Source organism: Phodopus roborovskii, unplaced genomic scaffold (assembly GCF_943737965.1).
Source record: "Phodopus roborovskii unplaced genomic scaffold, PHOROB, whole genome shotgun sequence".
NCBI lineage: Eukaryota > Metazoa > Chordata > Mammalia > Rodentia > Cricetidae > Phodopus > Phodopus roborovskii.
In genome coordinates, this window is record NW_026126460.1 from 20,510,887 (window position 1) to 20,635,755 (window position 124,869).

Sequence of the window (124,869 nt, forward strand, 5' to 3'; positions counted from 1 at the left end):
TACCATTACCCACCCTAGTGAAGAGAAGGGATCTGGAAAGCTCCCTGAGTTAGGACATGCCTGAGATCCCAAGATCTCAGCTTATTTCTTCCAGATACAAAACAGGAGGGAGATGGGGAAAACCAGAAGATACTGAGGCCACAAAGACGCCAACTGTTGTTGCTTTTAGTACCGTTCTGAGCATTTTACCTTTACTATCTGGTTTAAGCTATTATTATCCCCATTTTGTAGGTGAGCAAACTGAAGCATAAGTAATTTAATGATTTGTCAAAGTCCCAATGCCACTAGGTGAGACTGGGTATACAGCCTATACTCATCAAATACCATCTTATTTTGCTTCTTTGGCTTAATGTTGAATCTCTGAAGAACCCAGAGGGAATCACACATCTGAGAGACCACAGTAGAGTAGGTCAGTGTGATAGCATTAGAACCACAGGTATTTGACAGGATGGTGCTGGCACTAAAAGAATTTTCTGTAATCCATATGGGCAAACAATGAAAGAGATGAGGTCAGAAATGAGGGACCCACTGGGAAGCAAGTGCCCAGGCTTTCTGCCAGCTTTTGCTGCTTTCCTTAACCTCTTACTGGGAACAAGGGACCGGGTCACCTGGTGCATTGGTTTTTATGGGCAGTACCAAAGAGAGTGTAAATAAACACCGGGATAGTATTGATTTATAGCTGTTTGAGATTCCTTGTCTTGATCAGTCTACCCTGAATTCCCCAAAGGCCCCTTTCCCTTTCCTTGGTTAAAGGGGGATCCCTTGCATGTGCCGACACCAGTTTCTCACCCTTACATCATATTCTGCCATTTGCTTCCTATCCCACAGGTGCTGGTGTCCCTGGGTGCCAGTGAGAAATTAGCCTTGTTGTCTTTGGGGAATCAGTTACTGCCGAATAGCAGCACCAGGCCTGCTTCTTCCAGACATTGCAGGAAACTCATCCACCTCCTGAGGCCAACCCACAGCCCATGACCCCCAGGCTCCTGGGGTTCTTCTTCCAGCCTGCACTATCCCTCTGTTGCCAAGTCTTCCTTATTCTCCTACCCAAGCTACTAACTCAGCAGAGAGCTGAAGAGACTGAAAAAAGAGTGATAAGCTGCCAACTCCCTATGAGCAAGAAACAAGAAGAGATTTTCATATTAAAGCTCCTTCATTTCCCTAGATTCATGATGTTTTGAATCAGTAAGCTTCATCACTGTTGGTGCCAGAGAAAATCCTTTCCTTTGTGCATACTCTAATGTGCCTTTAACTCCAGGACCATGCCACCCACCCAGGCCTTAGGAAAACATGTCTGCCTTGCTGGATCTCTTCCTTTCCAAATCTCCTGTGATGTGCCCAGCTATTTTTGCCTTCTGTACACTGTTCTCCAACTCAGTTCTAGCCTGTGGGGATAAATGTCTTCACCCCTATTGTTGAGGGTTCCTCAGCCCTTAGCCAGTACTCCTTACTCCTTCCATGGGTATGGTGTTTCTCTCTCTCTCTCTCTCTCTCTCTCTCTCTCTCTCTCTCTCTCTCTCTCTCTCTCTCTCTCTCTCTCATGTGTGTTCTATTTGTAAACACCTACTGGAAAACATGCCTTATCCTACTTGAAGCTTTCAGGGTAAGCCTGTGACCCTGTTCATACAAGGTCCTGGTTTGGAGAATTGTTTATACCTTTCAAGGCAAGGCCAGTGGGGCTGATACAGAGAAGAGTGGGACTAAAGAGGCAAGTCAGGGTGCTTTGAGATGATGATAATACAGTCATTTTCATATTAAGTGCAGAGTCAATGTATATGGAATCCTAGCTGCTTTGGGAGAGCAGCTATTTGTGGAGACTGGGATTTGCCAGGAAAGAGTGTTTGACAGTCATCAGTTAAAATTGAATGTAACTAGACATTCCAATTTACCAGAAAGGGTATTTGGCAGACACATTAGTTAGAATCTAACGATATGTGTATTAGAAAGCTTAACTGAGACAAACTTCCAGGGCCTTTGGATTTCTCCATCCAGTAAATGGGGAGACCTCTCTTGATGTGGGTTAGTGGTGAGCGCTTGCTGCCTGTGTATGAGGGTCTGGGTTCAGTCCCCTTGATTAAAGTTTGTAAGAAATGAAAGATGAGTGTGATTATCTGTATTTTCTAAGGTGTTTTCCCATTACCCATTGTATTTAGTTACACCTGAGCAAAAGTCAGATTTCTCTGAGACCCTCCTTAATTGCCTGCTCTCCGTATCATTTTAATTCAACACACACACACACACACACACACACACACGTGTGCATACACACCCCTTCCTGTGTACCAAATACTGTTTGAGCACTAGAGAGAGAACTGAGCCTGTCAGAGTTTCCCTTCTGTTCAGAAAAACTAAGTAAGTGAACTGAAGCTGTGTGGGACAGAAACTTCTAAGGAGGCTGAAGCAGGACGGTCACATTCTCAGGACCAGCCTGAGCAACATAACAAGCCAATCCCACAAAATGAGTTTTTTAGATAAACCATGTAGAACAGTGATTTTAAAAATTACCTGGGGTGGGGGCAGGAAAAGGGCTTAAGAAGCATAAGCTGATCGTTCATGTCCCCATCTCCACCTGCACTCACTCCACTCACAAAGTGTTTCCCCTTCCCACAAAGGTCTGGTGCTCACCCATGAACCTCCTTGTTACCTAGCCTCTCTGGGCCTGTGGATTGTTGCATGGTTAACCTTATTTTACAGCTAATGTCCCCTTATAAGTGAGTACATACCATGCTTGTCTTTCTTGGTCTGGGTTTGCCCACCCAGGATGATCCTTTCTAGTCCCACCCACTTGCCTTTAAATTTCCTGGTGTCCTTGTTTTTTAACAGCTGAGTAATACTCCATTGTGTAAATGTACCGCATTTTCTATATCCATTCCTCAGTTGAAGAATGTCTAGGTTGTTTCCAGGTTCTGGCTATTACAGATAAAACTGCTATGAACATAGTTGAGCAAGTGTCCTTGTGATATGATGGAATATACTATGGGTATATGCCCAAGAGTGGTATCACTGGGCCTTGTGGTAGGTGGATTTCCAGTATTCTGAGAAACTGCAACACTGACTTCCAAAGTGGCTGTAAAAAATCGAACACGAGCAATCAGGTTGGGGGGGGGGGCGGTGGAATACTGAAAGAGACAACTGGAAATGGGGTGTGGAGGCATTTCGGGATCAGGTTAAAAAACCTGGTACAAGGGACTCTCCCAAGAATACCCCAGCTTAGACTCCGAGAAATAGCAGACATGTAGCCTGAATTGGCTATCTCCTGTGACCAGATTGGTGCCTAGCCCAATTGTTATCAGAGAGGCATCATTAGCAACCAATGGAAAACAGATGCAGACCCGCAGCCAAACATTTTAGGTGGATTTGAGAAATCCTGCAGAAGAAGGGGAGAAAGGATTATAGGAGCCAAGGGTCAAGGACACATCAAGAAAACTCACAGAATCAACTAACCTGGGCTCATAGAGGCTCACAGAGCCTGAACCAACAACCATGGCGTGTAGTGAGATATTCACTTTGTCTGCCATCTGTGGCACTGACCACACCCATCGGGTGTGGAGACGGGCAGAAGTTACCTGGGGGAACTAGGTCTGAGGAGGAGCCTGGGAGAGCTTCTCTTGCTTCCAGCACCCGGACAGGAGAACATCTGGAGGCATCTTTGGAACCAGGAACCTGCTGGTGTTCATCCATCTATGTGTAAGTTATTTCTCCCCGAATAAACATCTATTTGGCCTATTTGTTTCTCCTGATCTTTATTAAACCATGATAATGGAGCCTGCATGGGACTGACCAAGGCCTTATGCATATATGTGACAGCTGTGTAGCTTGGTCCTCTTGTGTCACACCTAACAGTGGCAACAGGGGCTTATCCAACTCTTTTACAGGCTTTTGGGACCTTATTCCTCACACTGGGCTACCTTGCCCAGCCTTAATACACGGGGAGGCGCCTAGTCTTACTGCAGTTTGATATGCCATGTTTTGTTGATATTCATAGACATGCCCTTTCCTAAACAGAAATGGAGGAGTGGATGGGGGGTGGTAGAAATGGAGTGGGGATGAGGGGAGGGACAAGGAAAAGAGGTGGGAGGGGACACAGCGGCTGGGATGTAAAATTTATTAAAAAAAAAAAAAAAAAAAAAAAAAAAAAAGCACTAAGCTGAATGGTCAGGTGGGCCCTTGCCTGGAAGGTGCATCTGAGCTCACACTTGCAGGAAGTGGAATGCAGAATGCAGTTATTGGAGGGAATGACCTAGGCAGCGAGGATGGTCATTTCATAGGTCCTGGTAGTATCCCTGCCATGCCTGTGGAGTTGTTAGGAAGCCAGTTTACAAAAAAAGCACAGATGGGAGAGGTAGGCTGGGCTGTGGTGGTGCAGGCCTTTAATCCGGGCACTTGGGGAGCAGAGGCAGGCAGAGTTCAAAAGCTAATCCCAGGACAGCCAGGACTGTTTAAACAGAGAAACTGTCTTGAAAAACCAAACCAAACCAAACTAAATGAGAGAGGAGGGGGGAGAGAGAGAGGGTTGAGGCAGCCAGGCATGGTGACTTTGACTTATGCCTATAATTCCATTACTAGGTAGGCAGGAGCAGGATTGTGAATTTGAAGCCAATTTAGACTATATAGTGAGGCCCTGTCTCAGAAAGAAAGAAAAGAGAGTAGGAAAAGTATCGGGGCAGGAAGGTAGTGATGGCGTCAGGTGCAGGCTTTGTTTGACCTGGGGTTCAGAGTTTCTATAATTGCTGTCTGGACCAATGGCAGGGTTTAGCACAGAGGAGCAGTGTGCTTTACCTTATGCTCTGAAAAGGATTATTCCGAGGGCTGGGGAAATGGTTCATTGTGTAAAGTGCTGGTGTTATAAACAAGACCTGATTCCAGATCATCAGGATCCAAGTAAAAGCTGGTCATAGTGGTGTGTAGCTGTAATCTGAGCACAGTGGGGATAGAGGCAGGAAAATCCTCTGGCTTTGCTGGCCTGCCAATCTAGCTCCAAACAGCTCTAGGTTTAGTAAGACCCTGCCTAAAAAATAAGATGGAGAGCCTCTCCCTCTCTCCATCTCTCCCTCTCTCCCCCCTCTCCCTCTCTCCTCCTCTCTCTCTCTCCCTCTCTGCATCTCCCTTTCTCCCTCCCTCCCTCTCTCTCTCTCTCTCTCTCTCTCTCTCTCTCTCTCTCTCTCTCACACACACACACACACACACACACACATGCTCTCTTTCATGATCACTTTGTTCTGGTATGAATGAAATGTGGAGAGCTAAGGAGGTTGGGAAGCAGGGTGACCAATTAGGAAATAGCCCAGATGATAGACAATGGCATCTTTTTACTTTATTTTATTTTATTTTTTGAGACGAAGTCTTGTTATATAGTTTTGCCTGGCTTGGAACCCACTTGCCTCCCAAGTGCTGGGATTAAATGCACTCATCACCATGCCCAACTAGGAATGGCATCTTGAACAGGGTATAGCAATGGAGTGATAAAGTAGTCCAATTTTTCATAAAGTTTGAACATAAGGTAAACTGAATTTCTTGGCTGATAGGATGTGGGAAGGGGACCAAAGATTAAGCAGAAAGGATATCCTCAAGGTTTTGGCCTGAGTAATTAGAAAGATGAAATTTCTAGTGACTGAAAGGAGGAAGACATCTGTGACGTCTGTGGAAGTCTTTTGATTAGAAAATGTAGAGGTGAGGTGAGAGTGATACATTTCCATAATTCCATCTCAGGAAGAAAAGTCAACTGTAAGGTCAAAGCCAGGCCAATTTTGGAGGGTGGTGCTCATCATGTGGAGGAACGAGGCCATCATTAGGTATCTATCACTTTCCACTTTATTCTTGAGAAAGGGTCTGGTAGTGAGATATTCACTCTGTCTGTACCTATTGCACTGACCGCGTGGTGCGGACAGGTGTGGAGGTGACCTGGGAGAACTAGGTCTTGGGTAGGGGACCCTGGAGCACTCTGGCTTCCTGGATGGAGACAGGGCATCCGGAGGCATCCTTGGGACTGGAACATGCTAGTATTCATCTGTCTCGGTTGTAAGTTATTTCTCCCTGAACAAACATCTATTCAGCCTATCTTTCTTGTTTTCCCTGATCCCACGATAGGGTCTCACTGAACCAAAGCTGTCACACACACACACACACACACTCAGGCACTCATGCACATCATATACACACAATAGTAGGTTAATGAACATCGCCATATGAACAGATACAATGTTCTTTTCTTTAGTCATTTTAAAACAAATCTCAACAATTTACTCCTAAGTACTTGGTCTGTGTATAACATTATGACTGTTGGCTTTTAACAAAATTCCAGTACTGCACCAAATGACAAAATTAATAGTAATAGTTTAATATTAACTACTTCATCTTACATCAGTAGTCTTTACTCACAGTTTATTCAAATGGAGATATAAACAGAACATTGGATGGACTATCTTATGCCCCGACCCGCAGGGTAGTTAACGATGAACCAGGAAACACCTAAGGGGGAATGAAGGACAAGGGAACAGGGATCCTGGTCTCCCTAGATGGTTATGCAGCATATATCCTGAAGCAAGCTAACCCAGCCTTTGCAGGCGAGATTGCTCAGGCCCACCGTGATGCCTTTTTGAGGAGGGAAGGGTTTTTTGATATCAACCTTCATGCAACCAGGAATACACCCATGAAGCCCAGGGTAGCATCTTTGGTGGCCTCTTTATTGCACTCACACAAGGTGCACCTCATTGGGAGATGTTTCCGTTTTGTCAATAGCAGAAGGAGGTTTCCCTGGGAAGTAGCCCCCTTGGTCATGGGATGTCATCTTTCTAAAGGCTCACCATGACCACAATCCTTGAGGTCAAGCCTGTGATAGTGTATTTGGATAGGCTTTGCCATCAGGGAGTCGATCTGTTGGGAGATAAAGCCAGTTAACCTCTTAATGGCCCAAGGGCCAAAGGCAAGCAAAATTAAGAAGCCAGCAAGGGGCCCTAAAATGGAAGGGAGTAGGGTGGTAAGCCATGGTGAGGCTGACAGCCAATTTTGTAACCAGCATGGTTCCTATTTTTTGCTGTTTCCTTCCTTTTTCTAGCCCTTTTTTGACCTTGGCCATACTGTCTCTTGTCACTCCTGTGATCTGTGTAGAAACAACATTCCTCCTGAGTGCTGCACAAATTTCTCCTTGATATAAAAACAATAGGTCTAAGCCTTGCCTGTTTTGGAGAATGACCTCTGTGAGAGACAGAGACACAGAGAGAGAGAGAGAGGGTTGGGGAGAAGAGGTAATTATGTTCCCGTGGTCTCAGATCCGGGTTTCCTCTGTTCCACGCTTCTCACCAAAGGGTCTGGCAGCCACCAGGCTTCATTTTCTTTCTGCAAGAAAACACAAACATGCCCTTGACCCCCCACTGACCTCATATTAGGACAGGGTCAGGCCCTTTCCATAGTCTAGTACATGGATCTTTCCATTTGACTTGAGTAAAAGTCTCTTGAGTTTTATCATGCCAGAATCTGCCTGCCACAGATTGTTCATGGGCATCCACATTCAAAAAATTTAAAATGAAGAGTGCATGACTTAATGCATTATGTAGAGACTGGGTTCATGACTCCCTTCTCCTTATAAGTTGTATTTTTAAGGAGCTATGAGCATGCTCCACAATTTCTTGCCCTTGAAGATTATAAGGAATGCCTGTTATGTGTTTAATTTTTTATTGGGCACAAAATTGCTGAAATGCTTTACTAGTATATGTAGATCCATTGTCTGTTTTTATAATTTTTTGGAACTCCCATGTAAACAAAACATTTTAAACAGTGACTTATCACATGTTTAGTGGCTTCTCCATGGCCCCCAACAGTCTTACAACTCAGTATAGGTTCTGGAGAAACAGTTTGGTGTAAAAAGTACTTTCTGGGCAAATGTAAGATTCTGAGTTTGATTGCCAGAGCCATGTTAACACCAGGCACTGTGATGCATGAACATTGACACACATATGTGTGCACACATGTACTCAGTATAAAATAGTCTCCAATAGATTTTATACATCTTAAAGCATTTACTTGACCATCAGAATTTCTCACAATTAGACTTGTTGATATTTATTAGAATGTCATTTATTCTCTTCCAGTAATATACATATACATATACACATACACATACACATACACATACACATACACATACACATACACATACACATACACATACACATACACATACATATACATATACATATACATATACATGACACACACATTCATGCCCCCCTCTCTTTGGGAGACAGGGTCTCATATTAGCTCAGACTCAATACATAGTCACAGCTAAGCTTGAACTCACATCTTGCTGGTTCTACCTCCCAAAAACTGGGATCGCAGGCGATACCACGCTTGTCCATATTTTCTTATTTGTGTGTGTTGTATGTATGTGTGTGTATGTGTGTTGTTACACTCACCCAGATGAGTCTGTAAAGAGGCTAGATAGAGGTTGACTTTGGGAACTCAATTTCTTCTTTACCTTATTTTCTGAGACAGGGTCTCTCTGACTGAGCCTAGAGCTTTCCATTTCTGTTAGACTGGCTGGCCAGCAAGCTCCTGGATCTGTCTGTCTCCATCTTGAGAGTGCTGGGATTACCAATGTGAACTATCACACCTAGCTTATACATGTGGGGTATGCAGATCCAAACTCAGGTCCTCATGCTTGCACAGCAAGCCCTTGACCTATTGAGCCATCTCCCCAACCCCACATTTTCTTTCTTTTTTTCCATAGAGATGAGTCTCTCTCTAGGACTGGGGCTCACTAACTAGGCTAAGCTTGCTAGCCAGCAAGCCTCAGAGACCTCCCTGTCTCAGCCTCTCTCCAGTGCTGCTATCACAAGCACAGGCACATGCCATTACACACTGGCTTTTATGTAGGTGCTGGAAATTGAACTCAGGTCCTTCTTCATGCTTGTGCAGTAAACACTTTACCAATTGAGCTATCTTTTCAGTCTCTCTTTTTAAAATATGGAAATATTTTAGGTAGATGATGTCTTTAGAAAAACTAATCTTCTGAAAATTTCATTGCTCAGATTGAAGTGCCTATGTCCACATCAGGACCCAGGCTTTGTGTTTCTTTAAAACCTCTCTGAGTAAGCAAATAAATTATTATTATTATTATTATTATTACTTTGCTTGTTTATTTTTCGAGACAGGGTTTCTCTGTGTAGCCTTGGCTGTCTAGGAACTCACTCTGTAGACCAGGCTTGTTTCAAACCTGTAGAGATCCTCCTGCCTCTACTTTCAAAGTACTGGGATTAAAGGTATGTAACACCACCACCCAGCTGTGTAGTATTATTTTTTAAAAGATTTATTTTACTTATTTTATGGTATTTATGTTTTCTTGGAAGAATTATATGAACCTCATGCATGCTGGAATTGGAGTTGCAGGCAGTTGTAAGCCACCATGGGTGGTGTGAAACAAACTCAGGTTCTCTGTAAGCATAGTTAGTGTTAACCTCTGAGCCATCCTTCCAGCCCATATATGTAAGCTGAAGATGACCTTGAACTTCTTGATCTTCCTGTTTCCAAAATATGAATTACCACATAATGTTTGGTACCAGAGGTCCAATCCAGAGCTTCCTACTAGGCAGGCAAGCACTCTACCAAATGAGCCATATAGCCAGCCCATGAATAGTCACCATCATCATTATTTATTTAAAACAGTTTTAAATTTTAAATATATTTTGACCATATTCTTCTTCTCCAAGTTTTTCCAGACCCTCTTCTTCTCCCTGCCCACTGACTTTAAATTCTTTCTCAACAACCCCCCAAAACCCAATACATCAACAAAACACTCAAACCTAGAAAATAAGATACATCATCCAAAAAGAAAAACAAAAAACAAAACAAAACAAACAGCAAACTGTGATATGGGATGTCCTTCTGTATGCTGTGTATATATATTGCTTTTATTGGTTAATGAATAAGCTGCTTTGACCGATGGCCAAACAAAATATAGCTAGGTGGAAAATCCAAACAAAGATGCAGAGAGAAGGAAGGCTAAGTCAGGGCGACATTATGCATCTTCTCAGAGAGTTATTTCATAAGCGGACACAGGGACCTGGTCCAGTGGGACCAGGCGGAGACAGAAACACACAAAACAAAGCACCAGCTACAAAACTGTAAGCAAATAAAAGTGCACACAGCAAAACCTGTGAAGTCAATTTTTTGTTGGTCAATCAACTACTCCTGAACATTAAGCCTTCCCATGAGTGATTGATATACCCAGTGACATTCCATTGGAGAAAACTGATTTTCCTTCTCCCAGCAGGTATAAATGACGGCTCCATTGTTAACCTCTATGCTAGTGGCTAGGTTTACATTCATTCATTAAAAAAATAAAATATAATAAGATAAAATAAAAACTATCACATCAAAGTTAGAAAAGACAAATTAACAGAAGAGAGCCCAAGAGAAGGCACTAGAATGAGAGACCCACTGTTTTGCACACTCTGGAATCCCATGAAAGCACTAAACTGGATGCCATAATAAGTGCAGGGTACTTGGTGCAGACCTGTGCAGGCCCTATGCATGCTGCTTCAGCCTCCGTGAGTTCCTATGAGCTTTGCTCATGCTGACTTACTGGCCTTGCTCTCTTGGTGTCCTCCACCCATCCACTTTGGTTCTTACACTCTTCCTGCCTCCTCTTTTGCAGGGTTCCCTGAGCTCTTAGGACAAGGATTTGACAGTGACATCCTATTTAGGGCTGTGTTCCGAGGTCTTTCACTCGCTGCTCTGGCTGTGGGTCTCTGTATTTGTTCCCATCTGCTACAAGAGGAAGCATCTCTGATTATGATTGAACACGACGCTGATCTATGAATACAGCAGAATGCCATTATGAGTCATAATGTATTTTTCTGGCTTTTTTAAAGATCAATATTGTTATTTTTTTGCCCTAGGTCTCTGGGTTATGTAGTCTCAGGTTATTGGTCTCCGAAGCACTGTTGGGTAAGGGTTCCTTCTCATGGAGTGGGCCTTAAATCAGGTCAATAATTGGTTGGTTATTACCACAAGCTTTTTGCCACCATTGCCCTAGCCTATCTTGCAGGTTGTACATCTTTGTGGATAAAGAGTTTGGGGCTAGCTTGGGATATACACTTCTCTTTTAATAGTGTACTTTCCTGCAACAAAGGTGTTGGAACATAGGGGTGAAGGTTTTATGTAGGCACCAGCTCCATGTCTCCATGTTCAAAGAGCTGTATAAGTGTTGTCTTCAGTCTTGCTTCAGAGCAAGCTATAGTCTTGGCAACAGCCTGGGTTGTTTGGGGGAATCTCATGGGGCCTCTTTGGCCAACAATTCAATTAGGTGACGGATAATGTATTTTGAAGCCTATTTTTCCATAAAAGATAAACAAGAGGAGCTTATGGAACATTCCCATATTCATACAGTTCATTAAATACTAGCTTGATGTATCTTACCGGCTATATAAAGATTTGGTGGAAGCTATCACATAGAACAATAATTGACTATAAGGAAACTGTAAGAAAATGGGCCCCTTGTCTTTGGGAACACTCACTGTAAAAGCTTAGCAATATATCAACAACTTTTTACCCAGCAATTGTTTCATGAAGTGCCGACAAAGTGCTAAGGGTTTAGAGTAAATGGTCTGGGGGTGTGGAATTTGGAGAATGTCTGAAAGGCTGAAGGACCTGGGCCAGTGTTGGTTTTGTGTGTATGAATGTTTTAACTTTGTTTAGGAGTGGAAGGAAGTTTAAAGTTTCCAACCACAAAACTAGAGAGAACAGCGTAGTAAACCCCAAAACCATGAGCCTTCGGAGTGAGCTGTCTTCAGCATTTTCCTGTACTTGGTTGCTCTATGCATTTCTTCTTAAAAAATATCACTATCGTAATTTTTAAAACTATTCAAAATAATCCCAAAGTTAAAGAAAAGTGCAGAGAGCTTCAGCCCCCCCTTGCCCAGATTCATGTTAATATTTTGTCACGGGGGGGGGGGGGGAGGTAACAGGTAGAGAGGTACCTGCACTCAGGTCTGACCATCTGAGTTCCAATTCATGAATCCCACAAGGAGAGAAGAGAGAACTGACCCCTGGGAGTTTTCGTCTTACCTTCTACAGGGGTGCTGTGGTGGGCATGCACTTGTACGCCCCCACACTAACAACAATAATGATAGTAATAATATTTTGTCACATTTGGATTTATAGTTTTCTGAACTATATGGGAGTTGTAAATATCAAGAGCCTTTACTTTTTCGCTAACTGTGCAAGCTCCATGTATTAGTCAGGGTTCTTTAGAGTCACAGAACTTAAAATCTCTCTCTCTCTCTCTCTCTCTCTCTCTCTCTCTCTCTCTCTCTCTCTCCCCTCCCTCTCTCTCTCTCCTCCCCTCCCTCTCTCTCTCTCCTCCCCCTCCCTCCCTCCTTCCTTCCCTCCTTCCCTCCCTGGCTCCAAACTCTACTTACTCACCGACTCTCAAAAAACATAGGGAAGGCACCAAAAAGCCTATTTCCACCTTCTTGACAGCTGTGGCAGCTCTTCCCCTGAAGTTTCCAGCAGCCTGAGCCCCTGCCAAAAGTGACTCAGCTTGTGGTGGACATGTCATCACCTCTCTCCTTCAACCTATATAAGCTCCCTGCTTTAGTTCCAGTGTGTGACTTCTCCAGCTCCAATTTCTGGGACTGGAGAACTCACCTAGCAGTTACTTTGCTCAAATAAGCCTGTTCTTTTACTTTTGTAATTTGTTGTGATCTGGCATTACTGTGTCATTGGAGAAACCTATTATCAGGCTACAGAAGACCTATTAATTTATTCTTTGAAAGTTTCATGCATGTATGCAATGTATTTTGATTATACCCACTCCCTGCCCACTCTTTGTCCCCTCCTACATGTCTCCTTCCCAGCTTCATGTTTTTCTTAATAACCATTTTTCATAACCCACTGAACCCAATTAGTGCTGTTCACATGGACATGGGTGTGGAGCTATCCACTGGAACATGGGCAACGTCAGCGACAACCTCCCCCCTCCCCAACCCAAATTGACTCTCCCTCACTAGCCATCAACTGCCTAGAGCTCCTCATATGGGGGTGGGGCTCAGGAGCCCCTACAGCAATCATGCTGGAATTTTGACTGGCTTGATCATGTATAGGTAACCGCATCTGTTGTGAGTTTACATGCCATGCCCAGCTCTCCTCCCCATCCTCGGAGGCTCTCCTCTTCCTCTTCTCTCTCTTTCCCCTCATCTCCCCACTCCAACTCACTCTGAGACAGAGGCAGGCCTGGAACTCCATATGTAGACCAGGCTGGCTTCATATTGACAGAAATCTATGTTCTCCTGCTTCTGCCTCCTGGGTCCTGGTATTAAAGGCACATGCCACTCAGCACAGCTTGTAAATCTTTCCTACGCTATCTTTTGCAAAGTTCCCTGCACCTTCAGTAGGGATGGAGTTAACACAGATATCCCATCCCATGGCTTTGTACTCAGCAGTCACTTACTCTCAGTATTTTGACAAGTTATGGGTGTTTGCATGAACCAATACCCATTGCAAAAAACAAAACAAAAATCTTTACTAATAGAGACTGAAAGCATGACAGATTGTGGGTCATCTCCAACTGCTTGCTCTTTATCATTATTGATGAAGGTGCCTTTGATCACTGGGATAATACACTCCAGGCAGATTTCAATTGATGTATTTTTAAAAAATGTATACTTTATTTTTAGAATAGATTTCAATGTATAGAAAAATTAGATGGATAGGCCATTTATATCCTGTCCCCATTTCTTCTATTATTTAGGATATTACATGTTAGCTTTTTTTTGCTTTGTTTTTTAGGGACAGGGTTTCTCTGTATAACAGCCCTGGAACTCACTTTGTAGACCAGGCTGACATAAACTCACAGAGATCCACCTGCCTCTGCCTCATGAGCATTATGAGCATTGGGATTAAAGGTGTGAGCCACTACACCTGGCTTTTTTTTTAATAAAGATCCTTTTTAAAGATTTATTTTTAAAAAAATTATTAATTTTTTTCATTTATTTTACATCCCATCCACACTTTCCCCTGCTTCCTTTCCTCCCATTCCCTCCCCCTTATTTTATTTATTTATTTATTTATTTATTTATTTATTTAATGTGAGTGCTCTACCTGCATGTACACCTTTATGCCAGAAGAGGGCATCGGATCCCACTAGAGACATTTGTGAGCCACCATGTAGTTATTGACAATTGAATTCAGGACCTCTGGAAGAGTAGCAGCTGAGCTGTCTCTCCCACCCTTATTAGTTTATTTTGTCTGATGTATGTCTTTTCATTTCCTTTCATTTTTGTTCTAGGATCCAGTGCATGTTACATTTAACTGTCACCTTAGGCTTCTTTTGGATGAAACAGTTTCTCAGATTTTGCTTGTTATTAATGGCTCGGGTACAGTGGTCATGTATTTTCCAGCATACCTCTCTATGTAGTTTATGTCACATCTTTTCAATGGATATATTAGGGTTTTAGAATATGAGGAGAAAGATTACCAGAGTCAAGAAAGGAAAGTATGAACTAGAGAGATGGCTCAGTGGTTAAGAGCACTCAGTGGTTAAGAGGAACCAGGTTCAATTCCAAGCACCCACATGGTAGCCCACAACTGTCTGTAATTTCAGTTCCAGGGGACCCAATACCCTTGGCAAAACACCAATACACATGAAATAAAAAAAAATAAAATAAAAATAGATTAAAAAATTACTTTAAAAAAAAAAGAACTAGCTGCTTATGGTGGTGCACATGCCTTTAGACCAAACACTTGGAGGCAGAAGCAGGTGGATCTCTGAGTTTATAGTAGAGGGAGTTCCAGGACAGCAGGGCCACACAGAGAAACCCTATCTCAAAATAATAACAAAGGAAAAGAAAGTGTTATTTCTTTAAAAAGGAAACAAAGGTGTTCTTTTTAAAAGATTTTACAATTTTTAATTATGCATGTGTCTATGTGTGGGTATGTGCATATATCTCTGTGTGGGTACCTTCATGTAAGTTCCTGAAGAGGCCAGAGGTGGGCATTTGGACTAAGTCTGGGCTGGACTGACAGGCAGTGCGGCGTCTGATGTGAGTCCAATGTAAGAGCAGTTTGTGGCTGATGAGCCTTCTCTGCAGCCTGAGTGCTATTTTTTTTTTTTCTTTTAATATGGGGCTCAAACTCCTGGACTCAAGCATCTTGTGGTCTCAGTCTCCTGAACAGGTGTGTACCTTTTTGCCTGACTTACCTTGTTCTGGTTTCTCTCCTGTCCTCTCTCCCATCCATCTCCAGTAGTCCCCTTTTTAATTTCATGTCTTTTGTGTACTATTACCCGTCTCATCCTCCCCCTTAAGATCTCTTTTTGCTCTTTTGTGGTTCCTGGAGCAGTCAGCATTCTCTAAGGCAGTGGTTTTCAACCCGTGGGTCTTGACCCCTTTGTGGGCGGTTAAATGACTTTTTCACAAGGGTCACATATCAGATACCCTGCTGTCAGATATTTACGTTATGATTCATAACAGTAGCAAAATTACAGCTGTGGAATAGGAACAAAATAATTTTATGGATGGGGTCACCACATCATGAGGAACTGGATTAAGGGTTGAGAACCCATGCTCTCAAGGAACGGAACTGACAGATGAACATAAGGGGACAAATTACATTGGCTTACACAATACAGTCTAGGTAGTTTAACAACTGCTGCCTCACACTAGAGAACCTGAAATCCTGTAGTTGTTCTGTCACGAGGCTGAATGTCTCAGCAGTCCAATCCAGTGTTGAATGTCTAGAATATTCCTGGAGATCTTCTGGCCTTCAGTCTACATTGGAAGCCCAAAGAATCTGGCTTTAATATCAGTTAAAGAGTGCAGTAATGACCGGATGCATGAACTTTCCAGCAAGAGTGAAAACCAGCGGGGGGACAAACATTTCCTTCTTCTGTGGCTTTTTATCTGAGCTGCCCCCACTCAGGAGGGTCTTCATGATTCAAGTAGTTTAGCCAAGAAAGTCCCTCACAGGACTGCACAGGGACTTTAATGGATTTCCGGTTCCAGTTGATTCCAGTCAAGCTGACAACTAAGATCCATCACAACCCCTTTCTAATTTTGTCACCGATGCTTACTTTCATGCCCACATAAATATGCACATATACAAACCAGAAGCCATTGTCCCATATGGCAGTAAACCCACAATGTCCAATTTGCAGTGTAATTTTTATCACACCATATCCAAAGTCCATTTAATGAACATGATTCATGTCTTATACTGACCTTGGTCAACCAGTGAAATGTTAGGTATGATTTTATTTTTAAGACATTGTCTCATATGTGGCTCTGGCCAGCATGGAACTCAGCATGCAGCACAGGCTAGCTAGATCATTCTTCCACCTCAGTCTTCCACATGCTGAGGTTATAGGAATACAGCACCCCATCTTATTCTGTTTGTACGATGTCTCCACTGTAAAATAACTCTTTTTGCCCCATATAGGCATAGCCCAGAATTAAGGAAAGGGAGTACTCCCCTTCCTCCTTCAGAATAGTGTCTACATACTAGATCTCTTCTCTTCAGATTTGTCCTTTCTGTTAAGGTACCAAATGATTCCAAGGACAGACACATGGCTATCTGGGTTAGGAAAAAGTATTTCTTTACTTTGTTCTTAATTTGTTTCAGCCTTGTCTGTTGGGAGATCTTTCAATTAATTCCAGTGACACACTTCTTTCCTACCATTGTGGCTATATGCAGGGTTTCCTTTGCTGATGAAAGGAGACTCCAGGCTCATTTATTTTCTGCTTGAGCCTACAATCAATCTCTTTTCCAAAGATGCTAGGTTCCCTTTCATGGAAAAATGTATTAGAAACTAAGACTTGGCTGGGCTGGGTGGTGGTGGAATGCAGTAGTGGCACCCACCTTTAATCCCAGCACTTGGGAGGCTGAGGCAGGTGGATTTCTGTGAGTTCAAGGCCAGCATGATCTACAAAGTGAGTTCCAGGATAGCCAGGGCTACCCAGAGAAACCCTGCCTCAAGAACCAAATCAAATCAGGAGAGAGAGAGAGAGAGAGAGAGAGAGAGAGAGAGAGAGAGAGAGAGAGAGAGACAGAGACAGAGACAGAGAGAGAGGCCTGGATAGTAATTGTACTCCTTACTACTAAGGTGTGTTTTCTGTAGGTGTTGGGCTTTCTTACTGTTATTATTTTGGTTATTATTTGTATTAACTTACTTATTGAGACAGAGTCTTACTATGTAGTTCTGGCTGGCCTGGAATTTTCTATTTCTACCAGGCTGGCCTTGAACTGGCAGAGACCACCTACCTATGCCTCTAGAGTGCTAGGATTAAAAGTGTATTCTACCATGCTCAACTGTTTGGTTTTGTGATGGGAACTGAATCCATAACCTTGTGCATAGTCTCTAGGCATGCATCTATCACTAAGCTATATCTCTTGACCTCCTATAGCATTTTATTTGGTTATTTACATTCTATGTATGTACATGTTTATGTACAGAGGGAGTTTATGTGGAGTGGCTTCCCAATCACTCTCAATCTTAAAGTTTTTAAGGGGATTTGAGATAGGATTTCTCTGTGTAACAGCCCTGGCTATCTTGGAATTCACTTTGTAGACCAGGCTGTCCTCAAACTCACAGAAATCCACCTGCCTCTGCTTTCTGAGTGCTGGGATTAAAGGTCTGTGTCATCAAGGCCTAGCATAATCATTTTTTTTTTTTTAACTCCAGAAGAGGGCACCAGATCTCAGTATACATAGTTGTGAGCCACCATGTAGTTACTGGGAATTGAACTCAGGACCTCTAGAAGAGCATCCAGTGCTCTTTAAAAAATGGCCCCTGGAAGAGCAGCCAGTGTTTTAACCTCTGAGCCAATTCTCCAGCCCTACAATTTTAATTTTTGAGATGTGACCTGTTACTGAACTTGGAGTCATCAATAAGCTAGATGGACTAGCCAGAAAGTTGAAGGGATCCTCCTGTCTCTATCTTCCAAGCACTGGGATTACAGGCCTGCACAACTGAGCCCAGCTCTTTATGTGGCTGCTGGAATATGAACTTTGTTTTCCTTTTGGAGGGGGGTCAGTGAGACAGGATCTCTCTGTATTGCCTTGACAGTCCTGGAACTCACTCTGTAGACCAAGTTGGCCTAGTACTCATAGAGATCCACCTGCTTCTTCCTCCCGAGTGCTAGGATTAAAGTTGTACACCACACAGCCTGGCCTGAACTTAGTTTTCCATACTTGTTCAACAAACACTTTACTGACTGTGGTACCTTCCCTTCCTTCCTGTGGTAACTTTAAAGCGATAGTAAACCTCTAGCACTATGTCATCTTTAAAGCGATAGTAAACCTCTAGCACTATGTCATCTTTAAAGCGATAGTAAACCTCTAGCACTATGTCATTGGTATCCTCAGAACTTCTATGCTTCCTAGAAAACAAGAATATCTCCTAAATCATCAAAATGTTAAAATACTTGGTTTAGTTTCCTGTGGCTTTCATAAGTTACTACAAACGTGTCGGTTGTGAGGACAACTCTGTGAAGTTTGTTTCCTCTTTTCACCATGTCGGTCTCAAGTCCCGAACTTATATCTTCAGGGTTGGTGGGAAGCACCTTCATCTGCTGAGCCATCTGGCTGACCTGACCTCTTTATACACACACACACACACACACACACACACACACACACACACACACACACACATCCTGGCAGTGGTGACATACACCTTTAATTCCAGGCCTTGGGAGGCAGAGACAGGATAATATCTGTGAGTCCCAGGCCAGCCTGATCTACAAAGTGAGTTCCAGGACAGGCTCCAAAGCCACAGAGAATCATGTCTTGAAAAACCAAAAAAAAAAAAAAAAAAAAATTCTTTTTAAATTTCTCTCTCTCTCTCTCTCTCTCTCTGTGTGTGTGTGTGTGTGTGTGTGTGTGTGTGTGTGTGTGTGTGGCAGGTGGTTATGTTCAAGTGACTTCGTGGAGTCACAGCAGTTGTGCATCATACAACATGGGTCCTGGGAATGGAACTCAGGTACTCTGGAAAAGCAGTGTGCTCTTAACCACAAGGTTTGTTCTCTAGCCTGAGCACTTCTGTTTTGTTGAAGAAAGTTCATTCATACTGCATATTGGCTCAGATTCTATGTTTATCTGACATTATTCAATTGTTTTTCTTAAATCCTATGTACCAGAAGTTAGAGCCAATGCTTGATTAGATTCAGATTAAATTTTCAAAATTCTGTTAAAATTTAACATTTTATGAAATACACTGTACTTCATAAATACTGCTGTGTAATCCAAATCACATCAGGAGACAAAATGGACAACTGCCCTAGCTTTTCTGATCTAAGATTGGTAAGTAATGCTTTAATAGTATAATATCACCAATGACCCTTACCTACATATTTTGTTGGGCATCCTTGCTGTGGTCTGAATTGTTTTCATCGGGTTAGTCTTCTTGTTGATTACTCTCTAAATTTCTGTAGCTTGCTGTCTGAGAAAGAGCCTCTTTCCCTCCAACTGTCTCTGTCGTTCTCAAAATTCAATAGGTCCAGCGACATCTGAAACAGGCGGCAAATCTATTCTGTGTGGGGAGATAATGAAGGGACTCACACATTCTTAAAGTTCTTACTGGAATCCCATAGAACAGGTAGTTGTAGTTGTGTATCGCTTAGTTCTGTCCCGCTACACGCTTGAATTTAGAGAAAGGTGAGTTGGAGAGAGTCGAAGTGGCTTGTCCTATCTCTTCTTATCTGTCTTAAACTCATGAAATTTTAATGGAAATTCTTTAATAGAGTCTGGGCGCGGCATGGTCAAAGAGAGTCCATGTAATAGTTAGGTAGAATGAACGGAGCCTTTAAATGCAGGACTACAGTTCCCAGAATTCCGCTCTCAAAGTTCCAGAGTGCCACAGAGGCTGCGCGTGCGCAAATCCCTTGCACTTCTTTTAAAAAACCTCCCCCACCTACCCCGCCCCGCCCCCCATTCTCTAGGCAGCAAAAGCGCTCGGATTCGGCGCGACTGCCTCGTGCCCGCTCCCGCCCACCCCTTCCTGTCCTTCGGTCCGTCCGCTAGGGGCGCGCGCAGTGCGTGGCAGACGGCCGGCGGCGGCGGAGCGCGGGTCGCGTGGCGGAGCGTGGTTGCTAGGGACACCTGAGGTCGCCCGCTCGCCCAGCAGGCGCAGCGAGGAAGCAGCGCGGAGCCGGTGCCTAGCCGAGGTGAAGCAGGGTACCCTAGGTGAGTGTGGCCGCGGAGCCGGACCCTCACCCACACCGACCGCTCCCGTTTGCCCCGGCCTTTGGCACGGGCCCCTAGCCCCGCTTCCGGTTCGCTACTTCGTCATTCTCCAGTGAGGCCGGGGCCGCGGCCTTCTCCGCGGCCCGCTCCCGAGTCCGCCTCGTCAGCCGCCACGCGGAGAGCACTTAGTTGGCTTCTCAGGCGACCCGAACCCCGCAACCTACTCAGCCCTGGCTCCAGCGTGTCCTCTTTCCCGCCGCCCTGCGGTTTTTATTATGGCTTGGGTTGGAGCCCAGGCTCTTTTCAAGGCCTGCTTTTCCTCGACTCCACGTTGAGAGTTAACTTCTATAAACACATCCCTAGAGTTCAAGCAGGAACTGTGATCCTATGTAATTTACTCATTTATCCAGCCATTTCTTCATTTACTCATTTACAAACAGTTTTTATAAACATCGACAAGTAGGTAACGAGCGAAGCCTCTAGGAAAGGTTCCTAGGGAGGGTACATTGGCGAGTAAGACAAACATGCTTTCAGGAGTGTACGAAACGGGAAATTTTTAATCAGGTAAGTAATTGTTTTACTGTGGTATGTGCTGTGATAGAAAGGGAGCGTTTAACTAAGACTTGTTTGGAAAAGTACGTCACCTCACTTCCAGCCTTTACATACCAGTTCTGAATCTTGACAATGTTTTAATCCTTATTTGAAACCCATCCATTATGGAGTCATGTCGGATTTTTCAAATCTCTTCCTTAATTTCAGGGCCTGTTGATTTGGCCAATCTGCAGTAATTTAGAGTACTTTGAGAGAAGATGCCTTCCGATCCCATGCTTTTCATTTGCTGCAATAAGTACCAGGGTTATTTGCATAAAACTTTCCCCTTTGTTGCTGGCTACTTACTGATTGGGCTCTAAGCCTGGCCTTAGAAGTCTATGGAATGTTCTGTGGCAATGAAAAGGTGGGAAGACATTCAAGTTACAAAGTAGCTTTAGAAAAGATACAGTAAGGCCTGAAAAGAAACAGCCCTGAGTTGTGTTTTGTTGGGGGGCCATTCTGTGACAGATGGCAAGAGGAACGTTAGTAGGGATCATAAACGGTTTGGAGTGTTTTGCTAGATTAGAACTGTGTCCTCCAGAGTGGTGGTTTTTGAGCAGGGGTTTTAGAGCCTAAGACTTTACAGATAAGTTTAAATGAATCCATTTGCTGACTTGCAGTTTCTAGGTAACTTTTCTAAGAGTGTCCTAAAATGAACGGGAGGGATGCATATAAATTGCAAATTTATATGAGAAAGAAAAAAAATTTCTTAAATGCCATATTAGGAATACTTTGGAGATGTTTGTTAAGCTGCCGTCTAAACCACGATAAGATCCTTCCTGTCTTTACCTAATACTCACTGATGGCAGGGCCAATTGTTCCTTTTGTAGGTATTGTGAATTCAGAAGAATACAGCAGTTAAATGTGACTAGACCTTTTTTATTTTACCCATCCATCCATCGTTTTTTTTGAGACAGGGTTTCTCTGTGTGGCCCTGGCTGTCTTGGAATTTGCTCTGTAGACCAGGCTAGCCTTGAACTCAGGAGAGACTTGGCCTCTGTCTCCGAATGCTAGGATTAAAGGCATGTACCACCATCCCCTGGCTGTGATTTCTTTCTTTCTTTCTTTCTTTCTTTCTTTCTTTCTTTCTTTTTTTTTTTTTCTTTCTTTTTCTTTCTAAGTAGCCCAGACTGGCCTTGAACTCACAGTATGTAGTCCAGGATGATCTTGAACTCTAGTGTTGTAATTATGGGTGTGAGTTACTGGGTTGGAATACACAATTTTAAAAATGCTAAGTAAAATCATAAGTATATTCCATGTCAAGATAAAAAAGAAGGAAAATAACATTAGGTTTGTGTCTAAGAGTATAGAAGGGCTGGTGGGTAGGTTGACTAAGGATTTCAGACAAGAGCCAAGTGATAGTCTAGCAATGATACAGTTTAGGGGCCTTGATTGGTTCATTTTCTCTCCCAGTTAAAGAATTAAATGTGGGGAAAAATTTGAAGTGAAACAGGTAGCAGGAGAGGAATGTCACAAAAAGATATCAGTTAAAGGAAGTAATTTGTTAGGGTGAGGAAACATGCATAAGCAGACACAGAGAAAAAACCCTCCGCAAAACAGAGGGAGTACTCTGGAAGCTGAAAATCCTAATCAGGTCATTAACTTGTTGAGCCAGTCCATCAGCAGGGGGCATGGCAGCATTTTTTCCCCCCCTCAAGATTGGAGGTTGAGGAAGAAGCTGGCGGGCTTAGAAATTGGCCATCTTTTTTGCCTAGCAGGGAGTCTATCTAGATCCTGGTCTCTCATAAGGAGCTGGTGAAAAAGTAGCAGTCTAGAGATAGTGAAGATTTTATGGTTGGTACTGTGGGAATGCAGAGTTTAGAAAGATACTAAATCTGGCAGAATGGATAATTTGGTGGCAAAATGATGCAGAAAGTTGGGCAAGGATTAGAGTGGAATGATGTAGGTTTCCTACTTTAGTGACCACATGGGTCAGAAAACTGTTAAGAGCTACTAAGAGCTACAGCAGTGAAGGACAGGATTAGAGTTACACTTGGAGCAGATTCATTCACAACACAACCAAGAATAGGGGCCCAGGAAGCCCTTGTGTAGGTGTGGAGCTCTGCAGGAGTGTAGGAGGTGCCCTGGCTGTAGTGGAGAGAATAAAGAGGTTGCTTGGGAGAGTGGCAGTGAAGACTGCAGTGCCAGGCAAGGTGAGCATGGGAAAGGAGGACAAATGTGCATAACCAAGGAAAGCAACAGGTATGTGGGTGGAAAGGCCTCACTAGTGGGAAAGTGACTCCACTGCAGGATGCGATGCATTCCATACCTTAGATCTGGAGTTGGGTGTAATTTCCCCACCAGACTGTAAGACCTTGAAATAGTCTGATCATAAGCTCCCTGGATTTTGTTTGGAATCAGATGCCCTTGATCTGCCAGTGAAGTACAGAGAAAGATGTTTAGTTTTTATCTCCGACACCCTGAAATTTTTACCTTTTCTTTGAGAGCTGGGAACTGACAATGCTAATGTCTCTTGGGCCCTGAAATACAGGAACCTTGTCCTTTCCTTTAGAGGCCCCCTGGACATCCTGGACAGGCAGTACTGCTCTGCACCAGCTGCTCTCAGACTTTTCCCCCTTTGATTTCTTTATGCATTTCAAAACCTCTTTGAATTTTCTTACCTTCAAGTATTATTGTGTGTGTGTGTGTGTGTGTGTGTGTGTGTGGCGTGTGTGTGCACGCGTGCTTGTGTGCGTTTGTATACTAGAGAGTTACCTAGGGAGTTATGCATGTTAGTCGGACATTTTACCACTAATTTGTATCCCTAGCTGTGGAATTTGATATGTAGACCAGGCTTGCCTTTACTCCACCTGCTCTTGCCTTTCAAGTGGTGGAATTACAAGCTTATTCCACTATACATGGTGTTGATTTTTTGTAATGTAGGAGGTATATCTCAAATTTATCATATTATAGAAACTGGAATTTACTTCATTTGGAAAAATTAAAGGTCCATTATTGACATGTTATGGTTAGTATAAATGAATGTTTTTAAATGAAAATCATTTTTGAGAATTATTTTTTTTAGACTAAGAGGAGATAACTGGATTTTCATACTTACTTCCTCACACTGTTCTATTTTGATATGTTAGTTTTTGAGTTAAGAAAATTTAGGAGAGATGGCTTAGTGGTTAAGAGCACTGGTTGTTCTTCCAGAGAACCAAGTTCACTGCTGATTATGGTTTTTCTGGCTTCTTTGGGCATTGCATCCTTGTATGTAGACATAGATGCAGACAAAATACTTATACATATAAAACAACAACAAAAATATTAAAGAGAATTTGGCCTCAGATGGTTAGAAGAGCCTGAAACACAAGGAGTTTGTGAATATTTTACTTTGGTATTGTATAAAAGAAGGATCAATTTTTGGTTGGTAGGATTTTGTTATTTGGTTATCCAAAGTTGAGGATTTACTGGGTAGCTCAGATTTTTCTAGAACCTTAAGATTTTACTACATCAGTTTCACAAGTGTACTACCACACCAGCTTGTATGTTTTCTTGACTCTATGACATCATGTGGTAGGCACTGATTGAGTTACACAGTTTTTCCAAACGCTGTCATGTTTTCTTATACAGCATTGAAAAAATCATATTTGAAAGCAGGCATGATGGCACCACTAGGCCTATTAATCCCAGAATTTGAGAGGTTGGGGCAAGAGGACTATAAATTTGAGATCAACCTGTACTACATAGCTAAGACCTTGTTGAAGACACCAAAAGTGGGCCATTGAGATGGCTCATCAGCTAAAGGCACTTGCTTCCAAGCCTGATGACCTGGGTTCAATCCTTGGAAGGAGAGAAGAGTCATGAAAGTTGTCCTTTGGCCTCCACGTTATACTGTGACACATGCACACATTCAAATAGATTAAAAAATGTTAAGAGTTTATATAAAGTAAAACAAAAAGTCATTTGTATTAGCATCACAATTTCCAGAAAAGCAGCCATGCTTCAAGTGGCAGATACAGTTTTGCCAAAATTCTGATTTTTCTCTTGGAAGGTCAGATTTTCTCATTGGCAACAAGTACTGTCAGCTGTTTGACTTGAAGTGACAGGATTTACTGTTTCATTTTCCAGAAGTGTCTGCCAGATACCAAAGTCTAAAGGACTTTGTCACTTATGTCATTCTTTCAAGTAAACATGGTGTTCTACAGAAGAATCTGGCAGTTCAGCCACACAATGGTTTTGCTTAGAGAGATGGTCATCTGTATGCAGCTGAAGTGGTGCTGTGTTATGTTTTGGTTTGTTTTGTCTCATGTAGATCAGGCTGGCCTGGAACTCATCATGTGGATGAGAATAGTCTTAAACTCCTGCCTCTGCCTTGGAAATGCTAGGGTTACAGACTTGTCCCACCATGGCCACTAGTGTATCTTAAGTGCTCTTTCACCATCACACCCAGGTGCTGTTCAAGAGCTACACCCTTAGGGTCCTGCCTCTTGTTTTGTCATGTAATTTAAAACTTTTAAAAAATGTTTATCGCTGTACTAGGAGGTAAACTTGGCATTCTTTCCGTGTGTTGCCTGATAATATACATCCTGTGGGACAATCTAAGCAGCCAATGTCTTGAGTTGGACTAGGGTGGCGGTGGCTTTACTCATCATTGCTTTTCTTGCACCATCAGTGGGAAGGTCAGCACAGTGGAGAAGGCAGATGCCCTCTTATTTCTGGTATACAAACTGTTCTGACCTGTAGATTCCTGAAAGAGTCTCGGGGCTCCCTCAGGCTCTGTGTGCCATCATTTGAGGACAGCTGTTGACGTGAGGAAGGAGGTGTTTGTGGAAACTGATAAAAGTCAAAACTTTACCTGGCTATATAAAGCTTCAGCTGGCTTCATTTGTCAGTCAGTAATCTGTAGACCCTCTTGGGTCTAGCTGTTGTGATCTGTATCTTTTTCTTGGTTTACTCTTTCAGTTTGCAATCCTGCATTGTGGTTTGCTAAACTGCCTGAGACTTCACTTATCTTCACTTGTAGTAATATTGACCTTCCCTTTCATAAAAGCTGGAGTTTAACCTTCTTTTATGCGACTTCTAGTGGCTGAGAGCTTATCACTGCAAGTACAGAGGACATGCCTTCAGGTCCCACCATCCATATTGGGTTACTGCCTGTAACTCCAGCTCCAGGGGCCTCTGGAGGTAATCTGCACTGATGTGCCCAAAGACATGGATACCAGCGCACGCGTGCACACACACACACACACACACACACACACACACACACACACACACACCACTGAGAAGTAAACATAAATCTTAAAAAAAATTATTAAATTCATTGCTTCTCCAACTTACTTTAGAGAGCTAGAGCTTGGGATTTATCATATCAGAGGAAGTGAGTTTGACTCCTTCATTTAACCCTGTCTGTCCATTGCCAGGTGAGTTACTTACATCCTATCAAAGGATGACATCAGGAACCTTGTGGATTGTATGTAGATGGTGAACCATTTCCAGTGTCCCAAATTCCCCAGGTGACCTACAAAAACACCTGGATGGAGTAGGTAAAGGAAACTACAGATCTCAGTGCCACATCTAAGATAATGATTTAATAAGTGCATAATGAATAATTGCTTTCTGTAGAAATGGGTGCTGGGTCTGGCCCCTAGAGGCTTGATGATTTTGAGAAAGCATAGGTTCTTTGGCATAGGCTACTAATTGTTCTCACTTAAGGAAGCAAGGCAGAAGTATCCTTGCAGATTGGACAGAACAGAATAGACTCTGATACATGTTTTCTCGTGTGTGTGCGTGCGTGCGTGCGCGTGTGTGTGTGTGTGTGTGTGTGTGTGTGTGTCTGTGTCTGTGTCTGTGTCTGTGTCTGTCTGAGAGTGAAAACATGATTTGGGATTGAGCCTAGGGCCTCAATGCATGCCAGGCAATTAACTGTTCTAGGCTACATCTTACTTTTTTTTTTTTTTTTGGAACAGGTTTTCTCTGTGTAGCCCTGACTGTCCTGGAACTCGCTCCATAGACCAGGTTGACCTGTAACTCACAGAGATCTTCCTGTCCCTGGTGTTAGGATTAAAGGCGTGCACTACCACCAGCTGGCCATTTCTTTTTGAGGCAGTCTTTCACTAAGTTGCTCAAACTGGTCTTGAATTCATTCTGTACCCCTGAAAGCCTTGAACCCATGGTCATCATGACCATCCTCTAGTAATTGAATTACAGATCTGTACTATCAGGCCTGGTAGGCTCAGGAACATTTGATGACTTTAAGCTATATTTTAAAAAGAGCACTGTGAGCCATTTGTGGTGATGCATACAGCACTTAGGATTCTTAGGATGGCTAAAGGATTGCTATAAATTCAAAGTTATCTTGAGCTACAGAATGAAAGGGGCGTGGGGGAGGGATGGCTGAGAAGAAAGCTCAGATGGTAAGTGCATGAAGGAGGACCTGGGTTTGAATCCTCAGAACCCATCTAACAACACAACATCTGTGATCCCAGTTCTCCTGTTCAGAGATGGGAGATACTCAGAAGCTGGCAGAAGCTCATGGGCCAGCTAGCCTGGTATACAGCATGGAAAAATAGAAACACTGCTTTAAACAAGGGAGAAGGTAAGGACCAACACTTAAGGTTGTCCTACCTCCACATACACTAACACCAAAAAGAAAAAGGAGAGCCTAAGGAGGGGTAAGTATAGAAGTAGAGAATTCAGCTGGTGACAGATGATGGTGGCTTTATTAAGGTAGAGACTGGAGATAGGGATTAAAACACGTAATTTGAGCTGTGTGCATGCCTTTAGTTCCAGCACTCAGGAGGCAGAGGTATGCTGATCTCTGAGTTTGAGGCCAGCCAGGACTGTTACACAGAGAAAGACTGTCTTGGGGGAAAAAATAAACAGATTCCAACAAAGAAACCACAAACTTTCTTTGAAGCTGGAAATAGATTTGTTGATAGATTGAGTGGAAGAGAAAGTCAGTATCAGTCAGGATTAAGTCCTCATTACTCATGGCAAGTTGTAAATTTCTGTGTTATACAGATTTCTATTCTGGGGTCACAACCCTCTCTTTTCCCTAGTTTTTTTTTTTTTCTTCTTCTTCTTCTTCTTCTGAGAGTGGTTCATTCACCATGTAACCCAGACCTCAAACTTATGCTCCTACCTCAGCCTCAAGAGTGCTGAAATTGTGTCATTGTCACTGTTGTTCTTTTGATACAACTATTGCCTATGAAACACAAACTGGAGACTCCATGCCCACATGGAGTTTATTGAGGGAAGGGAGAGAAAGGGGGGTAGCTGGTGGCCAACTGAAAGCAGGAGGAAAGAGAGAGAGAGAGAGAAGAAAAGAAAGAAGGTCAGAGAGAAAGCAAGAGAGAGAGGGCAAGAGAGGGGGGTGCGCTTGGCGCACTTGCTTTAAAAGGGGGGCTTGCATAACTGAGTCCTCTGGCAGCCAGGTAAAGCTTGAGCAGCCAGGTAAAGCCTGATGTATCGATGATATGGCCATGAGCAAGCTTCCCTCCCATCGTCGGGGGTGGGGTCAGCAGACTGCTGGTTCCCAACAGTCACCATACCTGGTTTGGAATTTTAGTATATTAAGTCATAGTATATACTATCATAATTTTGGAATATCAACTTCTTTTCTGCCCCTGATACTAATTAAAGTTTCATTGGGCAGGGGAGGAGGATTGATTCATTCTGGTGTTATTGGCACTCCTTACTTGTCCTCTAGTGTGACTTTCCTAAAATTGGACATTCCCATCTACTTTCAAAGAGATTAAAAGATAATTTGTTCTCTCTTGAATGACAGTGGCTATAGAAACCCTTGAATTTCCCACAGTGCCACCTTTTTTTCACTCTTTCTAGAAAGAGAGACCTTATTTCAGCCTCTTAGTTTCCTGCTTCTCAGCTGTGGATGGTACCTGGTATCTCTGCTGAGGACAAGACTTGGGTTTTGTGGGCAGTGAGGTTTGTATGGAGAATCAGGTTTTAATAGCATTCTTCAGGCATGGGAAGCTCCAATCCCATAGAATATTGACTGGTCCCAGAAAGTGCTTTGTTAAGCTTTATCTGCCAGTCTCTGGTGTTTGTCTTCTCCTCTGGTTGCTTTTAACCAGAGTTTTCAAGTTTACTAGCTGGTGGATTTAAAACAGCTCTATTTAAAAGACTTTTCATATGGGCATGTGACCTTGCTCTCTACCTTAGAGCATGACAGGTGGATTCCTGTTTATCTTGTTTAGGTAGTAGACAGTGTGTGGACATCCTGTTGTATCAATATCATTTGTTAAAAAGATTGCAGAGGCAACTTTTAATTGGCCAAAATGTGGGTTTATTTCTGGACTCTGTTGTGTCCTATTGGCCTACATGTCTATTCTTAACACTAGTGTCATAACCTTGTGCTAAATTGTGAAATTAGGCAGAGTAAGTCTCCTAGTTATGTCTCCTGTTCTAAACCTGTTATATTTGTGTTTAGATTTTCATATCCACTTGTAAGTGTCTTCAGAAAAGCCTTCTGGAATTTTGAGAAGAATTACATTTATTCTGTGTATCAGTCAGAAAGAATTGCCAACTTCGTAGTCAGACTTCTGATTGATTGATGAGCATGTTATCTCCTAGTATGTTTACATCTCTAATATCTTTTAGCAGTTTCTGTGTTTTCACTGTGTAAGTCTATAGTTTTTATTGTTAAAGTTATTTCTAAGGTTGGGCACATTGATAGACACCTGTAGTCTTTACTCAGGAGATAGCAGCAGAAGACTAGCTTGAGCCCAGGAGTTTGAACCTAGCTTGAGCAACACAGCAAGACCCTTTGCCAACCTAAAAGTACCCTATCAAACCCAAACAGGAACCTAGGTGTTATAGTTCCTTTTGATGATACTGTAATGGAACTGTTGATTTGCTTGTGTGATGCTAGAGATTACACCCAGGGACTATGCATTACTGACTGCTCTACAGGGGAGCTGTGGTTATCTTGGTTTGGTTTGGTTTCTGCAGACAGGGCCTGGTGTACCCAGATTGGCCTCATACTGAGGCCAATTTAAAATATTTTTTTTTTAGATTTATAAATTTTGTTATTTTATGTGTATGAGTGTATTGCCTGAATGTATGTATGTGTACCATATGCATGCCTGGTACCCACAAAGGTCAGAAGAGGGTGTGAGATATCCTGGGACTGGAGTTAAAGATAATTAAAGATAGTGAGCTGCTCTGTGGGTTCTAGGAATGGAACCTAGGTCCCTCAAGAAGTGCTTTTAACTCTTGAGCTAACTCCTCAGCCCAGAGAATAATCTTGAACTCCAGATCCTCCTACCTCTATCTCTGATTACAGTTCTGGTCTACCCTACATTTTGTGGTACTACAGATTGAATATAGGGCTTCTTTAATGCTAAGCAAGCACTCTACCTGCAGCAGACAATTTTCTTAGAGTTTGAGAGGAAAACAACAGGACAGGCAAGCTATAAATCTCAGCATCTGCTAGGAGGAAGAGTGATAGGCATGCCTTTTCAGTTAAAGTCTAAGAAAGCAGGTAGGTTTAGCAATGGAGGTGGACAAGGAGCTACATGGGATGGGGCTGAGATTTTTGTTTGATTATGTGGGGCTAGGGAGGTGGTTCAGTGGATAAAAGCACTTGCTATGCAAGTGTGAGCCTCTGAGTTTGAATCCTCAGAATCCACACACAAGCCAGGAGCAGTAGCTCAAGTTTCTGTAATCACATATTCCTACGGGGAGATAGAAAGCAAAGACAAGAGACTTTCTGGGAGCTTGCAAGTAGCTATCCTGGCATATGCAGCAAAAAGCCAAGAGCTATTCTTTTAAACAATGTTGAAGCTGACCTACATACACATACTCAAAAAAATAAATTAAAAATTTTTAATTGTTTTTGTGTATCAGTCTTGTACCCTCTAGACTTATTAAACTCGTGTCTTCATTCTAGTAGGTTTTCTTTTGTAGACTTCTTGGAATTTTATAGATTTCTTAGAACTTTGTCCCCCCCCCCCCTTTTTTTCTTTTCTATTTGTTTCTCAAGATAGGGTTTCTCTTTGTAACTTCCTTGGCTGACTTGGAACTCACTTTGTGTTGCATAGTATTTGTTTAACTATGCAAAGATGTGTTGTATTTGTTTAATTATGTAAAGATGTGTTGCTGTTTTTTTACCTTGCCTGCCTAAGGCACCTGATTGGTCTAGTAAAAAGCTGACTGGCCAATAGTGAGGGAAGAAAGAAAAAGAGGTATAGGCTGGATTTCCCTGAAGGGAGAGTAAGTAGGAAGAGGAATTTAGGCTTGGGGAAGAAAGAAAAAAACACCAGGGCCAGGCAGACATGGAGGAAGTAGAAAAGTAGGACATACAGAATGAAAGGTTAAAAACCCCTGAGGCAAAACATAGATGAATAGGAACAGGTTAAATTAAGAGAGCTAGTGGGACAATCCTAAGCTAAAGCTGACATTCATAATTAATAAGTAATAACTCTCTGTGTCTTTATTTGGGAGCTGGTTGATGGCCCAAAGAAAATTGCAACTACAGTTCTGTAGACCAGGCTGACCTTAAACTCAGGGATCTGCCTGCCTCTTCCTCCTGATTGCTGGGGTTAAAGGTGTCACCACTACCTGGTTCCTTTGATTTCTTTTTGCCTCCAAGTACAGAGTTGATTAACACTAATAAATAACCACCCTTGCCTCCTTTCCAGTGCTATTGAGAAGGCACCTATTATCTCACTATTAATTTAATAGGTGTTTTGGGATCTTTTGATGTCCATCTCAGCTATAGAACAGTAACACTTTTTGGGTTGCCTTTTTCTTTCCTTTTGGTCGCACCAAATGTTTTAGGCCTATCTCCTGTTTTTCCTGTCCCAGCCCTGTAATCAGCCACTTTTAGATGGCTCTGGCTCCTTTTATTAAGAGATGGTATTGAGAATCCAGAGTCTAGGAAGTAGTTGAGTAAAAAATTTCTTTTAAACTCTTTTATGCAGTGTTTCAGGAATCCCAAGTATCTAATTATAAAAGCTTGTAAGACCCAGAAGCAAGAGAACAGAAAGGGGTTTAGTTTACCACACACCTCCTGGAATAAATGTTTTTAATTTTAAAATTTACACTTTATTGTGTGTATATGTATATGTGTATACATGTCAAGGTGTATATGAGAAAGTCAGAAGACAACTTGAGGAAATTGTTTCTTCCTTCATGTGGGTACCGGGATTGGAACTCAGATTGTCAGGCTTGGTGGCAAACACCTTTTATTTCCTGAGGTATTTGGCCTGTCTGGTATGTTTTAATGGGAAAACATAATTATAGCTGAAGAATCTAAGTACTAGTAGTATAATTAATCTCACAAAAGTTCCCAAATAGCTATTGTTTCTTTTGTTTTGAGACAGTGTCTCACTTTGTAGTCTAGACTGGCCTAGCACTTGAGACAGTCCTCTTACCTCAGCCTCCCCAGTGCTAGAATTATGGGTCTGAGCTGCTACCCTGCCTAGCTCTATTGATGTCTTTATAAGAGAACATTGCCTTTCTTAGGTGAATTTTTTAAGTTCCTAGTGGGACTATCATTGCCTGTTTTTCTCCTTTCGTAGTAGCTTATAAAAAGCCTAATGGAAAAGACAGGTTCTCTGGGTACTGCCTTAATTGACCTTTGATTGGTGTGATAAAACACCATGATCAAAAGAAACTTAGGGGGGGAAAGGGTTTATTTCATCTTACAGTTATAGTCCATCCTGAAGGGAGTCAGGACAGCTCAAGTCACAAATCTGGAGGCAGGAGCTGAAGCAGAGACCATAGAGGAGTACTGCTTACTTTGCTGGCTTGTGTTCCATAGCTTGCTTAGCTACCTTTCCTATGCAACCCAGGACCACCTGCGTGCCCACAAGGAGCTGGATCCTCTCACATCAATCATTAACCAGGAAAATGCACCATAGACTTACCTATAGGCCATGAGGTATTTTCTCAATTTAGGGTTCCTCTTGACAGATGACTTTAACTTGTGTCAAGCTACAAAAAAACAAACTCAAACAAAACCAAGACAGGTTTCAATAACAAAGAATAGTAACTCCCATACTGCCAGTTTATTTGTGGGTCAGGTACTGTGCTGGTCTAAAACTGACAACCCTCTACCTCTGATCGGGTTATGGGTGTGCCATTATGCCCATTGGTACACTATGCTTCTTGCTTTATGTGAATTTCAAACCCTACTTAGTAGGGTTATGGTTATTTCCTCTCCTGTCTTTCCCAGAATACTGCAGCCATGAGGCCCAGCGTTGAAAGTGACTAATTGTTGAGCACTAAATGTGATGAGCTGCTGACCAGGACTCTGCTTGGCAGGAACTCCTGTGAGGTGGTAGCTGCTAATGCAGTATTGCTGGGAACAGGAAGAGTACCCTGGAGACTCCTGGAAAACTTCGCACAAGTAATGTGTGTTTTTGTTTGAAACGTCAAGAAATGCAGGTGTCTTGAAGTAAATTATTAGATATCCTCCTCACCTTCCCCTGCCCAATCCTTCATCCCATCCCTCTGCCCAAGATGACTCCACTAAAAACAGAGTGTGTGTTCTTCCAGCCCTTTGGTTTTATACACATAGACTCAGATGCTCTGACAGTTTTTCAGGGGGACTTGCCAAGAATTCTCTCCTCAAGTACTACTATGGTCTTAGTTAACTTTTACTTTCCTCTTGGCTGGGCAGTTTCCTGTTTGGGCCTATATGGAGGAACTTAGCCATAGAAACAGACTTGTGTTCTTTTAAACTTGAACTCCACAGGTAGTAACTCAGTTTGTACACCCTTCCTTTTAGATCTCTTTATTTGTTCCTTGGGGATAATATATAGGAACAAGAATCATGTAATTTCATTGACTCCATAAATGTTATATTATTCAAACTGCTCTTTGTCTTTAAGGTGTGTGTGGGGTGTTTAAAAGTATGAAAATAATAGAGTTTATGGAAATTTCTGTTTTTAAAATTTTATTTTATGTGTATGGCTGTTTTGCCTGCATGTATTTCCATATGTGCCTGGTACCTGTGGAGGCCAGAAGAAGGCAACATATTCCCTGGACCCTGGAACTGGAGTCACAGATGGTTGTGAGCTGTCATTTGGGTATTGGGAATTGAACCCAGGTCCTCTGGAAGAGCAACTAGTGCTTTTTAACCACTGAACCATCTCTCCAGCCTTAGGAAATTCTTTTTAATTTGCTTATCAACTGTGTTTATGAAATTGACTTGAGTTGGCTACTTTTAAACATTTTTATTTTATGTGTATCAGTTTGTCTACATGTATGTATGTACACCATGTGCATAAGTTTGTTTCTTTTGGGGGGAGGAAGATTTTTTTTTTTTTTTTTTTTTTTTTTTTTTTTTTTGAGACAGGGTCTCACTATGTAGCCCTAGTCCTAGTTGGCTTGGAACTCACTATGCAAGCTGGCCTGGAATTTACAGAGCTGTACCTGGTTCTGTCTCCCAAGAGCTGGGATTAAAGACATGTGCCACCATGCCTGGCTTAGAACTCACTGTGTAGACCAGTCGATTTTTTTGATCTCAGAGAAAGCCACCTGTTTCCTCAATGCAGGGATTAAAGGTGTGCACTAACACACCCGGCTAAATTGGGTATTTGTGAAGGAGGACTTCTACCAATGGGCTGTGCATGACCCTTCCACATATATATCTTTTCTCCTTGTTCTCTTTCCCCGAGGGGATCATCCTAGCATTTTGCTTAGGAGAAGCACAATCCAAGTCCGTTCTCTGGGCCCTAACAGCATACAGACAGATAAACAGTATGTCATCACAGCACACTTACAAATTTAAGGGGGGGCACCAGGAAAAAACTTGAAATGACATTGTGTGTAAAATCAAGAGAATACTTCAGGAGATAGGCTTGACTCAGCAGAAAGCTGCGTTGTGATTGTATTTGCCTGTGTGGACTTTGACTTGATGGTGGAGCTCGGCACTTTTTGGTTTTGTTTTGTTGGGAGACAAGATTTCTCTGTGTAGTTCTGGCTGTCCTGGAACTCACTGTGTAGTCCAGGCTGGCCTTGAGCTTAGAGATCTGCTGCTTCTACCCCTTCCACCCCCTACCCCCCCATCCCCCCACTGCTGGGATTAAAGGCATGTGCCACTATATCCAGGTATATCTCACCACTCTTAGTGGGTTAACTTCTTGAAACTATTTTCAAACTGATTTGAAATAGTTTTATTTCCTTAAATTATTAGAATTTGAACCCTTTCAAACCTTTTAAAGCTTGACACTCTTATTCCTGTAGGCACTGGGCAGTGGTGGGGGACACAGGTGCTTGAATATTGTCACTAACTCTCTGCTTCCCATGACACTGAGTTTTGATTTCACTAGGAATTTCCACAAAGAAGAAGTTGATTTTAGCAAATATCATTTCCTTGTCTGAGTCTGAACTACTTGTGAATTAAAATCATATTGAGGTACCTCTTGTGATACTGTTGTGGAGTGGCACTGTTTACTTAGTTCTTGGAGCCATTGTCTACAGAGTACATGACAGCAAATTTGTCTTTGCTTGGCACTTTCTGACACTGCTGTGTGAGCCAACCCTAGATGTCTGTTATGAGCTATGAAACTCTGTCATAGTTAAAGAACCTATCTCACCTCCCTGGACTTATGTCCAGACACTTTTCTTAAAGACAAAGGCCGCTTTCTAGGTTGTTACCCTTCACACCATGGAAATAAGAGAACAGAGACTTGAGTATCTCATCAGTGAGAAAAGAATTCACTTACATTGGAGCTAACGCAGCTTGCCTTATGGGAGCAAACTACCCTTAGCCTTTGACTCTTTCTTAGTTGTATTAAAAGGCAAGCCAGGTGTAGTGGCACAAGCCTTTAATCCCAGATCTTGGGAAACAGGCAAGCAACTATCTGTGAGCTGGAGGTTACCCTGGTTTACATATTGAGTTTCAGGCTCACCAAAGCTGTATAGTGAAACCCTGTCAAAAAAACAAAAGAGCAAACTAGTTGGTGTCTGTGTTCAGTGCTCATAACACAGAAGATTACCTGATGAGCTGCAGAGAAGGAAAAGTGAGTAGTATGTTCAGAAGGTAGGTAAAAGTGGGACTGTCTGTGGTATTGGTGAGAAATCTATGGAGTGCTCTTAGACACTTCACCCATGGAGGCTCGGACCAGAGCTTATAAAAGCATGGAGGTGAATGGGGGAGTCATTAGTGGAATTGCTTCTCAGGGAACATCAGCCTTAGGCTTTCTTTCCTTAGCTCTTATGTCTTATTGCTTTGGGTTATCTCTTGGTAGAGCAAGATGTGGAATCCTGAAAGACGTTGAATTGTGAGTCTTTTGAGTGTACACAGTATTCATACATGTACACATGTGCTGTCTTACAAAGTCTTAGGTAGGGCTTGACTCAGTGTTAGCCTTCACTATTGTATGTGTACAGGGTAATTGTCCCCTAAACACTATTCCCATCATTTGAACTTGAGTGGAGTTGCTTTTTCTTTTTTTTTCCCCTGTCTCTTCTTTTTGAGGATACTGACCTCAATACTGATTGTAGCACTTGCACTGTTTTTAGCTCACCACTATTTCGTGATGTTGTATGTCTTTGTATTCTTGAAAAGAACTCCCTATAAGTCAGCATTTGTAAGAAAGGAGGGCAACCTCACATGACTTCTCCAGGCTCTTTGTTGGTATCTTCCCTCTAGTAAATTGTAGACAGGAGTCTTGGAGCTTGGGCAATACTCTGACCAAAATATAAAATCTCTTCCTATTTTTATATTTTTCTCTCATAAGTGCAACTAGAACAAAAATTTCCCTGCTGACTCCCTTTCTCTTGCCCTCTTGATAGGGACCTTAGGATTCCATCATTTGAGGTAAGTATACAGGTGTTATTTCCCTCTGGATGTGGTCATGCAGGCAGATCCACCTTTCCCCACATCTATGAAAACTAGAGAACATTCTGTGGATTCTATCTAGACAGTGACCATGCTGAAGAAATTGTCAGACAAGGCTGGGCACATATTGCTTTAGGGAAGAATTTGAAAGAGAAGACATACAAGGCGAGCATCAAACTACAGTCTGGGTCCTGGAGTGAAAGCGCTGTTCTCTTCTTGCCTCTCTGCTGCTCCCTCAGTTCTCTGTCCCATTATGGATACTGAGGATAAAGTCTCTGTAGTGTTGGTGTTTACTTTAGTCCTTCCTTGTTTTTGATCAGTATGTAGGTTGGAATTTTAGTCTGAATGGTTGACAAGATTCTTGAAGAGATGAAATTGCTGTCTGCTCAAACAAATTTCAGGGTAGCTGGAAATTTTTCCGTTTCTCTCTAAATTTTTTTTTTTTTTTTTTTTTTGTAAAGGACCATGGTAAAGACAGTTGAGCTGGAGTACAAAAGAATAGAGTACATGCTTTCTTGGATACCTTTGAGCTTTCTTTATGAGTTGAGAGGCGAGTACAGGCTGGTCTTTGCCACTTTCGATCTGCCATATTTGGTACAGAAGGTAGCCACTCAGGTGTAGTCTGGGTTGGTGATAGACAGTTGTTATTTAAAAAAAAAAAAAGCTTTAACTTTTATTTTTGACAGGTCCATATTTATATGTTGTGTGTCTTGATCATAACCACCCAACAACTACTTCTCTTTGGAGAGAGGCAAGCTTTCTGAGAGTATGGACATATGAGCAGCCTCATACTAGTGGACCCTTACAGTGTTAGTCCTTGATAAAACAGGATTGGATCCTATGAAGGCCTCGGGAAGGCCACTGCAAGCTGCCTGGAAATGTGTTCTTCTCTCAGGACCCCAAATGATGACCAAGAATGGTCACTGAAGTAGAAGCAAGACCTTACTACTTATGTAGCATAGGACCCATCCTTACAAGCCGGCAGCATTTCCAATCATTTCTTTCCCTGCAGGCTGACGGATTCAATGATGCAGCTGGTGCTAGAGGTGTGTGGCACCTTACCTGAGCCAGGCCATGAGGCCATGTTGCCATGATGTGGGCCCCTCATGGCCTCAGCAGGAACAGAGCACTACAATATTGGCCTGCGCCGAGGAAACAGCTTCAAGCAGAGACGTCCCTCAGGCACAGTGTCTGCTTCACCACCTGAGAAACCCTCTGAAGTCAAAGTCTGGTCTCAGGCCCATCAGCAGGTGAAGCCAATCTGGAAACTGGAAAGGAAGCACGTAGGCACACTGTCAGCTGGGCTGGGCACCAGTCTCTTGGGAGTCCCACACCAACCAGCCTATTTCTTTTGCCCTGGCACTTTATGTAGCTCTGGGACCACAGCTGTCATTGCAGGCCACAGCAATCCCTGTTACCTGCAATCTCTCCCTGACTTGTTCAGCAATACTCTGCTGTACCGCCGCACCAACGTGAGGCAAAAACCATACCAGCAACTGGAATCTTTCTGCTTACGTTCCAGCCCATCAGAGAAAAGATCTTTTTTCTCTCAGAAGGGTCTCCCTGTCAGTGTCACTGCCAATAAAACCACATCTTCTACAGTCTTCCCCATGGCCCAGCCCATGGCATCATCACCCACAGATCCATACCTCTCACTGGCAGCAGCTGGGGAAAATCCTTCAAGGAAGAGCCTGTCCTCTGCCATCTCAGGGAAGATTGCATCTCCACTGTCTTCCTACAAGCCCATGCTGAACAACAACTCCTTCATGAGGCCAAATAGCACTAAAGTGCCCTTATCACAAGCCACAGATGGCCTGAAGCCAGTATCCTCACCCAAGATCCAGCCCGTCTCCTGGCATCATTCAGGGGGTACTGGAGACTGTGTACCCCACTCTGGAGACCATAAGGTCCCCCAAAGCATTGGCGCTGTCTTAGATGATGCCACTGCCCCCGACATCCCATCTACCCCTAGCACCCTCAACATATCCACAGCCAGTGTTACCTCTTCCCAGTGCAGTCAGAGTAACTTTAGGATGGAGGCACATCCCTGTGGCCTGGATGAAAACCTGGATTCCCAGAGTGCTACTAAAGAGGTACACTTCACTGAGGCCGTGAGGAAGTTGACTGCAAAAGGCTTTGAGAAGATGCCACGGCAAGGCTACCAGTTTGAACAGTCTTGTTTTGTGAACCCCAGCTTCCAGTGGGGTCTTCTCAACAGAAGCAGGCGGTGGAAACCTCTGATGGGCCAGCGGTTTCCTCAGGAGGATATTGGCTTAGACAGTGAGACCCTTCCTGGTGCCTCAGACACCTTGGGGTTGGACAGTACAGTCTTTTGTACCAAAAGGATCAGCATTCACCTCCTTGCCTCACATGTCCATGGGCTCAACCCCAGCCCTACTTGTGGTTCTGTAGTTGACACCCAATTACTTGGAGAAGACAGAGCTCCTGTTCCCCCTTCTTCCCTCCAGCCTCTTGGTGTAGCTGAAGTGGCCACTCGCCTTTCTTCTGTCCATCTTGACCAGCCTGGGAAGGAGCCTGAGGAAGCCAAGGAGTTGAGCTCATGTGCTAGGGGTAGTTGGTAAGTTGCACCTTGTCTTTGGTTCATTTAGAACAGTATAGAACAGTACAGTAGTTACAGCATAATCTGGGGGCATTGCCACCCACAATCTCTCTATAGTTGGCTTTTTTTTTTTTTTTTTTTTTTTTTAAAAGCTGTCCTATACGTTATAGTTTTCCCTTTAATGGAGAGATTCATTTCAAGGTGGGGAAGGAAAACTAGCTCACAGACTAAACTGTTGTCTTTGACTGTTTTCTCGCAACAACAGTAGAGTTGGCAACTTGTGACTGAATGACCTACAAAACTGAAGAGATTTACTGATAGTTCCTTTGGAGAGTTTGCCCATCCCTGTTTTTTAGGTTATTATAGGGAAGAAGTAAGAATTTCAGACACCACATCTTAGGGTCTCTGCATTCCTGGTATGACAGCAATTCAGAGTTGAAGATGTAGACATAGTTTGTTCTTTCATTTGTTTCTTGTTACTGTTCCAGAACCATGATTCGCCAAGGCTTTCTGAGTTCCCAGTGAGCATCCCAAGGACATATAAGTTACCAGATACTCATTGATGACTTTTGTATACAGAATTTTAAACTTACATACTATTAAGAGACTTTAAAGAAAATGATATACAGATGAGGGGTGTAAAGCTGAGGAACTATGATTGGACCTAAATTTGAAGGACCTGAGAAATAGTTTATGAGGTCCTGTAGGGAGATAACGGATTAGTGATGAGAAGACAATGAAGGAATGAGACTCCAGTGTGACATTTTTTTATGGAGTTGTCTTTGGTGGAGGCATGATTCTTTTCTTTCAGTTCAGCTACTGAACTCCGGCCAAACCAGGTGGAGCCTGAAGATACAGAAGATGAACTAGGAGATGGTTTGGAAGATAGCTGCAGCCATGATGAAAATGAAGAAGAGGACGGTAAGTAAGGAATCCTTTTGCCTCGATTATGGGGTTTGGTCATCATCCACTAGGAAAGAGGGATGACAGTGTGTGCCAGGCTTGCCTGACATTATCCTGCATCTGTCATTTGCTTTGGGGGCCTAACTTGGGAGTTTATGAGGAACTTTGGTCTCTAGCCTCTGTCTCACTGGTCTTGCCTCCTCTTGTCTGTTAAGTTCAAAGAATACAGTGCAGAGCCGGGGTGGTGCTCATTGCTCCCTCAAGAAGAGCTGACAGAGCCCAGGGTGTTAGAGAAATAGTTGCCTGGGCTTGATGAGATTGCACACATAGCAGTGTCTTCTAGTGAGGATTTCTCTGTTCTTCCTCTACAGGAGACTCAGAGTGCTCTTCCCTAAGTATTGTCTCCCCCAGTGAGTCGGTGGCAATAATATCTCGGTGAGTGCTATGCAGATGCTCATTCCTTGAACTTGAAGTTTGTAATGACCTTACCCTAACTAGCCTCGAGAACCCTAATTGATTCTCATCAAGATTCTGGTTGGTTTGTTTTGTGTACAGCTATAGTTTAAGAAGTGCTTGTTTTGATTTTTTTTTTTTTTTTTTTTTTTTTGAGATGGTCTGGTCTCTACATAGCCCTGGCTACCCTGGAACTTACTATCTAGATCAGGCTGTCCTTGAACTTACAGAGATCGCTCCCTGAGTACTGTGATTAATGGTGTGTACCATTATGTCCTGCCACTTAAGTCCTTTGGTAGAACAAATACTTTGGAATGCTATGTCAAAAGATAGTGAAAGCCTGTTTTCTGTAGAAGGCTTTTAGAACTTATTTAAGGGTCTTATTTTAAGCACATTTGGAAAAAACAGTGGCTCGAAATGTAAAGGTGTTTGCTTCCAAGCCTAACAACTGGAGTTCGATCCCTGGAACCCACATGCTGTGAGAAGAAAACCAATGTCCTCCCCCACAAGTTGTCTTCTTTCATCTACGTGTACACTGTAGCATGTGTGCCCCTCCCAACACATACACACAAATAAAAGTACCAAAAATTAAAAATAAGCAAAAAGACACTTGTGTTAGTTATGGTTTTTATTGCTATGATAAAACACCAAAAGCAACTTGGGGAAGAAAGGGTTTGTGTCATGTCAGCTACAGTTCCACATCATGGTCCAGCGTGAAGGGAAGTCAGAGCAGGAACTGAAACGGAAGCCATGGAGGAGCATCTTCCCTGGCGTGTTCCTCCAGGCTTTCTCAGCCTGCTTTCTTATACACTCCAGGCCTACCTGCCCAGGGACGGCACCACTCATGGTGAGTTAGCTGGATCCTTTCCCATCAATCATTAAACCAGAATCCCACAGACTTGCCTACAGGCCAGTCTTATAGAGGCCTATTCCCAGTTAGGATTCCTTCTTCCCTCATGTGGCTACATTTGTGTCAGTTTGACAGAAATAAACCACAACATTTTAAGAAAGATTTATTTTTAATGGGATATGTGTTAAGTTAGTGCTGATGCCTGTAGAGTCCCAGTGAAGGAGTTGTGTTCACTGGAGCTCTAGTTATAAGCAGTTACAAGTTGTCTGATAAGGATGCTAGGAACTGAAATCAGATCTATTGCAAAGCTGAAACCATTTCTCTAGTCCCAAATAAGACACTTTTGGTGCTAGGTGCTAGGTGCCATGGCATTGATCTCAGTACTCAAGAACCTGATACTGAATATGTACTGTGAATTTGAGGCCAGCTTATACAAGATACTAGCTTAAAAAGGAAAGGAGAAACCACAACCTCCAGCATAATCTTTTTTGTTTCTCTTCCAACTTTGCCTCAGAATTAGGCTGTATTCATTAACTAACTAAACTCTTTTATTATTTTTTAAAATCTCCTAAGTTATTGAATATTGAAGGTTTTCCTGGTCTAAAAATACAAAGGAATATAAAATAAGAGTGGCTCAGCTAGTAAAGGCACTTGCCTGCTGAACCTGATGACCTGAGTTTGAGTCCCAGAATTCACATGGTGGAAAAGAGAAACAGCTCCCTCAAGTGTCCTGATTTGAATGAGACTGGCAGTCATGTACACACACACACATACACACACACACACACACACACACACACACACACACACACACACACATATATAAAACTAGAAAAGTAAAATAAACCTAAAGAATGAAAAATTGGCAATTTGTTTTTAGTGTGAAAATATCTGCTCTCATTTTTTAATTAAAATCTTGCTGTGTTTATCAGGGCTTGCCCAGCATACTGTGATAATGGCTACTTTCTTTGTGTCCAATCTGCTTTACCTATGGCTGAAAAGGCCCTCTGCATCTGGGTTAGCCTGAACAAAGCTACCCATGTCTCTGTAAATGTGATGGTGTAGCAGCAGCTTTATTGACTCTAAGCATTGAACCAGCAAGGTGGAGGCAGAGGTATCTGGAAAATGGAAGACATAAAATCAGGTCTTTCTATGAAGGGAACAGAATATGAGGCATATGTGTCCTCAGTCTGTTGCATAATTTGTCTTTTGTTTGTTTTGTGTTTCAAGGCAGGGTTTCTCTGTATTGTTTTGGAAGCTATCCTGAAACTAGCTCTGTAGACCAGTTAGCCTCAAACTCACAGAGATTCGCCTGCCTCTGCCTCCCTAGTGCTGGGACTAAAAGTGTGTGACACCAACACCCGGCCATAATTTGTCTTTTTGGTTGCAGATACTGGATGTCAGTTAAGTACCTCTGCCATAACAGAATCTCAGCAGTTTGATTTTTTTAAAATTAATTTTTATTTAAATAAAAAAAATCTTATTTTACATACCAATCCCAGTTACCTCTCCCTCCTGGTCTCCCATTTCCCCCCCCCCATCCACTCCTCAGGTAGGGTGAGGCTCCCATGGGGGATTATCAAAGTCTGTCACATCATTTGGGGCAGGACCTAGGCCCTCCCCCATGTATCTAGGCTGAGAGAGTATCTCTCCATAGGGAATGGGCTCCCAAAGCCCATTTGTGCACTAGGGATAAATACTGGTTCCACTGCCAGAGGCCCTGTAGAATACCCAAGACCCCCAAAACTGACACCCATATTGAGGGGACCTGGTTCAGGCCTATGTTGGTTCCCCAGCTGTCAGTCTGGGTCTGTGGGCTCCCACTTGCACAAAATGGCAGCCCACAGAATGGGAAAAGATCTTCACCAATCCCACATCTGACAGAGAGCTGATCTCCAAAATGTACTAAGAACTCAAGAAGCTAGTCACCAAAACACCAATTAATCCAAATAAAAAATGGGGTACAGGTCTAAATAAAGGAATCTCAAATGACATCCTAGAAGCCCATCTCAAACTAAATGTCCCTTCCATTTCCTGTGTGTATCTGTCCTCCTGATCCACACTCTGTGTGTGTGTGTTTGTGTGTGTGTGTGTGTGTGTGTGTGTGTGTGTGTGCGTGCGTTTCCCTTAATAATCCTTTGCTCCACCTCTTGACCTATGGTTGACTTTATTTTAATCCTGTTTACAATATTCAAGCAGAAAGCTCTTGGATTAAAGGTGTGTGCTAGGATTGAACCACACTACAACTGGAAACAGGTTTTTCTGGTAAATAACACAATCTCGGGGTTCACAGTATGATCACATATCTTTATTTCTTGGAGACATGAGCCCAGAAATGCATTTGCTAGTTGTGGGGTAGATGCTTTCTGTGCCACCTTATCTCCTGCCTTGTCTTTGTTGTATATCATTGCTCGTTCTCTTCAGTTTTCCTTGTTTGGCCAGGCATGGTGGTGCATGTTTATTGTCAGCACTTGAAAGGCTGAGGTGGGAAGATTGGGAATTTGAAACCAGCCTTGCCTTTGTGTAGAAACTCCTGTCTTAAAATCAAATTTTTAAAACTTTATGGAACACTGAATTGTTTTACATAAAGAGCCTGTTTCTGTTGTGCTGAAAATAACAAGAGTAACTTTAAAAAGTATTGTCACAGTTCTAGGAATCAGGCTCAGGGCCTTCTGGTAGGCAAGGGCTCTGCCACTAAGATATTTTGTTTTGTTTTTTCTTTTCTTTACAATGTGAAAATTAATCTTACAGTAATATTTGTGGCTCATATCAGCTCAGTCTAAAGAGGAAAGCCTTTCTTCACTTTTCAGTGTTATTTAAAGAAATTGTTTGGGCCAGTGCCTTGTACTTGAGTGATGGCTGATCTGGACCTGCCTTGCCACCAGAGTAGAAAAGGACATGAGCCAGCTATGTTCTCACATGAACCAAAGCATAGAACATTGTAGACATTTCACTGTTGCTTTTCTTTCTTTTCCTCTTTCTTCACCAAACATATTTCTGGGCTGGATAGTGGTGGCACATGCCTTTAATCCCAGCTCTTGGGAAACAGAGGCAGATGGATCTCTGTGAGTTTGAGACCAGCCTGGTCTCTGGAGTGAGTTCCAGGACAGCCAAAGCTACACAGAAACCCTGTCCCAAATAAACCAAAAACACAAAGCAAAAACATTTCTGTGTCTTCCTTTTAGTTATCAGTGTAATCCTTTTCCCCTCCCCAACTTGTTGTAGTGTTGAAGTCTTCTCCTAGTGTCCACTCAGACTCTTGCTTTCAGAACTTTCTGGGTCTTCCCTGACTTGTGGCTTATCATAGGATGTACTAGAGATGTGCTACCAAGAATGTTAGCCTCTTCGACTCGTGGTGGTGGCATTTAGTAGTATATATAACTATATAGGTAGGTTAGTTCTAGTACTGTATGAGTTCATATTTGCAGGATGACTATCAGACACTTGTCTCTTCAGAGTCATATGCAAATCCTGTTATCACCTCAAGGCTGTCACTTTCCCATTCTCTGTTTTTCATCACAGGAACTGTGTGGATTTAATGTCCAAATCCCTTCCCAATCATGAGAAAGTTGTACGACCAGCCCTCATCTACAGTCTTTTCCCCAATGTATCCCCTACCATCTATTTTGGAACTCGGGATGAAAGAGGTAAATGTAACCAAGGGACAAAGTCCAGGAGGCTGCCAGCTAACCTGGGTGGAGGGGACAAGGTGGGAGAGTTCCTCCAGAATTGGCTGTTGAAGTAGTTACTGCACGTGCTCAGTTCCCACCTGCATGTGGTAGGTTCAATAGTAGACTTCTTTCTGTCCTTTGTTGACCTTTTTCAGTCTATATAATCTCTAGCTTAGCACATGGCCTCTAATCGGTTTCTTTCTCCTTCCAGCCTTTCTTTGCTCCTCACTGCACAGCCCCCTCCCTCCATAAAGTGCACTTCTTTAAAACCTGATCTGTCTGCCCAGGAAAGGATGGGCACCACTGCCATCTTTTTATCTCCTCACTGTGGCCCTCTGCCCTTCACTTCCCCCAGTGGAGAAACTTCCATGGGAACAGAGGAAGCTGCTCCGGTGGAAGATGAGCACAGTGACCCCCAACATTGTCAAGCAGACCATTGGACGGTCGCACTTCAAAATCAGCAAGAGTAAGTTACTTTGCCCACTCCCCTCCTTGCCCTGCCTGATAGGTTTTGGACAAGAAGAGAGCCTTAGAGATGCCCTGTTGTATGTGATGATCCCTGTCTTGAAGCTTCCAACCTCATACAAGGATGCAGCTCTGAAATTCCTCTGGGCTGAGCCAGTTGCTCTGAATTGGAGGCAGAAGACCAATGTTTTGGTGCTGGTCCTGAGGCCTCATGTAGGGCAGCTCCATGGTAACTCTTAAATCACCTGAGTCCCGTTGCAAGGCCTTGTTCTGTCCCAGAGTCTGAGCTGAGCTATTAAGTGAGACTGACTTCCTGAATTGCCTTCTGCAGGGAACGATGACTGGCTGGGCTGCTGGGGTCACCACATGAAGTCTCCTGGTTTTCGATCTATTAGAGAGCATCAGAAGGTGAGTCCTTTCCCATGGGCGAGGCCAGTGAGAGGGAGTGGTAGAAAAGCGGTCATGGGAGGACAGTTACAGAGGAGTGTTCTAGAGAAAGCACAGTGGGGGGGTCTCAGCCTAGCGTCTCCCACCCAGTCCTGTTGCCACTCAGGTGCTTTTCATTCCATGTCTTGAGAGGCCTTGTCTGTTTTCAGTTGGGCGAGCTTCCACTCCACAAGCTATGTTTATATAAAGAGGGTTCTGTGGTTCTGTTGGAACACTGTGTCCTCTTGTTCCTAGACTCCCTAATGATCTGGTGCTTTCCTTTCCTTGTCTCATATGCTGTCATAGGAGAATAGTTAATAGCTTTTTCCTTTGTATTCAAAGTGACCATCATGACTGTCCTAGTTTGTTTCTCTGTTGCTGTGGTAAAGCACTGGCCAAAAGCCGTATGGAGAGGAAGTGTTTTACTTTGGCTTACAGCTTACAGTCCATCACTAAGGGAAGCCTTGGTAGGAACAGAGTAGATTGTGGAGAGACACTGCTTACAGGCTCATTCTCCATGGTTTGCTCAGCTTGCTTTCTCATACAACCAAGAATCACCTACCTAGGGGTAGTCCTGCCCAAGGTGGGTCTGGGCCTTCTCACATCGATAGTTAATCAAGAAAATGCCCCCACAGACATACCCACAGGCTAGTCTAGTGGAGGCAGTGCCTCGATTGGTTCACACTTTGCAGGTGACTATAGTTTGTATCTAGATGGTAGCAGAAAGATAGAAAGAAACATGAACATTGCAAGGGATGTTGGAATGATGAGTGGGGCTTACCTTGTTCCTCTTGGCCTCACCTCTGCCCTTTCCCTCTCCTTGCCTCTTGTCCCTTCTATAGCTAAACCACTTTCCAGGCTCCTTCCAGATTGGGAGGAAGGACCGGCTGTGGCGGAACCTGTCTCGAATGCAGAGCCGTTTTGGCAAGAAAGAGTTCAGTTTCTTCCCCCAGTCTTTTATCCTGCCCCAGGATGCCAAGCTCCTACGAAAAGCCTGGGAGAGCAGCAGTCGTCAGAAGTGGATTGTGAAGCCAGTGAGTGGGCCAAGGGAGAAGTAGATGATGGGATGAGAGTGGAAAGACAGTGCAGATCTCATCTCCTTCCCCTTTGACTTCTAGCCAGCATCTGCTCGAGGCATTGGCATTCAGGTCATTCACAAGTGGAGTCAGCTTCCCAAGCGCAGGCCCCTCCTGGTACAGAGGTGAGCCTATCTAGCTCCATTCCTCTCCATCTTCCTGCCTTCCTGGTCTCTGAATTAACCTTCTTATAGTGTTCTACCTTGTGACTTCCCAGCCAAAGAACTTCCTTAGTTTTCACCTAGGGTTTTCACCATAGCTTGTGTACTCATCTGTCTGGCTGGGTATAAAGTTAGCCTTTCCTCTCTGTAGGTATCTACACAAACCCTACCTCATTAGTGGCAGCAAATTTGATCTTCGGATCTACGTTTATGTTACTTCTTATGATCCTCTTCGGATTTACCTCTTTTCGGATGGACTCGTCCGCTTTGCCAGTTGCAAGTATGTTCTGGTGGTGAGGCATCCCCTGACACTGGGAGAATCCCTTTCCTCAGGATGAGGACACTGAGCAGAAAAGGCACAGATATCTTGGTGTTTTCGTCAGAAAGGAAGGTGGGAGGGTGGGAAATGAGGAAAGTTTCTGTGGGACCGAGGTTGCCAAGTAGATTAGCTGTGCTTTTCTAGAACTTGGGCCTTTCAGGAACAGAACAGATCTGTGCCCTTTTCCTTTATCTCCTTCCTGGGGAAATATTTGACCTATTTTCCATCTGCCATTCTTCTCACTTCCAGGTATTCCCCTTCCATGAAGAGTCTTAGCAACAAGTTCATGCACCTAACCAACTATAGTGTCAATAAAAAGAACGCGGAGTACCAGGCCAATGCTGATGAGACAGCCTGCCAGGGCCACAAATGGTACTGAGGGCACTGTGTCCCTATCAAACTCTGTTTTGAACCCAGAAAGGACTTTGTGTTTGGGAGGTTTGGGGCAGTGGTTGAGGAGTATTAGTGTACTTGTCACTTTTAGAATTGGTCTATTTGCATCCAGATGCATCTCTTTCTTATTTCAAAATATCACTGGGGAAATTAAAAGATATCTTTAGTCTCTTACTTTTTATTTTTATTTTTTCCTCTTGTTACTTACTTCTAGGACATTACCTTAAATGCGTCCTTCTCTACCCTCCCCCCCTTTTCAGGGCACTGAAGGCTTTGTGGAATTATCTGAGCCAGAAGGGTATTAATAGTGATGCTATCTGGGAGAAGATAAAGGATGTTGTTGTCAAAACCATCATCTCGTGAGTTTCAGTGCTACTTTGGCTGAACCATCATATTTTCTTCTTGCCTCTCTGCTGTATTCATTTTGTGTTTCAGTTTTGAGGACAGGGGTTAGGAAGTAGAGTTAAATTCTATTTTCTTACTCTTCTGTTGATGTGATAAAACACCATGACCAGGACAACTTATAAAAGAAAGCATTTAATTTGGGGTTTAAGATTCCAGGTAGTTAGCGCAAAGCAGAGAGAGCTAACTGGGAGTGGCTTGAACTTTTGAAACCTCAAAACCCACCACTTAGTGATACACCTTCTCCAACAAGGCCACACCTCTTAATCTTTCCCTAACAATTATACCAACTGGGAACCAACTATTCAAATATATGAGCCTGTGGAAGCTGTTCTTATTTACCAAACTTAGTCAAGGTGATGACCGAGATCAGGCACATCCCTTAAGAGCCATTGTTTTGGGGTGGTGTTCATGGTTGAGATGGAACTCCTAATTTCCCTGCTTTGTACATGGGTATTGCATGTTTGTATCCCTGTGTTGATTCTGAGGAGACAGTGTTGAAGAGAAAGTTGCTTCTGCCCTCCTAATTCAAGATATCCCACTGGCAGGTCAGAGCCTTATGTGACCAACCTACTGAAGTTGTATGTGCGGCGCCCCTACAGCTGTCATGAACTCTTTGGTTTTGACATCATGCTGGATGAGAACCTAAAGCCATGGGTCCTAGAAGTCAACATTTCCCCAAGGTAGGTGGCATTGTTAGTTACTCAAAATAGAATCCATCTTTCATCCTCAGAATCCTTGTCATTATCATCTTGTTGACATGGGAAGCTCTTTGCTTCACTAGGACATGTGTCTTCCTGTCATGGTCTGCATTTACTGACTCACTGATTCTTTGTTGTTATCTTCAGGAATTTTGAGAATAGAGAAGGGTTATCAAATCCTTGTTGATACCTACCATTGTCTAGGAAACCAAGGGCATGGGCAGATTCACCTAGCTTCATGAGGGTATTTGTTTTGATGTGGTTGCTTGGTTGTGACAGAGTTTCCTCTGTTGTTCTGGAACTCACTCTTTAGATCAGGCTGGCCTTGAGCTCCAGAGATTCACTTGGCCTCTGCCTCCTGAGTGCTGGAATTAAAGGCATGTACCACCACACCCAGCTGAGCATATTTGTTGAAGATGTTCACAAATGTGGGTATTGGCGTCTCTCTTTTTTTTTTTTTTTTTTGTAATGAAGCCAAGGAATAAGAAGCTCTGATTTGGATGTAGTACCCAAAATGGTTCTGGAACTCTGCTTTGACCCTGTTTTGCATTCTTCCCCTGCAGCCTCCACTCCAATTCTCCTCTGGACATCAGCATCAAGGGCCAGATGATTCGAGATCTGCTGAACCTGGCAGGCTTTGTTCTGCCCAACATGGAGGATATCCTTTCCAGTTCCAGCAGCCCCAGCAGCACCAGCGGCTCAAGCACCAGGTCTGATTCTCAGCTTCCCTAGGTTGGGATGGCAGCATGAGCAACCCATTGTGATTTGGGGAGGGTATGGCTTCAGGAGTCTCTCTCCTGCTTGGTCTCCTTTATGGCTCAGTCTGCCCCTGCTGTCTATCCATGCACCACTGCCACACCAGTATCCTGAGAGTAAGTCTGATTACTTCTGTTCAGAAGTCTCCGCAGGGCCCAGCGATCAAAGTTAGCCTCCTTACCTGGACATTGGTGGCCCCAGCCACTTTTCCTGGGTGTAAGTTTCTACTCTGCCTGTTTGTGGTACCCTGGCAGATCCGTAAGGACTAGGTAGTGATATTTCCTCTGCTTATGTGGTTTCTACATTCTATAGATGCCACTTGTCTAGTATTCCTATATCTATCCATCAAAGCCTAGTTCTGCACATCTTTATGAAACACCTCAGTGTGAAGGTTTTTTTTCATATCTCCAAAGCTTTTTAACTACTCTTGAGGAGAGGAAACTAATATTCAGTAATTACTAGGATAGTTAAGGAATGACTCAGTATATTCAAATAGCTGAAGCCTAACAAAGTTAGCGAAGACAAAGAGGCTAAACATATATTACTGTAAATCTGAATAGACCTTAAGAATTTATAATTCTTATTTGTCAAACGTAGCGATGCTGTTTAAAATTTCTTCAGAAGCCTGGTGTTGAACAGAATTAGCAACAAACGTGGTGAGACATAGTTTCTAAGTTACGTTTTGTTAACTTGAGTATACCTTTATAACCTTAGAAATTTCTGGGTGTTTTTGGTTTTTTGTTGTTTTGTTTTTGCAGACAGGGTTTCTCTATGTAGCTTTGGAGCCTGTCTTAGAACTAGGTCTTGTAGATCAGACTGGTCTCGAACTCACAAAGATATGCCTATCTCTGCCTCTCAAGTAATGGGACTAAAGGTATGTGCCTCCACCGCCCGGCTTAGAAATTTCTAATCATACAAAAATCCATACTAATCCAAAGTATTTTTGGAGACTTGCTGTTGCCTCCTTAGTCTAAAAGGAGATACAGTGATAAACCAACGGCTCAGTATGACTAAGATTTTATAGGTGTTGTTTATCTTAAGGTGGTGAAGTCATGTGCTTTGTATCTTTTAACCTTAGCAAAGATGGCTGCCAACCATGTGGTAACTATTTAAAATATCTCTTTATTTTTTTTTTTAGTTTATATTTTTAAACAAAAGTTGAATCCAAGTTACATGTGTAGTAAGTTGTAATAAATTAAGATTACACACAAAAGCTATAAGCCTTTTCTTATGTTTTAAGCCAAAATTGGATAAAGACTTTTATAATTTTTTTTTAAATCATATCCAATGAACTTAAAAATCTTGACTTTAGGGCTAGAGAGATGGCTCAGAGGTAAGAGCAATGACTATTCTTCCAGAGGTCCTGAGTTCAGTTCCCAGCAACCACATGGTGGCTCACAGCCATCTGTAATGAGATCTGGTGCCCTCTCCTGTCATGCAGGCATATGTGTGGTCACAACTCTATATACATAGTAAATAAATCTTTAAAAAAAAAATCTTGAGTTTACAGCATAGTCTTAGGGAAATAATAGAAATAAAAGATTTTTAAGTGGGAAGTAGAAAAACCTTAAAGATAAAAGACTTGGAGGTATACAGCAGAGCAAGTTAAGGTGTAAGCAGTTTTGATATTATTTCTTTGTGCAGTGGCAGAAGTTGTTACCATATGAGAGAATTTGAAAATCGAGTGTACAATCTTTGGCTATTGATCTGTATTGAGGCCAGGTTGTTTGTAGTCCAGGAAAGAGAGATGGGAGGTTGTAAAATGAAATTCCACAGGCGGAAAGTGTAGCAAGCTTTCTTTCTTGTCAGACTATCTTTGGACTGCCAGACTGCAAATAATGACCCAGAGACTTACTAGTTATGAAAGCTTAGCCTTTTGCTTAGACTTGTCTCAACTAGCTCTTATAACTTAAGATTAACCCATATTTTTTAACTTATGTTCTGCTGTGTGGCATTATTTCTCTTTCATCTTTCAATTCCTGTCTCATCTCTCTGGCTGGTGATTATGCGTTTCTTCCCAGAATTCTTGCTGCCTTGGAAGTCCTACCTAGCTGTTGGCCATTCAGCTCTTTCTTAAACCAATCAGAAGGCACCTTGGCAAAGACAAATATTCAGTGTAAATAAATATTCCACGACATTTCTCCCTTTTCTTCTAAATAAAAAGCTTCTGTTTTAACTCTAACACAGTAAAACTATGTATAATAAATATATAATAAGAACAATTATCAGGTATTGTCTACATAAAAAGGGAAGGTTTTAACTCTAGCATGGTAAAATTATAAATAAAATAAGGACAATTACCACAATATCTAGTTCATTTGTATTTGGCAAATTTGAGGCAAGCACTATATCATCTATCCTGTCTAAGTGAGTCCAAAGTTTTATACCTAAACCACTTTCTACCATAACTTGTATTACCATCGTAAAAAAATCTTTTTAGACCTTAAAACCTTTTCTTAGATAAACAGGCTTTTATGTTTCTCAACCTTGTGTACTTTATACCTCTTTTGTGAGTTTCTTTTCTGAATTTGGTAACAAGGAAAACTGTAATGATATCTATTTAGTCTTCAACTCCATCAGAGACCCAAGATGGATATACTATTACCTGAGTAAACAGGAAGTGCAGAGCAAGTAACTTCCAAAACTATAGAAATGACAGAAACAACTGGTTGCCTGGACAGTCACCCAAGGTTCCTTTGCAATGTTGGGGCATCCATCTTTGACCTGCAGGCTTAGAATATCTGATAGACTCTTGTGAAACAAGAAATTTTTTAAGGACTGTCCCTCTCATCTTGTCCTGGCAAAGTTCGGCAGTTGCCTTCTTTTGTATCCTGCTTGTCCAACTTGGACAGCATACTGTCAGCAGTTGAGGCAAGGGCAGTTTCTTGCCCGGCAGCCACTTTTGCCACAATAAACTATATATGGAGTTCCTTTGGTGTCCATCATCCTTTTTTGAAGTAAATTGGTACTGCTAGGAGCAGATGTGTCTCACTGTCATGAAAGTCTTAAAAGTCTTATATTGTTAAAACATCTTAAATGCCATATTCTGTAGATCTCTGAAGTGTTCAAAAGACCATCAGTCTATCTAAAATATATCTGTTTGACCTTGAAAATACACTAAACATGGCCACAAATTTGGTTGTTTGATGGCTATAAACCTGTATTTGTTAATTATTCTAAATAGTTTGTAATAGTAACTTTCAAGGACTAGAAATTTACATTGTTAAATGAGTTGCATAGGTTCAATACCATATTAATGTGAAATATTTGAGATTAATAAGTTGCTTTTTAGTTTAAAGTAGATTCAATAATCTACTTTTTATCCTAGCATTCCTATATTCCTGCCTATTTTCCAGAAAGAGATCCTTCATTCTAACCTCCCTTGCTTGATTTCCTCCCTTACTATGACTAGTAACAATTTACAACCAACCCCCCTAAATGATGACAAACATCCATAACCCACCAAACATCCAAAACCCACCCACCTCTTGGGAATGTGGGGGTCATGTTTTCTAGACTGCTTTCTATTGTCTGGGGGTACTGGCATCTTTAGGGGACCCTGAGAACATTGGGAATAATGGTCAAGTCCTGGGAGAGCTAGCTCTATTATTTCTTATTTATTCTCTCTGTGATGGGAAAGTGTAGTACTTATCTTGACTGGAAAATCTGAGGCTGGACCATTTCAGCTAGCAGCTTTGAAGTTGTTCTGGATGCATAATTTTGAAGAAACTACAACAGAGGCATTCTAAGAGGCTGGATCATCTGGGTACTTGTCTTTATTGTGTCTGGTCCTTTTTTTTTTTTTTTTTTTTTTTTGTGAAAACACAATTTTTTAAAGGTAATATATCTGCATTAAAACAAGGATGGAATGTGCAAAGTGCACAAATCAGCTAAAGGTGATTTGTGTGTGTGTGTGTGTTTGAAGAGGTAAAAAGCATTTGTCAACTTCATAAGTCCATAACCAAGCTATCATAAGGACTCTGTAGCCAATAAGATTCATTATGTCTCATCCAGTCTCAGAGCTGTTACCATAGTAGAGGGATCAGCATATATGTTGCCTATTCTGTAGTCTTTCTTGTTTTTTTTTTTTTTTTATCTTCATGTCTATAGCCAAGATTTTCAGGTCTTTCCCCAATCTGATTATTAATTTTGAAGAAGACCATAACTTTTTGTTTCCTGTGGAAACAAAGACATAACCTATTCCGCAACACAACTCATTTCCTGACTTCCATTTTGAAGCTAAGACATTCTTAAAATATATAGGTTCATTTAGTTTAGCTGTTTCCACAATCCACTGTCTCTCAGCAACTTATTTTTGTACATTAGCATTTAAAAGATTCAAAGTCAGGAAAGCACCATAGAGAATCCAGATACTTTGTGTATTTCCATCTTTACATGGCTTTTTAAACTTTTTTATGACTATACCCATTTTATTTTTTTTTTATTTATTTTTTTACTGCATTTATTTAAAGTTTTTCTTGGTCTGGACCACTTTACTATGTGCCTATAGTCTTCTCTGACCATGGGAGACAAACCTTAAATGGCTAGGCTACCTGTGGCCCTGGTGGCTGGTTCCACCCCCCTCAGTTCTGTGACCGACACAGTCTTGTGTCAGCATGTACCAGCAGTAGGCGTTTTTACCTAGTGGGCTGACTTTTCAAGTGCTCTGCTGCACAGCAGGGCCTTTTAAAAGAACCCTGCTTCTATATTCTGAGCTTATCCAAGAGACTGGTCACCAGGAAGCCAAATTTGACTCTGTGTTCTGAACTTTTTTTTTTTTTAAGCTTTCTCAGGTCTTATGTGGATGGATATACATGGCCCCATGTTGGGTGCAGCAAGCTTTCTTGTCAGACTATCTTTGGACCGCCAACCCACAAATAATGATGCACAAACTTATTATTAGTTATGAAAGCTTGATCTTTACTTTAGGCTTGTCTCAGCTATCTCTTATAACTTAAATTAACCCACATTTTAAAATCTGTTTTGCCATGAGGCGTTACCTCTTTTCTAACTTGCATTTCCTGTCTGCTCTTCCTGTCTGGCTGGCGACTACCTCTCTTCTTCCCAGATTCCTCTCTGTCCTTGAAAGTCCCATCTAACCTCTTCCTGCCTACCTATTGGCTAGTAACCTTTTTTCTTAAGGTGCCCTGGCAAAGACAAATCTTCACAGTGTAAACAAATGTTCTATAAACAGGAGAGTTACTGTAAGCTCCAAGAGAGAGCTTGTAGACAGGATGTGCTCGGGCCTGGGCCTGGAGACGCTGTGGAAGGAGTGCTGCCTGAGGAAGGAGAGGTCTAGGTGGACTTAAGGAAGATATCGAGCAGAGTAGGCAGCAAGTGGGAGCCAAGAGGTAGCCTAGTGGGACTGCAGGCGGAATTGCAGTTCCTAGAGGCAGATGAGAGAAAGCTAGCTGAACTGAGGTGTTTAAAATGTCATTGTGACAAAAATTTCCATCTGGTATGTCCCCAAGCAGAATGGGAAACTTGTCAATGAGAGTTGTTCCAAATCAGAGGAAAGGTGTCCCTTGTCCTTGTGAATGGAGCTTAAGGGGTGGTGACAGGAGCTTCCTGACACACTGGTGAGGGTTTTATAGTAATAGTAAACAAAGCAGGCTGCTCTGTGGTAATACTTACCCCCTAGAGAGACATTGGCCTGTGGGCATAGCAATCTCCAGGAGCCAAAGAGACCAAGAGAGGAGAGGTAGACTCTAGAATTTGGAACGAGGCCAAATATAGTGGGCGGCAAAAGCCAGCAGAAATAATTAATTTGTACATACCTTAGAATCAGATCAGGAGCTTGGCTTGAGGTAGCCAAGTCCATTGGAAGGTAGCCCATTTATGCCGCTCCTAGGATTTTGGCTCCAAAAGAATGAAAAGTGGGTTCAGGAAAGAAAAACCACTCTGGATGAAAGGGGATGACTTTAGTGAGAATGGGAGAAAAGGAGTTTTTGAGCTGGAATGGGGCTTTTGAACAGACACTCAGAGAACCTAGAGGCTAGCATTTACCTTGACAAGTCAGTAGGCACCACAGTCTTATATTAGTAGAAGAGCCACAGGTTCCTTTTGCCAGAGAAAAGGAAAATGACTACTTTTTTTTTTTTTTTTTTTTTTAATCAAGTTGGAACTTTCTCAAGCTCCTTTGGGAAAAAATTTCTTGGGGTACCAGATACATATAGATTCCAGGAGGTGAACTCAGGTCTTCAGGCTTGGTGGCAAACACCCTTACCATCCCACTATCCTGCTAGCCATTTTTATGTCTCAACAGTGACATTAACCATGTAGTGGCCCATATTTATAATCCCATAAGTAAGAAGGCAGGAGGGTTGACATGTATTTAATGCTAGCTTTGAACTACATAATGAGTTCCTAGCCATCTTGAGTTTCAGACTTAGACTCTGTCTCAAAAAGTTAAAAAAAACAAAATAGAACAAAAAAAAAAAAAAAAAAAGAAAACCCAAATTAATGATAAAGTGATCATGATGACATGGATAATGAAACTGAAGTACCAGAAATTAAGTGTCTAGCCCAGGGTTCCCCAGCCATGTGTGTTAACTGAAGCATCCAATAATCAGGCTTACTCCAGGCTTCTTTTTGTCAAATTGGTGTGCCTGCCTCTTTCAGTTATCTCGTGGTACTTGGTTTTAGATGACAAGCTATTTGAATGGAGTATACTTTAGAGTGATGTGTTGAAGGGACAAGCATCTCCATGTGTCTTCATCTGTGCTTGGGAAGGAGTCTTGCACTGGATTTTCTCTCCATATTTTCTCAGCACAAGAAGCTGCTGACCTGCCTGTTGCTTTTTGTTCATCTCTGTCTTAGCCTGCCAAGCTCTCCTAGGGACAAATGTCAAATGACTCCAGAGCATTATACTGCACAGAAGATGAAGAAAGCCTATTACCTGACACAGAAAATTCCTGACCAGGTAGGAGATTTATTTTCCCTGCAGCAACAGCCCTCGGTCAAACGTCAGAGGCGCCAGGAAGATGAGCTTTTCCTGTCTAGATCAGAGTTTCCTACCAAAAAAGTAGGATCTTGTGATATAATATGCAGAGGTTTGTTGGCACCTGCATCTTTCTGGGAAAGTAGATGGTTGTCACCATCTACTTGTGCTATCTTAGCTCACTCTTGTGAGAACCATCACATTTAACCCTATGGACTTCCTTTCCTGAGAGCCATTGGAAGACCCAGGAGGTTTGAGCTTCTCAAAATAAATGTGGGGCCTGGATGTGAAAAAGGTAAGCATAGGCTGCCAAATCTGAGTTGCTGGGCACCAGCCTTGACTCAATAGCTCACTCTTCCACCTAAGCCCACATGGTTCCTTGGTTCTAGCCAGCAGTGTCTTTCCCCTGGAGATCAGTCCATTGGATTCAGGAAGAGGCTCACCTCAGATCGGGTGACATTGGGAGTCCCACAGGAGTCCTGGAGACCTAGTGCCCCAGAGCTCTGCTCCCTACCCCAGCTGCTTGTCTCAGTGTCTGGCTTACACTGTCACACACATTGCCTTTCTTCCTATTCCTTGGGCCACAGGACTTCTATGCCTCTGTGCTGGATGTCTTGACACCAGATGATGTTCGGGTTCTGGTCGAGATGGAAGATGAGTTTTCTCGTCGTGGTCAATTTGAAAGAATTTTTCCTTCTCGAATCTCTTCTCGTTATCTTCGTTTTTTTGAGCAGCCACGATATTTCAACATTCTCACCACCCAGTGGGAACAGAAGTACCATGGAAACAAGCTCAAAGGTGATATGCCTTTTTGGCTTACAGGAGACCATATTTAGGAGATTAAATCCCATTAGACCAAGAGATAGGTTTCTTTGGAAAGGAGGTAAGCAATTGCTCCTTCCCTATTAAGTCCCAACTTTAAGTTCATCTTGTCCTAGGAGTAGATCTGCTCCGGAATTGGTGCTACAAAGGCTTCCACACGGGGATAGTCTCTGACTCAGCTCCACTGGTAAGTGTGCCAGTGTAAGGCAAAGCTTCTTGTCACACTAAGTACATTATGGTTGGCTTATGGGCATAGTGGGCACCCACCTCTCCCTTCTCTCAGTCCCCACCTCTTTGTCCTCCTTTCAAGGATGTAGTTATTTACAGAACTGGATGCCTGCCTTTGGAGGGTCAAAAATTGATCTGTAGCCTTAACTTTCTGTCTCTTTTGGGAGAGAACCAAGAGTTATTTGCCTGAGTCCATGATGTAGCATAGGGCAGGTGAAGGCCCTGTGTTCCCAGAGTGGCAGAGCCGAGCAAGAACCCTAGGACCCTTTTACCTCACTGCTTTCTTTGTTCATAGTGGTCTCTGCCAACATCGCTCATGACTGCCTCGAAGGGTGATGGGACACCCAGTGCCATCAACAAATCAGAACGCATCAAGTCAAGGTGAGTGCTACTTCAGTGAGAGAGGGCTATTGAGTTGGGGAGTTGGAGTTTCTTTTCTCTTCCCAGACCATGACAGTACAAGGAATTCTCCACTTAGGGGTTGGTAGGAGTGTCAGAATATACAGCCTCAGTATCTTCTTCCTGGTGACTTGTGGGATGCTCAGCAAAGACCCATTTGCAGACACAGACACTTTTTAGCTGTCCCTTCTGTAGGAAATCCTGAGGCCTTTCCTCCAGTTGGTCCTTGCACTTGAGTTCTTACTGCCACAGTAATAATGTATTTTATGGCTATTAGTATGTTCATATAGTAGTCTACAGAGCCATAATGTTGTGGGTGCTTGCCTTAGACTCTAGGGGCATAAATTACTTGTTATTCTTAGCTTCAGCTGTGTTTTTCCTTTCAGAAAGCAAAGCTGTTCCGAGGGAAACATGCTGTCCTCTGAAGTTGGGACAGTATCCAAGCCCAAGAAGAGTCAAATTAGCCTTTCCCCCATATCCAGGAAGACTTCATCCTCAAAGAACAATGAGGACATCAGCAAAGAGTCCAACCACTCTCCCCAGGTGTTACCTCTACTCAAGTACTCGGGGCAGAGTTCCAGACTTTCTACTTCCTCCGCTTCCCAGTCAGCCAGTGACTCTCTCCTGACGGCTGTGAGCCTATGACTGGTCTCCTGCGCAGGAGCACTCAGCTACCTCAAGGGAACCGACCTGCTGATCAGCCTGAGCCTCTAACCCCCTCCACTTTGCCCCTCATCAGAGTATTTTTTTGAAGTGGTTCTATTGTAGATACGGGCTTCTGGAGGGCTGAAGGGGTGATGGGGAGAAGGTGAGGAAGGTTCCACCCTCTGTCACCTCACTGCCTGGCTGGTGCCTCATGTCTTAGTAGAGCAGCCAGTGACGGCCAAGCAGCCTTATAAAGCAGGGTTTGGTTTCTACTCTGAGAGCCATGTGTGATTTATTTGAGGCCCTGGTGCAAGGCTTGAGTTGTTGCTCAAGAGGAGAAAACATGCTAAACACACAGAAGTCTCTTGTTCTGTAATTGAGAGGAATTCCTTGAAGGTCCTGATTTCCTTAAGTCTTTTGTCCCCTGTACATCCTTGTCTTAAAGAGCCATTTTTAGAAAGCTCCAGTGTTCTTCAAAGACAAGCAGGGGAAGCCATGACAGGCTGCACCCATTTCCTGGCATCTTGGTCTTGGGGTGACCTCCATAACATATCTGCAGTTAAGGTTCCACCCAGTCAGTAGCCCTCCATTTTCTGTGACTCTTCCAGGACTCCGGTAAGGGATCCCAGATATTTTGGTCACGGTTATGTAGAGGAGGGTGGAATGAGCTGTTTCTCCTCAATACAGGAAGTCTGTTTTGCTTTGAGCAGGATTTGGTGCATTGGTAGGTGGGTTTGAACAGTCGTTCTTGTAGGACGGGCTTCTCATCTCTGACAGTTAATACTCAGCTAAATCTACCTCCCTTCTGGACTCAGTGAACACTGAACACTGAATAAACAGAGTTAACTGCATACAGCTCTCCAAGCATGCTGGCCCCTGAATCAGAAGCATTGCCGTCCTCTCCAGTGTGGGGAAGTAGAGTCCAGGGAAGCCCAAGCAGGAGAGTTTCACTTGAACAACGGTCTTTCCTAGCCTAGCACTCCCCTCCTCCCTGGGACCTGCAGTTTCTCTAGTTTTTCTAGCAGTGGGACATATAAGAAACCAATTGGCTTTATGTCTGATAAACAAACTTTGCCCTTTGTACAACAGGTTGGAAGCCCAGCAACTCAGTCTCACCCTGGTCTTGTCCTCATTCTTCTGAGCTTTGGAAAGAGGAAGACTCTTTTCTTGTGGCTCTCAGAGTCCTGTGGCCAATTGGCACAAAGCCTGGAAAGATAAGAGAGACATGGTTAGGTTCAAGGTCACAGAGTAGGTAGGCCTTACGGTCAGTCCTGAGGCTTTGTTGACAGTTGTGAAGAAAGCTGGATAGCAAAGTTCTAGGCAGTACTTCCTGTTCAACAATAAAAGCCTTCAAAGTCAGTCCACAGCAGGAGGGAGAGAGTCCATGGCCATCCTGGAAAATCTGTTATCAACAGCCAACACCCTCTTGTCCTCTTGGTTACAGTATTCCAGGGCACACATGACAAAGGGTCATAGTCTGCCCAGAGAAAGTAGGCTCTACTCAACATTGTATCTAATGCATGTCTTTGGTTTAAGCCAGTTTACTTCTTGAAAGTGGACTTAATTTCTCACCCTGCCTCTGAGGATCCCCCATCACAGTCAGTTTCCAACCCTGCAACTGCAGAGAAGGACCAGTACTGCAGCAGTCTGGGGTCTACCAGAGGGAGGGGCTTAGGGACCCCTCAATGAGAGCAGTGCCTGGTGGTTTGTTTTGTGTTCTGACCTCACTTTGTGACCCACACCTGCCTCATAAATGCTATAGTCTATAAGTTGTTGGGCCCAGCCACACACTGTATTCATTACATTTGAAGGCTGATGGATCTGTTTTGTTAGTGGGAGAAAAAATAAGGTTTCTGTATCACCTTACCTCTCATTCTTAAGAGTAAAATTTTTATAAATTGTTTCACTGCATATTTTAGCATTGGTTAGTCAACAATTGATAGCATTTAGTTGAATGAGGGATTTTAATTTGGAAGTGTAGTTGAATACATATTAATAGAATGCATCTGTTGTTTTCCCAGTTAAGAACTTAGCCAGCCTCTAGAAGAACAGAAGCAAAGGCACCTGAGACAAGGAATGAAATACAGTCTTTTTCATTATAACATGAACATGAGACTTACCCTGCAGGGTTGTGAAAATGTAAACCAAACAAAAGGACTATGGACTGTTCTGTGCAAGAAATGTAAAACTCTTCTCTTGAAACAGCATGGTGGCTCATGTCCTTAATCCCAGAATTTAGGAAGTAGAGGCAAGCCAATAAAGCCTTTCCTTGAAGGATGGGGAACAGCTATAGAGATTTCCCAGAAAATGCCAGAACAGTGTCTAGACACTTTCCCTTCACCTAGTGTTCACCAAACACAATTTTCATTATTCCTTTGAATGTTAGCATTCCAGCAGGAATCTCTCTTGTCCAGTTTCATCTTTACACAATACAAGGGTCCAACGGAGGGGAGTATAAAGTAATATGGATATGTGTGTGAATTGGTAATTTGGTTATCCCAAGAACCATGACTGACAAAGAATAACAAGGGTGAGTGCATTCCTGATGTCTAAGACAACAGCACAGAAGACAGATCCTGAGTCAAGTGGGAGCCAGGGGCCTGCTGTGTGGACCTAGCAACTATACCATGGGATGGTGTTGCTTCAGGTCTACTCTCAGGGTGGCAGCTCTTCCGCTGAAAGTGACTTCCTAGCACCATAGCCAAAGAACATTCTTGGTGGCTTCTGTAGCAATTCTACATCGTTGAGGGCCAGTGGAAAAGGTTAATCCACACACAGTGATTTCCATGTTCTTCAGCTGAATTTAGTTACCTGGAGTAAGGTGATGGCCAAAGGTTACTAGAGAGCTTCCCCTGTTGGCTTCTTGCTAGTACCGAAGTCTCCCTCTGATTATTGCTCCACTGTGTAGTTTGCTTTGGGCCTGGGAGTGATGGTTTTTAGAGAGCTGTATCTTGTCACTTGGGATTTTGATCCAGCCTCTCCAGCAATGCTTAGCCTGAAACATTCCTCTGTCATCCTGGAGGACCTGTGTGAATCATTTGACCTCCCTCCATCAGCATCAAATCAGTAGGAGCAGTCTTAGGTTGGTCTTAGCGGATTTCTTATGTGAGTGAGAGACCACAGCGGGATTAATAGTGCAGCATTCTAAGACCCATTTGTGCCTTAACCATCAGAATGTGCTGAGATTTAGAATACCGGCAATTACTATCACAGGAGAAGTGAACATTTGAAGTGCTTCTATATCTTCTAAATTTCAGTTTAGTTGCCGGGCATATCAGTCTCTTAGATGTAGTATGGGAATTAAATTGGGGGTAAAGCATCTAAAAAAAAAAAGTGCCTCAGTGCAGATTTCAAAAAAATCTAAAAATTGAAATGATTACCAAACTACTTCTCTGTTGGAATAGCAATCAGTGTCAGTGCCAGGGGTTGCAGGGCAGAGCTGCGTCAGCTCAGCAGATGTTCTCAGGCCTGTGGTGGTGGTGGTGGCTGTGTCTGGCAGGGCCCAACTTGTTTTATTGATGTTCCTAATCAGTACAAGTATTTGCATGACATTTCCATTGTATTGAGTATGATAGTTTAATCTAGACCCCATTTGAAGTCCACCAGAGGATATGTGCAGGTTAAATTTGGCAAGTGTTACTCCATTTACCTAAGGGATTGAAACATCTGTGTGCTTTGATATCAGGCAGGTTCTAGAATCAACCCCTACATTGACTGCTTTGATTCTGCCCATGGGAGATTAAAGCTGTGGTTTTGATCAAGATAATTAGCTTGAAAGTTTATAACCCTATCACCTGCCAGAGGCCCAAGTAAAACATACACTAATAGGCTCAAAGTTTGAAATGCCTGTCTGAAAATAAATGCTTGGTCATTGCTGGAATGCCTGTAATTGTTGGCAAGGATGCACAGGCCCATTGATTGACGGTTTGGTAGTTTAAAAAGTAGAGCAGCCTGTATGACCAGCAGTACTACAAGAACAAATTAGCACATCTGTTCAATATATGCTGTTTCGACATAAGAGGAAAAGCTGGGATAGGTGAAAGAAGCCAGGAACAAGTATATATGCTCTCTGATTCTGTTCTAGAAATTGATGGTCATAGAAGGCAGGGATTGCTGAGGACTGCCTATAGATGATGGAGGGGAGTGGGGGGGTTGGTTGTAAAGAGCCACATTGGAAATTGTCTTAATTGTAGTTACCGTAACAACTACATATAGTTAGCAGACCTCAAAATGTACAGTTAAAATGAATATATATGTAAATAAATAAAGCTGATTTTCTTTTTAATTTTTTTTTTTTTTTTTTTCGTTTTTCAGTGCTGGCAAGTGTTCTGCAGCTGAGCCATACTCCTTGGCCCAAAGCTGATCAAGAAACAAAACACACACACACACACACAACCCATTTCATGAGATGTAGAAATTAAAACCATGGTCACAATGAGATAACAGGAGTACAGTTAAGATTGAAAGGTAGTTGTGACATTGGAATGGGTAAAGCCATTGCAGCTTGCATATGTGACTTAGGTAAGCATAAGATGTTGATCATGATTGAACTCTTCCAGTAATTTATGAAGACAGCATATCTACCTGTGACCCAAAGCATTGAGAGAAGCCAGACATAAGAAGGCATATTATATAGTTAGTTAACTGAAATTTGGAGGGTAACTCAGCTAAGGGTGCTGAAAGCAGTGGTGGTTGCCTTCATAACAATGGTAAAGGAGAAACCTCGTGGGTTGATAGTAACGCTACACTCTTGGGTGTTGTTTTTGTGGATGACGTGCTTGCTAAAACTTACTGAATTGTGTAAAACTTGTGCATTTGTAGACAGCATTTTATAATTGAAGTGAAATTGATGTGTTAAATTTTAGTATTTTAAGTGTACATTTCAGTGGTCATAATATTGGACAACTTTCACTTCCCCTGGATCTAGAACATTTTTTTAAACTTGAAAGCAAATTCTTCCCATTAAGCAGTTGCTCCTCCTTCCCTCTCCTTTCTCCCTACCCCGTAATCATCAGCCTTTCTGTTTTACATAAATAGAACTGTGATCTTAAGTATCTGGTTTATTTGACTTAGCATGAGTTCAGCATTCACTTTGTAAAACAAGTCAGTACTTCATTCTCTTTTTACTAGTTTATTTGTTATAGGAAGTGATGGGTTTTATCATGACATTTTCATCATACATATTTATCTCCCATTGCCCCATCTCCTTCCTCCTGGTGTCTTTCCTCTTCACTGAAAGTTGTATGTGTGTGTGCACTTTGAATAAAGGCTACACTGATGTGAGAAAACATTGTGGGAAGGGTTCTTTTAAAAATACAGTGATTTAATTTGTATGTGTACATATAAGTGCAGAAGTCCTCAGAGGCCTTAGCGGTCAGATCTCTCTTTGCATCTGGAGTTACAGGCAGTTCTGAGCCACCTGTGGTGGGTGCTGGGAACCAGCTTGGGTTCTCTGCAACAGTGTTTAACCATTGAGCCATCTCCTCAACCCTTGAAGCTCTTGGTGGGTTTGTTTTGCCTTGCTTTGCTTTGGTAGCCCAGGTTGGCCTTGAATTTGCAACAATCCTCCTGCCTTAGTATTGTAATTAAAAGTGTGTGCCACCACACCCAGTTTTGGTATTTGCCTTTCTGAGCTTGGCTTATTTTGCTTAACATGGTCTCCTGTTCCATCCATTTTCCTGCAGATGACAACAGTTATATTCCTTATAGATGAGTAAAATGCCATTGTGTATATGTGTTGGGACTAGTAGGCTAGTCCCAACTGGCTCTGCTATAATTCACATAGATGTGTAGGTCTCTCTGTGGTATGTTTAGATTCTTCCAAGAGTCTTCCCAGGAAGAGTATAGTTGGGCCATATGGTAGTTCTAGTTTCACTAGAATTTATTTCATAGTGTCTACACTAACTACATCCCACCAGCAATGTGTAAGTGTTCCTCTTCCCCCACATGTTCAATGGCATTTGTTTTCTTAATAGCCAATCTGGCCAGGTGGTGGTAACACACGCCTTTAATCCCAGCACTGAGGAGGCAGAGGCAAGCAGTTCTCTGCGAGTTAGAGACCAGCCTGGTCTACAATAACTAGTTCCTCCAAAGCCACAAAGAAACTCTGTCTCAAAAAACAACAACAAAAATAGCCAGTCTGACAGGATGAAATGCAATCTCAACATAGTTTTGATTTGTATTTCTCTGATGGTTAAGGACATTGAACAGCTTTTATGTATTTATTAGCCAGTTGAGTGTTAGTTAATATAGCTATTTGTAATCATTTTTTGAAAACTTCTCAGTTTATTTGCTTATTTATTGGCCCATTGGGAATGTCAGTATTTGATTTACAAAGTTCTTTATGTATTGTAGGTATTTCTCTTCAGAAATGTGATGCCACAGTAGAAAATAATAATGGTCAATTCTTTGTAAAAGTTGAGGAGCAGACATAGAATGGGGTATTTGGGAGGAGGAATAAACCCCATAAACCTTTCCTTGCTCTAAAGCTGTATGTCACAACCCCTTTAGGGGTCACATATCAGGCATCCATATCTCAAGATATTTTACATTATGATTCATAACAGCAAGATTACAGCTATGAAGTAACAACAAAAATAATTGTAAGGTTGGGGGCTCTCTACAACATGAAAGTATGAAAGATTCACAGCATTAGGAAGGCTGGAACCACTGACTAAAGAGTGGGAGACTCACCCAGGTAGTAGAGCTACAGTCTGAAAAGTGCTCATAATCACAGTAACTGCCTTCTGTCTGCCTTGACTAAATAGGAACCAAAATATCCTGATACTGGCACAAAAGTAAGCATGTAGATCATGAATTGAACAGAAGGCCCAGATAACCCATGCACCTACAGACACCCAATTTAAAAAAAAAAAAAAAATTATACCAGAAAGACACATTGAAGGGGGAAAAAAAAAAGCCTCTTCAAAAGATCTGTACAATGAAAACTTCAAGACACTGAAAAACAGCTGAAGATACTAGAAGATGTGAAGGCCTCCCTGAAAGGAGTCTGGCCATCTTGATTGTGGCAAGTATGGCTCTGGCAGGCCTCACCCTTCTCCCCTATTCTCTTCCTAAAAACCATTAGATTACATTCCCAAAGCTAGCCACCAAGGACTTATGGCCACTTCCCCCCCTGAGGCGGACAACCAAAGTCTGGTAATCAGAAGCCTCCTTTGGTTCACCTAATTAACATGCCCAATTAAAATTAAACACCTCATCCTAACATGGGGTTTTTACCTGTGTAAACTGCCATTTGCCTGTGTGTCACATCTGTCTCCTCTCTATCCAGAGGCAATCCTTTGTTCCCTTGGGGAAAATATCCCTTCCCCCTTTCCCTTGCCTCCTTCCCCTTCTCCCTTATCCTCTATCTCCTTTATCACAGGCATCCTAACCCATTCTAACACAGACCTCCCATTTTTCTCCTTTTAAAAATTACAGCTGTTGGGGCTGGAGAAATGGCTCAGCAGTTAAGAGCATTGTCTGCTCTTCCCAGAAGATCCAGGTTCAATTCCCAGCATCCACATGGCAGCTCACAACTGTAACTCCAGTTCCAGTTGATTCAACTCCCTCACACAGACATACAGGCCAAATACCAATGTACATATAAAAAAAAAAAAAATTACACCAGCAAGGCCATTCACTCCAGTGTTTCTGCTTGAGTCAGAAAGCAGCCACATTAACTTCTGCTATGATTAATAAAGGCTCTCAGTGAAAACAGGTGTTTGGATGTAGTGTTTGTGACTAATCCGGGGTCCAGCAGGAAGCACCTCCCCTAGCATGTAAGGGTCTCCTTCACTCCGTTGCTCAAAAACTGGTATAATTAACATAGTGAAAATGACTATTACCTAATGTGATCTACAAATTCCAATGAAAACCAACCAAAAACGTAAATCAATGTAATAGAATAGAGAACCCAGGCTGGACAGTGGTGGCACACGCCTTTAATCCCAGCACTTGGGCAGCAGAGGCAGTCGGATCTCTGTGAGTGTGAGGCCAGCCTGGTCTACAAAGCTGAACAGACTCAAAAAGCAAAATAAATAAAATAGAGAACCCAAAAATATAATCATGTGACTACATGGACATAATTTTCAAGTTGCCAAAGACATGTTTTGGAGAAAAGACAGTCTCTTCACCAAACAGGGTAATGGACAACCCTATGAAACAAGATCCCTGTGCCCTGCTGTATGGAAGTGGGACATGGCTGGAGAATTATTAAGCAGCTTAGAAGGCTGTTCTTGCAGGGGACCTAGGTTCAGCTCCCAGCATCCATGTGGCAGTTCACTAATGTGTAACTCTAATTCCCCAAGGATTTGATGTCCTCTTCTGGCCTCTGAGAGCACACACTCTAAGCATACAGTGTGTATTGCAGACATGCACAAATACATATAAGCAGGTACACACCTATACACATACGTTAAAATGTTTTTCCAGAGATGAATTTTTTGAAATGGCTGGGCAGAGAAGACCTTCCTTTCCTTCCCTCCCTCCCTCCCTTTTTCCTTTCTTCTTTCTAGACAGGGATTTCTCATCAATCACTAAGAAAATGCCCAACAGGCTAGCCACACCCCACTATTAAGGAGGTAGCTGAGATGTCAGCTGAGGTACACTCTTAGATGACTCTAGCTGTGTCAGGTTGACAAAAGAGTAGATAGCACAACCTCTAATGTTAACTACAGCACTATTCACTGAGGCAAATCATGGAACCAGCCCAGATGGATAAAGAAAATGGAGAACATACACAAAATGAAGTTTTACTCAATTATTCTAAAGATAGTTGTAGTTATGTCAGTAAATGGATGGAACTAGAGGTTGTTATTATTGTTAAGCCAAAGGCATCAGATACAGAAAACTTCATATATTTTCTCTCATTTGTTGAATTTAGAGCTAATATTAGGGACTGGGGAGATGGTCCTATTAACAAAATGCTTGTTGCATAGCCAGATGGCGGTGGCCCATGCCTTTAATCCAGTACTCCATGGGCAGATCTCTGAGTTCAAGGGCAGCCTGGTCTACAGATCAAGTTCTAGGGCAGCCAGGGCTACACTGAGAAATCCTGTCTCAAACAAAACAACAAACACCACTTGGTTATGGTGTTTCATCATAGTAATAGAAAATAGTAATACAGTTGCTCTCTGAGTTCTACATACCCATTCATGAATGGGTATGTACACACATGAACACTCACATATACAGAGTGTGTATATGCACATGTGTGTGTCTAATACATAAAAGAAGGGACTATTTGAAAGGGGGGATGGGCAGAAAAGAGGGAGTGAGGGAAATGAGCTGGGCATGCTCAAGGATGTGCTCACTTCAACATGTAATGAGCCTTTCCTATATAAAGATGCATATAAAAAAAGATGCATAGTTCACTCTAATAAAAAGCTCTTCATTTCCCTGGGGAGAATACTGTCTTTAAAATTACCCCTGATGCTTTCCTTATTTGCTGCAGGAAATGAGCTTTTATTATCTAGCTGTGCTTACAGCCTTGCCATTTCCTAAGGGGTTAACCCACTGCATTGGGTTAAAAAAAGATGAACAATAGGATAAATAAGAACTCCACTCCTAGCCACATTAGCTGTCGGCCCAATTGTTTGAAACCAATATGCCTGTTTCCTTCTTCTAGGTGGCAAAAGAAAAAAAAAAATCCTTCACATGCTGTTAGGACCTACTTTTCTGTCTTGCTGTCTTAAATCATCTTTGATCCTTCACTTATTTTCTTTGGGACAGGGTCTCATGTAGTGAGTGCTGGCCTTGAACTAGCCATGTAGCTGAGAATGCCAGGGATAAAGCATAGGACTTCATCATAATAGGCATGTGCTATTCTACTGAAGTGTATTCCCAATCCCCATGGAGGCTGGGTCAGGAAGGAGGAGAATTGAGCCCATTCTGGGCTATACGATGAGACTGTGTCTTAAAAAACAAAACAAAAACAACAAAACGGGAAAACGAAACAGGATCAAATTCCTAAATCTGTTCTCAACCTGAAGGTTGGAAAACCCTGCCTTAGTAGAGAGGGGTGAGAAGGTGTGGTGTTGGTGCTGGTGGGGGCACGGTATTCTTAAAGCAGCACTAATAACCGTGATTTCTGTTTTCCTCCTCTCTGGGCTCACATGACCTTGGCTGCTGGACTGCTTTAGCTCTCCCAGCTCCACTAAGCCTCAGCCTACAGGGAATAGCAGTGTTCTAGAGCCATCTGGAAAAGTGAGGGACGCCAGAGATGGCCCTCTTCCGGCCAATCAGAGAGGGCCTTGCTGGGTGGGACCTGCCGGTCTTGGAAGTTGACCTCTGCTCCAGCTCATAGCCAGCTAAGTTCTTGTGAACCCGTGGAGGAGGCTCCAGGCTTTCTCCCTGGGTCTCCCACTTCTGCCTCCTTGGGTAGCTTGCCACAGGAGGAAGTGTGTTTTATTGATCCTGATTGGAAAGAAACTGGCTGGTCTTCTATGAGCCCGCCCCCAAGTCACCTCTGCCTTTAAACACGCCCGGTCCCAAGAGCTCAGGGTTCTGCCTCTGGTTGGGGTACCCAGTGTCTGGATAAACTCTTGGCTTCCTAGGCACGATTCATGGCTGCTTTCAGCTGCAGAAGATTGAGGTGGGCCCTCCTGGGTACGCGTGTGGTGGGTCGTGGCCTCTGCCCACAGGGGGCCAGAACCAAGGCTGCGATCCCGGCCGCCCTCCGGGCAGATGAGAGTGTGGAAGGTCCTGGAAGAGGTCAGGACCAGCGGCGGCTGCGGAGTCTGAAGGATCTTCCGGGACCCGGACAACTGCGTTTTTTTTTCCAGCTATTCCTACGGGGCTATGTGCTGCGCTTACACGAACTACAGGTAACCCGGCAGCTGCATAGCCACCTGGGACTGGGCACTGAGATAGCGAAGCTACAAGTGGGGGAGAAACGGGATAAATAGTAAACGATAGGGGAATTTAGCTCACCAGTGTCTGAGTGAAGCTCCGGACATTGTGAAAGGGGCAGACAGAACCCTTTGAGCTAAAACAGACGACCAGTGTCACCAGCAGTGTGGCAGACAGGCTGTGAGAGGAAGGGGCTGTGTTGAGCAAATATGGATCTGGATTTCTATAAATTCAAGGCCAGCCAGTCTACATAGTTAATTCCAGGTGAGAGGAGAGAAGATGGGAAGGGAGAACAGATAGGGAGGAGGGAAGGGATAGAGGAGAGAGAGAGGAGAGAGAGAGAGAGAGAGAGAGAGAGAGAGAGAGAGAGAGAGAGAGAGAGAGAGAGAGAGAGAGAGAGAGAGAGAGAGAGAGAGAGAGAGAGAGAGAGAGAGAGAGAGAGAACCATTCCTGAAGACCTGATACTTCTAAGCCAGAAAGAAAGGGACTGAAAAGTTCTAGGTTGATTTCAGCCTCTAGGAATTGAGAGGCCTGGGGAATGCCAACAGCCGTGGACTGAAGCTTTCTCAGGGGGATTTGCTAGAATGTAATTCCAGATGACTTTACAAGGAGACTGAGGAAACAAAACCATGAATATATGGGTTTTGTTTTGTTTTGTTTTGTTAGGACAGTGTTTCCTTACATAGCCTAGGTTGGCTGTCACTCTTTCTTCCTGCCTCAGCCTCCTGACAGCTGGATTTATGTTTGTACATCACCATGCCTAGCTTAGTTAAGGTTTCTATTGCTGTGAGGAAGCACTGTGACCAAAAAGCAAGCTGGGGAGGAAAGGGTTTATTTGGCTTACACTTCCACATTGCTGTTTATCACCGAGAAGTCAGGGGAGGAACTCAAACAGGGCAGGAACTTGGAAGCAGGAGCTGGTGCATTGAGTCTGTCCTGGAACTAGCTCTGTAGACCAGGCTGACCTAGAACTCACAAAGATCCACCAGCCTCTGCCTCCCCTCTGGAACTAAAAGTGTGCACCACCAAAGCCTGGCTTCAGTCTGCTTTCTTATAGAACCCATGGTCCCCAGCCCAGGAATGGCACCACCCAGCATAGCCCCTCCCCCCACTGATTACTAATTTAGAAAAAGCCTTACAGCTGGATCTCATGGAGGAATTTCCTCAATTGACACACAGAAACGGCCAGGACAATATCCCAAAGATAGATTTCTCTTTTAAGATTTACCTTTATTTTTGTGTATGCATTTGAGTGTTCGTGCCTGTCATCAGAGGCCAGAAGAGGATTCCTTGGAGTTGGGGTTACGGGTAGTTCATGGTTACTGGGATCAAGACTCAGGTCCTGTAGAAGAGCATCAAAGGAACTGGCCTGCTATGCCATCCCTCCAGCCCCATGACTGGTCTTTTAAAGAGTGCAAAGGGCTGAAGTTTTAGGAGAACTCTGAACACCTCAGTCATATGACTTTGAGTTGTCCCGTGAAAAATTCATCAATTTGAATGTGCCATGGCTGTGTGAGTTAACAGGAGGGTTGTACATGTACATCCATAAAAGCCAGGCTGTGTTTCTATAACTTGCTTTGTATCGGTTAGAATTGGTTTGACTTTCAAAGCAACTTTGTTTGCTAAGATGGAAAACTCCTATAGCTGAGTATCCTTTGGGTGTGATCTGCTCCCAAGTCTTAGTCTGTTTCATTAACTGTAAGTCGATGCTGAAGAATGAACAAGTTGTAAAGAAAAAGGTGCACTTTCGTCACAACTTTGAAAATTTAAAGTCCAAATAGGTGGCTCCATTTAGCTAAGCCTCGGATGAAGGTCTTGTTGCTGTATGTATCATGATGGGTAACACCACAAGAGAGGATCTTGTTTGTGGTTTCAAGAGAGAGGTCACATGGTAAGAAAGGAAGTGAGAGTGTTAGTGGCCTTTAATCTCAGCACTCAGAGACAGGTGAATCTCTGTGAGTTCGAGGCCAGCCTGGTCTACAGAGCGAGTTCCAGGACAGCCAGAGCTACACAGAGAAACCCTGTATTGAACAACCGAAAAAAAGAAAAGAAGTGAGCATATGGGAAAAGACCAGATTTGCTTGCTTTTTATTTTATTTAATTTTGTTTTAATAACAGCCTGTTTGTGGGAATTAATTCACTCTTGGGAGTCTAGGGTAGTTATAACCCCAACACCTTCCTTTAAGCCCCACCTCTTAGAGGCCTCAGAGCCTTCAACACACAGGTCTTTGAGGAAGACCACTTCCAAACCAACGCATTCCACCCTGCTACCAACTCCATGTCCTTCTCATAAGGCAAAATGCATTCATTTGTGCCAACAGTCTCCAGAAAGTCTTGTTAGCACCAAGCCAAAAGTCTAGAGTGGGGACAAACCCCTTTCTGCTGTGGGAAGAGTGAGAGAAAGGGAAATGGGCCAGAGAGAGAGGAGCCCTGTAAAACTGAAACTCACCAGTGTAGACATGTCCTAAAGCCCCGAGACCTGCATCCTCTGTACACTGGGCTGGGGATGCTCCCCTAGATCTCCAGCAGCCTTGCCTGTGTGGCTTCTCCACTAGATGTTACCCTATTTTTCTGGGCTCTTAGGTCTTTAAAGGAGATTGTGGTGACTGTGCCTGGCTGGCAAGCTCCTGCCTGACTACCTAGGCTTGGTGTTTGTTTTCATTTTACTTATTTGTTTATTTGTTTATGTGTGTGTGTGTGTGTGCATGTGTGCCCATGATTGTGACATGACACATGTCTGGAGGATAATTTATGACTTCCTCCTACCCTGTGAGTTCCAGGGATCCAACTCAGGCCAGCAGGCTTTGCATCAAGTGTTCCAACCTGCTGGACCAGATTGCCGGGAGGATACCTCCTCTCGCCCTCCTCCCCTTCCTCCTTCTTCCTCCTCCTTCTCCTGTCTCTAATCTCTCCAAACCACTGTGGATGCATAGGTACTGTGTTCTGTGTACATCGAACATAATACTCCTGGCACTCTGCTATGACTCTTGGTTTCCCCTCTGGCTCACCAGTGTGGTACCAGCTATACATGAGCCCATTTTAGCAGTGAGTGGGTGGCTGCACTGGGAAGGGACAAGCTGCCATCTAGGTAGGTGGCCCTGAAAAGCAGGTCCCAGGTTTACTCTGCAACCATTTTACCCCTGAACCTCTGGATCTGAAGTGAGTGGGACAACCTGTGAAGGTGGGGGTTTAAACAAGTTCTCCAGACCCAAGATAAATGATAATTAGGTGTTTATTAGGGAAGAACTTACACGGATAACAGTAAATAACTGCCTAGGTCTTCCTGCTCCAGATGATGCCGTCTCTGCTCTTCTGATGCAATGCAGGAGAGTGCATGCCCGCTCCTCCTCTACCTTAAGGGATCACATCTGCACTTGAAACCATGCCCAAAGGGTATGGCCTCTACTACAAGTTCACTGTCAAGGCAAGTTCACTCCAAACCTGGATAACTTGTGGGGTTCTTGGGCCTTTCTCTCAGTGCCTTGACACATAGCTCCTCTGTTCTTGAGTGCTCATCTCAGCAAGACACCCTTCAGCGGCCCCTTACCACATCTCCTTTTACTCTTCACATTTAGCTTCTATTGCAGTTAAATAAGGATCAGGATAAACAAATAGGCCGAATAGATGTTTATTCAGGGAGAAATAACTTACAACCTAGACAGATGAACACCAGCAAGTTCCACCGGATGCTCTCCTCTCCCCGCCCGCCAGCCAGAGAGAGTTCCCTGGCTCCCCCTCAGACCTCTTTCCACAGGTCACTTCTGCCCCTGGCTCCACCCCCCAATGGGCGTGGTCAGTGCCACAGAAGGAGACAAAGTGAATATCCCACTACAAGCTTCCATTTCCACATTTTCACTGTCCCCCATCCCAAGTATACACTCAGGAGGCAGAGGCAGGCCGATCTCCGTTGAGTTCGAGACCAGCCTGGTCTACAAGAGCTAGTCCCAGGGCAGGCTCCAAAGCTACACAGGGAAACCCTGTCTCATAAAACAAAACAAAAAAGAAGTGCTGGGTAGGGCTGGAGGGATGGCTCAGTGGTTAAGAACTCTGGCTGCTCTTCCAGAGGTCCTGAGTTCAATTCCCAGCAACCACATGGTGGCTCACAACCATCTGTAATGAAATCTGGTGCCCTCTTCAGGCCTGCAGGCATAATGCAGGCAGAACATTGTATACAGAATAAACAAATCTTGAAAGGGGAATGGAACCTGGACTTTCTGCAGACTCAACAATTGTCCTAATGATAGATTCCACCTCTAGGTCATCACCACTGCCCCCGAACCTTATGGTTTTAAACTACCCAAGCTGTGGACTGTGGGTGGGTGGGTGGGTAGGGGAGGCCGGGAGGAGGTGTAGGAGAACTGTGGTTGGAATGTAAAATGAAATAAAAATTTAAAACAAAATCTGTTCCTCACAGTTTCACTAACAGAACACAATCACTTGATAATTTTGCCTAAGTGTTACCAGAGACTAGGCTATAACTCAAGTGTTATTTTAATGTACTACATACATTTTAAATGTTAAATTTTGGTATTTATTCACAACCAAATAATCAAACAAAAAAACCAAACCTCCCGAAATATCTCCTTCTGCTTATTGCTTAGAAGTTTCTTTCAAATGCCCCAAGTTATCATCCTTAAATTTGGCTTTCCACAACCCCTGGGGCATGAATGCAATTCAGCTGGATTCTTTGTTGCTTTATAACAAGGTGCACCTTCCTCCCCCTTTGCACCTGTGATCTTGTCAGCATAGCCTTTACTGTGCACATTCTTTTTAAAAAAAATTATGGTCATGACTGCTTAGCCAGTCTCTAAGAAGTCATAGCTCCTTCCGAGGCTCCTCATCTTCCAAGCATTTCCCCATAGCTGCTTTCAATGCTCTGTTTACAGCCATACAGACCTTGCATAGCCTGGTCCTCCACACTCTTCCAGCCTCTGCCTTACCAGCTCTCAAGCCACTACCACAATCTAGGGCACCATTGCAGCAACACTACTCAGCCTTGATAGAAGTTTCTGTTTGCATCCAGTTTTATAAAGCAAAGCTTCTGAGGCCAGGGCCTCTAACCAGCTTTTTCTAGGATCTCCTGTCTCCACCCTCCAAAGCTGCGTTACAGGTGGGCCCCAACACCTGTTTAGCATTGTGTGAGATCTGGGGGGTGTGGGTCGAGCTCTGGCCCTCACACTTACACAGAACGTGCTTTAACCACAGCCAACAGCCCAGCCCCTACCATAACTTTAACACATTGGGGCCCAGGCTTCCCGCTCATTAACCTTTGGGGAAATGAAACCTGTCTAGAGCAAGATTCATGAAGTCATAAAAGTAGCCATTTTGTTTTCCTTCAGGTGTCTTGGTGCTGCTATGTTTGAAGAAGATAGTTGGAAGCTTTGACGTAACTTAATTGCCTTTCCCTGGGCCTATAATACCGACAGAGGTTGCTTTGCCCCATGAAGCCTCACTATTAAAGCCAGATTTGGGGGTCCCTCTTACCCAAACCAGGAGGCTGTCACATAAAGGGGGAAGCTTAATAGGTATTAGGAGCAGTCAGCCAAGCATAGTGCTGGTCACACCTTCGGAAGTCAAAAAAACCAGGGACCCCAGAGGGATAGGGCAAGCTATGCTGTGTAGCACTCATGTGAGAAACTGAAGATATCAGCATGCCGAAGGCCCTGGTATATGCAAAATAAAATAAAAATTGTCTTTTGTGCCACTAAGCTATAGCTCTAGGCCTGCATTTTTTTTCTTTCTATTAAAAAAACATTATCAAGCATCCCGGAGTGAAAATGCAGTGTGAACATATGTTAAAGTTACATATAAATTTCCTTTTTTAAATGTTTGTTTGATTATTTTATGTGTATGTGTGTATGCCTCTGTGATCTTATGTACAGTACGATGTGGGTGCTGGGACTTGAACCTGTTTTCTGCTTGTTTAGTAAGTGCCTGATTTGTATCTCCAGCCTCAAATTTACATGTAAATTTCTATTAAGTTAAAATCTTTTGAGGTTTTATTTTTATTTTATGTTATGAGTGTTTGTCTGAATGTATGTCTGGGCACCATGTGTCCAGGGGGCCAGATGCTGGCATTGGATCTCCTGGTGCTAGAGTTACAGATAGTTGTGGGTGCCGGGAATTGAACCCAGTTCCTCTAGAAGAGCAGCTAGAGCTCTTAACTGCTGAGCTATTGTGCCAGCCCCTCTATTAAATTTTTACCTTTCAAAAATATTGACCATGGATATGATGAGATGTCATCTAGTCCGTATGTCTTGTTCAAAACTCCTGGTGTGAGGTGCTCTCTGTGGCCCCCCGTAGCCCTTGCACATGAGTGTCATTTTGTGAACTGGGTTTCTCATCGTTGTCTGAAAAGCCTGGGTTGTAAAATGAAGGACTGGGCCTGTGTCTGTCCACCTCCGTCCCCCATGTTCCAGATGCCCGAAGGTCCAGCATCTGGATATCCACTCCTTGTCCTCACTTTTGCTCTAAGATGTTGGGGCTCGTCAACAATGCTGTGTATGCTGTTCTACCGAGCTTTCTTTTCCCTTCTTTCCTTCCTTCCTTCCTTCCTTCCTTCCTTCCTTCCTTCCTTCCTTCCTTCCAAGACGGTTTCTCTGTGTAGATTTGGAACCTGTCCTGGAACTCGTTTTGTCTATTGGTCTGGCCCCGAACTCACAGAGATCCACCTGCCTCTGCCTCCCGAGTGCAGTGACTAAAGGTGTGCACTACCACCATCTGGTCTACCCAGCTTTCTATCTGGCTGCTGTGCTGGGTTGCCATGGGAGTTGAGTACCGGGATAAAGAGTGCTCAGTCTCCTGAGTGTTACTGGTAAAGCCTCTCTTGAGTCTCTCTCAGATCCTCTTCTACTCTCATCTCATTGTATCACAGTTTTCCTGGGTTGCGAAGTCAGTGGGAAGTTCTTCCTGTCAGCATGTCCGGTATGAATCTGCAGTCTTTGACAGTTCTTCCTTCCTTCATAAAAACGGACATTCTTCAGACACTGAATGAATCACTGCACACTTGCACAAAAATGTCTTTTTTGTTGGATTTGTGCCACAGCTCTGTGATAGATCTCCTGCCTTAGGCCCTGGATACCATCTCCAGCCCTGAAAATTAGTGATGATAAAGAAATAAATATGATAGAAACATGTGAAATGAAATGCCTGTCCACTTGGATAATAAATCATATGTATTCATACACTGGAATTCTATATAACAGTTGTAGTGAGTACAACTGTTTGTTGTTGTTCACTCTTTTGTTTTGTTTTCCGGGTAGGTTGTTGGTAGCCTAGTTGGCCTGGCCTTAGATCCACTATGTAACCAAGGCTGGCCTTAAACTCAAAATCCTCCTGCCTTACTTATGGCTGAAGTACTGGAATTATCAAAGTGTACCACCATGCCCAGTTCCAGCTCTCTCTTTTCTAGACTGGGTCTCATTGTATTGCTCAGGCTGATCCTTAACTTAAGTGATCCTTGCCTCAGCCTCTGTGCTGGAATTATAGTGGTACTTAGTCTGTATGTTACTTGGTTCAGTTTCCAACACGAACATCTTCATAAATAAGCTGTGCACAATGCCCCTTATCATGAGTCCAGCTGATGCCACTGGCTTGGTTTGGTGTGGCCGGAGCTCATCCAAGCCCAGGTTCAGACCAAGGGGAGGATGGAATGCTGTTAATTACTTAGCACCTCTGGTTACTTGGAGATGTGGAGTCTGCTTGTGTGAGGGGTAGGGGTTAAGTCCTAGTGACACTCTGGCAGCAATGAGACAGGCTGTCCCACCTACACTCCCATGCCTGTGACCCAGAATGAGCCATCTTTCTGACATTTGCCAACCAGATTAGGCAAAAGAGCAATCTGTGCCTGTTTACTCTTGTTTATCTAACTGGTGACTGTCAGCTCTCAAGGCCAGGCTAGCTGACATGGCAAAATAGACCTTGGCCTTTGTGAGTGTACTTTAGTTGTCAGAGCTGTTGGCTGGTTTGAGCAGTGTTTATGTTTTGATGAACTTCTTAAGGGACCCATCACATCACTAAACCAAACAGGGCCCTAGTTGGGAGATGTCAAGATGAAACTACTTTTTTTTTTTTTTTTTTTTTTTAACTTTGAGTTGAGTTGAGTGATCTTTTCTTATCTCCTCCCCTTCCTTTCTTTTCCTCTGCCTCCTTCCTTTGTGCAATGCTGGGGATCAAGCCCCAGAGCCTCACACATGCTAAGTCCACACTTTCCCCCTGAGCTGCACCCTGAGCCCAGTAACAGATTCACTGCAATAATGGAAATACTATGTCGTTCAGTCTTTTAACACTCATTTTTTTTTTTAGTAGACTTACTGACTCATGTAGTTGTCACTCTTGAGGGAAACAGCTTCCTATTTAGCAGGCCTCATTTCTTCACTGGGAACTAGATTAGTGCCTTTTAGGCACCATACTTATCTTTTAGTCAACAACCTCCAGGACCTGCCTTAGACTTTCCACTCTAAATATATGGGCTTGCTTCTGTGCGTTTCTGCGATCTGTTAGTTCAATAATTCTTTCTAACTGACAAGAACAGGCATGTTAAGCTCATATGTGTAAGTCTCCAAGGCCTGACACAAAGAGATGTTTTTAGGTTTTAGATAATTTGTTACTTACTGTAAAAAATGAATAAGCTCAAAGTGCTGACTCCCCCAGACCTTTGCCCCACCTACACAACACCCAAACACCAGGCAATCATAAGCTCAGCGGGAGTTGCAGGATAACCTCCAGAAGCCCCTTCCAGGACATTCTATTCTGTACCTCTGTACCTGCTTTCTTCTTCCTTTTTTTTTTTTTTTTTTTTTTTTTTTTTTTTTGAGACAGTATAGTCCTAGCTGTCCTGGAACTCAATCTGTAGACCAGGTTAATCTTGAACTTACAGAGATCCACCTACCTCTGCCTCCCAAGTGCAGGAATTAATGGTGTGAATCACCATGCCTGGCTTTGCACCTGCTTTCTAAGATGAATAGGCAGGAAGTCTCAAGATACCTCAGAATCGAGTGAGATAAGGCCAATCAAAAAGTTGCCTTAAGGTAGCTCCAGCTAGGGTTCTGATTCTGATCTATTCCAGGAGGGTCATAGGGTTGCTTAAAAATTCGGTCTGAGGTTCAAGGTATTATTGGCATGGGTATATACAAAGCTGGCAGGGTTGGAGGTCACTCTCTGATAATCCTCCCATAGCCTTTTAACTGGAATGGCTAAAAAAAAGTCCAGAAACAGTTCACTGTCCTCAGTTGGCCTCATTAATTTTACTAATAAGGACATGTATCAGATCCTCTCTGTTTGTTTTAGGCAACTCTGACTATAGAGTATACACTATGATCTTGTGAAGGTTGGTCAGATGTGCTTAGAGAACAGATTTGGCCCAGCACTTTTTTAAAGAATAACTAGAACTATTGCCAATCCCATGTAGGTACAATTGGACCTTACTGGCTGCCAGCCTTCAAACAAGCTGTGACAAAGCCACGTACAGTGATTCCTATCTTTCATTCCAGCACTAGGAAGTTAGAGGCAGGCAAATTTCTGTGTGTTTGACACCAGCCTGGTCTACATAGTGAGTTCCAGGACAGTCAGGACTACATAGAAAGACTCTGTTTCAAACAACAACAAGAAGCAAGTTGTGACAAGAAAACAAAGCAAAGCAAAACAAAACACCAGAGGCCAAGAGGAGAGTGAGATTAAAGACACTAACTCGGAAAATCCATCTTATCCTGTTGTCTTTCATGGAGGCTAATCCATCCTGAAGTCTGACTCTTGGGAAGCTCCTATAAGTCCTAGAGTTCAGATTCTTCATTGGCCATTTGTCAAGTTAAAAATTAGTAGTATGTGATAGTATGAATGTAATCGGCCTGTATAAGTTCATTTGGGAGTGTCACTATTAGGAGGTGTGGCTTTGTTGTAGTAGGTATGGCCTTGTTGGAGAAAGTGTGTCACTGTGGGAATGAATTTTGAGGTCTCATATATGCTCAAGAAACCACCCACTGAGACAGTCTACTTCCTGTTGCTTTCTGAACAACATGTGGCGAGTACCATAGCTGCCTGAAAGCTGCCATGCTCCCTGCCATGATGATAATGGGCTGAACATCTGAACTATAAGCTGCTACCTCAATGAAATGTTTTCCTTTATAAAAGTTCATGTGGTCATGGTGTCTTTTTACAGCAATAGAAACCCTAACTAAGATATGATGGCAACCCAGATGAGTTGCAGTATGGACAGGAACTGAAAGAGAGATCTTAGTCTCTTCCATGACCCCTAATATACCAGGATTGGCTCCTAGCATCCTCTAAGTCAAAGGTATTGCTCTCTTTCCACTGTTCAGTGTTGGGTCTCCACAGCAGTTACATATCCTTTTTCTTCATTTCTCCACATGTCTACATGTGTCCCATGTTTGTCTCAAAGTGGCTCAATGGCTTCTTCCCTATATACCTTCTACCATCTTAAAACATTGCCCATTCTCTGATCTATGGATCACACAAAGATCATCTTAGGATCTGTTACTTCATGGATATCATATCACCTTCTGTGGTTGCTCATGATCACCAAGCAGAGCTAGCCATTCACTTCCTTATCTTTGCTACTTAGAAATTCTCATAGTTTTGGTTCCCTAAGTGTAGGCATGGCATGAAATGAAGTTGAGTGTTTACAACAGATTGATTCTCATCCTTCTTGCCTTGTGCATTACAATCTCTTGCCTCTGCAGCCCAGGATAGAACTGAGCATAGATTCTTGGGCCTTAAGTAATGGTGTATCCAGAAGACTATAGTCCGATCAACTTATTCATTCTACTTGTGTTAATTCCAAGCTGACTTTTGCCATAGGTATCTGTGTATATCCCAGAAGGGGCTGAGACTTGCTCATAATGTCACCCTTCTGGTAGACACCAGCCTACACTGCCAGGAATCAGATTTGACAAGATTCAATAAGGTGCATTGTTGTAGGTTTTCCCTAGGGCTGTTGCCATAGGGTCACCCACTAAACATAGTAGTGTACATTTTTGGGAGGAGGGAGGATGCATGACAGGGTTTCTCTGTTAGCCTTACTGTCTTAGAACTCACTCTGTAGACCAGGCTGTCCTCGAACTCATAGCTCTGCCTACCCCTGCCCCCCCCCAGTATATCACTGTCTGATATAGTGTACGTTTGCCCCCTTCTGCCTTCTCTCTATGGCTTGCTATGTAGCCCAAACTGGCTCCCAACTCCTGGTCTTCCTGCTTCAGCCTCCTGAGTGCTGGGATTACAGATGTGAGCCACAACATTTGGTGGGTAATTATCTCTCAATGGAGCATTCTGGGTGATGTGTCTTGAAAGTTACAGAGAGCCGTTGCCTGTTGACTATGTCTTTTTGGCAGTGACTCCTGTCTAGAGAGTCCTTGACTCTCTAGACATCTGCAGCTGATGTTAGTCTCTTCTCAGCACAGTGTCCCCACAGTTCTCTAATAAAGATGTGGTCTTCCCTTCCTCTGGTAGCTTTTTGTTTTGTATTGGTTTGCTTTGGCTTTTTGTTGTTGGTCTTTCAAGACAGAATTTCTCTGTAGCCTTGGAACTCACTGTATAGACCAGGCTAGCCTCAAATTCAGAGATCCACCTGCGTCTGCCTCCAGAGTGCTTGGGTTAAAGGCCAGCTCCACCATGCCCAGCTAGCCAGAACTACTCAATAAGACCTTCTCTACAAACAAATAAACAGACGAAGAAAACACTGCAATGGAGTCAATGTTCTAGCGTAGAGTGGGAAGGAGTTTGTAATTGAGGAGCTATCAACAGTTGATAGCATCTAGAGGAGAGTCAGTTTTCTTTAAGGGTGTGGCCCCTGGTAAGTCTATAGTATATACCAGTGGACAGCTCCACATCAGAAGTGTATGGGCAACACCACTTAGATTTGCTGAGCTGTTTTTAATATATTTTTATTTTATGCGTATGGGTATTTTGCCTGTGTGCACGAATGAACATCGCATTCATGCATTGCCCTCAGAGGCTAGAAGAGGGTGTCAGACGCATTGGAGTTGAGTTGCTTACTGGTGAGCCATCTGTGGATTCTGGAAATAGAACCTGAGTGCTCTGGAGGAGCAGCTGGGGCTTTTAACTCCCCAGCCCTTTCAATGGAGGGTTTCAAAGAAAAGAACATGTGAAATTGGGTAGTGAGGGAGAAGAGGTTATGGGTTATTCTGGGAAGAGTTATAGGGAAAAGTGGGGGGGGGGGAGGCAGATACGATCAAACTATGTTGTATATCATTCTTTTGTCAAAGATTTATTTCTTTTTAATTTGTGTGTTTGAGTATTTGTGCATGTATGTTTGCACGCCATGTGTGTACCTGGTATCTGAAGAGATCAGAAAAGCGTGTGAGATCCCCCAGGACTGGAGTTACAGGAGGTTGTGAGCCATCCTGTGGGTCCTAGGAATTGAACTCAGGACCCCTGGAAAAGCAACCAGTGCTCTTCACCACTGAGTCATCCCTCCAGCTCTCAAAAAACCTTAAATAATTAATCAAAATGTTTTAAAAGCTCTGGAGGCAAGAATGTGGCTCATTGGGAGAGTGCCTGCCCTGCCACTCATGACGTTCTACTGGGTTCAGTGTCCATAAAACCAGGCACGGTAGCCTGTGCCTTAACCCCAGAACTGGGGAGGCAGAATCTACATAGCATGTGCTAGCCCAGCCAGGGCTGTCTAGTGAGATACTGAAAAAAAAAAAAAGCAAGAATGAAGCCTGTGCCTGGCTTGTCAGGTATCTGTGTAGCCTAGGCTATGTGGCAAGCAAGCATTTTCTCTTCCTATAGAGATTGAAAAATCAACAGTCTTCTCTTTGTTCCTCTCTGCCCCTCTCCTCTCTGTCTCTCCTCTCTCTGTCCCTAACCATCCCTGATCCTCTTTCTCCTTCTCCTTCTTCCTCTTCTTTTTCTCCTCTCTCCCCTTACCGGCTAAAAGAGTACCTTCCTTCCTTCCCTCCCTCCCTCCCTCCCTCCCTCCCTCCCTCCCTCCCTCCCTCCCTCCCTTCCTCACTCTGTAGCCCTGGCTAACTTAGAACTTGCTGTGTAGACTAAGCTGGCTTCAAACTCATAGAGATTCGCCTGCTTCTGCCTGAGTTCTGGGAATATAGGCGAGTACCACCATGTCCAGCCTAAAGAGTAGAAAGAAGAAAAAAGTGTCAGTAATGTAACCCAGTGATCTGGGCACTGACCTGGACAGCATGCTTTAGGCGCAATCACCAATATCCTTGTCATCTCAAAATTTAGAAAAAATTGCTCTTTTTCTCAGTGAGAGAATTCTTTTCATACCTTACATTTTTTTCATCAAAATATACCTCAGTTTTATTCTTTGCATATAAAATTATATATGGTAATTACCTTGGTGGGGTCTTAGTACATTTTTAATGGGAACCAAGGAAGATACCAACCACCACTGGATTTTTCATTGTTACCAGTTCCTGGAAAAACATGGATCCAAACACATGGTCTTTTCTATAAAACTTACAAAGCCAAAAATGCTTGAATTTCTATGACTTTTTTTCAGTTTTTTTATTTGTTTGTTTGTTTTGTTTTGAAACAGGGTTTCTTTGCATAGCCCTGGCTGTCCTGGACTCGATTTATAGACCAGGCTGGCCTCAGACTCACAGAGATCATCTGCCTCTGCCTCCCGAGTGCTAGGATTAAAGGCATACACCACCACTAAACTATATTTTGTTTTGTTTTGAGACCTTTTTTCTTAACCTCTGAGCCATCTCTCAGGCCCCGAGACCTTTTTTCTTAGTAATTACTTTTAACTTAGTAGTTACTCGATGTTTTATACCTGTTACCAGCTTTATAGTAATTTTAGGACCTTATGGTATGTGAAAAGCTATAAATGTTTACATATTGATATAAAGCTGTTATGTCTAGATTCATTATGAAAACTGAGCTGTGAGATGGTTCCTTGCCAAAGAACAGCCTTCACGTGAACATGCTGCACAGGACGCAGGAGACAGAGTGTTAAGCTTTTATTTACATATTTATTCTTAGGTCTTCTGTGATCTAAAATAACCCACACAAGAAAGTTGTGTGTCTACCATGTATTTAGTACTGACAGCTTTGCTGACGTGTTTTTGTTCAGCCAAGAGTGCTAGTCTTGTTTATTAAAGAGTCACAACAGAGATCATTTTGTTCTAGGCTGCAGTTGTAGTTTTATGACTTTGGGTCAGGCCCCAACACTGCTAAGACATCTAGCAGAGATAAACATAACCTTCCAGCTGGGACATGGAAGTATGCTAATGACTCTGAGGACATTTTCATTTTTAGTTTACCAACCAATTTAGGCCAACTTGTTTATTGAAAATTTATTTTTTATGTGAACACAAGGCATTTGGTTTAATTCAACAGTTTTAGTTTATATGATTCCTCATCTATAAACTAATCTGAAAAAATTCATTAAGTTTTATCATGTATGTAGATACCACATTTAATATCTACATGAAATTAACACGTGCTAACACACACACACATACATAAGATCTTTTGTTTTTAGTGGTGAAATGGAGCAACACAGTAATATAAATTTTCAAGTTCATGCGAAGACTTGTTTTCTTGAGACAGGCTCTGCATGTAGCCTAGGTTGGTTTCAATTTTGCCATCCTCCTGCCTTAGCCCCTGGAATGCTGAGACGACAGGCATTCCTGACCACCATTTGGACTGTTTCCGAGTAAAACAATTTCCTCTCCTTTTACTTATCATATGTTTTTAAGAAAGTTATGACTTGAGTCAGTACTTTGTTTCACGGCTGAACAATACCCCATTGTATGTATATAGCTTGGTTATCTGTTTACATATCTATTGGTGGGTGTCTGGGCTGGCCTACCATTTGCTATTAAGTTCACTGCAAACAAGTCTGTGTTTTCATTTCTTGTGTACATAGGGCCAGACTTGTTGAATCACTTACAATTGCATGTCAAACTTTTCCACAGTGAGTACCCTGTTTGTATTCTCCACTAGCAATATATGAGGGTTCCAAGTTGTCCTTCATCAATGCTTATTTCTTGCTTAATTCCTACTGGGCATAAAGTGATATAACATTGTAACTTTGATTTGGTGTGTGTGTGTGTGTGTGTGTGTGTGTGTGTGTGTGTGTGTGTGTGGCCTTGTGTGACACATGGTGCACACGTGGAGGTCAGAGGACAGACCTTTTTAAAAAAACAAAACAATAAAAAGACATCTGCAGAATACTTAGGGAGTAATTTGAGAGCACATGTAACTTACTTCCCAGCTCTTAGTCTGATACCCTGGGCTACGGACTCTGAGCTAGGTGTTCTCTGCGGTCTACTGCTGCATACCCGTGCCCAGGACGGGATGGGAGCTCCCCATCCCACAGCAGAATGCTGACAAATTCCTCACTCTCCATCTCTGCAGTTCCACCAAGTGAACACCGGCCCTCTCATTCATCCTAATGACTGACATGTTAGCTCAGCAAGTGACTCTGAGGCAGCACTCTGTGAGAACTGCCAGCCTGGCTCAGGTTTCCTCCTAATGTTGGACACACGGGGCAGCACACGTCTCTCAGCAAGTATCCTGATGTCTTTCTAAAATAAGTCCTTACATAAGGAGGTCCTTGCTAAGTGCCACCCAGCAAAACTGACAGAAAGAAGTCTAAAGGGAAAAGGGAGAAGTTGAAACCTCTGCCCTGAGAGTCAGGAAACCTCCGGAGCTGTGGGCTGAGGTTAAGGCACTTGTGTCCAACTCAGTGGCTATTTATCTAGCCTTTTTTTTTTTCTTCAAAATATTGACCATTTTTGTGTGTGGGTGTCTTGCTTTCATGCATGTCTGTGTACCATGTGCATGCCTGGTGTTGGTGGAGGATGAAAGAGGACATCAGTTCCCCTGTAACTGGTCTTTCAGGCAATCGTGAGCCATTGTGTGGGTGCCAAGAATCCATCCTGGGTCCTCTGAAGAGATGGCTCTTACAACTGAGCCATCATCTCTTCCGCCCCTTACCAGGTCTTTAAAAATGATCCCCCCCCCAATTCCAAGATTGTGGCAGGAAATTTGGAAAATAAATCACAGTATAAAGAACTAAGTAAATTTATCTACATAGCACTATTTGTCACTGCAGAAGATCTCCACCATTCACATATTAAAAATGTTACCTTAATGTCTTGTTTATTAAAAATGTTACCTCAATGTTTTGTTTTGTTTTTGTTATGTAGCCCAGACTGGTCTTGAACCTGTAATCTTCTTGCCTCTGCTTCCCTAGTGCTAGGATTACAGGTATGTGCCACACATCTAATTCCAATTTTTGTGGTCTCTGTCCTTGTCCTCTCCCCCTGAGTCCCAGGAAGCAAACTCTGGGCCTCATGTGTGCTAGGCAAGAGTCTTCCACTCACTCATCCGCATCTCCAGACCTTTACTTTTTTTTTTAATGGAAACTTTAAGAAAAGTAAACAAAACCCATTTACAGACAAATGGATATAACTAGGGTTCACTTATAAATTTTAGGAGTACCTGCAAGAATGCAGGGGTCCAGCAGGTTTCTGTGCCTTCTAGAATTATCTGATCAATAGTTACTGACTTGTGTTCCAGAAAACATTGTTTCCTTTTTTCCCCCTTCTCCTCCTTCTTCTGTGTGTGTGTGTGTGTGTGTGTGTGTGTGTGTGTGTGTGTGTGTGTGTGTGTGTGGTTTTTCGAGACAGGGTTTCTCTGTATTGCTTTGGAGCCTGTCCTGGAACTAGCTCTGTAGACCAGGCTGGCCTGCCTCTGCCTTCCAAGTGCTGGGATTAAAGGCGTGTACCACCAATGCCTGGCTCTTATTTTTTTCTTAAATTAAAAAAAAATTAGACATTTCCATAGTTCGAAACTTAGGACAGCATACCATGCTGTCCATCGCAGTTTCACCCCCTGTGGCGCTGTGAATGAAAAATGTACCTCAAAGTCTCAAAGTAACTAATCCACTCATTCCTTTCCCTCTCTGCCCTGTCTAATCATTTTTGTGCCTGAAATATCCATTTAGTATTCTTAATGACAGTGAATATTTAGCCTCCTTCCCTGCTTTCCTTCATGTGTATGTGCGTGTGGTATACGTGCATGTGTGTATGTATGCTCCCATGTGTGTGCAGATGCCTGTCCATGCGCACACAGATGCATAAGTGGCCAAAAGTTGATGTCAGGAATCTTCCTTATTCATTCTTCCAACTTTTTCTTTGAGGCAGGGCCTTGGTCAAACCCAGAGTTCACCAATATAGCTAGTCTCGATGGCTAGCTTGTTCCAGAAATCCCCTTTGTTCACCTTGCAAGGCCAGAACTACCGGTGAGATGCCGTGCCCACTTGGCTTTTATGGGGTTTGTGGGAATCCAATCTCTTGACCTCTTGCAAGAGCTTTAACCACTGAGCCATCTCCCCAGCTCCAGCCCTGCTTTCTTGGGCAGCAGTTGTACAGTCTTTATTGACAGTCTACTTTTGAGTATCTTTCTGTTTTGGCGCAGTAGGGCCACTTTGTACTTTTAGTTGATAATGTTTTCCATTCTGTGGCTATCCTGTACTCCATTTGTAAACTTGTAGCGATTTTTAGAAATATCAACAGTTGTCCTCCAGTATAGGGACTAGCCATTTGAGACTCCCACTGGTCAGGTTTGTATACTCTGACTTTCCTGAGGGGAAATAGGAGTAGTCAGTGTGGTTGAACAATTCAGGATCCTACCACATCCACTGTGGCTGTATCCCTGGGAGGTGGAAGTGTGGGACAAATGATGTGGGGGTCTTGTCAATGGGCAGCCTTGTTAACTTGGTGGATTCTGGACAACTGGATTGGGAGCAATTGTGTTGGAGTAGCCCAGAGAGAGCCAGGAGGACTGACATTTTTCTGGACTATATATAGATCAGGTGGTGTTTCCCTCTGGAACCTCAGGGATGAGCCTCTTCTCTGTAAATCTGTTTGTATCACAGAAGCTCGACGGCCTAAGTTTCTGTAGCGGATGTTGACTAGAGTCTTGTCTCCAGCAACAATTGGGAGAGAGGAAATGGCTGGGAAACCACAGGGTTTTATTCTCTTTCACCATGTGGGTGTAGCTCAGCTAGTAAATTCTGCTTCACATCTGTAGGTTCCTTTTAGGCCTCCCCTCCATCTTCTTTCTTCTCTCATTTTCAGCCAGGGCTTTGCTCAAGGTAAGCAAGCTTTGTGTCACTGAATGATGCTCCTAGCCCTTGGCAATGCCAAATTTCCAGATGCTGAGAGTATTAGCAAGTGCCTTAGAAAGTCTAAGATCTATCTATGTGCAGGATCCAACCAGGGTCTTGTGCATTTGAGGCAGGATCTCTGTCTTTGAGCTACACCCCCAGTTCCTAGAAAAGACTTAGGAATTACATAACACACTCATTACGTTTGTTGTTGTTGCTTTAAAAAAACCAACCAAACAAAACACAGCCTACTTCATGTTTAACTCTGCATTCCTCACCTCAAATTATGCTTTTTTTTTTTTACAATTCCTAAATTGTGTTTTTGTTTTTCTTCTTTCTCTTGATAATTACATTTGTCTTCAACTCAATGAGGCTACAAGCTACAGTAGACTCATTAATTTATCTTTAACATTTTTCTATTTATCTAAAAATTGAAAATTTTACTACATTTATTTGTTGTATGTATGCATGTATGTGTGTGCATGACATGGTGTGTATGTATGTGTGGTATGCACATGTTTCTGTGTATGTGTGCATAGGTCAGGGGACAACTTGCAGAAATTGGTTCTCTCCTCCTATGTGGGTACTGGCTATCAAACTCAGGTCACAGCTTGATGGCAAACACCTTACCCACTGAGCCATCTCACTGGCCCTATTTGTCTAAACTGGTGTGCAAAGTGATGAGTTTTATTGTGCCATTTTTATACATAAGTATATACCTTTTTACTACTACAGATTTAAATGCTAAGAAGGAACATTATGCTTACTCAGACTCCCTAAAACAAATATCTGCACCTAATCTGCAACAGCCTCCACTCTCAGTTTCCCATATATCCACATTCCTCCATAGGCCTCAGGCCCTTCCACCCCTTACGGGTAACATCGGTGTCAACAGTCTAACTCGTTGTAAGGCCGCTTTTTCTGTCTCTGTCTGCAGAAACAATGGCCGTCATTGTGCCTTCCTCTTGCACAATGCACTCTTGTACAGCCCACTGGTTCTGATGTGGCCATCAGACCCTCTCTCACTCCATCTTTCCTTCCAGAAATGTCATCTCGGCTGGACCCCAATTCTTCCGCTTTGGTTAACACCCACAGGCGCTGAACAAGGTCAAGTATGGCCCAATGTGGACAACCCCCTTTGGGACTCAAACCAATGTGAATCTGGCCAGTGCCTCGTTCTTGGAACAAGTTATGCGACAGGAGGGCAAGTACCCCATAAGAGACCGCATGGAGCAGTGGAAGGATCATCGAGACCGCACCGGACTCACCTATGGGATCTTTGTCACGTGAGCTGGGGCTTAAAGGGACTGGGGCATGGCCACAGACAGGTGGAAAGGGGGTAGACCCAGGCAGCCAGTCAGATGCAGGGCAGAGGGGGCCCTTTCTGCATCCCCTGAGCCGGCTGCTTGTCTGGAAAGCAGCCAAGGTGTGGGCTGAAACCCAGAGACCGGCCACTGTACATTGTGTCATTTTGAACAAGCAAATAGTTTCCATTTTCTTGTTTTTGTGTTTCAGCTCTGTAATATAGGGTGTTTGGACAAAAACACCAGCAAGGCCTTTTCAGATTTGTTTGTGGTAGGAGGGATTGGCCCTGAGGCCCTGTACCTGCCAGGCACTTACTTATTCAACCACTCAACCACTGAGCGGATTCCTAGCCCCTGTGTCATGACAAAATTGTCATGAATATCTTGAGGTAACAGGCCGAACCACTAAGGCCAGCTTCAGATCCCTTTTCTGCATTGTGGTTGAAAATACATCAATTTGAGTTGAGAAAGTATCATTATCATTTAGTCAGGAGGGATCCATTTAGTTTCATAAAATATGCCTATGAATATATACACAAATCATGGTCTACAAGCTTCACGGATGCATTGCACAAACATGTAGACAGATAGAGGTTTCACTTGTGCCTAGAAAGGTTACAGTTACTCTGGCAGTGGCATCAGAAGGATGGACTGTTATTTACTTATAAGCTCATTGAAGTAGGCAACGGAATTGTTGGTGAATACAGGTTGTAGTTGGGTATGTTCAGATGTCTCTTAGCTGTGTCAGTAGAACTCCAAAATAGTAAGTCGCTTTTCCCATCATGCTTTAGTATACTGCCGCATTGATCATATCTATGTATCTTGACAATGCCAGATACCAGGCTCATCCCTGTACAGCTGCAGTCAAATTTTATCATTATAACAAGCCTTGGAGTGGACAGTATTACCATCCCCACTTTACAGATGAAGAAACAGAAGCCAAGGAAGGTTTTACATCACGTGTCAGAGGTGACACCCCTAGCCAATGATGAAGTAGATCTCCCTGATTCTGGAACTCAAGGAATTATATATAGCCTTGATACTTTGAAAAGAGAATGGTTTGGTTCTAGGTTCATGGTAGCTATCTCCGATTTCCGTAGATTCAGTATCTGGTGTTTCCTTTCTTGTTTCTGTCTCCTTCACAGGTGAACAGTTTCATCACTAAGATAATGATTTTTGTGATCTTTGTTCCAAATTCTGAAGCTAGAGAATGATGTTTAAGATCTCTTTAAGCTCCCTGGCCCCTTGGGCTAGGGAGAGGATGCCTGGGTCTGACTTGACAACACAGCCGAACATAATGTAGGACTCTTTGGGGATCTAGTTATGTCTCTTACCCTAGAGCCAATTTTCTGTTTGTGTCACTGGTATTCATTTAAAGGAGACTTTGTGCTAAGTGTGTATCCCATGTACTCAGGAGGTAGAGGCATGAGGATCCTGAATTCAAGGGCAGCCTAGGCTACTTGAGACCCTATCTGAAACACTCACCAAATAACCAGGAAATAAAAGCTATTTTTCAAAGCTATGCTACTTGTTTTTCCTGCCTTGTTTTGACAGATCTTATTTTACAAAGCATCCCTCCCCACAAGGAATTGCTTCTGCCTGGACCATTGTTAAAGGTCTTCATATTTCACTCCGTGAAAAAGCCGCAACAGCCCAAATGGGTCTGTTTTGACTGTCATTTCTTTTTTGCCAATACTCTTAGTTTACTATTTTTGTGACAGCCTTCTACAAACACAAATAAACCTCTTAGGACGAAGGGTCGAGGCTTATTTCAAAATTTTAAACGTCTTTATTTTTTAAGATTAAAACTTTTTTATGTGTATTTTGTTTTGCCTTGATGTACGTCTGTGCACCATGTCCTTTCAGTGCTTACAGATGCCAGGGGAACCCCTGGAACTGGGGTTACAGATGGTTGTGAGCCACCCTGCCAGTGTTGAGAATTAAACCTCAGGAAGAGCAGCCGGTGACATCTCTTCCGCCCATTTTTTTCTTTTTAAAACTTAATTGTTTTTACATTTTTGATAGTGATATTGGGTTTTTTTTTCTCCTTTGTTTGAGACAGGATCTCATGTAGTCCAGGCTAGTTTTAAACTCATTATTCAGCCAAGACTGACTCTGACATCTTGATTCTCCTGCCTTGTTATATAAATACAAATTCCAGTTTTCAGTAATGAAGTACTAAGTGTCCCCCTCCGTCCCATTCTGTTCTCCTGGCCCTCAGTGCTATTGAGTCTTCATTCTTGCTTTACCAGAAGTGTACAAATATGCACAGCCTGTGGGTGGGTGGGGGAGGTCCTCTTTTCTGCATCAAACTGGACCACATTTGTTGTTCTGCAGCTAGGATGGATTTGATCTAGCTTGCATAGGAAAGGGTTTGGGAGTTAGTTGTGTGTGGGACTGTCCTTAGATGTGTCTTTGGAGCATGTCTTCTCCCATTTGGGCCTCCCTGGAAACCAGGGTAGATATCTAAGTATCTACTGTGTAGTTAGAACAAAGACTTGAAGCTTCAGTTTTGTGGGTCTCCTGCCCCCTTGACCCACTGAACCCAGGAAAGCATGGATACTTAGAATGCTGGCAGCAGGGGAATCCCAATCCGCTCCTATTTTATTCCTCAGCCTCCTCACAGAAGGCCTGGGTGCAGCTCTTATTTCACATACAGAAGATTCCAGAGTTACATAATTCAAAGATACTTACAGTCAATATTTATTAAACACCATGTGCCAAGCACTCATCTGGATACTTGAACAAACCTGCTGTGACAGGCTTTGGATTATTCTTCATGTACAGAAAACCCAAGAACATGGGTGTTAAGCCTCTTTTCTAAGGCAGTCATCTGAAAACCTATGATTTTTGTTTGTTTGTTTGTTTTTATTTGGAGACAGGATCTTATTCTGTAGCCCAGCTTGGTCTCCAAATTATGATGGCTCAGCTAACATAGGGAATATGGGTATGTACCACCAGCTATGGTTAGACCTATGATTTGATTCTAGGTAGTTTTAGGTTCTAGAAGGCTCCTTATCCATTCAGAGTGGTGAGACTCTGAGGTTTTGTGGTTCATTCTGTCTTCCATTTTAAAAATCAGTTTACCATAGACAGGAGTCTGGGGAGACCAGCAACACTCAAAAACAAATTTTAGTAAAGAGTTCTCTCAAATTCCTGATCCTCCTGCCTCCATCTTCCAAATGCTGGGATCACAGGTGTATGAAGCCATGCTTGGCAGTTTGATGGTTCTTATATCATATCAATTATATTTAGCGATTGCCTAATTCTAAATTCCAGGAGTCTGAGATTCCCGCCATTCTCTGGGGACCCATGCTTACCTGTGCTATTCTCTGCATCCCTCAGACAAGGACATGAGTGGTACCAGCTGCGCCAGGCTTTGAACAAGCGGCTGCTGAAGCCTGCAGAGGCTGCACTCTACACAGATGCTTTAAATGAGGTCATTGATGACTTTATAACCCGGCTGGACCAGGTGAAGGCTGAGAGTGCATCGGGGAATCAGGTGCCAGACATGGCTCACCTTCTCTACAACTTTGCCTTGGAAGGTACCCTTGCTGGGAGAGGCTGGGGGCAGGAACGGGCTTTCATGAGGACCCTGGATTCTCAGTCCTCTGGCTCTGCCTGCTGTGACAGCCTCTGTACTTCCCAGCCATATGCTATATCCTGTTTGAGAAAAGGGTTGGCTGCCTGGAGCCTTCCATCCCTGAGGACACTGCCACCTTCATCAGATCTGTTGGGCTCATGTTCCAGAACTCAGTCTATGTCACTTTTCTTCCCAAGTGGACTCGTCCTCTGTTGCCCTATTGGAAGCGATACCTGAATGGCTGGGATAACATTTTCTCCTTTGGTGAGGAGTCCCAACCTGGGGCCAGGGAGGGAAGCTGCTCTCTCCCATGACTTCCTTTCACACTACCTGCTTTTGGGGTGGTTTAAACTCATTCTCCTCTGTTCTCCATGATCCCTGCAGGGAAGAAGCTGATTGATCAGAAAGTTAAGGAGATAGAAGCCCAGCTACAGGCAGCTGGGCCAGATGGTGTCCAGGTATCCGGCTACCTGCACTTCCTGCTGACCAATGAATTGCTCAGCCCTGAGGAGGCCATAGGCACCTTTCCTGAGCTGCTCTTGGCTGGCGTGGACACGGTACTTACATTAGGAATGTTGACAGGGAGACCAGGGCTCCCCGATTTTATTCTGTACTCTCCCCACCCTGCCTCCCGATGCACACCTTCGTTTCTTGTGCTAGCTTCCTCTGCATCACTGCGGTTCTTTGCCCAGTTGAGGCAAACAGGACTAGCCCTTTTGTAAAGGGAATTCCATCAACACCAGGGCCCCTGGCTCTGTGTGTGTGTGTCTCCCCTCTGTGTCTGTCTGTCTCTCTCTGTGTGTGTCTGTCTCTCTGTGTCTGTCTGACTGTCTCTCCCCCCTCTGTGTGTGTGTGTGTGTCTGTCTCTGTGTGTGTCTGTCTGCCTGCCCCCACCCCGACAGCTGGGAGATTCCATCCCACAGGATTCCAATTCTCTTGCTGTGATTTAGGTATAGAATTGGAAACTTATCCACAATCACCCTCTCTGCTTAGGGGGACTCATTTCTAGCATTTTTGTGGTATACTCTCCCCTTGTTATAGTTCCCTCTGTGGTTGAAATGCAACCTTCCTCCACAATGACCCTTATTCAGGCTGTGCGTTCATGTTTAGCATAGAGATCCCCAGGAACCATCATCCCTTTTTCTTGTCATCCTGGTGGCAAGTCAGCTTTCTTGTATCTACATCCACTCACAGACCCTCTCACCACTTAGCTATCCTCTTCCCTAGAAATTAGCCTCTTACTTCATCTTCATCTCCCATTCTATCTCCTAGACATCCAACACACTGACATGGGCCCTGTATCACCTTTCTAAGGATCCAGAGATCCAGGACGCCTTGCACAAGGAAGTGGTGGGTGTGGTGCCCTTCGGGAAGGTTCCCCAACAGAAGGACTTTGCCCACATGCCCCTGCTCAAAGCTGTGATTAAGGAGACCCTGCGGTAGGACATGATTCCATGTACACAGGGTCTACATGGGGTCTATAATCAGACAGGAATGGAAAGTGGGGACTGCCCAAGGCTGGAAGCTAGGGACAAGAGTGGTATGGGAAGAGGGCCTTAGCACCAGAAAGCCAGGGACGGGTAGGATGCCCCTTCACCCAATCAGAGCCTAAACTTTCTTTTCCCTGCAGCCTCTACCCTGTGGTCCCCACAAACTCCCGGATCATTACGGAAAATGAAACTGAAATCAATGGCTTCCTCTTCCCCAAAAATGTGAGTTGGGCTAGAACACCAGGTGCCCAGGAATGCCTACAGCCCTTGCTGGTGCCATTCTTTCTCTGTAGACCCAGTTTGTGTTATGCCACTACGTGGTGTCCCGGGATCCCAGTGTCTTTTCTGAGCCTGAGAGCTTCCAGCCTCACCGATGGCTGAGGAAGAAAGAAACTGAAAACTCCAGGGTCCAACACCCATTTGGCTCTGTGCCCTTTGGCTATGGGGTTCGGTCCTGCCTGGGCCGAAGGATTGCAGAACTGGAGATGCTACTATTGCTGTCAAGGGTGAGCAGGGATATGGGGAGGTGTGGGTCAGGTAAAATGGAGGAATTCAGGGAGAGGAGGGGCAGGGAGGTCCAGGGTAGAAGTCTACAGAAGGAACAGGAATAGGAGAACAAGATTCCAGTGGGCCCATTCTCTCACCCTGCCAGCTGATACAACAGTACAAGGTGGTCCTGGATCCTGAGATGGGGGAAGTGAAGACTGTGGCCCGCATTGTCCTGGTTCCCAGCAGGAAGGTGAGCCTGCGCTTTCTGCAGAGACAACGCTGAGCTGGGCTCCTGCCTCCATGGGGCTTGCTCAGGAGCCCTGGTACAGTGGTCCTTGGCCAGTCTCATGTCACATGTCAGGATGCCTGATGTGACAGGGGAGCATTATTCCTTTCCCATAGACCCCAAATGTCTGGTATAATCTCTACTGAGCACAACCCATTCAAGACAATGAAACACCTCACATCACATGGCAATCCTTGGGTCCAATTTAAAATAAAATTTAAAACCCAAACTTGGGGAGTGGCCTCTGCTGTTCTTTTTGATCACTTAGCATCTGACCCTCGTTTTGTGGGGAGTGCCTTTCTGCACCTTAGAATCATGGTGGGTGGTCCTGCTAGACCTACTTCTTGGAGCACCAAGAGTATCACAGGCTTCTGTAGACCTCGATGGCAGACCCTTTATGGACACCCGATAAGGGCACTGTGACAGTACCGCTTGAGGTGTAGATAGTAAAAGCCACCCGCTGGGTACCACCATGGATGCCTATAGCTGCAGCTACCCTGGAGGCTGAAACAGAAGAGTTGGTTGAGCCAGGAGCTTCATACTCACTCAAGCAGCAGAGTGGGGAGTCTCTGTTGCTTGAGTGATGTGATGTGACTGGGGATTGGAGTTTGGGAGTCAGTGGTCATAGTCTGTACTTCAACTACTAAAGGCATGGCCATTATGATCGACAGTATGAAGACAACCCCCACCCACCAGGAAAAATTAAAAATGGGACTAATCAGCGGGGCATGTTGGCATATGACTTTAATCACACTACTTGGGAGGCAGAGGCAGGAGGATCTCTATAAGTTTGATGCCATGTTGGCCTACATGATGAGTTCTAGGCCAGCCAAGGATATGTAGTGAAACCCTTTTTCAAAAGAAATTTAAGGAGGAGGAGGAGGAGAGAAAAGCAAATGACCTGGGGAGATGGCTTAGTGGCTCAGTAAAACACTTGGTCCATGTAAACTCATGTAAAGCTTAATAAGGCAGGAATAGTGGAGTCTGGAATCCTAGTACTCCAGTCCCAGGAGATGGGAGGTAGAGACAGATATCTCCAGAGGCACAGCAAAGAAACACTGTCTCAAATAAGGTAGAAGGGAGGACCCAGGCCTGAAGTTGTCCACTGATCTGGACTATGGGACACTCACACCTCCATGCACACACACACACAATCACACCCCACACATCCACGCCTGCATGCACACATACACACAATCACACTCCACACATCCACTCCTGCATGCACACACACACACACACACACACAATCACACCCCACACATCCACGCCTGCATGCACACATACACACAATCACACCCCAAACATTCACACCTCCTGCATGCACACACACACAATCACACTCCACACATCCACTCCTGCATGCACACACACACACACACACACACACACAATCACACTCCACACATCCATGCCTCCATGCACACACATTAAAATAAATAGGTGAAAAAGAATTTTAAAAGATTGTAGAAATAAGAATCCACTCTTTTGTGTTGGATCTCTGGGTTTGAGGGCTCATGCCATCACAGGGGTGGGTTACTGCAGACAAAGAGACCCAGACTTAAGTGAAATTAATTTCTTTCTACTTGGTGAATTAAGTTCATTGTAGAAATTACATCCAGTATTACAGGATCAGTTATGTTTCCTGCAGACTCCCATTTGTAGACTAGGTTTTACCTTCAATGTGAGTAATTAATAAGTGTTTTTCTTACCATTCTGTGACAAATCAAAGATTAAAAAATATTGGCAGAATAACAGTCTATGCACAAAAGAAAGGCCACTTGCAGTTTTGACAAGTGCAGGCTTCCCTTCAAGTCTTTGAATTCAGGAGACCCAAGTCGCTTGCCACAAGTTCATCTCAATGACTGCAGTGTTTGAGTAAACCCATAGCGTCCGAGGTCATGGCTTGATCTTTTTTCTTGATTGCTCATTCTCAATGATCTAAATCTATCTGGGGTTAGGGGACACTGAGGGGAGCAGAACAGTGCTCACTGGTGAGATCTAAGGAGCCCACTGTACAAAAATGTAAGGAGCCCTAGGAGTACCACATGCTTCTGTAGACCTCAATGGCAGGCCCGTTATGAACCGTGACCGTCTCATTTCAGCTGTATATAGTAAAAGCCACCCACTGGGTACCACGATGAATGCCTATAGCTCCAGAAGGCAGCTCTAGAATCAAGGGATGCTCCTTGTTGGCCATCAGCAGCTTGAAAGTGCCAGGAGAGTAGGATGGTGGTGGCACAATGGTGGCTTCCACAGGGAAAGAATAACCAGGGCTCCTAGGAGCTGGGGACATGCATCCAGAACCAAGCATTCCAGGCTCCCAGATAAATCCATAGGCTGCATGCTCACTGCCACACTGAGCCCAGCCCTGACCCAGGTGGAGGCAAGGGTATAAGAAAGGACAGGGAACACACATTGTTCTAGGCTGATCGCAGTGCCTCTGGTTCAGGACTTTCAGGCTTGACTCGATTGGTCTTAATATATCATCCTGGTGTACTGCACATGCCCAAAAGCTTCTGGGAGTATAGGTATTGCAAGGACAATAAATGAAGGCTGGAGAGCCTGTGAAAAAAAAGAGGAGATAGTGACCAAATCAGGGAGAGGAGGTGCCCTCCCAACAGGAAACTCACCCTGCCGTCAACTGGGTGGAGTATCTGCCCCATCCTTTGGCAATGCCCCCCAACCAAGCATGGTACCAGGATAGTCTGACAAATTCATTGAAATGAGCAGTAGTTCACGCTCATGATAGAAATGCATTCAACAAAAGGTTGCTAGCTTGCTTTATTCTCAGGAATTCCCAGTGAGAACAGAATGGAGAGAAAGCAGCTATACTTTCCAGAGCTCAGTATGCCCCGCCTCCACCCATCCCTTCCAGCAGGCCCTCCACAACCTCAGCTGGAAATGGGACAAAGTAGTGGTCTGTAAAGCCTTTGTTGACAGTTTTTATGGGGTTACTCAATTATGGCTGGCGCCACCGCCATCCCCAGGGTACCCTAACTTGAGATCTAGGAGCTCAGAAAGACTGAGGAACTAGCCCTACAGCTCATGGCAGAGCCTACCTGTACCAGAGCAGAACCAGCAAACGGGCGTGGGAGAAGATGAAGGCCAAGTTCCCTTAGATCCTTTCATTGGTTTTCAGGTGAGGAAGATAACTCGGGAGTGAGGACTCTGGAACTCTCAGGCACTGAGGGCATCAATGCCAGCAGGGCTGAGTACCAGCGCTTGAAGTATGTCAGAGAGGGAGACCACGCCCAGAAGATGCTGGGTCTCATCCACCAATACCAGCCTGTGCACCTGTGGGTCCACATTGTTCAGGGAGGGGCAGAGCCTTTGACTACAGCAGCTAATAAGGGGAAAGCTTAACACAGCTCAAGGAGCAAAGGACATCTCCTGGGAACAGCTGGCCGAGGATTTGACCACTCAGCTGGCTGTGGATCTTGGCACGGGGGCACCATGAACAGGACCAGACACCTCCCAATGCAGATGCCAAAAGTTGGTCATGAAAAGGAAGGCAGATCAAGTGCCCAGGATACAGACTATGCAAGGAACTAAGCCATCTATGCTGAGAGCATGCCGGGAGGGATGCAGGGTACCTGTTCCCGTGCAATCCTGTCAATGACTTCACCCAGGCTCTCATGGGGCTGGCAGGAGAGAACCCCCTCCAGACACAGCGTCCTCTGCCTCAAAGCTTCTCCCACGCTCATGTCTAGGTGGTTGTAGGTTTGCTGGGCAGCCAGGTGCTGGGGCAAGAGGGAGGGACTCATGGATTACCTCATTACCTAGGCTGTAGCCTGGGGATTGCACTCCGACATGCTTGCAAAGGGTAGCAACAGATACTTCCCATTGGTCCTCATGGGACCTCCCTGTATCACCCCCCAGTCCCCCCAGACACTTACAATGACGTCAAAGCGGGAGTAGAGGCCCACGACCTGACCTGCAGTGGGAAATGCAGAAAAAAAGGACAGGGAGGAGTACAGCTCAGAACCGGGGTGTTCTTCGGGGTACACGGGAACAACTTTTGAAACTAGTTCCTTAGTCCCCCAGGCTGCTGGCTCAGTCATCATCACTGGCTAAGTCAGATAGGCTTAGCATCACCACTGAGATGCCTGACTTCAGGTCCTGTGAGCTGCAGGGGAACCTGTGGAATATGCCAGTCTCATAGTGTACAGACTCTAGTCATTTGGGTTCAATTTCTGATTCACAGGAGCAGGGGAACCAGGCATGGCCACCTCTACGAGGCTAATGGACAAATCTGGGCATGGGATTTTTTTTCTTAACTTTTAAAACTACATTTGTTAGTGTGTGTGTGCATGCATGCCTGTGTGTGTACATTGAAGTGCCATAGAACACATGTGTGGAGGTCAGGGGACAATTGTGTCAGTTCTCTCCTACTATGTGGGTCCCGGGGATTGAACTCAGGTTGCTAGGCTTGGCTGCAATCATCTTTATCTGCTGAGCTATCTCTATATCTTTGAAGGTAGGATATAGGGAAATTAATCCCAACTTTCCTAGTGACCTGTGCCATGAAGTTGAGAGGAAAGAGAACAGTCTTAGGCTTAAACAGCCTTCAGGGACAAATGAAGGAATGAGGAGCATGAACTCCATTTGGACTTGGTTTGAACAAGTTAGTTGTTTCAGTTTTTTTAATCATTCTTGGGAGAAGTGGGAAAATGAGAATAAGGATTGGAAAGTAGGTCATGATAAATTATTCATAGTTTTAAAAATAGCTGCTCTCTTTTTGAAAAGGTACTTTAAGGGCCAGTGAGATAGCTCAGTGGGTAAAGGGACTTGTCAATTCCTGACCACCTAAATTTGACCCCTGACCTCCTCGTATGCACTGTGGCACATAGGCACCCACATGCATGTGTGCATGCATACACACACACACACACACACACACCTACCTAAAGGAATAAATAAACATAATAAAGCCCTTTACATTCTGCTTGTTAGTAGTGTGTGCATGTCATGCGTCACAGCCTGAATGTGGAGGTCAGAGGAGGACGGTTTTCAGGAGTTGGTTCTCTGCTCCCACTGTGGTGTGTGTTCCGGGGAGTGAACTCGGGTCATCAGGCTTGATTGGCAAGTGCCTTTGCTAGCTGAGGCATCTCAGCTGCCCAGTTATTCACAGTTGTGTTGCATAAAATGTGCTTATTGTAGGAGATTTAGACTGAAGTGCCAGGGACGATCCAATGTCTGCAACTGACTTTCTTCAGAAAAACTATGAGCTGACCATGGCAATATGCTGCTCTTCCATTTCATGTCCTTTGAAAATTTTCATATTTAAGGATAAGTTAAAAGTTCTTCATAATATTCAACTTCATTCTGGTGAATATAACTTTGAATTACCTCTTTTTAATGCAGTGTACGTAGTGTGTGTGTGTGTTGTCATACGTGTAGGCATGTGTATGTGTACTCATGTGTGTGTGTTCTCACATATGTGGACATGTATGTGAGCTCATGTGTGTGTGTGTAGAGGCCAGGGGTTGATGCCAGGTGTCTTCCTCTATTGCCTTCCACTTTGTTTATTCAGGCAAGCTCTCTCACTGAACCTGAAACTCCAAAATTCAGCTAGTCTAGCTAGCCAAATCATTGTCCCAGGGTCCCCTGCTGCCCCCTCCTGGGTTTACAGACAGGCTTCCATATCACACCCACTTTGATGAGTGCTAAGGGATTCGAACACTGGTCTTTGGGCTTTAGACATGAAACACTTTACATACTGAACCATTTCCTCAGCCCCAACTTTGAAATACCTATGGCCATAGCCTAATTAAAGAGATGTCCTTGCTGTCCCTTTGACCTTTCTAGTACAGGACGTCAAGGTCTGGCTGGGGGCACAAGGTCCCATGATCAATTTTAGGGTGAACTAATACAAAAGGATCTGCAGTTTTCTCCTACCACAGTCATCTTATTGCACATAATCTTACTTCTGCTCCTTCAAAGGCATAAAGGATGAAAGAGCCCTCCACACAGGAGGCGTGGTCACACATTCCCAAACCCCAGCATTAGGAGGCAGAGGCTTGAGGCCAGTGTGGTCTACATAGTAAGTTTCTGGGCTACAGAGTGATTCCCTATCTCAAAACAGCACCCCTGCCGGGGGGAAAACATTCCCTTTCACAGCTGGGGAAACTGAGGCTCTGAAAGGCTAAATAGCTGGTCCAAAATTCAAAGCAAGCAGAGACTTCTAATCCCACTCCATCTTGGGTCCTACAGAAGACGACCTGAAGATTCTGCTGCCACATCCGGCCCACATGCTCCTTGCCCACCCTAGCTAGAGCCTTTCACCCTGGGTGTGTACCAGATTCATTGACCACAGGCAGTGCAGACACACGCCGGTCCACAAAGATGTCCAGCGCAGTCAGGATAGGAGCCGTTTCCAGAACTACAGCCAAATCTCGGAATGTGCCGATGCCCAAATCTTGGATAGTGCGGCAGAGGAAGGAGGGCCGGGGCAACAGAGCACCCTGTTGGGGTGGGGCACAGTGGTAACCTCATCAGATCAAGCAGCTCCCAGGGCCTCCAGCTCCTTCCTCCCATTGTCTGGGCTCAGACATTTGACCATCACTGCCCCCTGTGGCTCCCCGCTTGCTCCCACCATCCCAGGCTCACAAATATGTGCAGGAATTTGAGCAGCCGCTTGTGTGTGAGGATGTAGAGCACAGTGCCGGAGACCGGGTCCAGGACAGGCAGACGATGGATTCGGTTCTTGATGAGGGCATAGACAGCTTCAAACAAACTTCAAAGAAAGGAATTGGTGAGACCAGGGTGGAGAGACACTCCATCCGAGGCCCCCAAACAGGGGACCAGGGTCCCCTCATCCCTTGGCTTCCCAGATGAAGTGAGTGAATACAGGACTGCGTGGAGTAGCACAAGGGAACAATTCAAGAGGCTGAGGCAAGATGGTAAGATGGCCCAGCCCATATAGCTCTTGTTGTCAAGCCCGATGACCTGACTTCAATCCCTGCATCCCAGATAGTGGAAGAAGAGAACCAACTCCCAAAAAACATCCTCTGACCTCCACGTGTGCACACACACATACATGCACACAGACACACAGACACACACATTCACACATGCACACACACTGATACACACACATAGAGATACACACAGACACACACATAAACACACAGACACACCAGACACACACACACAAGCAAACAACAAGTGTCACAACAAAAACCTTTGAGATAGGGATGGGGTTGGGTGGTGTAGGCAGGTAGTGCTCAGGTGAACAGAGAAGATATTTACCTGTCGTTAGGAGAGATGGAGACGAGAGGCTTGAAGCATCCTTGCAGGTAGATCTCTGAAGAAAAACCAATCAGGTCACAAGAATCTCCGGTCACCTCACCCTGTCTCCTAACAATATCCCTTCCTGAAGGCACTTGAGGCCTCCCCCATTGGTGTGTACCCTCCAGGAAATCCCACCTTCTGTCCCATGCCTTGGGCTCCAAGTTTAACCCACAGTCTTCTCCAACTTACCCCTCCAGGTCTCAATCTTATGCTCTTCAATCTCATAGATCTGGACCTAAAGGCATTGGTAGGATTTAGGGTCAGGCATGAGCCCTGGAGCATCGGGCCTCCAGAAGATGCCCCTGTTCCAGCCCACCTGACACCCCAGAACTCACCAGAGGGGATTTGTAGTAGCGGTGCAACACCAGGATGAAGTCTGTGATGGTGAGCATGCCTGCAGGGTTGATAGGTGACAAGCTGGGCAAAGGGCGGGCCTAGGTGCAGGCTCATTGAGGACCCCATCCTGCTGGCATGGAAGTCCCTCCCTCCATTCCCCAACCACCTCTCCTCACCCACAAAGCTCTGCTTCTTGCTGTCCCACAGAGGGGCTGCCCTCACGCCGTTGGCCACCATGGCAAAGAAAGCCTTCTTAATCTGAGGGGCAGGAAAGAACAAAGGCGGGGTGAGGACGGACAGTCCCTCATCGTCCCCACTTGCTGGGTCCTCTCATGGGTCTTCTCTGCATGAGTCTGCCTGTTTCCCATGACAAAACCACTGTCATGATGTTTACCACACAGATAAGGCTGTTTGTACCCAGAGGCGCTGAGGGGCGGACCATCATCGGTAGACACAGCAGGGTAGTTTTTGCTCATCTAAGTACTAGAGGTAAAATTATTCACATACTATAAGCAAAGCTACAACAGGCTCCTCACTAAATTAGATGCTAGCTTGTTCTGATCCTTATCCTAAGCAAAGCTTTGCATGTGTGCTGAGAATACTTGGTTTTGATCTTTCCTTCCTCCCCATCTCTTTCCTTCCCTTAACTCTTTTCCCAATTCTCTCCTGTCCTTCCTTTCTGTGTTGCTGTTACGTTGTTGTTTGAGACCCTCAGCCCCCTCAGCGCCCTCAGTGCCGGGATTACAGATGTGCGCCACTGCACCCAACTCTTTAGCACACATCAAGATTAAGCAACGCTATTAAATTCGAATATGTTCTTCTGTGAAACACAGGAACCAAACTGTGTTCTGTGGACGACACATACACCTCGCCTCAAGCATGTGTGCATCATTTGCTCTGTGGCAACGGTGATAACAATGGATTCAGTTTAGACTAATGGCAGAGCAGGGACCAAAGAACTTGCTTTCCCCCTGTTGACAGAATGCCCTCCTCTTGGTCCTGAGTGACTGATTTCTTACATATACTTCACAGCTAACAGAGTGTTCTTTCTTTGTCCTGGGTTATCCTGAGACTATGAAACAGGGAGGAGCAAGCCTCTGCTCCACATTTTTGAGATGATGGAGATAAAGTGGCCGACCCCGGGCTTGACAGCTCCAAGGTGACAGAGCTGTGATGGCATTTAAGCAATCCTCACAGACCATGCCCTCGCCCTACTCTCTCTGTGATGCTGAGGAGTCCTAGAAAGGGATTTGCAGGGACCATGGCCTGACAAGACATCCAGAGTGTGTGAGTGGTAGCTACAGAGACAGGAGGCTGAGTTCTGAGGTCAGCTACGGCCAAACCAGATTCTTACCTCTAGCGTAGTGTCAAAGATGACCAGTTTGGAGCTGGTGGCCATGGCATCATAGCAGGTGTGTTCTTGCATGAAGTGCATGTAGACCTGGGCCCCCGGCTTCTGCAGCTCATCATCCCAACTCAAGCTGAGAAGTGGGGCCTGTGGGGATGGGCAAGGCTGAGGCCTGTCCTCCGCCAGGCCTTCAAGCTCACAGTCCCAGGCCTCTGCGTCTTGGGACTCCATGGCCAGTTCCAGGTCACATGTGCTGGAGCCCACTGCTGAGGCTGCACAGTCGGGCAAGAAGAGGTCCCACCCTGTGGGGGAGGTCTGTGCTCCAGCCAAGGAAACCGCTTGAGCCAAGGGTGTGGCCTTGGGGAATGTGGCCTCCTGCCTGGTGGACTCAGCAGCTGGTCTGAACGGGGCACCTGTTAGGGAAGAAGACAAGGAGGGATAACTGAAACTTCCAAGCACGTCTTCTGGGCTTTCAGTGTTTGGCGGCACTGGGGCACCAGGATGTTGTGGGGTCTCAGAGTCCTAGCGGACAGCAACTCTCTCCCATCTTTCCAAGGTGGCTGTACTAGGGCCCTGTGCCGGCTGCACAGTCACTGCCTTTCACGTAGGAAGACCAAGGCCACAAGATGAGACTGGTCCAGCTCCATGTGATGGAGAGCCCTGCGGTCAGGCCCCACTCTGGAATTTCTGCTGCCCCCTGTCACCATAACTGACCTTGGCCTCACCTTCTCCCAAACCTGGTGGGTCTGCTTCCTCCACAGCCTCCTGTCTTGTCCATCTGGAAGCCTTGACACCCCGTGTTGCACAGGCTCTTTCTGAGCTGGTAGCTACAGCTGGTGACAGCCATGAGTTTTCCCCTTGTTCTAGGAAGTTCATCTCTGGAAGGCGGTAAGGACCTGTGTGGTTAGTAGGGAGTGCTACAACAAAACTAAGCACAACGTCATTAATGGTGACATCGGAAGCTTTCAAAGCCACCCCCGACCTGCCCCAGACGTATTTTTCATTTTCTATTCATAGAAATCTTCCGAGGCAGTTACTGTAAATAGGAATAGCAGCAAGAGACCAGAAACTCAGAGAGGTTATGCAATTTGCCATAAATCACACAGCTGGGGAGTAGTAAGGTTTCCCCTGGGGTTCAGAGGAAAGGGAAGGTGGGGGACACACCAGGGAAAGGAGAGGGAGAAGGCAAGCTAGGAGTTAGGGATTGGGGTTCAGAGGGGTAGGAGACAAGGGTGCCATAGAGAAAAGGCTAGGCCTGTGGGCAGCAGCTCTCTACCCACCTTCACTCTCTGGACCCCCACTGTGGCTCCAGGCCAGGGTCTATGGAAGAGAATGTCTGAATTGTTGTGAAAATGCTTTCAGTTCTAGAGTCCCTGGCTTGTCCCCTTTCAAAAGCACAAGCACATCCACTCACACACCACGTGTGTACAGATATGCACAACATACACACTTGCACACTCCTGGCACACACAGAATTCCACACAGGCACATACATGCAAAATACATACATACACGGATCTGGCCCGCTGACACCCACAGAGTACAGTGCACAGCAAGCACGCGGGCCACACACACACACACACACACACACACACACACACTCGGCCACACTGCTTTCTGTCTTCCTACATCCCAGCACCGGCCCCCTGGGACCCCGGTACCCCAGGCAGTGTCTCAGGCTCCATGCGGCCAGCCCTAGACCGCTAGTGAGTGTGCGACAGGCGGCGGGGTGGCACTATTCTGGGCTGGCCTCTGGCAGCCAGCCCTCAGGCCCTCAGGGATCAGATTCTCTCTGATTGTCAGGTCTTGGGAGGGATCACTCAACCCCGCAGCTGTTCATTCACCGCGGCTTGGGGGCGCTGCGGAGGTGGAACTCTCATCTTTGAACTGAGAGTTCAAAGGAAGAAAGTTGGCCGGCTTCACTTTCTCCTCCATGAAAACTTCCCTAGCTGAGAGTGGGATGCATTAGGAAGGATACACTTGAGACTGGAAGGATACACTGTGGACGGTCCTGAGAGAACAATAGGGTATGTTGTCTAGATAGCATCCCCTTCTGAGTCCCGCACCAACCAGTTCCCTTCATAGGTGAAAGATGAAAGTGATGAAGAGGGCTAGTCAGGCAGATGGCACTCTGCTGGTCATCTCAAAGGTGCAAGACGGGATTGAGAGCATGGGCTCATATCTCTGCAGAGGAAGCAGCAACACCTGAGTCGACCTGTGGTTGGAAGGTGAGTGGGTGTGTAGGAGCCCAGCCCCTAATCCGCTATGAATACTGGCTGTGCATCCTCCTGTGCCAGAGGAGAATCCTGCCTGTCTCCGGTGGTGGCTCACTCCCTTTCTTGGCATTCCTAGGGCCTGAGTCAGAGTCCAAATGGGGACTGCTGACCCAGCTGCTCTGGCTTGCCTCTCCCTGTCCCTCCCCTTGTCATTCCAGTCTCTTCCATCCGGACCCCCGGCCCTAGTGGACACTCAGAAATGGACTATTGGATTTCCTGCTGGATTTATTGAACATATTTCCTTTCCCCCCTCAAAGCACCTGCACCTGCCTCTGAGGCTTTGACTTTTCACGAGAGTTCCTGGAGCCTGGATCCGTTGCCAATAGTGGAACTTCTGAGGCACAGCAAATGGGAACGGGAGGCCTAGGCATTAAGATGATAGCCTTACCCTGTCACATTTTGACAGTGGTCCACAGCTTGCCAGTGTGCAATATTTTCCTTGCTAGCTGCTAGTCAATCTCTAAAGTAATATTTGGTTTAGGTTTTTAAGTAGCATCACTTCCACACACAAAATTAGGATTGATATTTAGTTGCTGTAACAAAGACCCTATTTAAGAATGTCTCAGGAGAGCAGAGAAGGCAGAGGAAGGCAGATCTCTGTGAGTTCCAGAACATCGTGAGATCCTGTCTCAAAAACAAACAAACAAACAAACAAGCAAATAAGCAAAGAATGCTTCAGGGGCTTGAGAGGTGGTTCAATGGGTAAGACCACTTTGCCTAGCAAGCATGAAGACCATAGTTCAAGTCCCTAGAACCCACATAAAAAGTTGGATGTAGTCACTTTCTGAGGAGGTGTGGAAACAGAAGGATCGCTGAGCTTTCCTGGTCTCCAGATTAGTTTCATATTTAGTGAGAGACCCTATCTCAGGAAGGAGTAAGGTGATGACTGGACATACATGCATACACCACACATATTGCACATACACACATACAGAGAGGGAGAGAGAGAGCTTCAAATGGTAGTAGTCTACAGACAGATTAGAGCTGATAGGGTGACTGTAAAAACATTCAGAGAATCTTACATCTTGAAAACAAGATGGCCATTCTAGTTTCTACCTTACCCTTGCGCCAGCATTCCAGCCAAAAAAAAGGGGGGGGGGCAAAGGGAAAAAGAAATAAATTCACGAATCTTCTAAGACTTGAAGTGGAAGTTACTCCCTCACTTCCACTCACATTGAATTAGCCAAATTTAGCCACGAGGCCGTGTTTGGCTTCAAGGGGTACAGAGTTGAGCATCTCAGTCATTATTATGGACAGCCATTCTAGCTGAAATTCATTCAATTCTACCTCTAAAAGAAAAGAAAACTAAACCGTAGGCCCATTTGGCAGTCTCTATTACAAAATGTTTTCATTCCATCATCCAGGCACGGAAACGAACTCAGAGAAAACAGACCATGCTTTCCAAGGTCATTTGGCAAGCAAATAGCCAGCATGGACCTTAATTGGGTCTGGCTGATCCCCAGAGGGACTTTCATCACATCCAGCCAGCATATTTTGGCCACCCAGGGGCCAGCAATCAAATGAGCTGAAAGATATTTGCACATGGAAGGGCAGCTCTGCACCAAGGAGAAAGCAGAGGATGCATATCACAGTGCAAGATGCGCCACATCTGTGTGCCTCAGGCAGTTAGGGAAGACTTTCCAGGGGAAGAGGTCCTGTGCGGGAACATGGAGACTGGAGCATTGCAGGAGAAGACGGTGGTGTGATTTGAGTCTGAATCTGTGAAGGGGGCATGAGATATTCTGGGGGAGTTGGGGGTGGCTTTTGCAGCTCTGCTGTATCACATGCCTTTGGGGATGGTCCACAGAGCTGGTATCTCGTGGAACCAGCATAAACACCCAAACTACTGCTGTTACTATCAAAGCCCTACGAGAGAGATGCACTCAGGCTATGAGTGGGAGGGGGTTGGGAGAGGCAACAAGGGTAGGGTCTGGACTCTAGTCCATGCCCTGGTGGTTCCAAAGAAGTGGGATTGGTCAGAGGGCACACATAGTACAGAGGATTTCTAAGCTAGAAATGGAGATCAATGATAGACTGCATCTACCTCAAATTATGGAAACCTGATTTCCATGCCTCACAGCATACAAAGCAAGAAAAGGGAAAGAAAACGAATGGAATGGTAAGAGATTCAGAAATGAAGAGAAAATGGTGGCTGGGGATGTACCTCAGTTGGTAGAGTGCTTGCCCAACCTGCATGAAGTCATGGTTTGATCCCCCAGCTCCTCATAAAATCAGCTAGTGGTGTATACCTGTGATCTCATCACTCAGGAGGTGGAGGAGGGAGGATCAGAAGTTTAAGGTCATCCTTAGCTACATAGGGACTTCCAAATGGCTAGTGGTACATGTCTAAACCCAGCACTCGGGAGGCAGAGGCAGGCAGATCTCTGAGTTTAAAGTCAGCCTAGTCTATAAAGCGAGTTCCAGAACAGTGAGGGCTACACAGAGAAACAAAACAGAAAAGCCACCAAAAAATGTGCAAAGAAAATGTGAATTCCTTCTATTTTTTTTTTCAGAAAACCATACCAGTTTGTGGGAGAACAGGCAAGAACTCCAAGTCTAGAGAATCCTGGTGTGTGAGCAATGGTACCATTGGCTGTGATTACTCAAATTTGGAGCCAAACAGCCTTCTAAGAGTTTTAAGGCTGTCAAACTAGCAAAGAATTCATAAACCTGACCATCAAGGCCTTACTTGACCCTTCTCTCCGGTTATTATCCACCTTTCACGTTTCTAACAGCTGGAAGACATCTGGAAAAACTGGAATGCCTGTGAAAAAGACATGCCACCCCCATACAGCTGCAGTGGATACTGGGTAAGCTTCTCATGGGCAAGGCCGCCCGTGTGGGAAGGCGAGGTCCCAGAGAACAGACACAGCAGTAGCCAGGTGTGTTACCTGGACTTACGGGTTGTTCATTCAGTTGGTCATCCTTTCCTGTTCTGGGATGTCTTAATTACATTTATCCTGTTTCTCTTTCACTGTCACTAATGGGTAGTATGGAGGACAGGCTCTCCTCCTGTTGAGCTATGGGGCATCATAACAGGGCCACCTGGTAATGGGATACCCATGCCTCAGAGAACTGGTGTCCAGCTGGAACTGACTCACTGTTCTTCAGGAAATACAAATGTTTCCTTCCTGTGGGGCAGGCAAACCCACGGATTTCTTCTCCCTTCTTCTATCAGTAAGACCCCACAATTATATTTCCCAGTTTCCTTTGCAGATTGTGTGACCATGTGACTAAATCTGGCCAATGAGATTTCAGCAGCATTGTCACATGTAACTTCATAAGGGAGCCCTTAGGAGGGGGAAACATCCCCTAGGCTCCTGATGGCATTTATGATATGATAGTCAGCACTGTAGAAACCATTAGATCACCATGATGGAAGACATAGGTTGAAAAAGGCAGAACCTGTTCTACCTTCATCTAGAGCTACTGATCTGTCTTTATCTATTTTGTGTTGCCTGAACAGGATGTCCCAGACTGGGTAATTTGCAATGAAATTTATTTCTCATGGATCTGGATGTTGAAGAAATCCAAGATCAAGAACCTTCAGCTGTCAGGGACTTCGTGGCAGAAAGCAGAAGGGCAAGGGAACATGTTTTAGTGAAGAGAAAGCTGAACTCAAATGGAAAACCCACTCTCAAGATAACCAGCCTACTCCCATAAACACGGTATTCATCCGTTCCCAAGGGAAGACCGACCTCATCACCCCTCAAAGGCCTCCATCTTAGTATTGTTGTATAGGGGAAACCTTTCCAACATACGAACTTTGGGGACACAGTCAGATCATAGCATATACCCAACCCCATGCTTATCTGGCTTTCTTAGCTCTGGACAGTCATGTTAGAAACAAATTGCCCTGTTTAAGCCACTGAGAAGTTGCTTATCGTATGCATGCATGGAAGTGGGCTAGGCTTAGCCGCTCCGATGTGCTGATATAATAAGGCTTATGCAGTGTTCAATATCTCCCAGACACGGCAAAATGCATCATAGGCAGCTGAGCATGTGACCATGCCCCCTTTGCAGCCCTGTGAGATGAATCGTTTTATTATTTCTGTTTTGCAGATGAGGAAACAGGGGCAAAAATAGATTAAGTAACTTGATAAAATTATCAAGTGATGGAGACAAGACTAACATTTACTGTTTCTGGATTCCAGCAGCCACAACTGACATGTGAGACGATTTGTGAAAAGCTCAGGCCTGGCAGGTACTAGCTTTTCGGTAAGTGGTTGCTATTGTCATTTACCTCACCATCTGCTCCCTGTGTCCCCAGACTTCCAGTTCCAAGATGACAGACCATGTAGGATAGCTCAGATTCTCACCTCACATGGCCATAGAAGTTGAGGTGGCCTCCAGCAGGGACAGAGCTGCACAATTCCGAAACCACTGTGGTTTTCCATTTAACAGAGTGTTCTGCCCTGCCCCCCTCCCCTGCACCTGCTTCTTGACCACTGTTCCCACATCTTCCCTTGCTGCCAGCCCCACCCCACCCATCCCCTTGGGCAAGGCGAATCAGCAGCAGGCACTGGCCTCAGAGGGCAATGTACACTTTGGTGATTGGTTTTCATCTCTGGCTGTGGAGTTATGTTCCGTGTAACCCTACTTCTTGGCTCTCTTGCACACTGATACATAATAAGGGCTGTGCACCTTGACCCTAGGGTGGATTTGGCTGCCATCACTGCAGAGCAGATTTGTCTGGTACATGAGGTTGGAGGTCCTGTTTAAGTGTTTTGTTTCTTGTTTTTAAATAAATCAAAGGGATGAAAGCACCTTGAAGAGGTTGAGTGGAGGGCCCTGGATGAAACCTAGCATCCATAAGTTGCAAGTGGGGTAACGTGGGCCTGAGTGGTCCAGACACTGAGGAAGTGGCCTCTGTTTTGTCACCAGTCACAGAGCACAGAAGTTCTGTCCATCCTGTCTATAGCTGGAGAACAGCATGGGTGTAGAGTCCCGAGAACATGGGCAGAACCAGTGTTTTGTTAATACAACTCTGGTGTCCTCAGGGACCCCTCTGGACCTTCCTCTGGAGGGACACTGGGGACAGTGTTATTCAGATGTTGTTGGTATCCAGAACGTCTTTGGCCAAACCTTCAGATCTCCCTTCAGTGCTTTAAAGAATGTTCTCTGTGTGTGTGTGTGTCTGTGTGTGTCTGTGTGTGTATGTCTGTGTGTGTGTGTGTGTGTGTATCTGTGTGTCTGTGTGTGCATGCGCATGTGCGTGTGGCAGCAGAGGTTGATATCGACATCTTTCTCAACTGTTCTCTATCCTTTTTAAAACTTTTATCTCCTGAATTTCTAGCATTTTAAATATTCATTTTCATTTTAATTATGTGTACCTGTGTGGCTGACTGCATGTGAAAGTAAGTGCAGAAGGGGACATCGGATCCCGTAAAGTTGGAGTTACAGGGTGCTGGAAGCTGAACTCAGGACCACTGAAGAGCTCCAAGTGCTTGCTGACCACTGAGTCGTCTCTCTAGCCCTCACCTTACTTCTGAAGGGACTGGGTGTCTCGACAGACATGCAGCTCACCAATTTGGCTAAAAGGGCTGGCCTGTCAGTGTCAGGGATCTACCTGTTCCCCACCCCTCCCCCCAGCGCTGGTATGGCAGGCACATACACCCAGCTGTTACTTGGGTGCTGGGGACCTGAACTCAGGCCCTCACGCTTGCACAAGCACATTACTGACAACCATCTCCTGTCCTCTGAGAGTGTACTTACATAACGCTGAGATCTGACATAAGGATTGGACTTTGGTCTTCAGTCATCATCTGAGTGTGCAGGCATCCATGGGTCATCATCACTCATCCAGTCCTCAGCTGGTAAGCCACACTGGGCTATGCTCATTTCTGCCAGTCACTTTTTCTCTCTCCATATCTGGCCTCCTCTTGAGCACAGAGGACATTCTTGTTGCCGCCTTGCTATGCTTAGTCACAGAAAAATTCTTGAGATTTTCAAACTTGGTGTCTTTCCTGTATTGCTGCTGATACAGCAATCATTCTGCTGTTCACATAGCATGTTGAGCCTGGAACATTCTGGAAGGCTCCCAGATTCACCACGGAGCCTCTTCTGCTGTTACTTCATGGAAATGAGGCACAAACCATCTCTGCTCTCAGATTCTACAAAGAGCCTGGTGGGGAGCTCTCCTTTCAGGGACTCCCCAGTTTTCATATCGGCTCTCATTTTCTAGTCTCTTGCTCAGTGTGTGTGTGTGTGTGTGTATGTGTGTGTGCATGCGCGCGCGTGCGTGCACATGTGTACACATGTGCATAGGAGACTAGAGGACAACCTTGTGTGCATACTTCAGGACTCATCCATTTTAATTTTTGAGGCAGGTCTCTCCTTGACCAGGGGCTCACTGACTCAGCTAGGATGGCCCACCAGATAGCCCCAGGGATCCTCCTGTCTCTACCTCCCTGGGCTAGGATTATAGGAGAGCACTAACCACATCCAGACAGAGAACGATGGTTCCTGCAGCAAAGTCACTGTATGTAAAAGAAACGTGGAAGGGGTGAGGCTCTACTGAACAATAGAACTGAGTCTGAGCCTGGTTATTGGAGGATGTTATTGCTGAATCCAGGTTGGACAGTGAGACTGAACTTAACAATCTTTATGAGTAGGTACTCCCCAACCCCACAACACACACCCTGAGACTTTGGGCTAAGGTATAAGGATTTTCCAGGGACCAACAGCTGGGCTGCGGGATGTTTCCTTGCAGAATAAAGTGCAGACAAATGACAGTCTCTTCCTCTGTGGCAGTTGCAGGATGTGGGACATGGACCGCAGAACTAATATTGCCACCTCTGTATTTGGGAAAATGAGTTCTAAGATAAAAGGAAAACATACCAGAGTTCCTGGTTTAAATTAAATAAAAGCCAGCCCTCCACCCAGTGCCCTAGGGATCCAACCAATTTCCAAATTAGTTAAATTAAATTGAGTTCACCATGGCATATGGCTGAAATTATTCTAATGCAGCCTGTCTTCTGAGAGTTAATTCAGGGTCTCCCCCACCTTCCCCGAGAGTACCCCCTAAGGCTCAACCCTCAGTTCTGCTAAAGAGAAATAAAATAAAGTTATAAAATTAAACAAATGCCAAACTGCGTGGTGGTGGTGCATGCCTTTAATCCCAGCACTTGGGAGGTAGAGGCAGGCAGATCTCTGTGAGTCCGAGGCTAGCCTGATCTACAAGAGCTAGTTCCAAGACAGGCTCCAAAGCTACACAGGGAAAGCCTGTCTCAAAAAACCAGAAACAAACAAACATCACCTCTAGGCCAGGGTCAAACAGAGCTACTGTTTGTCTGTTCTGAACAGTTCTAGTTCTCCCAGAACCAATAGCAAACTCTTGGGTAAGGCCAGAGTTACAGTTCAGTGGTTCGCCTATTGTGTACTAGGCTAGGTTCAGTTCCTAGCACCAGAAACAAAAAACCAACCAAACAAACAGCATACTTTGGGTAGAGTGTAGCCTCATTGTTTTAGGGTCTCAACAGAATACTTGCTCTGCCTGGCTGCAGACATACCTGCACTGGTCACATGGCTCATAGCCTATCACAGCGAACATTCACTGAGCCTTGATACCCACATTCCTAAAATGGAAGTAGTAATATCTCCCTTGAAGGGTTGGCACTTCCAAAGCAACACATGCATATGACTAGAAAATCCCAAAGAATTTAAGACAGGCATAACATTGAAAAGAGTCTAGGGATGTACGTTTGCCTAGCATGCAGAAGGCCCTGGCCAGGTGTGGTCACAAAGGCCTAAATTCTCAGCCCTCAGGAGTTAGAGGCCGGAGGATCAGGAGTTCAAAGTCATCCTTGGCTATGCAATGAATAAAGGACGGCCTATCTTAAAATAAAAACATAACAAAGTTTTTGAAAAGAGAACTCAAGCTGGGCATGGTGGCACACACCTTTAATCCATCACTTGAGAGGCACAGGCCAAACTGGTCTGCCAGGGAACCCTGTCTGGAGGGTCGGGGAAGGAGAAAAGAAGGAAAAGGAGCTGTCACCGTCGCCATTTCTAGGATGATCCTAGATATGTTCCAGTTTATTTCACTCACAGTCTGTCTTGGCTTTGTTGGTTCATGCAGCATCCATGTTTGATATGAGTTGCTGTAAGAGGAATGACAACCTTTCTATTTATGAGCATTTTTCATTTTTTTTTTACCATCACTAGTAATAGCTGATGACTACTTTTGTTTGAACATCTTGAAACCACAAATTCACTTTGAACTCGGAGACAAAAATGATGCCTTTGCGTCTTCTGTGGAACTCAGCATCTTCTCAAGATGCTGTGTTTCTTTTCCCTGAAGAACGTTTTACAAACACTTTGAAGTGGTAAGATGGAGAAAGAGAAAGGAAGTCTATCCAGTGTGGAGGTCCCCAAGGGAGGGTGGTGCTAGAATGGAATGTTACTCTTGAAGGCTGAGGGTAAACTCTAAATTATTAACCTAGAGCAGTGTTTCTCAACTGGTGGACTCAACCCCACGGAAAAACCCTCTACCTCCAAAAAAATTACATTATAATTCTTTTTGTTTTTTAACTATTTAATTATTTTATTTTTATGTGCATTGATGTCTTTGCCTGCACATTTGTCTGGACAAGGGTGTCCTATGCCTGGAACTGGAGTTACAGACACTTGTAAGCTCTAGGTGGGTGCTGGGAATTGAACCTGAGTCCTCTGGAAGAGCAGCCAGTCATCTCTCCAGCCCAACATTATGAGTTTTAACAGTAGCAAAATTACAATTGTGAGTGAGCAATGAAAGTAACTTTATGGTTGGAGGCCACCCCGACATGAGGGCTAAACAGGTTGAACCCCTTAGGAAAGTTGAAACTCACTGCTTTAAAGAGAGAAACAACTTTCCCCAGAGCAGCCCTGGCCACCGCTTCACCCTGTCCCTTCTCGGGGCTTTGACCACAGGGGTTGTGGTCTAGTCAGCTCCTCCAAGATCCTACTCACCCCAAATAGCTTTCCTGACTCTATGGCTCCGATATGAGCTTCTGAGGGTGCTTCAAATTTGTTCTTTAGGGTATGGTGCCCTCTGCTGGCTTCTAGGATTCACCACACAAGGATTGTGGGATCTACACTCAGCCAGGTCCACTCTTCCTTGTTATATGGGGAAAGGGCCAGACTTGGAATGCAAAATTAGTGCTCAGCTCCCAGGACCAGAATTTTGACCTTCCTGGGCCACACCACTGTTGGGAAAAAATGACAAAGACCGACAAGTTGCCAGACCAGATCGTCCAGCCTCTCAGGAGCACTAGTCACACAGGGGACCCCTAGTAAGGATGTGCTGCAAGCCGGTTATCTTTTGTGGTGCTTGTGGACTGCTGATCCCCTGAAGTGCCTCCCTATCCACCTCAAAGCATGAACGAGTCTAACATCTGGGCATAAGTCCTGTTCCTCCAAATGCCATCACCACTTGATTCTTACTGTATTTTATTGTATCTATATACTACTTAAACTATGATGACTTAGCACTTACTCTGTAAGTTGTCTTATTTTAACTCAAAGCTCCAAGGTAATGGAGCCATAGATACATCTGGTTCTTTGGGAATTAGCCTCGTTTAGTACAGGAATATTTGATCCACATCCTAAATTCTTCACTTGAAAAAACAAAACCAAAACCAAAACAAAACAAAACAAAAACAAACAAAAAAAAAAAAAAAAAAAAAAAAAAGCATGGGCCTGGAGGGATGCTCAGCAGTTAGGAGTGCTTGCCTCTCTTCCAGAGGACCTAGGTTGGTTCTCAGCACTTGATTCAGGCAGCTTACAACCACCTATAATTCCAGCTGCCAGTGATCCAATGCCCTCTTTTGGCCTCTGCAGGCAACTGCACTCATGTGACAAATACACACTCAGACATATACATATGCCCATGGGCATACATAGAAATAAATTTCGCCTGAGTGTGGGGTGCAAACCTGTAATCCTGGCATCTGGGAAATGGCGGAAGGAGGATAGGGAGTTTAAGACCAGCCTCAGCTACACAGCAACTTTGTACCTAGTTTTTTGATTGTTTGTTTGTTTTTGTTTTGTTTTTGAGACAGGGTCTCTCTACATAGTTCTGGTTGTCCTGGGACTCATTGTGTAGATCAGGTTGGCTTCAAATTCACAGAGATCCACTTGGGTCTGTCTCCTGAGTGCTGGGGTTAAAGGTATACACCACCAAGTCTGGCCCTAGTATCTTTTGGTATTGGCACCCCCACTGCCCAGCTGACCACAGCAACTCCTATAAAGGAAAATATCTAATTGTAGTGACTCGCTTACAGTTCAGAGGTTCAGTTCATTATCATCATGGAGGGACATGGCAGGCAGACATGGTACTAGAGAGGTGGCTGAGTATCCTACATCTTGGTTTATGTGCAGCAGGAAGTAGTCTGAGACACTGGGTGATATCTTGAGCATATATGAGACCCCAAGCCCACCTCCTCACTGACACACTTCCTCTCCCACTCCAACAAAGCCACATCTCCTAATAATGCCACTCTCTTTGGGAGCCTCCACCTCTGGCTAGCTGTAAATCCAACTGATAAGATCTTGCTTGCCGGGGGCTGGAGAGATGGCTCAGAGGTTAAGAGCACTGACTGTTCTTCCAGAAGTCCTGAGTTCAATTCCCAGCAACCACATGGTGGCTCACAACCATCTGTAATGAGATCTGGTGCCCTCTTCTGGAATGCAGACATACATGCATACAGAATACTATATACATAATAAATAAATCTTAAAAAAAAAAAAAAGATCTTGCTTGCCTTCTGGAATTTAAAGTAAAGCTGTAGTAGGGAGGCAGGGTCTGAGCAACAGAAATACTCCATGTGCCAAGTGCAGCGACTGAACTTGTTGTGACAAAGGCAGGGGCAACTGTGGGATATGGGCGCACAGGAAACTCAGGGAAGGACAGTCAGGAGGAGGAACGTTCTTGAGCATTCTGGGTAACTTATAGCTCACTCTGGGCAGGCTGTCGGGCAGGCTGTCGGGAATGGGAATCTGATTCAGACTGAGTGGCTTGTCTGGGGCATGCCAGTGTGGGATAGACAGACCAGGTTTAGCGGAGGTAGGGTAGTATCACAAGCTGTAACAATCATCTTACCCCTGAGAGTGATCGTGGTTCTGATTTCTTCTTTGCCCAACACCTGATCCATGTAAACATAGAGCTGAACATCCCAGGCTCCTCTTCAAGGATGGTGTTTCTCACTAGCTACCAGGAGTGCAGTCAGCAGATGCATATCCTCCAAAACCAAAGCCTCAGTGGCAAAAACATCTCTTACCCTTGCTGGGACTGCCCATATAGCCAATGGCAAAGTTGGCAAAGCCACAACCATTTCAACTTGGCAAGGGACACCTACAGTACAAAACCCTTCTGGTACTCTGGGATCCTGGGTTGGGTACTGACTGAGGCTTTGTGTACCCAACCCTTTTTACAGATGTTGTTCTAAGCAAACCTCTCGTACCCCAATGGGATCTCAATATTTAAGTCTACAGAACCCATCCTGTTACCCACCCATTTTACATGCCTGAGATGCAAGAGCCATGGACTTACTTCCCACTCAGTGATTCTCAATATGAATCCAAGATGTGAGACTTACCTGGCTCACTGGGAACCACCTCTGGCCATGTGAGGTTCATTTGGAATAGAGGCACTGTCAAAGGGAAGTGTAGGCTCGGTTCCTGGAGCTCAGTGACAGCCTTCCTGCATAGACTGAGCCCTCATACAGTCAGAATGAATAAGTGTAGGCCACTGGCTAAAGGGTAAGGAGGAAGGTGGTGGGTGTATCAGGCCCAGTATCTTGTTTACAGACATTTATGAAGCAAGCACATGCTCTGGGCCAGGCCTGTGCTAGGGGAGAGATGCTTAGAGAAAACCCCTTGCAAGTCTCTGATCATGACTGTTCCTGAAGGACACTTAGCTTTGTGAACTTGCAAAATTTTCCCAATTAATTCCCCACTTACTTGTTTTTTCCCAATTAAATGACTGACTTTTTGATAACAAAAATTAGTAAAGTTGGGAATATTGCTGAGTTGGTAGAGTCCTTGTCTAGCATATAGAAGGCCCTGGGTTCATTTCCCATCATTACATAAACCTGGAGTGGGGATGCACAACTGTAATCCCAGAACTGAGGAGGCAGAGGCAGGGTGGACTAGAAGCCCAAGGCCATCCTTGACTACTTACTCAGTCTGGGCCAAATGAGACTTGGGGTGGGGGGGAAGCATTACATTTGAGGCTCTTTTCATCACTTGGCATTATTTTATATCGAATGTTCTTGGTTCCAATACAATAAGAATACTTCAAGTTTAAAGACTGTAATTTTTTGAGGGGGGGGTGAGGTTTGAGACTGGATTTCTCTGTGGCTGGCACCTGTGTAATATTCTATCAGGTGGTCAAGCCATACTTGTGTATAAACATATGTATTCAAACACTCAAAATGTACTTATAGTTAAAAGGGTTTTTCCCCCCTCCCTTTTGAATAACTTCTTTTGAGTACCAATTCAGAAGGCCTATGAAGTGTCTGATCGATGTTGGTGGCACAATCTCCAGAAAGCAAGGCCAGATGTACAGCCCCACCCCAAATACACAAAGGCTTTCTCCACACCCTTTTAATGCTTTTAGATTTGTAGCCCCTAAGCTGTGCTGCTAACCTTACATATTGGAGTTCATTCTAGGTTCACATTTTTCTGCCCTGTGGACAAGCATTCTGTCTTTCCTAAGGAACAGTGTGCCACTTGCCAGGAGATGGCGCTGTGGCCCTATGCTAGGACTTCATGAGGTGGCTTTTAGAGTTAACCAGGGTGTGGAGTTAACGGGGATCTGAAGAGGGTCCAGCCTAGGAATCTGATAGACTCTCCAATTTCTTTTCTAAGCTCAGAAGACCCGGTTGGGTGAGGATACAGCACTCTCCACTAAACTGCCCTGGGTTGTCCCCTTGAAGGGTATAACCCCCTATCTAGTAATTAAGTCAACAGCAGTAAAGTTAGGAAGTGTCATCCTCAGGTCAGATACCTAGCTCTAACCTCTAACACATTCAGAAGCAAAGGGGAGAAACATACACAAACATACAGAAACCCAGTCTCAATGCTGTATTTCCCACACAGCAGATTTAAAGTGCGGTGAGTTACTGGGAAACGGAGAGGTTGCTGCAGATATCAAAGATCTTGGGGGAAAGTTGGGGCTGCCTGAGGCTGGAGGTCAGAGAGTACAGAAGGTTGGGCCAGGGCTTAGGGCTTGACCGAGAGCTATTTCGACAGCCAGGACCTTTCCTGAAGACAACATGCAAGATAAAGCTGAGAGACAGGCAAAAGCCAAACTGGATTGGGGCAGGAGATGCCAAGCGCAGGTTGTATTTGGCAAGCTAACCAGTGCCAATGAGAGTTGCATGTCAGGGGAATGGTGGCATGCTGTTTGGACATCAGCAAAATTGGCCTGGGGTTTGGCCCACTCGGTGTTTCTATCCCTGCTTTCTAGAAGGTATTTCTAATATTGACCTCCCAGAGGGGCTGACAGGTATGTCCACTATCTGCCTCCCGACGTGGCCCTTACCTTGGCTTCAGCGAAACTGCCATGCTCTTTGCTTCTGTCTGCAGCCCCTCCTCTGTCTCCTCTGCCTCCTCATTTAGCCACTACTGACCATCCTTCCTCGAGGCTACTCTCAACCCCCTACTGTCCTCTGGGAAGTCCTGGGTAATTGTACCCTACATCACCATGACTCAGCCCATATATCTAACTAATTGTACCCTACATCCCTCTGCTCCAGGCCCATATATCTAACTGCTTGCCTGACAAATCTTCACGAATGTTTACTTTGGAAGCATCTCGAATTCACAACCCAAACTCCCTGACACAAGCTTGCCCAATGTTGATCTCCCTTGAGCACTCTTCGCTAGCATCCATGCTGTTAGGGGTTAAAACCCTGAGGCATCCTGAGTGCCCTTCGGGTTTTCTCACTGAGCCTCTTAGCCCTCTCCAGGTCCTTGACACTGGTTCTCCAGGTTTCTTTTTCCCTCCGCCACACATTCAGGTCAAAGCCACATTGTTTTGACAGCCAGCCACAGAGCCTTGTAACTGGTCCTCTTGCTCCCATTTGGGCTCTTCATAGTGAGTGTCATAGCCCATCTTCTCAAACCATAGGACTGACCCTGTGCTATTGCCCCCGTGAAAGCTCCACAGTCCTTCCTGTGTGGATTCCACTCCTCTTTTTCAGGGAACTTCATTTTGTGTGACTAAGCAGTACAGAATGAATGTTGGGAAAGGGGGGTTGTTCCTGGGCTTCTAGAAAAACCAGAAAGAAGACACCTATAATTCTCAACCTCCTAACTTCATTAGATGTTTCTCTACAGAATATAGACAGGCCTCTTTAAGGTCAGCCCTATTTGCTGTAGTCCCAGGAGGCTTTTATGTACTTGGTTCAAGGGCCATGTAGAACTCAAAGATTGCTCATATTGAAGATTGAAGGCTATTCCTAGGCTGGGGGTGCGGTGAAGCACAAAGCCCTGAGTTCAAATCGCAGCACCGCAAGGAAACTAAGAGAATGAGTTTCTACCTTTGTAGCTTTCCAGTCTATGGAAATAAAATGTGACCAGGTGTCTATGTAAGCACACACATACCTTTTCCATTGAAAATAATGAATACAGAAAAGAGCATAAAACAAATGTACAATTGATTGCACATCAATGAAATGAACTTCCATGAAAAGACACAGTCTTTTGCTAGCAACCCCTCTCCCTGGGAGACACAACTGCCTCCTTCTCCCAGTCTGAGAGCAACCACCCCAAACTTTTATAGTGGTTGAGTAGCTACTTACAAACTTCTCTTGTCTCACTATATTTACCAATGTTCGCCTTCTTGTGGGCATAAAAGTTCTCTGCATCCACTAGACACCATTCTTTGGATTTCATTTCTTGGGCCAGTCACATGCAATAGGATGCTCTCCTGAGCTCCAGGGCAAACATGAAATGATCCTTCATGTATGTTGTGCTGCTTGTGTGTTTTGCATGTTGTGTTTTGCAGAATTCTTTTTTAGCCCTTCTTATACTCCATTCAACTTTTCCACTCTTCATTTCAGTACAGTATACATTATATGAAATAGTCAGTGCTTTATTACAGAACAAGTAACTAATGTAAGAGATCTGAGCACGTTCACAAGAGGTCAGGCTAAGCTACTGTGCTCAGGGGCTTAGCTGTATTAAATGAATTTTCTGTACAGGATAAACTTAGTTGATGGAGGGTTTATCTACAGCCTCATGTTAAGGTGAGCATTTGTGATTTGCCTGTCATCTAAACACACACCCCTAAACACTGGGCACAACTTTGCATCTTTTGTTCTTTATATGTGTTAGGTCTCTTGTACTATGGAGCTCTCCCTCCATCTCTCTTTCTTCCTGTCGGCAATGGATATGGCCTGTAGCACTTCACTATTTCTGAAACAATAAATTTTCAAAAAGTCACTTCCATGACTAGAAAGCCTTTCTTCATCTGATCACCCCAAATCCCCGAAGCCTAGTCACCACCCAGCCTTGTTTTGCCACGTGCTCACTGACCCCACCTGTCCCGCCTCCATACCCCTAACAGGACTTTTACAATGGCTGTTCCTTCTGCTTAAAAAACCCTTCCCTCCTGGGTCCCCTGATTATCCTCTAAATCTTAGAGTGTTCCTCTTTAGAGAAATTGCTCCATTCTCTGAGTGGCTCAGTGACCCCAAGAACCTTCCATCCTCCCAGGTGCTGTCAAGGCCATAATTTTCCTTTCTTGAGATACACTGACTCCCCACTATCTAGTTGGTTGTCCAGCACATAATAGGTGCTTTCTGTGGCCAGGGCGAGAAAGCCAGCAGCCAGTAATACAACCAGGACAGAAGCTGCCTCTGAGGACCCGGACTCTGGAGCTATGACTAGGCTGCCACCACCACCCCAGTCAAAACCACAGGGCTGTGGGATGAAACTCAGAGATAATATGCTTTCCTGGAATGGTTGAGGCCCTGAGTTCGAGAATCAGATCCACTATCATAAAAACAAAGACAAAACAACAAGGGGAAAACCGTGCAGGAGGCAGCCTGGGACAAGGCGTCTACGGAGGTTCCTGGGGCTGACTCCTCCTGCTGATCTGCCAGGGTTGGACTAAGTGGAAGCCAGTGTTCCCAACACAGCCTCGGTGGGAGGAAGCCCCTGTGTGTTCCGCCCCTGCCCCTTATTTCAAGATTTTTCCAGGCAGATTATTTCTCTCTCTCTCTGATTGGATGGGACTTGAGAGAAAGGATAGACAAGGAAGAGGTAAGGCCTGTGGGCGCTAAGGTGGGAGACCCTGTGGAGACAATGGCTCAGATGGAATCTCCTCGGGAGCTCTGTGGGGCAGATACAAGGCAAAGGGTGGACACACTCTTGGGATACATTACACAGGCTATGGAGCTGTTTGGGCTATCCAGAGGAGAGGAAATGATTCTCTCTCTTACCTTTCTTTTTCCTTCCCTCCATCTCTCTAAGGGTTGGCCTTTCCTCCCTCTGTTCTTCTGGGTTCCAGAGACCCAGGACTTGTAGGAACTCTCAAGGTCCTTCCTGAAAAGGAGAGTTGGAGTCCGCTGCTAGAGAAAGAGGAAGGGAAAGAGGGAAAAAATGGAGGTTATTGGGAGGGGAAGGTACACAGGCCTAAATTCCTGGGCTCCTGCAGCTTCAGTCATCCTGAGGAAAGAAAGGGGAAACACACAGAATGATTTAGACCAAATTCGGTACATGAGGGAGACAAGAAGTCACAAAAAGGCAGTGGAGAGAGAGGAGACAGAATCCAGTGGAGACAGAGAGCTCTGCTTTTGCCTGCAGCGGTTCGATGTTATCTGTCTCCAGCTGCCTTTCTCTCCCTCCACAGCCCCCACCTCTGCCCCTCCTTCCTCCTCAACCCCACAGCCAGACACCCAAGTCTCCCCTTCAGGGTCTTTGTACCAGAGCCTAGAAGTGGAATTTACAGGTTCACAGCACCAGGGTGAAGGGATGGAGAAAGAGCTGGAGGCTCCAAACTCAAGCTGCCCGATGCTACTCTACTACCTTTTCTGTTTTGGTCTCACGCAATGTGTTTCTTTCTATATAGGCATAAATGCAGAGGCAGTGTGGGATTGTCCATTTGCCTGTGTCCATCTGTGGCATATGGTATATATGTGAGTGTGCATGTGTGCCCACACATCTTTAGTCCCCATCACTGCTTGTTGGAAAAATCTACTAAGTGACAACTTGAAACCTCCAATCTCAGGTCTCTGAAGGTTTGAGGGGAGCACGTGTAAGGCAGGGTGATCCCTTGAGCTCTGTTTTCTGGATGACAAATACAAATACCATGGGACCAAAGCTCTTGAATAGGGACTCTAGAAAGTCTGTCTTGTCACAGACTCAGGTCCCAGTCTTCTCTGCTCTGATGCTTCTGCAAGCAATACTTGCCAGCTGATTCTGGAGTGGGGAGAGGGAGGATAGACGAAGGCTTGGAGAGTCCAGGGATGGCTAAAGATTCTGCAAGATCTGGCTGGAGCATATTGCAGGAGGGGTGGGGCCAACTGCGTGTGTTTAGAGGAAAGGTGGGGGGTGGGGGCCGAAAGGCCGCCTGCGGGGGAGCAGGCTTCTTGGCAAACGCCCCAGTTTCCTGAGCTGCTCCCTGCCACTGCTCCCAATTCTGTTGTTTCAATAACATCATTTTTATCCACCCCACAGAGAGACAGTGTCTTAGGAGGGGGAGACAAGGGGCAGGTCTAGGGCATGGGGGGGGGTGGGAGAACTGAAGAAGCCTAGGGTCTGGAATCAGCAAAGACTAGATTTGGGGCGCTCCCTCCTCAGGGCGATCCCAGAGCCCAGGTCCCCTGATGACAAAGACAAATACATTAAAATTCTTGCCTCGGAGAAGAATGCAGGACAGGGAGAGCATTTCATAATCTGCAATAACAGTAGCAGGGTGGGGAGAAGGGGCTTGAAAGGGAGGCACTGGCTCCCAGGGAGCCAGTCATCGGCCACCTGCAACCTCCAGGGACCCCCAAAAACTCCTAGCTGCCAGCTTGGCACCAACTAGCTCCAGTATTCACCCAGCTGGTTTATCTTTGAATGTGTTATGTTCAGGCTTGGTGCTGCCTAATACAAAACTGCTGGAGCAGCGTGTGCACTAGAGAGTGAGGAACAGCGCTTGCTCCATTATCTGGCTGGGCACTGCCTCCCCCCAGCTATTCCTTTCCTTTCCCAGAGTGCCCCACACTCTTCACATCTCAGCACCCACGGCAAGGACTGCACCGGTGCACCTTTGACACCAGGGACCTGCCTTGGGACTCCCCGAAAATCCAAGGCCTTATTTTTTGTGTCTAGGCTAAGATCTCTGTTTCCTTTCTCCTTTTCTCTCATCTCTCTGCCATTCACCTTCCCTCCCCAGATCTGCTCCCCTCCTAAAGCAGGCGTCTGTGATCTTCTCATGCCTCCTTTCTAGCCCCAAGTCTCATCTTTACCCCTTCGCCCCACTCCCTTGATGACACTGGACTTTGCCTCCTCTTTGCTCACCAGTGGTGTTTGTCTGTCTTGGCAATGTTCTCAGTTTCCACTTCTAAATTCCTCCCCACCCCAAACGACAAGGAACTTTCCCCTCTGGTGTGAGATTTCTGCCACGTGGGCTTCAGGTCCCCTGTTTAAGGGTGATGGGCCCTCTAGATAGTGGTGGCAGAGAAATTGGCTCCTGCTTCGGAATGTCCGCACCACCTGTCCCTCGGCACTCCTGGGGCACGTCGGGGGGCCTCTGCCCCAGGCCAGAGGAGCAGAGGCTGCCGCCCTGCTGCCAGCCGCTTGGCTTGATGAATGGAGC

At 44.5% G+C, this 124,869-nt stretch overlaps 4 protein-coding genes across 6 annotated transcripts in view; 3 read left to right on the forward strand and 1 right to left on the reverse strand.

The window, feature by feature from the left end:
* Positions 1-1,161, forward strand: part of Stk36 (serine/threonine kinase 36) — a 26,276-nt gene extending 25,115 nt beyond the window's left edge. Inside the window, exon 27 of the mRNA XM_051190477.1 lies at positions 829-1,161. Coding sequence (XP_051046434.1) covers positions 829-972 — 144 coding nt within the window. The 3' untranslated portion in view covers positions 973-1,161. The remainder of the gene's footprint in view (positions 1-828) is intronic.
* Positions 1,162-19,918: 18,757 nt separating this feature from the next.
* Ttll4 (tubulin tyrosine ligase like 4) lies at positions 19,919-60,659 on the forward strand. 3 transcript variants are annotated; one of them, XM_051190478.1, is made up of 20 exons: positions 19,919-20,172; positions 32,909-33,082; positions 37,536-39,101; positions 39,895-40,004; positions 40,358-40,421; positions 44,812-44,936; positions 45,316-45,426; positions 45,757-45,833; positions 46,694-46,885; positions 46,970-47,052; positions 47,240-47,368; positions 47,657-47,779; positions 48,061-48,159; positions 48,751-48,885; positions 49,467-49,613; positions 56,479-56,581; positions 57,187-57,397; positions 57,538-57,608; positions 57,945-58,030; positions 58,435-60,659. In XM_051190478.1, exons 3-20 carry the CDS (start codon positions 37,630-37,632, stop codon positions 58,691-58,693), a joined length of 3,597 nt encoding a protein of 1,198 aa, XP_051046435.1. In that variant the 5' UTR covers positions 19,919-20,172; positions 32,909-33,082; positions 37,536-37,629; the 3' UTR covers positions 58,694-60,659. The 3 variants fall into 3 exon arrangements, with proteins under 3 accessions (XP_051046435.1, XP_051046436.1, XP_051046437.1); XM_051190480.1 differs by lacking the exon at positions 19,919-20,172 and adding an exon at positions 20,631-20,736; XM_051190479.1 differs by lacking the exon at positions 32,909-33,082.
* Positions 60,660-69,220: 8,561 nt separating this feature from the next.
* LOC127226444 (sterol 26-hydroxylase, mitochondrial) lies at positions 69,221-94,995 on the forward strand. The gene is made up of 9 exons (XM_051190481.1): positions 69,221-69,519; positions 88,764-88,954; positions 92,318-92,517; positions 92,622-92,819; positions 92,940-93,112; positions 93,828-93,994; positions 94,186-94,267; positions 94,339-94,551; positions 94,698-94,995. The coding sequence occupies exons 1-9, from the start codon at positions 69,259-69,261 to the stop codon at positions 94,815-94,817; spliced, it is 1,605 nt and encodes a 534-aa protein (XP_051046438.1). The 5' UTR covers positions 69,221-69,258; the 3' UTR covers positions 94,818-94,995.
* Positions 94,996-97,766: 2,771 nt separating this feature from the next.
* Positions 97,767-104,678, reverse strand: Prkag3 (protein kinase AMP-activated non-catalytic subunit gamma 3). Its single transcript, XM_051190482.1, has 11 exons — positions 104,526-104,678; positions 103,807-104,213; positions 102,629-102,710; positions 102,452-102,510; positions 102,306-102,351; positions 102,075-102,129; positions 101,433-101,559; positions 101,122-101,287; positions 98,720-98,757; positions 98,417-98,563; positions 97,767-98,117 (listed from the first exon to the last, which is right to left on the reverse strand). Exons 1-11 carry the CDS (start codon positions 104,674-104,676, stop codon positions 98,001-98,003), a joined length of 1,395 nt encoding a protein of 464 aa, XP_051046439.1. The 5' UTR covers positions 104,677-104,678; the 3' UTR covers positions 97,767-98,000.
* Positions 104,679-124,869: the final 20,191 nt, after the last annotated feature.

Bases quoted from the DNA above. Each gene is read 5' to 3' on its own strand.
- Ttll4 (XM_051190478.1), top strand. From the start codon at position 37,630: ATGGCCTCAGCAGGAACAGAGCACTACAATATTGGCCTGCGCCGAGGA. The intron at 47,369-47,656 runs GTATGTTCTGGT...TCTCACTTCCAG, and splicing joins GTCCGCTTTGCCAGTTGCAA to GTATTCCCCTTCCATGAAGA. The intron at 48,886-49,466 runs GTAGGTGGCATT...CTTCCCCTGCAG, and splicing joins GAAGTCAACATTTCCCCAAG to CCTCCACTCCAATTCTCCTC.
- LOC127226444 (XM_051190481.1), top strand. From the start codon at position 69,259: ATGGCTGCTTTCAGCTGCAGAAGATTGAGGTGGGCCCTCCTGGGTACG. The intron at 69,520-88,763 runs GTAACCCGGCAG...TAACACCCACAG, and splicing joins TGCGCTTACACGAACTACAG to GCGCTGAACAAGGTCAAGTA. The intron at 94,552-94,697 runs GTGAGCAGGGAT...TCACCCTGCCAG, and splicing joins TGCTACTATTGCTGTCAAGG to CTGATACAACAGTACAAGGT.
- Prkag3 (XM_051190482.1), bottom strand. From the start codon at position 104,676: ATGAACTTCCTAGAACAAGGGGAAAACTCATGGCTGTCACCAGCTGTA. The intron at 102,130-102,305 runs GTAAGTTGGAGA...GTTTTTCTTCAG, and splicing joins TAAGATTGAGACCTGGAGGG to AGATCTACCTGCAAGGATGC. The intron at 101,560-102,074 runs GTAAATATCTTC...CTTTCTTTGAAG, and splicing joins TCCATCTCTCCTAACGACAG to TTTGTTTGAAGCTGTCTATG.